Source organism: Chroicocephalus ridibundus, chromosome 1 (assembly GCF_963924245.1).
Source record: "Chroicocephalus ridibundus chromosome 1, bChrRid1.1, whole genome shotgun sequence".
In the NCBI taxonomy this organism is placed as follows: Eukaryota; Metazoa; Chordata; class Aves; order Charadriiformes; family Laridae; genus Chroicocephalus; species Chroicocephalus ridibundus.
In genome coordinates, this window is record NC_086284.1 from 88032356 (window position 1) to 88176534 (window position 144179).

A 144179-nucleotide genomic window follows, 5' to 3' on the forward strand; every position below is an offset into this window, starting at 1 on the left:
CTTACAGGCATACAGACAGTAAATTCATATACTTTAAGGTCAGTGGAGTAGGAATGCTGTATTGGTAGTACCTTTTCCCAATACTTTGCAAGTTTCTGCAACAAATATTTAAAACCCATGAAGCGTTTGGCGAACTTACTTAATATTTAGAAAACGTTACGCCTAGAATGAGATCCCAGATCCATGTAAGGAAAACAGACACTATAATTAAAGAAAAAAAGTAAAAAGAGAAGACCTTTTCGCAAATGCACTGGCAGTTCAAATGTAGCACGGAACTCCTCCTTAAAAATCATGTAAAGCAATGAGGCCACTCCATGTTTAAAGCCATTTTGTTTTTATCTATTGGGGTAGTCACTTTACATCATACCAAAAAGACTGTATAACGAATACAAGTGTCAAGAATCAGATTTTTATGGCACAAAAGGAAGTTCTCCATTAACCTGCTTTCAGAGCTGTTAAATACATAATTGAAGACAAAGAAACTAAGGCTATCACAAAATAATATTTGCATGATGATGTTAGTCTTTATTCAGCTTCTTAACTGACTCCTCCAGTCTGAAGGTGGAGGAAGAATCTTTCCATTAGTTTGTTTCAGTCATTTATTCTGGATGAAAAGATTCTTTTCCTACGTTTGACCCAAGTTTATTTTCTCACTTATATTGTTATTCAACGTTCACATAAGCTTTAACGGTGTACCTTACAATGCACGGAATTTAAGATTAAAATAAAACTCTACTCTTAACATAACCTTTTCTATAGTGTAAAAAATATTCTACATGTTTAACTTATCAAGAATGTTAAGCATTCGCTTTGGGGGGAAAAAACTATTTTACGGATTTCTCAGTACAAACCCAACTGTTAATGTTCCGTATTAATGTATCCCTGTTAAGTTGGGTGCCACCCAGTGTTCATCTTCTGCAACTACAGCTTGGACTACTGTACTTACAAGACAGACTACCTATGCATACAAGACAGTTTTTAACAACTGCAAATTTGAGATGCTGCTTACTTTTTATCCTTACTTCTCCCCTACCCCTCCGCTCTGGCAAATTTACATCTCTGCAATAATGAGTGTTTTTAATTATCAAAATCAGTATAAAAATAGCAGCATGCTACTAGACATGAAAAGCAGATTCATCGTGCATTATGAATTTAAATGCAGATTTCTGCCTTCCTTTTATATTATCAAAATCTTTTTAAAGTTAACATCAAGGCAAGGGGTCTAAGGACAGACACTGCATAGTATGATTTGATACTAATCCGAACTGGGTATTTGTATTTAATCAAAATCCATGATAATTACAGGGTAAACAATTTTTATTCCAAAATACAAGTTTAACTGGAATTGTAGTGATGAAAGCAGAAGAGGGAAAAATGCAGTCTTTTACAGCCCGTGTCACTGTATCTCACTTACATCCAGAGGTAAAAGCTCTAATTGGTGAGGAGACAAAATATTTGTGGCATTTCATTGAACCTTTGTGATAATCCAGCATTATCCGTTTCTAAAGAAATATAAATACTTTAAAACAAACATTGAAAATAAATCCTTTTGATGTAACAAACTACACTCTTTACTGAGAATTTTCAGTCTTCTTAAAAGAAAGGGACTTCACCCAAAAAATAATCGAAATATCAATGTAGAACAATCCTCGGAGGAAAAAAGTCGGAATGTAAACCTCTGTTCCAAATTAGATCTGAAAAGCAAAAACACCACATCGTGTATTTAATTCACATCCATTTTTCAACAAGCAACTCCGTCTTTACGCTAGAGACTTCCTGAACTCGGTACAGTACTTTTTTTGCCTCAGCTCATATCCCGTTTTCTTAACACGCGACCAATGACTCTCCTCTTCCATGCCCACCACCGTTGTTGTGATACTGTAGTTACGCAGGTGAGCAGTTCTGCCAATATAATTACGCATAAATAGTTCAGGGATAAACCCGCCCACGATTCTCACGAATGAAAACAAAACCTAGTTTAGGGGTAAATTCCTGAAGTAGCAACTATCGAGATTAACTTGGTGGCCAAATGAACCATTTTTGAGCCATTCTTCTGACGTAAACAATAAAGGAAAGGCTCCGCCAAGTCTTTCACGTTAACTATGACCTTGGAAGCCACACTTCATTCTAGGCAGACTAGGATGATCCTCAGAGAGGTTATTCATATTTTATCTCTTTATGCCTTTTCCTTTCTTAAAGCATGATATCAATATTGTATTGCATAGCTGCTCACTTAAATCCATTATCCCACACAAAGATCCATTAGTTGGCAAATTTTATTATTCCGATATTCCTACAGCTACTTATCACTTTGACATTTTACAATAGCTTCATTATTAAAAGCATGCAGTACTAGAAAGTGTTTCTAGTTTCAGTAAGCTAAATCTTCAGTAAACTCAACCACTGACAGGTCCAAAGTGCAATTTTCGAAAGTCTGAAGAAAAATGCATCAGAACTTTGATATTTTTTAAATATTTGATCTAAGGCATCATATGTTGAGAACCTCAAAAAGGTCAAAATAATGTAAGCATTTAAAGGGAGTTAGTCATATTGCCAACTCAGAGAGAGAAGACTAAAAAGATGAAGAATTAAAACATAATAATATACTTAGAACAGTCTATCCAATTAAGTTAACTCAACTCACTGGCTCAGTAAGTTACTACTTATCCTCTCAGCGAGTTGACCCTGCACACATTCATGTCTCAACTGCAAAATAAAGTGCACCAACTTCCAAAACATTTCACGGCAGATTCTAAATAATTTGAATTGTAACAATTTTACTACTACAATTTATGAGTGTGCATGGTCAGTTATTACGGCTTAGTGATAAGCAGTAACACAACTTACTGCGGCAATCTGTAAATTCAGGATTACGGTTAACTTCAGTAACTACTAAGATGCAGCTTTTTATGTAAACAAAAACGGAGACTTCAAGTCTTTGTTTTTTTAAAACCACAAATCCCTTCATTATTTCTGTAGTTATTATTAGATACTGAGGTTGTTAAAACTACGGCAACATGAATACGTGAAACCCACACATATTCATGCAGTTCCCCAAAACACCTACATGCCCTGTGACCCGTTCCAGCAGCTGGCGTCCAGTCCATCCGCAGTTCATGGCTCACCCTGCCTCGACTGAGCTGGCCACAGCTGCCCTACACGGCACAGGAGCTGACCCACCAGCCTTCGTGCCTGCTCCCCGAGAGGTCTTTCTTGCCTACTGTGCAGGGGACACAGGGAAATCCTACTAGTCTGCTAAACCTTCCTATATCGTCTGCTTTCCATCGTGAGACGCTTGTAAGGAGCTTACACTTCAGAGAGCAGTCCTGAGAGCTACACTCAGTTCCTTCAATATGAACATACCCAGCTACATCCATGGATGTAGTCGCTGACTTGCATAACTGCAACCCCTCACGCGTATGTGCACACACACACACATATATGTACACACACAAAATCATTTGAATGAACGCTGCTATGCAACTCTAGCTCTTTGGGGTCAAACAACTTTGATTTTCTTTTAAGCATCTTCTTTAAGCAGAAGACTGCTCTCCATGTATGTTTTAATAGTATGTCACTAAGCATGCTATTTGCTTAGAGGTCAACAATTGTAGGACAGTGAGAGCAGAAAGCTGGCATGCATACATCCACACCACTTTCTGAAGCAGTCCCTGAGAAGGTGAGCTATTCTGAACACCAATGTATTATTTTCCTTGCTCTAAAACCATGAAAAAAAGCTTATTGCCAAAGACGACAGTTTCAAGCATACGATACAAAATATAATTTACTACTTACGTCATCAATATCTTCATCATCATCTCCAATATCATCAAACTGGATTTCATCATCATCTCCAGGACCAAATGTGTCTGTTTCGTTGATTTTAGCTAAGAAGGAATTTAGAGAAGTTAAGGAGCGCACTCAAACCAAGTCAAGACAGACTGAATATTCTTGTCCAATATGAACATGCAATTTTAAGTGAAAAGATTCTTACCATGTTCAGGAAGCTCCCCATACGCTTTCAGACTTCTAGCTTCATCTGCATTGTACTTTAGAATAACATCAGCCTTGTTATCCTAAATAAGGATTTATTAGAATTGATTAGTCACCTATGAAGAAAAAAACCTCCCTATTAACCTCAGCAGACTAGTAACACCTGAATTATTTATAGAAGAATAACATCTATATTATTTATAGAAGAGTATCTTTTTCCTCCTTCCCCTCCAGTTCCTTTAAGTCTGAAGTATAAAATGCTCATTTGCAGAATATCTTAATTTCTTATGGGCAATAACTTAATTTTCTCCTATTATAAGTCATTCGAGAAGTTTAATTTCATGCCTTTGAAATTAATCTTTCTTCAGAGAACACAGATAGTGAGGTGTTTTATGGTAAGTCAGAAAGTGTCAAAACTTTCTAGTTTTAAGTAGTTTAATACATACAGTAAATGATAGTATCTTAAATGTTTTACAACTCTAACGTATGTTTCAGAAGCAGAACCTATCTTCAAACAACAGATGACAATGCAAACGTTCAAGAAAAAGCATTTACCTAATGAAAATTCGACACCTGTTTTCCATTAACCTTTACATTAGGTAAAATTATGCTACTCCATTTTTTGAAATTTAAGTAGAAACTAATCACTGATCAATTGGCCTCTTAGGGTAAGAGCCTAAACATCAAGGCTCCAAAATTCTGATTACCAAAAATTCAGATTATCACAATAAGGTATTTGTTGCTTGGCTCAATCTCCCTTATATCACAGGATCCAAGCATCAGACAGCTACGCCTGGAAAAAAAAGGTCAGGTGTGATGCCAGTAAGCACCTTCCCTCACAAAGTCTCAGGGTGCAATTTAGAAGAACAAGTTGAACCAGAGTTTGTCGTCTACTCATGACAATCTTTCTGTAATAGATGGCAACTAAAAGTCATGATTTAGCACAACCAACTACAAATTCAAAGAAAGTTAGACAGGAATTTCCTCATGATACCTGCTGCAATTTAACATTAAATAAAGCTTTTTGTAAGATATTCTTCATTGGCAAATTACACTGAATTTTTACCTGGTAGTCTCTTAAGCCAACCAATATAATATCAGATGTGTTTATCCAAACCTGAAAGAGGAAAACATAGGTTATATTTCAGGAATTCAACTTTTGTTGTATAACAAGAGCCAAACAGCACATTTAGGTTTTCTGAGAGATGTGAAACACTTCACTAGAGTCACCACTTTCACTTTCTAACTAGTAAACCAGAAATACCCAATTTCATATTTTAACAGCAAAACCAAGGTCATAAATACTCATAGATACATTGTTTCACATGTCACAGAGTTATTACTAAGGCAAATCAAACTTCTTTGAAGAGCGTCTATACAACAAGGTCATTATTAAGTTATAACTTCTGAGAAAACAGAAATAATGCATCAAGCCACCACCCTGTGAGCTGAGCTCCACAAGGGCAAAAATGAAAAAAAACCAAAACAACCTGGCGAAGAGGGTGATGGACAAGCACAGTGAAAAGCATAGGAAAATGAATGGAGTTGTTTCTAGTAAGTGACTATGCTAATCACTCAAACCAAAGCCAGAAGCCTGCAAAACAGGACATGCTAATGTAAATGCACAAGATAGTTCTATCCCACGTCAGCTTGATTTTTTTGGAGATGGAATATATATCAGTTGAGAAGATTTCCTTTCTTTTAGACACAAGGAATAGCTAAGTGATGCAAGAAATGAATTCTGCAGCACCTAGCGTTTATCTATGCACATTCTCCACCACCTTCAGCCGTTTATTGCAGCGTATTGCAGGCAGCTAAGTGGGGCTCATACTGATACCAAGACACATGCATTCACTGGTCTTCAAAAAAAGACAGGTGGAGCAATCCAGAATGAACACAGTGAACGTCTGTTTTTATTGAGAACAGACTGACTATCTGAGAGGACCTCCTCTGTAGCACACACCAGCAAAGGAAAGCTGACAAGGGCAAGAGGGGACACCATCCGAAGACGGCAAAGTTAAGACTGCAAACATGTACAGCTGGCTTCCCTGAAGGTACAAACTTTTGCAGATCATCTTTGCATGAAAACGTTTTGGGAACTCATGAAGTGGACAATGAAATGATGGCACCTGAGGTGCCTGTGGGAAGCTATGAAGAAACTTTCCCAAACAAGTCACCCCCTGAGAAGTTGACTATGATCATCAAGTTCCTTCACAGACCAAATGAAGTGGGGTATCAAACTTTGATTCTTACCGGTTTTGTGAAATACCACACAAAAGAGGTGGCTTTGGACAACCCTTTTACACCTTTATTTTCCTATGCTGGTTGTCAGCCTTCACGTTAACAGAAGTTCTGCTAAGCTAAGCACTGAGCTGGTCTCAGATATAACATGCTGATTTTCCAAATAGTCATCAGGTTCCCCAACTACAATTAGAGACCTTCGTAGTATTTCATATACATACAAACTTCTAGAATACAAAAAAATTCTTATTTCATGAGCAGCTAAAAATCTCCCCCGAAACATACATATCCAAAGGCAGACCTTCAACTACGTGCTTCACTCAAAAGTCAAAGACTACCTATTTTTATGCCGGCAATACAAAGAGAAGTACAAACTAGTTTACTATCAAAAAAGAAGCTTAAGATATTAAGAACAATAGAAAAATTAACTTTTGCAATGAGCTACATATGTAAATTTTTACAAGTACATATCATGCATAACGCCACTGTTTTCTATTGCAATGCTTCAGAATTACCTTTTTTCTTAGTTTCCCTCTAATATGACATAACCTCTTCACACCATCAAAACATAATGCCTCCAGTCTTCCATTGCCTAACATCTTGATCACCTGGGCATATTCTGAAAGAGACAGTAACACATCGCAAAACTTCTAAACAAATACAGCTTCATGAAACAACCAAGAACTTTTGCCACTGTAACCAAAATCTGCTGAAACATTTTATCAAACATGACCAGCAGAGAGTAGCTCGGATCAGCCACACAGGCTGCTGAACGTATCACAGTTTTTGTTATCATTGTTGGTGTTAACATTTTCAAACACTGCTCATTCTTGGTTGTACCCATGTTTTTGTTCCCTTTGAAACGCTTATTACAGATAATTTTTAGGGCTGTCAAGTCACACTCAGAGTTTGAAAGTTTATCACAGCCTCACAGCTCCTGTCCTAATGGAAAAAAATCTTGTGCTACCACTGAGGGAAGAGGAGAAAGCGGCGCATCCTGTACACCCCATTGATACTCTGAATCCCTTCTGCAGAGGCTCTGTGGGAAAAAAAGCTGTTCTGGAAAGGATGTGTTCTGGTGGTCTCAGAAACTGCCTGCAAGGCAAGCATCAGGCTTCAGCTGAAAACTGCAAAGCTTCTCTCCAACACCTACCCTCAATCTCTCACCTTGTATTTAATCTCCATCCCTTACTGAGTTACAGAAATCACTACTGAAGTACCTCACGCATGCTATTAAAGTTTGCAACATAACGCATTACCATTTAACTAAAAAGAATAAAGCCTGTAAGAATTATATTATTATTATTATTATAAAGCTTGAAAGAATTCTAGCATTATCTGACCACCCATAGTACCCAGGAAAAAAAATTTATCGATTAGCCAGAACTGTATTTCAATATTCTAAAAATCTTTCCTTAGCACAAGCTAGATAGTCCAACATGAGACTATTAATAACTGAGATTGTTTCATTAAGTAGATTTTGCTTGGGAGTTGGAAAGGATTTTAGGTTTTATAGGTGCATCGAAATCAATTCTTTTTTTTGCTTACAACTGTCACAGAATATCAGAAAGAGCTTAAAAAATGAGTTCAGCGGTCACTTCTTTTACAGTGATTTACTTTTCCTGTATTTCTAACAAACCAGCTGATCAACTGGTCACTAGGCAAGTACTCACATATACGCGAGCAACCACAAGAGTGTGACACACAACACAGGGAAAGCCAAAAGGAAGGCGAGCTCACTGTCACCAAAAGGCAGGGGAGAGGAGTCACCACCCTCCAGCTGAACACTCCTGTGGCTTACTTTACTTGACAACATCCAAGTAAGGACCTCACCTATTGCTCCTGTTTTAATAATTGTTAGACATCTCAACCCAGGAACCAATTCAACCAAACTATCAGGGGACAGCGGAAGAACAGTGAGAGATACTGTTCTGCCAGGTCAGTGATGCTGGAGCGCTCCTTAAAGGGTCCAAGAAATGTTACAGTTGGTATAAAACAGAGAGCGTGACCGTGCATCCAAGAGACAATCAGCAACTACTGGCAACACTGAACTACATCAGCTAAGCCAGGTCCTTACAGACCCTCACACAGAACTGCTAAAGGGACTTCTAGGGAATGTTTACATACATACTGTATTATACGCAGCAGCATAATAAGGTCAAGGAGAGGCAAGCTTCATTCTTAAGTGGTGAAGCTACTAGAATTTCCCTTTCCCTAATGTCTTCCTCCTACACTCAATGTGTCATTTAGAATTCAAATACAACCCTTGTAAGAATACCTTTCTTTATTCCACAATACCTTTATATTTCTCAGACATACAGATGTTTTCTTTGTGTATCAACTTCCAATGTACATTACTTACAATGTCTGACTGAAAACAGCACTGCCATACTATAGTAAAAAACTCACCTTGCCCATCTTCCTTGAACACCAGTTCTCTTTTTTCTGATTCATTCTCATTCTTACCTCGTCGCCTATTTTTACCTCCTTTGCCTAAATTAAAAGGGGGAGGGGGGAAAAAAGCATGTATTACCATCTGTGAATACAGTGAATGAAATAATCAGACTTATGGGGATTTCTGTGCTTGTTCTCTATATGGCTGTTTTGAGTATCCTAACCAGATCTAGATTTTTTTGCTTGTTTTTAATATTGCTAGCTCTAAATTCTCAATTGAGTAGTAACATAGCAATTAGAAGATCAGAGCCTCCACTATTTGAGATCTGGTTGCTCTAGAGTGACAGCAGCCTTCAACAGGGGTTTGTGCAAGATCGCCATTTTCAGTTTTTGTGACCGCTGTTACCAAACACCTCATAACTAATGGTGGGATAACCCGATGCAGGTACCCACCGAGGAGCAGAAGAGTAACTCGAGGGGTTACTCTAATGCTGAAACCCCTGAAATACTCAGGGGAAAGCTTACGCTCTAAGTGAAGATGCCCTTTTTAAAAGGCACACACGTGGCAGCAGGATTAAGCGCTCTTCCATGAAAACGCAGAAGATCAGATCATACCGTTAAGAATAAAAAAGAGCTTGTTAAAAAGCTACTCTTCCCTTCCTCTCTCTCCTTCTTCTTCTCCTTTCAGCGGCGGGTTGGGGGAAAAGGGGAAAAGCCGCGGTCCCCAGCGGGCGCCGCACACCGGGGGACGCACACCGGGCCGCCCCTGACAGCCAAACCCCGCCGGGGCGTCCCCCTTCCCGGCCGGCCAAGCCCCAGAGGCCTCCAACACGCCGCTGGGCCGCGTACGAGCCGGGCCAAGCCGGGACCCGCGCCCGAGGAGGGGAGAAGGGGCCCCGGGGGCCCCCGGCCAGGCCCGGCTCGGCGGGGTGGGCGGGAGAGCTCCTCCGCCCCCTCCCCGCCCCGCCCGCGGGCACCAGGCCGCGGCGGCTCCCACGTGAGAGGAGGCGGCAGGCGCGGGGGGCGGGGGGGGGGCATCCCCGGGCCTCCCCAGCGCGGCCGCGCCCGGGCCGGGCCGGGCCGCGCCGCTACGGCTAAGGGTCGGGCGGCCGCAGAAGGCCCAGGGGAGGGGAAGGGGCCTCACCTTTATTCTTGGGCATGGCGCCGGGCGCTCGGCCGCGGAAAAACTGCGGGCAGGGGCGGCGGTTGGGGCTTCAGGCGGCTGCCGTGAGGCGGGAGCGAGCGGCGGCTCCGGGCGGGATGTGCGGCGGCGGCTCCTGGCGCGGCGGGGCCGGGGCTGCGGCTGACTCGTGCGTTCCGGCCGCTGGCGCCGCTCCGAGCCGCAGCGCCCCCTAGCGCGCGGGCGGCCTCTCCCGCCGCCCGGCAGGGCCGCCTCTGCGCACGCGCCTGGCAAACCTTCCCCAGCCGCCCGCCGGCTGCCGGCGCGGCGCAGCCTGTCTCCTTCAATGGGCGTCCCCAGCGGCGGGCGCCGCCCCATTGGCCAGGGCTCCGCGCCGGGCGGGCAGCGGCGACCAATCAGAGGCTGCGGCGGGCGGGCTGGCCCGGGGAAGCGGAGCCGCCGGTCGCTCCGGTCGCACCGGAACGTCGCCGCGGAGTTTTGGGGTGACCCCCCCAAAGGACGGTGGCGGCGGCGGGAGGTGGCCTGCCGCACCGCCCCCACCCCCCCCGGCAACCCCCCCGCCGTCGCCGCCCCCAGGCCCGCTCCCCGCTTGCAGCCGTCGCTCTGCCCCCCCGGTCCCCGCCGGGAACGGCAGCTCTGGGGAGTGGCGGGGACTTTTCGGGGTGGATTTTAAGGAGAAAGAGGAGGTTCTGGCGGCTCTGGCCGGAGGAGCGGGCAGCGCACGGCCAGCGAGCCGGGGGGAAAGGTCACACCTCTCGGGGAGGAAACACGTTGTCAGAAACGCAGCTGTTAAAGGGTTACCCCCGGGAGGGTGGAAAGTAAGGCAAGGTGGTATCACCGGGATCCCGTGTGATGTCGACCTCCATTTTCTCGCTTTCCAGAGCTTTTCCAGGCCTACAGATGATCCAGTTTATCCGAAAATGGATTTAAATCTGTGTTGAGGCAGGCGAGACGCAGCCGGCCGCGGGGACGGAGCGGCGCCGGCCGCAGGCGGGATCCCGGGAAAGGCGAGAATTTCTCTTGGGAGATAAACGCTGCCCTGGATTTCTGCCGTGATTTCTTCTGCCCCGCGCCAGGCCCCTCCTCATGGCCTCGTACAGCCGCCTTCTGCTACACTTAGCAACACTGGTTACAGTCCTCATCTATTCCCTATCACAACTACTGTAATTTTATGTAAACTATGCAAACTTTTAAAACTCTTCCATCTTTTCCAGGTTGCAAGGCTAAAAAGAATTACCCTTGCAAGCTTCCAAGTTGCATGAGCTGCTGAAAGACATGGGCATGTTTTTTATAGAGTACTTATGCATATAGTCTAATGTTTCAAATGCTTAAAGGTTCATTACTTATCAAATATGCCTCTATTTTCAACGTCCAGAGCGACGCAGGCATCACAAGTAGTATTTAGCAGCCTCCCTTTAAGTTGTGCTTTACGGTCAAGTGGAGTCTTTACAGGGTATTAAAATACAATATTCTTGCACTTTGGTCTTGCTGCCATATAGTGAGGTCTATAGCATCTACTGAATGCAAGTGTTTTTCCTTCAGCTCCCTATTTACCTACTAATGGCGATCTGACTAAGTATGCTGGAATATAGCAACATTTTAACTGACAAACACTTGCTTATTAAAAACTCTTTCCAGTTGGAAATGCACACTTGGTATGCTGCAAATGCAGTTCAGTGTTAGTGACGAACAAACAACAACTTTTATAACCGAGCAGAACAAATGATTAACCAAAAAAGCACTTTAAGATGTTTGAAAGTTTATTCATAGTAGAAATTTCAATTTCTTTTGAAGACTACAAAACCTGCCATTAGACAGGAGTACAAGCAATGATATCTTCCCAGAACTGTTCGTAGTTACATCTGGAACAGTTCTAATTACACATTAATAGCATGATTGAAACATTTCCTAGATCAGACTCTGAATAAAACAATCATTTAAAGTATTCGGTACAATTTTATTTATTTTTTCTTTACTAGCATTTCAGTTCTATGACAGCAGTGCCAAGCATCTAACAGATGCTATCGTAATGGTCTAGAACAAGGTACAATACCACTGATTTCCTGGAACAGTACCTTAGACTCACTTACATGCCATGCTGAGAAAACTAGTATAAAGTATGATTGTATAGAATTGTAGAAAAATATTTTATCTGTGATTTTGTCATTTTTTAAAAACATTTTAAGTAGACTCCCCCTCCCCCCCCAACTAGGTTGCAAAATAATTACATCCCTCATAAGTACACCTTCCCTTTGATTAGGTCAAGAGTATCAAGATAAAGCTAATCATTTACATCATTTTCATAAGTGAAAATGCATCTATTAACCATTGCTGCTTACTAAGGACCAGCATATTTTGCATCCTTTCCTTCCAATAATAAAAAAGCACAGCTTTAGTTGGTACACCACATTTACAAAAAGCAAAACACACACACAAAAAAATCCCAGACACGTAAATCTATTTTCATATGCCCTTGTCTCTTTAGAAAAAAGTTTTAAATATTCTCTTGAAAAACTCCTTATAAGTCCCATTCAATGTTATGGTGATTATGAATAAAGAACTTTGCCCTTACTGCATATAGATGGCATTTAATGAATATTGCAACTACTCTCTTCCCTCTGTTCTCTCAAGCACAGTAAGTGGTAATTTCACGCTAAAAAAAACCCAAACCCACGGCCTACATATAGAAAATTCACCTGTATCTGCAGTTCTCCTTTTTTGTCCTCTATGACTGCGTGTCCTAGAGTGACTTGCTATGCTTTGTAGACCAAGAAGCAGTCCAGCAATGAATTTACAGTGTGTTGTATATACTCACATTCTAATAGAAAGGGGCTGGGGTTCAAAGAAGCATTACGTGGATTTCTTTGTGGCTTCTAACAACTGCAGCTACAAAAACATAAAAATAAATGTGGAAGTTGTGAACACGGCTCCAAAATAGGAGGTGAGGTACATAAAACCATGTAAGCCTCACCTGTAAAAGATACCTCCTGTATAGACGGGCCCCTCATACCTTGGTTTATGAAGTAACTTAAAAATAGACTGGATCTGGACTTCAACACATTCAAGTTACCACTGCCCTTTCTGATTAGCATTTAAAACATTCATCCTATGCTGCTATATACATGACATGGTAGCAACATCTGTGAAGTCTAGACTAAATTAACAGCTTACTTGAGAATGTAGATACATCAAATGCAGGAGTTAACTTTGCTTCGCTATCTGGTTAATGACCAGTGAGCTTGAGGGCCACAAAATATGGCTAAAATAAAATTAGTGAAAGTACTTTTACATTATTTTAATATAGATATTGCCAACAGTGAAGCAGCTTAACACTTCCTCCTTTTGGTCTGTTCTTTGCCAGGTACTTCTATATACACACGGACAACACACGAGAAATTCCTCCCTGAACTGAAATGCCATTATTGACACGCTAGCAAGTACTGGCATCCCTTTATTTCAATAGTATCAGTTTTAAATCTTGTCTGTTGACTAGATGGGACAATCTTCAGATTAAGACATTTAAAAGCCACTCCAGAAGGTTTCTAGATTTTGATGGGCCTGACTTGCGATCGCTCACAGAACTGAAAATACATTTTCTGAAAGATAAGGTTTTGCTAAATTTCTCTGGAACTGCAGACACTGTCAAAGAAAAATTAAAATGGCCTTTTTCTGCCTCTAGTTGAAGATGTTTCTTGAAGGAAGGGTAGACGCATCTGCACAGCTAAAGGGAACTTCAATGCTAGAGCACCAAGTAAGGGTAAAATGCTAATTGTTTGCAAGAGCTGTGCATTCAAATTTCTGAGATCTATGGTAATTTCAGAATCCTTGTTCATAAAACCAATTCCTTAACAACTATATGATGGATTAAATATTCGACAGATTTTTAAGGGCAATAAAAGTGGGGTCCTTTTCAAGTCTAACAAAGGAAGCTTCCCCGAGGAACTTGGAAACACTTGTGGCAGAAGGAACACTCTCAAATTCATTTAGAGCAAATCTGTGGTGTCATAAAGATGATTCCCCCTTTCAACAAACCTCTGATGTTTCAGGGAAAGTAGCAAATTAATCACCATAAAAGAAATTTAATATCATTAAAATCAAGAAAATACCTTCTTACGCGAAACACAAAATTGCACCTTTTAGTTTTTAAATTGTATTGTTCATACAGAGCTGTTCACCCAGATCCGTATTTATTGAAGCTTGGATTCCCAATAGCCATTTTCATACCCGGAATGAGTTGATGTAGCATACCATTTTGGTGGAGTGGGACACTCACTGAATTCAGACACATTCCAGGGCACCTTCTCATGTGGGCAATTTGATCTTCCAAGACTAGCCATCAAGATGTGCCTTTAATTACTTAAGACACTGACAGGCCAGAAGTCGTAAAAGTATATATTAGTATTTAAAAATGAGTCTTTCACCCTCATTACAAACTTGCTTTCATCTGGGGGAAAATGAGAACACTCTGGACAGCTTTCTTTTACCTGACTGGGATAATACTATTTTCATGGTAAATTATAATGACCCTTTTCTAACCCCAGACAGATCTGGATGACTCTCCTCTTGTTTTGCTTTGGCTGCCAATTAAAATTACCGGAAAAGAACTGACAGAACATTAGATCCATCAGTTTTGCAACCGCATTAAATGCAGTTTAAACCTACTTTTTGCAGGCTTCTGCTTATTAGCGGACAATATGTTTTGCTTTATCTTCAACGGTGCCTTTTTTCTTGTAATGCCAACATTCACCGAACAAATCCTTTGCAGCTTAAACAAAAGTCACAGAACAGAGATAAAATATTAACAATGGATTATAAGAATAAACAATATAGAAATGTCCTCTATCAGAAAGTATTTAGCAATGATTCCTGAGTCCAAAGATTAGATGGGAGAGGATAAAAGGGAGCGGGGGGAAGGCGAACAAAAGACAGAGTGAGACACTGAAAAAGTTCTCTCTTCTCTGGGTTATATTACCTATTGTATATATAGTATGGTGAGAGATCCACTGCTTAAATTTTGAATGCTATAAACAGTATCCTGATTTTCATAACATGACATGCAGCGTCAAAACCACGGAAATGTAGAAAAGACATAGGCAAGGAGAAATACATATTCATAGTATTACATTCAATAGCTGTTTAACAGTCAGGCTTCTTTTAGAGCTGTCCAACAATACTGATTAATCCAGGTGAACTGTTTAATCAGCCTTAATTGTCAAAATGATTAATAATATCTAAGTAAAACAAGGCATGTATACATTAAAGAAAACAGCACGGAAATGTACTGCTTGTGAACTGTTTACAAAAACATACAAAATGTTGGATGGCACAAAGTATATAGTGCTAATATAAACAGATTGTTTAAGCTAAGTGCTTAACATAAACTGTCCATCTCTACCTGTAACAAAGAATATCTTAGGGGACGAAAAATATTCCTTATAAAAATAATGCTATGTGGTGCAGAGTGCTTTATTCAGTGTATTTTTGACAGAGGTGGCATTCATAATTCTTCTGGTTTATTCAATCGTGATCATGATCGTTTTCATTGTGTTTCCACTTGTCACTCCATTTGAAGCTCCAGTAAGATCAGTAACTTGCCATCAACAGTTTAAAGCGAGAATAGATGAAAGCAGTAGCAGCAGCAGGAGCAGCAGCATTATAGGTACCAGCTGGGACAGAGTGTGCTTGCAGGTATCTGTCAGATATGTGCTACCTGTCGCCATGATTTGTGCTATCATCTTATGCCGTGGTACCAAGTATCTGGTTGAGGTCACTTCACAGGGCTGTTGAGGTAATTTTTTTTATACCTCTCCTCTGAGCAAGAGTAGAACGGCCGACTGGCTCCAGAACCGGTGACTGATTACGATTCAAAGCAGAGTAAGTTGCTGCCATTGCACCCTGTGGGGCAGAGGAGAAAAAAGCAAAAAAACAAAACCAAGAAGAGCACACTGTGACTGACGCACACACTAGAGATCGCACAGAGCTAAGTGACAGCGATTCTGAATGGGTTTTAACTTTCAGTCTACTTTCATCTACAAAACAGAAACATACCACTGCATTACTCAAAATACAAGCAGTGTTTGGATTAAGTGGTTTTTTAAGGTAATAAATAGTTTTCAGATCAATCTGAAGCAATTTTACCTTGCTTAAAAAACCAAACGCAAATTGCTAAATTAAGTTCTCTCTCCATGCTTTGTGAGATAGTTGGGGACTGAAACAGCTATCAGTGGGCTGTCTCTGCTTATCACTTATATAACCATTTCAGTTTTCAACAAAATAGTTAAAAGTCGCCCACATTATTCATCACATGAAGATTTATGTAAGAAAAAAAAATATGTTAGAAAGTTGTGAGCTGTGGCATCAGAACTGCCCCCTCTTTCCACTTGTGTTTTTGGATGCTAGACATTTCTAATAGCTGACTCAGAGAGATTGTTAATTATATTCCTCAGATCCCTTTTATGTTGCACGGCAGAGATTCTTGGATGTAGGATTGAAGCCAGGGTGGAATACAGAGAAACAGAATTCAATTATTTTTATTTCTCTCTGCTTGTTCAAAGTGAAGAAGTTTATCAGGGTCAAAACCAGATTGTGTTTCAGACAGAATGTGCGATACTATATTAATTACCATTGCCTTTTGGGCTTCTTTTTAGCTTATACTGTCATCATGAAGTATACTGTTTTCTTTCAGTCACTGACGATTAACATCCTGTAAAACTGTAGAATTAGCTAAACTATTTTTCAGCTCCCCTATAGTCACCTGACAACATTTTCACTATCAGAAGAACAATTTCTTCTGTGCCAGTTTCTTAAGGAAGTTAAGCCTCCCAGTGTTAAGTCAGTCCAATAAATTTCAAACCTAAGAAAGTAAAAGTCCTTTTCAAATGTATTAGATTTATTCTCCATGACTTCATAGCTTACTGCGACTCCCAGCTGTAACAACTTTTAAATAGTATTTTGAGGAAACATATGCCACAGTAACTTTTTTTTTTTTAAATTCTTTAGTTTACACTAATTTTGTCTAAAGAGCAAGCTTAACAATCATCTATTTACCTTCACTAAATGGGGAGCATCCTGCCTGTTCAGCTGGTATTGAGGCAACTGGTCACAGTGAACTATCCAGGGGTGACTAAGAACTTGGGCTGCAGTCAATCTTTGATGTGGGTCAACGTGAAGCATTTTTGAAACAAGGTCCTGTCAATAATATACAAAGAATCAATTTACAAAGCGTAAAACTTCAGTTTTAAAACAGATTACAGTTTAAACCTGAAGATTTTAGAGGTATAAAAATACGGTCGTAACATCAGTTTGACACAGCTGAAAAACTGCCCAGGAATGATAATACTATGTCTTTTAATTATACGACTTAACGGATGTTTGGTAACACAAGAGGAAAGTATCCAACTTAGTTAGGCAAAAGACACAAACATAAGAGTATGCACATTGGGCCAGAGTAGAGGCCCCACTATACCAGTATTGGGGTTTTTTTCTAACAGTGACAAATAGCAGATATGTAAGGAAATGAGTATTGAAAAAAGAACAACTGAGAAAATATAGATGATATTTCCCTGCGTGTTTCCCCAGTGTCTAACAATCTTTCGACAACTGTACAACTTGAAGGTTGAATTTTAGTACCTCTGCTGTCCATAAAAGTACCCTAAGTGATTTTTACCTCATTCTCTCTGAACTCATTTTATTGCTTATATTTTTGTTTTTCCCCCCTTCTCAAACACCTTTCACAGTTGTTTCACAATTAAGTTGTGAACCACATGAACAGGCGTTTAATTTCTGTTTAGTTTTTAACTTCTGCAGAATATATTAACTGAAAAAAGGAACGAGTCTCTCTCCTTCTTTGTATCATCAGTCAAATGATCTCTTTTGTCTGTCATGTCAGTCAACTCTGCTGAGATGAAACACCACATTCTATGTACTCTCTTTAGATGGAAGTGGCTCTCAACATCTGGAAAGATTTTCAGCTTTGCTTTAGTACGTCCTTTTCTACAACCTTTTCAACTTCTATTTTATCTTTTTCAAATCATGGTAGTGAGAAATGCATACAACACTCAAGATGCTGGAACCAAATTTATACAGCAGCATAGTATTTTACAGATGACTTTAGATGTCAGTCACTAAGGGTAAAGCATAAATAATATTTCTACATTAAGCAATTACCTGTGGAGAAACACATTTAGTTGACTACAACTGGATTTAAGATAATTTAAGTTACATTAGCAACACCGGACATTTTCATATGAAACATTCTTTGTTTTGTAATTCAAATTACGATTTTTTTCATAGCTGACAGGTTTTGGTTCATTCTAGACTCCCAAGCACAACTGAACAGAATGGCACTGAAGGAAGAAATAGCTGATGCTACCAGATTAGTGTAAACATGTTATTCTAACAGGTTGATTTGTCTATCAAATGAATTACATGATTTGTGGGAAAATGGTTGAGTTATGAGAACAGTACATTAGAAAACACATCAACAATAGCAAGAAAGAGCACAATCCATGTAAAAGATTTTTTTTTTTGAAAAATTTAGCACCTTGCTGTAGTTACACAGAAGGGGCATAAAGGATATTGCACACTTCAGTTTAGAGTCTATTTGCTGTAAAAAATGTACTTCTAAAAAACTTAAGTTGTCTAAAGTTTTTACTTTGTCCAAACACAGTAAAAAGAAAGTATAATACTTCAGTGGGTTTTGTTTTGGTTTTTTTTTTGAGTAGATATGACATCCTTAAGGACTAAAAGTTCTTAAGGTACTTAAAAGAATAAACTGCTCAAATCCTAATGAAAAACTATGAGGTAAACTGTCTTGGGTAACTCTGAAGAACTCATCCAAGCAGAAAAATGCAAAAAACTACTTATTTTTCTAGCCCGAATCAGTGGCGCATATGGTAACTATCACAATATTTTCATTAGCCTGATTTAGACTATCTTTATGATTTTTGAATGTCATGCTTCCACATGAAGTTTTATTACAGCATTTCTCGTCATGGATGACTGCATGTGTGTGAATACTGATAAAATACACTGTATTTCTTCGGACACTTGTTAATGGCTACAGTATAAGGCATGCCCATTTTTCTTCCTACATGCAAGCAGCTGTTGAAACATGAAAGGATCATAAACAGGAAAGAAACTTCTAGGTATATAAAGGATCAGATCAGTATTTTAAAATAGTAATAATAATGGGTGGAACTTACCCAACCATATATGATATAACATAGAGATTATAAGCAATGTGTTACGTTGCAATCCATTTCTCATCCCCCAAAGGACAAAGTAAATGTACTTGCCTTAGCTGTATCTGAAACGGTATTCCAATAACCACCGCTGAGAGAGAACTTTCCACTACCTATTCGGGCCAAAATCTCCTCTGGGGTATCATCAGGACCATTTGCAAAAGGAGTGTAGCTATTTAACCAAACAAATTCAATGTTAATAACTTCCATAACCTGGACCTCAACAGTTATTATGAATCTGATCACAATGTTCAGCGAGTTCAACATAATATGTAGCTGTAAAAAGAAATTATTCTTAACACGTGAAAATGCATGGCACTGACTACAGATCTGTTCTTACTGGATGTACTCCCTCTGTAACGGGTCTGAAAACCAGATTTTTCCTACAGCAGTCTAAGTCCTGGTGGTTCCTGAGTTACAGAAAGTATTCCTTAAGCCTTCATATTTTAGTGAAATTACAAAATTAAATATGAAGACTTTATAATGAGTCTGAAAAAGAATAAATGTTGTTTTGATACTAGAGGAAGGAAGGTGTAGCAATTTTCCTTGCTTCACTATAAACATTCTTGCTACTAGAATATCCACAACCAAAAAGGAGTTACATTTAAAAACAAATATGTTTGTCACTTATTTATTTTAAAATGCCGTAATGTCTCTGATGGCGTTAACTCTTAACCAAAGTGGCAATTTGAATAATCCAGCATAAAAAGATAATCTATTTGGCAGCTGCAACAGCAACCATCTTTTGAACTTGTGGAACTACAGTAGGATTTATTATTCATCAGATTTTATACAATTCATTTCTGTTGCATATGTAAATGCATTTCTATAGCATTTCTTATATCCTAACTGCATCACTTCAGACTATAAAGCAGTTGAATTTTGCACACAATCATGCTTCAATGCATTGCAATTCTATTTGCAACATGTATTTCTGTCAACACATATGCTGCCTTAATCAGCTAATTTTCACATGAAACAGTCAACTCTTACTCCTAAATCACCACAAAGCAGAAATTAAACATCTAAAATAGATGAGACATAAGAAGTCAAGAATTTTTCACGTCAGTGTCTGCAAACTTGGATTCTACTAAAGACAAAGCATATTCTATCCTCACTGAAGCCAAAGTTGAGATTAATCAATGCCTCAATAGAAACATCTTCAACAGTGGGCCTACATTTATTACTCTCTTTGTTTATATTGGTTTGCTATTCTACAGCAAAGCAAACTAAAATTACTCTTACCCAGTAAGCATGGTATAAAGTAGAACACCAAGGCTCCATATGTCACATGCAGCATCATAACCTTGCCTCTTTAAAACCTGAGGGAGACAAGTATTTTTTCTGAAAAAAATTCTTAGAAATGCTTTGATTATGCCATAAAAATAGCGAGAATTCAAGTTTTTAGTGTTTACGAAGTGATTTAACTTGTTAGACAAGAAGGAAACAAGTATCTCGCCAGCAAAAAAATCCCATCAAAATAAACCAAGGCATATAAACTGTCCTGGTATTTACCTCTGGCGCAACAAAATTTGCTGTGTAACATGGAGTCATCAGAAGACCATTTTCTGCCCGTAGCTGTTTTGCAAAGCCAAAATCACAAATTCGAATTGATTCTGGATTACCAGACTCATCAACATAGAGAATATTGCTAGGCTTCAGGTCTCTATGAACAACCTAAAAACATAAAACAAACCACTAAATACAATAAGCTAAACATAGGAAAGGCTTTATATTATAATTATCAATTCAGCTATTTAATTTAAAATCTCCCATCAGCAATCAGTTTCCACATTTCCAGCTTCTAACTTCAGCTGTAGCATTCTGATGCTCAGTGGTATATAGAGCACTACAATTCTAACTCGGAAACTTTAACTATAAAGCCCCTTCCAGACATCCCAATCCCCCCAAATTTATTTGTACAGACAGTTCCAGATGTCTTGTTCTAATGGGTGAATATATGTATTTTCTATTTTAACATGCATACCTACAAGGCCCTTCAAAAGATATTACTAGCCAAAGGTTCTGATTTAGAGTCACAGATGTCTGTAGCTGTTGATACCCCACCGGGCTATATAACCACACATTAGTTACTGCTGGTAACTGGTGTTCTATATTACATTCTCTTCATTCAGATAATCTGAATTAATCCCAGTGCAAACATTTAAGGTCTGATTAAGAAGGAATTTTAATACAGTTCTGCCAAAAAAAAAATAATCTCAAAATATCGAAGAGGTATTTTCCTAATGGACTGGCATGTCAAAAAAAGCCTGTACTGGTTTCCAAGCGGCTGTTCTGTAGGGGCTTGAGATGTAAAATGCTTGACAAAAACTGTAGAAGGTGCCAAAGCTCTGGCGGAATGAATCTAATCTTATTTGAAGGTATGTTATAAACAAGCCTTAATAAAACCTGGAATGCACAACGACAGTCTTCAAAATCAGATGATCTGTTGTGTTTTCTTCACAAGACAAATTAGCCTAAAGTCTCTAGAGACTTTGTTCTCTGTAAAGAAAAGGGTATACACTGCTGTAAGACAGTATAGTGGATCTAAATGTCCTCTTTTAAATATTTAAATAGCCCTGCTATGGAAGCCTTTATCTCCCCGATTGTCCTATGTATTTGATTAATATTAAACACAGCTTTACAGAATTAAATTTGAATGGAAGACTCATTTCCTCTTGGAAAAGATTGTGAGGAAACACTTCAAGAAGGTAATCACATTAGAACGAGAAGATACCCCAAAACTCCTGCAAGTGAGTGATGTGCAGAATCAGAAGCTCTATGCACTCTTTCAGAAAGCTAGCAGTGTTTCAGGAAAATAATGTAAGACCAAGAAGTGAAAGACTGCAGAAGGCCTGCAGATTGTAAAGCCATTTAACACACTAATCTATTTAGTAGAGGCTTTTTCAGTACGCAAATACTTTGCAATTCTGAGGTTAAATAAAATGAGTACTTAAAATTATAGAAATAAGGACCTTGTAAGCTGAAATATACAAAATGGTATTAGGGAATTTGAGTTGGAACAGTAGACATTAAGGGGAACATCCTGGCTTGAGATGTCAGTGTAGGAGAGAACCAGCTCCTGATAGCCCTCATTTTTTGGCGTTTAGATAGATTAGAATCCTTTTTCTCTAAGTAATGAAACATCCTTTACTGTTCCACAAGGCAGAAGAAAAAAAACCCCACAGTTTTATTCTAGTTGGTGGTTTGTTTGTTTTTGGTTTTTTTTTAATAGATCCTAAAAGGGGTAGAAAGGAAGAGGTGGGCAACAGAAGGCAGCACAGAGCCAGGGATTTGGCAGACTGTTTCTAGAACCAGTCTGCTTGAGTAGTACTTTTTTTTTTGGAACAAGGGGAAACAATTCTCGAGTGGGAGGAAGAGTAGGTATAACAGTCTAGTTCAAATCCAAATGCTAATTCCTAAGCAATCAACATGTTTATGTCAAAGAATAAATACAATACCTTCTTGTTTTAAGCTGTTTTACCAAATGTGAATTTTAAAAAGATGTCAGATTGTTTAGATTATATTGGTATTTTGCACCAAGACTTTGGAGCCCTGGGACAGCTGGTTAAGGGATCAGGAGCACAAGTAGTGTTCTCCTCTATCCCACCAGTTGCAGGGATTGATGTGGGGATAAAGAGCAAGAGTCAGCGGATTAACTCCTGGCTCAGAGACTGGTGCAACCAGCAGAACTTTGGTTACTTTGATCATGGATTGATGTACAGGACACCAGGCATGCTGGCAACAAGTGGGGAAAGCCTAACCCAAAAGGGAAGAAGGATTCTGGGACAGGAGTTAGCAGGACTCATTGATAGGGCTTTAAATTAGGTTTGAAGGGGGACGGGGATGTAACCAGAGTGATTGAAGTGGTGCCTGGGAGCAGCATCCCAGTACTGGTGGGTAAAAGCACTAGCAAGGTCTTGCAGCCTGTTGTCACAGTGGAGGTGGGAGATGATGACCCATGTGCTAGCAAAGACATGAGCAGTAGTGTGATAGATTGGCAACTGCAGAAATGTCTGAGCACGGACAGGTGGGAATAAGGGCTTGGCCCCCAGTAAAGTGGCAAGGCAATTAGCTCAGCTGAAGTGCATCTACACGAATGCACGCAGCATGGGCAACAAACGGGAAGAGTTGGAGGCCATTGTATAGCAGGGAAACTATGATATAGTTGCCATCACTGAAATGTGGTGGGAAGACACGCACAACTGGAATGCAGTGATTGATGGCTACCAACTCTTCAGAAGGGATAGGCAAGGAAGGAGAGGTGGTGGGGTGGCCCTCTATGTCAGGGGCAGTTTTGAATGCCAAGAACTTAACAGTGTGCGTGATGACATTGTTGACTGTTTATGGATAAGAATCAAGGGGAAGGCCAATAAGCCAGACATCGTGGTGGGAGTTTGTTACAGACCCCCCAACCAGGATGTAGAGGCCAATGAAATATTCTATAAGCAGCTGGCAGAGGTCTCGTGATTGCTTGTTCTTGTGGAGGACTTCAACTTCACGGATGTCTGCTGGAAATATAACACAGCAGAGAGGGAACAGTCCCAGAGGTTCCTGGAGTGCGTGGAAGACAACTTCCTAACACAGCTCGTGAGGGAGCCAACTAGGGGAAGTGCCCTACTGGACCTGCTACTTGTTAACAGGGAAGGTCTTGTAGGGGATGTAAAGACTGGAGGTTGTCTTGGGCAGAGTGATCATGAAATTTTCAATTCTTGGTGAAGGCAAGGTGGAGAGCCAGCAGAACTGCCATCTTAGATTTCCAAAGGGCAAACTTTGGCCTGTTTAGGAGCATGCTTGAGAGTGTCCCTTGGGGGACAGTCCTGAAGGTCAAAGGTGCCCAGGAACGCTGGTCTTACTTCAAGGAAGAACTCTTAAAAGCTCAGGAGAAGGCCATCCCCAAGTCCCAAAATACGAGCAGACAGGGAAGTAGACCAGCCAGGCTAATAGAGAGCTTTGTCTGAACCTCAGGAAAAAAAGGAAATTTTATGATCTTTGGAAAAGGGGGTTGGCTACTTATGAAAAATACCAAGGTGTAGTGAAGCTATGCAGGGTGAAAATTAGAAGGGCCAAAGCTCAAGCAGAACTCATCTTGGCCACCACAGTTAAAGATAACAAGAAGAGGTTCTTTCAGTATATCAATAGAAAAAGGAAGACTAGGAAAAACGTAGGCCCACTAAGGAATGAGATGGGTGCCCTAGTGGTGGAAGACACAGAGAAGACAGGGCTACTGACTGCCTTCTTTGGTTCATTTTTTGCTGCTAAAGCTGTCCCTCATGAATCCCAGGCCCTGTAGGCAAGGGGGAAGGTCTGGAGAGAGGAAGATATTTCCCCTGTAGAGGAAGATCAGGTTAGAGACCACTTGGCCAATCTGGACATCCATAAGTCCATGGGCCCTGAAGAGATGCACCTGCAAGTGCTGAGAGAGCTGGCAGATGTTATTGCTTGGCCACTCTCCATCATCTTTGAAAGGTCATGGAGAACAGGAGAGGTGCCTGGGGACTGGAGGAAGGCCAATATCACTCCAGTCTTCAAAAAGGGCAAGGAGGAGGACCCAGGGAACTACAGACCAGTTAGTCTCACCTCTGTCCCTGGGAAGGTAATGGAGCAACTCGTTCTGGATGTCATATCCAAGCGCATTCAGGAGCGGAAAGTTATTGGAAGTGGTCAACATGGATTTACCAAGGGTAAATCATGCTTGACCAATCTCACAGCCTTCTATGATGTTATAACTGGTTGGCTGGATGAGGGCAGAGCAGTAGATGTCATCTACCTTGACTTCAGCAAGGCTTTTGACGCTGTCTCACATAACATCCTCCTTAGGAAACTGAAGAAGTGTGGACTAGACAAGGGGACAGTGAGGTGCATTGAGAGCTGGCTGTGTGATAGGATTCAGAGGGTTGTGATTAACGGAGCAGGGTCGAGTTGGAGACCTGTAACCAGTGGTGTCCCCCAGAGGTCAATACTTGGACCAGTATTGTTTAACGTATTTGTCAATGACCTGGACGAGGGGAGAGAGTGTATCCTCAGCAAGTTCGCTGATGATACCAAACTGGGAGGGGTGGCTGACACCCCAGAGGGCCGTGCTGCCATCCAGCGTGACCTAGACAGGCTGGAGAGCTGGGCAGAGAAGAACCTAATGAGGTTCAACAAGGACAAGTGTAGGGTCCTGCACCTGGGGAAGAAGAATGTCAGGCACCAGTATAGGTTAGGGGTGAACCTGCTGGAAAGCAGCTCCGAAGAAAAGGATCTGGGGGTCTTGGTAGACAGTAAACTATCCATGAGCAAGCAACGTGCCCTTGTCGCCAAGAAGGCCAACAGAACTCTGGGCTGCGTAGGGAAGAGTGTGGCCAGCAGGTCAAGGGAGGTCATTCTCCACCTCTGCTCTGCACTGGTGAGGCCACAACTGGAATACTGTGTCCGGTTACGGGCTCCCCAGTTCAAGAGAGACAGGGAACAAAGATGACTAAGGGATTGGAGCATCTCCCTTATGAGGAAAGGCTGAGAGCTGGGACTCTTTAGCCTGGAGAAGAGAAGGCTGAGGGGAGACCTTATTAATGTTTATAAGTACCTAAAGGGTGGGTTTAAGGAGGATGAAGCCAGACTCTTTTCAGTGGTTGCCAGTAACACGATGAGGGGTAATGGGCACAAGCTGGAACATAGGAAGTTCCAATCAAATATGAGAAAAAACTTCTTTACGGTGAGAGTGACAGAGCACTGGAACAGGCTGCCCAGGGAATTTGTGGAGTCCCCTTCTCTGGAGACTTTCAAGACCCGCCTGGATGCAGTCCTGAGTGATGTGCTCTAGGCAATCCTGCTTCAGCAGGGGAGTTGGACTAGATGATCTCTAGAGGTCCCTTCCAACTCTGAAAACCCAGTGATTCTGTGAAATAACATTTTATTTTAGAGCAATAGAAAAGAGCAAAAGCAGGACATTCCAATTCTTTATTTCTTAGCATCATGTTTTTGATTAGCATTCTCAATTATCTATCAGCATGCAAAAGTATTCTGCTCTGAGATGACATGATACTTCTTGTTTATTCTTTTTATGATGTCTATTGTGCCAACCCTTAATTGGTGTATGCTGGCCCTAATACTTTTAGAATGGTTTGGGTGAGAGTTGGAAGTATTGCTTACTCTGAAGAGGAGGATTTCAATTCCTTGGTTAGCTAATTTTTCAGTTCAAAAGTATCTTATGAATGTCCATGAGGCAAATCCTTCTGGAAGAGTCATGGAGACTGCACACAGATTGGGAATCTGTCAAACAAAATATTACCTAATACCATATTCAAATGAGCTCCTCTGGTGACCAAAGAAGCTACAAAAGGAAAATCCACTGAAGACAGTGAGGACTTTTCCAGATGAAAAATTAGACTACTGAAGTGCTTGCTATTTACACATATGGTCACCTTTCAGGCAGAATTGACTTAATATAAGATGACCCAACAATTTCAAAAAGTAGAAGTTCCAAGGAGCATGTGGTCTATCTAATGCAAGTTAAAATGCCAATATTTACAGAGATCTACAGAAAAGAAATAAAAGCCCCTAAATCCCTTACTTGACGCAAGGACACTGGGCCTTTTTTGGCCACGTGTGGTAAGAAGGAACCAAGTTATGATATGCGTTATTCTATTATTTATATTTCTATACAGAAGGTATTGAGGTTTATTCATAATTCCCATGGATGCTGCTGGCCAAGGATTCTAGTCCTGTGTACAGATGCTCAAGTGACTGAAGAAAGCGATGAACCACAAATAAGATACACCAGACAACTATGATCCTAAGTTTTCTGAAAGAATAGTTCACAGAAATGACCGTGCATGCTGAATTATTACCTGTTTCTTAAAATAGTTTGAGTACTATTCATTCCAAAGCAGCTTTTCTTGGATAATAACTTTAGATGTTAGCAGATTGACTTTTTCCTTACACCCTTACTTTCTGCTTTTTCTCTGTCCCCCTTTCCTTGTCGACTTAAAAATGCAACACAACTTGTCCTTGCCATGCAATTGTCACACTTGCCTTCTCTATCTTTGAACTACTTCCTCTGTCTCCAAATTAATTTCCTGAAGCATTAATTTTCTTTCTCCTAACAGTCCACTACAACTTCCTGACCCTATGGTGCAGGAGCTCATAAAGTCATAAACCAACTTCTTCAAAACCAAGCAGTGGAAGAAATTACAAGTGTGATAGATGGAAGATAAATTTTCAGGGTCTATCACAGGGTGGGGTTGGAATTACATGAGGTCCCATGGCTAAGCAACAGCACTAGTCCTAGCACTTCTTCCTGGCTTGCTTCCTCTCATATCCTATCTATTAGTCATTATCTGCTTATCCCACAGAAGTGCTGACAGACTGCATGCAGGACTAGACAAACAGTTGCATCATCTCCTTTATCTAGACATCTACACAGCTGATGGGGAATGTTTTGATTTCAACACAAATTCCTGCAGCCATGTAATTATTTACCAAAAATTACTTAATTACTGCACAGAAGAACATATCAAGATAGGAGTTTATAAATCTGAAAGAAAAGAATATTAAAATCTATAAGCATTTTGTGTGAGCTGAAAACTTACCCCTTGTGCATGGAGATATTCAACCGTTTTTGTTATTGTGAACAGAACTGCACTAGCTTCTCGTTCTGAGAAAAATTTTTGCCTAAGAATTTTATCCAGCAGTTCTCCTCCTTTCATAAGTTCTGTTACCACGTATACATATTTCCCATCATCATACACCTGCAAAAAGTACATGAAGATGTAAACTTCAAAACATTTATTCTCTGCTATCTTCCTGTGAAATGCACACATACTGCAGGTGCATCCACAAGCTGTTTTCTTCAATTATTTTTCCCCTATTTCTCACCCCACACACTATCCAGACATTGTTCATCTTCAGAAATGAACACAAAACCTTCTACAAAAAGGCAGTACAGCAATATAATGGCATGTAAATATTTAAAGAGAAAAAAAGATTAACAACATGTAGTTTTTCCCACATAGCTTTACTGAAACAAATTAAACTAGACATGGGAGAAATTAAGTAGTAATAATAAGTGGAAACTAGTCTAATTAAGGCAAAGCCAAAGCTAATTGTAGAAGCAATTATTGCACCAAATTACAAATATGAGCAGAGATCATTCTGGCTGAACAGTCAAACAAACAAAAAAATAATCTAAGTTCACTTCAAATAGCTTCTGTGAACACTGAAGTTAATGCATACAAAACTGCTACGATAAAAGCCTACAACTTATACATTACTCTGCGCATAAAGTGTGAACCAAAGTCTAAAATTAATAAAATATGTATATTTTAGCCCTTACTTCTAGTTATGGAAAATGGCTTAATTTTTGCATGCATTTTAACTTCTAGGGAAACAACAGTTGAGAATTACTTATATTATCACCAGGGGGCACTACAGACTGAACTATACCAAAACATGTTTTAAGGTATACTTAAGCATTTCATTTCAGTTGCACTTTCTTGGGGTTTAAACTTAATCCAGAAAGTGGTTCCTGCTTTAGTGAAACCTTTTACAGACTCTGTTCCCTGTTATTATTCCAACCTATTTTTTATGGTGATGTTGGAATCGTTCTCTGCAGTAATATATGCAAGATAAAAACTAGTTTCTATTTAAGTAGAAACAATTATCCAAGCTGTAGTAAAATAACTTTAGGAATAAACTAAATTAAATAAAGAGTTTTAATCCCAATTTCCTTGTCTTAAGCTACCTGGGAAATACAGGCTACTGAAGTTCTAAGCTTAGAAATTTTTGTGCTTTAAACTATACTAAAAGGATTTATTTTTTCACCAAATTAAAAAAGAGGAATAATGTTAAAGAAGTAATTCTGCAGGCTTTACAAGCATATTATCTTAAGGAGAAGACGACATGACGGGTTTCCATGTTCTCATTTAACAGCAATTTTCCCCCAAGAAATATAAATGACTGATCATCTGAATGTGTTTCTATTAAGACTTTAAATATTACACTGTATTAAAATGCAGAATTTTCTAATTCTAGATACTAAACTGGCAGTTTAGATTTTTTTTTTTTTTAATAGGCATGCTCCCTCTAATCCTGGTATAACGTGAAGAAATAAGCTTATTTCATTTGACATGGCAAAGCACACACATGTCAGTACTGCAGGGGGCATTCAAGCAAAATTTGCTTGAATTTGATTACTATTTTATCTGCTACCCTTTGTTGGTCCTGTCTACCTGCCAAAAAAAAGACCCCAAAACAAAACCAAAACCAAACCCACCCCAAACAAACCATTCCGCTCGCCCTGATTTATCTAATGGTACTATCAATTTAGTTGTTTGCACTGAATTAATACTGTTGGAAGTTTTCTTCCCCATTAGGTGCACAGTATTACGCTGAGATCACCCCAAACAAACCATTCCGCTCGCCCTGATTTATCTAATGGTACTATCAATTTAGTTGTTTGCACTGAATTAATACTGTTGGAAGTTTTCTTCCCCATTAGGTGCACAGTATTACGCTGAGATCATAAATATGATAGTAGTTTCTAACATGAACTCCTGCAGATGCCAAACATCAGTCAGGATGTCTTCTCTACCAAGCAAACTGGAAGAAACTATATTGATAAACAGATGTAGGCGAATGAACAAAATATACTGTAATGGACAAAGAGAACACCTTTTTTGCAAAGTGAAATAAGATTTCACATACATATTAGGAGTTTCTTTAAACTCATGAATAAGCACTTTGACTGGGACACTGGATATACTGTATTTAGGTTTCTAAAATGCTTCTGAAAAGTTTCTTCAGCCAATGCTTTAAATAACTCAAACCAGGACAAAAGTTCTGTTACAGAACAGCAGCTAACACGTAAAAAAGGGTAAAATACATATAATGGTCTGGCACAGGAAGTTTCTAGGTAATGGTTTGTTGGAAGCTGTGTGCTTCCTCCATTCTTACATGGTTTCCTAGGCATCCACTAACGGCCACTGTCAGAAGCAGGATATTGGATAAGAAGGACATCTGATTTAGCACAATATAGGTCGCTCTTTTGTTTATATACTATGTAACTGAAAAAGACCACTGATAACAATCAGAAGGAAAAACCCCAGAGGACTGTGCACTGCAGAAAGAATTTGGTGTTTTGAATATTCCATTGTTTCAATCCAAACACCTTCAGAATTAAAGTACATAAAAAGGCTGAGCAAGAACGAAAATTTCCATCCTAAGCTAAATTCAAATATTACTGCATTTACTCTTGAAATACAAGAAAAGAAAGAAATTACTTCTTGCAGAAGAATAATTTCCAAAGATATTCACTTAATGCTGAAATATTTTAGTTGGGCATTTCAAAATAGAAACATTTACATTTTGGTGTGGAACTGAATGAAAAATTGTGTCAAATCCAGATTGAGTTTTATGTGTGTAATAATACACAGTGCTCTTGGTGAGTTTGAGGCCTGAAGGCCAAGTACTCCTTATTCTTTCCTCTGAAAGCTGTAATAGAACACCCCTATATTGTGGGATATGCAAGCAATCTGACCCATGCATCTATATTAGGACAGTGAAAACTTAATGTTAATTTTTTACAGTAGTGGATATTATACAGGATTCACATGTATTAGAAACTTGTATCTCTTTCCTTACACTGGACATAGTTCCATAAACTGGGCTTGAGGAATGGATCTGAAGTAGAAATAACAGAATTACAGCCTCTTGTCTGCTCTTCCTCTGTGGACTTAAGGCTTTTTTTGTTGTTGGCTCCTTTTGTTACATGAATATTAATGTTGGTGTGAATGAAAGATGGCTGCTACTGGAAGATGACTGATGAAGAACAATTAATTACAAAGTCGAGCAATTCAGCACACATGACAACTTTTCAAGGCTGCCTGCATTTCTCTGCTCTCAGTGAAAAATATTCATAGTGCTTAAGTTCAGGTAAGTACTCACATTCCTTATGTTTGTCTTCCTGCTTAAATAACACAACCTCTATTATGAATTCAAGCAACTCATAAACCTAGCATGCAGCACTAAAAGCAACCTGAATGCTGATGCAGGTTCTGAGTTAGCCCAGGTACTTTCAGGTGGCTTTATTGTCCAACCACATGAAGAAGAACAAACAGAAAGTGGGATTGTAATTATGGGATCTACCTTGCAATAAGGTAAGATCCATGGTGGGCTCCCTTGTATATCTGACTTTTGTTCTCCCAAGAAATGGCCAAACTACATGATATTGATAAAGTGAAGACAAATTATTGTAGGACAAGACCTTTAGGCAGGGTTCGCTAGTACTCATCTCCACAGCATTTACGAGCTACCATTTTAATGACTTCAAAATGTCTGAGAATCTCCCTTCAGCTGAGCTCAGCTTCCTGAAAATGGTTAGCCGTTTTGCTTGAGGTTTGGTTTTGTGGACCAGAATACTTTCCTGCAGACTAAGAAAGTCATTAAGCATATGCCTTTTTAATTTTTAATCCTCTTTAATGCATAATCAAGGAAAGAAAGCCAATTTTCTTTTTCTGTTAGATCATCAGAATCTACTGTTCACTACGAAAATCCTCTACCTCCCAACTTATGTTACTCTTTGCTTTTTGTGGTCAAAGTGTTTCCACGGTCAGAGCAAACAATACAAGAAAAAAAAAGCTAGATAATCTTCCCTATGAAGACCAGGTAAGGTACAAAGACCTTTACTAGGTAAAGAAAAGCGATGACCAGGCATATGAAAATATTTTGTCCATTACTTACTAACACTCATTACTGTTCATGAAAATTACTTTGAGTATTTGGATATTTGAGTATCACTATCTCAAACAGTGAGTTCTCAGTTATGTAATAATGCAGTTAAAAATTGCTTTTGACTAATGTAAAGTAGATTCAAAGTTAACCAAGCAACCAAAAAACCTTACTTGTTCCTTTATAAATACAGCCAATGTTAAATGAATTGTTCCTGTGCTAGGATTTATAAAGGATGAATTATTTGACTGCTTAGGATTACGTTGTACCAAAATATGAGCATCTTTAAAGGAGGACAATGACACACCTCAGTAAAAAATTGATATTGTTGAATAAATGGCATTAGGATATTGTTTTATTTTTAAATACTATTTTCAGCTTTTTTAAATACTGAAAAACAGTAACATAAATCTAAAACATGCACTTCATCATCTCTCAAATTAGAAAGTGATATGCAATTATAATACACTAAAGGATGTCTCTGACACACTACTTACATCTTTTAGGGTAATAATATTTGGATGCTGTCCATAGCGCAGTAGGATTTCAATCTCCTCTGTTGGATCTCTTTTACTCTTGTCAATGATCTGTAAGAGCAAATAGATACATAGGCATAATTCTTTTTGTGAATATTATATAGTGTAACACTTTGTTGCGCTTACTAGCATAAACAGACAAGCAATATTTATTGTTGTTGGTAAAGGACATGGATTATAACCAAAACAAAATTTGTTAAATCAGAACAGCAAGGCCAAGCAAAAAACAGGAAAAACATGGAAAAGGCTCTCAGTTGAAAACAATTTTGGAGAAGTCAGGCTGCAGGCTACGATAAATAATGCAAGGCTATTTTAGTTGATAAGACTTCAGTCACCCACCATTTAATAAAATAGGAAGTTCCTAATTTGACATGAGATACTGGTTTGACAATGCTAATGCACGGATTTTCACAAAGCTGATCTCAAACAAATATTTAGTGCAGCAAGAGACAAAGCAGGCGAGTAAGGGAATCAAAAATAAGAGAAAGGAAACATTTCTCAGAGTTAATTCAGACAAGCGTTCTATTATGAAAGTTCATTTGAATGTCTGGAGGCTTGCTATCAGGCTCTGAAGTTCTCCCTGTGCAGAAAAACAAAACATTATTTTGCCCTACTTAAAACATATTCTTATTCTTCTCCTTTTTTTCCTCTCCTTATGAACTGTAGAATTTCCTCTAATGTCTTCTCCATCTCTCTCTTACCCCTTCTTCCTCTTGACATTCTAAGCCCCTACTGCTACCAGCACCATCCTAACACATTGGACACCGATCACCTTATTCTTTTTCTCATGATTCCTTGAGGAAAAAAAGCCACAACAGAGGCAGCAGCAAAGTGAGGCAATCCTCAGAGTAAATTTTATGGCTTAGAGAATTAAGAGCTATGCCAGTACTTTCTTCCAGTTTCAAGAAATTATTTAAAACTGCAAGCACAGAAGTCAAATCTGTTCCTGGCCAGAACCAGAATAATGACAAGTATGTAACGACCAAATTGAAATTGGAGGGTTTCTAGCAGACAATCTGCATACAGGGATACAGCAAAATAGAATTTATCTTTGGATTTTACATATTTGAATAGTAGACTGATGAACAACTAAAACAGAGAATCGCCTCACAGTACAATATTTAAATATTTTTAATAGCTTTTCTTTTTTTGCTTTTTAAGTCTGCTAATCTATGCGCCTGCTTTCATAGTAACCATTCAGCTCCATGGTGTTATACAGAAAGACAAAAAGATAAATTTATCATTCCACCTCTGGGAATTCTACTGATGTCAACCAAGAATTTAATGCCTTCAAAGAAGTGCTAGAAAGCCCAACAGAATAACATAAAAACAACATTAGAAACCTCGTTAAAAACTAGCAAGCAAAGACAAAGAGTTGAAGTTTATTCTGGAAGGTACACCAGACTTTAGCACTGTTATGAACTCCTAGCTATCTGACAATTTATGAATCCACTTTTGAAGCAAAACCTCCATATATAACTATATTTAAATAAGAGTAATCAATCACACTTTTAAAAAAATGATGGAAAGTCATGTAAGCTTTTCATTGCACATTTCCTTCTAGAAGCAGTCATGCAACACTCATCAGTTTTACTGTAATTACATAGGTGCTTCAAAGACCCACCACCCAAACCAGCATATCCGACAGTAAATATTCTACTTGTTTGATTAGTATAATTCACATTTGCATCTAAAATCTTTTTATACTAAAAAATTGTCTTGATTTGCTATGGTGTTTATGGCAAATATTAATTATGCCCAATGTCTAGGATGCTGAAACCTGAAAACAGTTGGTGTTTTATACAAAGTGATTACCTTTACAGCATATTCCATGTTCGAAGCTTTATGAATACATCTCTTGCAGATAGAGTAAGACCCAACTCCGATATCTTCCTTTACTTCATATCCATCAGTAAACTGAATGCTGTTCCTGTGCAACTGCTACCAAAATAACATTATCAATTAATGAATATTCTAAATATAACTGACTTTTATATTAAGAATGCGTTTTTGAATTCCTAGTGATTTGCTTCAAATTTTAACTGATGGCTGTACTAGGTGAAAGCTGTCTAAATAGCCACTACCTTCTGTTTGATATGAATATGAGATAAATTATATATTAGACACATTGTAAATAATGCACACCGTATTTTAGAAACTGACAACATCATGGTTCTGGTTACTGATTTATTAATTTAAGGATAGAATCTCCAAAACAAAGAAGATCAGAAGACTACAAGATAAAATAATGGTAAAAAAGCATCACTGTTTCTATTATCTGAATAGATGAATGCCAGCTGAAAAATTCAGACATACTGAAGAGAATCAGGTTAACTGGAAATTGCATGGAATGGCAGTCAAAAATCCTTTCACAGAAATAAAAAGCTGAAAGAAGGACAAGTGTTCACTCTTGTAAAGGAAGGAAATGGTGTTCTAGTATAAGGAGTTTGTGCATTGCAGGAAACCATCTGGGTATCCTGCAGCACAGAAAAGAGGAAATAGGAGTAAGGAAGCGGTTGAGGGGCACAGAGCAAAGGCAACAGAGAAACAGACTTTTACAAGAGAAGGAAGCCATATACAAAGAGAAAGAAATTCATCCTCAAAATTACATGGGAAAGAAGGAGCACAGAAAAGCTTGTAGAAACTTTTAGCAAGACTTCAGGACCAGAAGTCATTCTGACCTATACAGCAAATCAGACAGCTTCTTTAGAATAAAAAAAGGATCTAAAACCCCTTGAAATTTAATGGTTTATTACACATGAAACAAATAATATGTACAAACAAGCATGTTATGACTATTCTAGATGTAAGAGGATTAAAGAAATATAAGAGCTATTCATGTTCTGAATAAACTGGTTTTTAAAAGTTTCTTCAGGCATTTGCAAAATCATACATCATACCTTTTTATTCCTACCTATATACCAATAAGAAGTTTTCAACACAGTTTAGATCACCAGCTGGTTTTCATGACTCAGTCTTACGCAGTAATTAGAATTATTAAAAGCAGAAAGGGGAGGCAGAAACACAATTTTTGCGCAGGTTTTCCAGTTTTCTTTCCTGTACATGCATCTGCTTTTTTCCCCCGCTGGATGCAAACTCTCCAGTGCTGGAGTGTGCTTTCAGAAGGATCTCAGCCTCATAAGGAGGCAAGGCATGCCTCCCCCCCAGTTCTAGCATAAGGTTCACCTTTCTTGTCTCACACAAAAATTGCACCTAAACAATGCTTTGTTGTCCAAAAATAAGCAGTCCTAGCAGTAACAGAATATATAAGAATAGCAACTGCATTAGGCTATCAAAAGTGACAACCTCACGATTATTAATACGGGAGACTGTATTGGAAGTCATCTAATACTGCTAAAAAGCCAAAGTTTGTGAGTATACTGTAACATTGACTTGCATGATACACTGAAATTAGTCACAAAATATTACGGATTAGCACAGCAACTTAAAGTGGGTCATGAGAGACAGAATGTGTCCTGGCTCAGGGGTTCCATAACGCACAGCAGTCCAAAACATCCAGATACAATTCACAATTGTACCCCAGTGCCTCATATATATATATATATATGTGTGTGTGTGTGTGTGTGTGTGTGTGTGTGTGTGAGACACACACACACACATATATATATATATAAAAATAAACCAGTATTTTCATGCATAGGAGAAAAAGATCACGATGTCTTATTCCCCTCTACCTTATTACAAGTAATAATAAACAGGTCCTGCACCTTCAGAGGTTTTGTTTGGATAAAATAATCTGTCTTAACTTTTCTTATACAAAGCTGATAATGACTTTGTTACAGTACTTCTTTCTGTGAGGAAGGAAACTACTCCTTCACCAAGAGACAGCAATACTGCTTTATTGAGTTTTTTTTTTTTTTTTTTAAAGCAGATATACTCACCTGGACAATTGAATGCACTCCAACTGTCTGCATCGCTTGGCTTTCATCATCTGATGCAATAGCTACAAAACTAAATCCCCGAAAAAGCTGGTGTGCATTAGCACTAGGTGGGATACCAGGTGAATCTGAAAAACACATCACCTACTTACAAGCAGAGTTTTAAAAATGTAGAAATGAGATTATGTCTACTCTGGAAAGTAAGCTACAGCTTTATTCTATAAAGTACACAAACATTTTCTGCAAATTCCAGTTTCTGTGAGGACCAAAATACAAATAAATACTAAATTGTTTTGCACATATCTAGAAACACAACTGATAATCAATGATTATGAAGATCATATTACTGTCAGACAATATTTTATTATACAAAAACCAGTACTTTGCAGAAAATATCTACATATAGCAACATATCTATGCTATATTTATGGAGGAGAAGCACTCAAATTTTCTATTATATTTTGAATGGATCAGTGTAGAACTATGCAGAGACAGCTTGCACTGAAACAGCAACTTTGCCATGCAAAGACTGAAATGACTAAGCTTCTATGTTTACATAGTACATAGAATCACCATCATGAATTAAATGAAGCCATAAAATATAGCCTTTAAAGAGACACACAGATAATCTTTTTGAATTAGAAAAATGAGATTACTTAGATAAGTAAAATTGAACTTCTGTATATGTTTTGTTGCTGAGGATTACTTTATTTTTTACATAGGACAACTCGGTTGTCCCTTGTGATATATTTACACCGATGACCACAAAACCTTTTATGAACTATGGAATACTTGTCTGTGAGCATTCATTTAGCCTAGCAACACCTGGAAGAACAAGACACTTTACATAAGCTGAACAGGAAATACGAGTCTAATTTTTGAATATGTAAATTGTTTAGTTCTTCTCTGTTTACCTTTTGGAGTTTTTGCTGTAAATTCAGGGTCAAAATAAAATGTATCTTCAGGTCTGCCAGTTGCAGGTTTAAAAGGGGGATGGATTTCTCTCCTGTACAATTTCTGAGAAGAAGGCATAAGCCAGAGTGAATTAAAAAGTTATATCACACTACCAAACATTTAACTAAGAAAATAACTGAATTAATTTTGAATTAGATACTCACATTCCAATCTATTTTGGAAAAGAATGCATGCCTCTTAATTTCTTCAACTCCATCTGGACCTGCTCCTTTTATAATGAAGAAAAATATCTGCGAATTATTTCCTTCTTGATCAAAAAGAATGACTAGCAAAATTATATTTCTTATTTCTTCTGCATTAGTTTTAGATGTATGAATAGCAGAAATGATAATATTTTGTTGATCATTAGAACAGCAAACAGGCAAACTATGTTCCTACTTCAAAGCCTATTTTACACAAGAAACTGTAAACTTTTTTGGTCAGTTTAATGATCACTGATGTTATTAATACTATGATCAAATTCAAAGTACTCTGCTAAACACTTTACCTAATCTGTTTGCTGGGTTTCTTTTGAAGAGCATTCGCAGAAGACTCTGTGCTTCAGGACTCAAGAACTGGGGCATTCCAAGTTTAGCCCTATAGAGCAAAAACAATTAATAGCATACAAATACATTTAGGTTAAGCATTAACTCTGCATTCCCCCTGTCCTTTGTCATTCAACAAATCCATATCAAACAAAATAGCATCACTGAGAACTTGCCTTCAGACATCAGAAGCAGAGTAAAAGTGCTGTCAGTCATGTAAACCTGTAATTTCTGTTTGGGTTTTTTTTTCTGTTTTGAGTAGTATAATATTTTTCAGTAATGACTCAGGAACTTAAATAGAGGAAGAGGTGGTAAAAAACGTAGAAAAGAATAGTTTTAGGATAACAATTTATAAACTTGCAATATTTTTGTAATATGTTTTGATCTACTTTTCAGTTATTACCAAATGACATCAAACAAGCAAATCCACTTTGATGGTCAAAGACATTTTAGAAGGGGTAAGAAAACTACCCACAGTATGACATACACCAAAAACACCCAATCAAAACAACAGGAAACCTAAGCTAGAAGATAGAAATTGTATTAAGGTAGGACAGATCTTGCAAGATTAGCGGGTAAAAAAAAAAAAAGCAGAAAAGATCACTCCCTTCCTTCTTTCTTTTTGCTCCTCCTCAATCCATTTCAATTACTACTTTACAACTCGTTGGTCTTGAATTTTTAGATTTAAGTTTTTATAGTTCTGTCATTATTTTTGTTTTGTAATTCTCACCATATTTTTCTCCTCCCCATTTAATGTTGAACCTCCATCCTGTCACTGTTACTATGTCTCACTTTTTTCTTACGACCATGGAGAGGATGGACATAATTCCCTCCTTTCCACTCTTCATTCAACCTGTAGCTTGCATTTTTCCATAACAATCCAACACAAGCTTTCTCTGTCTCAAGCAGATGTGTTTTGCCTTGTGTTCCAGCTATTTGTAGATGCCCAACCCCTTGTCACTTCAGCAAGTGCATACACATTGCCATTGATTCACTATTCATTACTTTAAAACTCGAATTTACTCGATTTTCCATTCCTTTCTGCATTAAAGAAACCGGAGGGGGAGAGGGGTAGGGTGGCAATGGAATCTGAAATAACTTTGCCTTCTTTGGGCTCTTCAATAACATGCTACAGGCAGATCAAGACCATGAACTGAGTAGAAGAACGGGCAGTGGGGAACCCAATGTTTCCCCGATTGCCATGCACCACTAGCAGCTGAATTCTTACTCATGCACTTTATATGCAGTGATTTCATTGCATGTTCACTTGATGTCACTTCTGCTCACAGCAAAGCATAAGAGCCACACTGTAAGAAGGAAGCAAGGAACACATTGTCTGCAGAAGCACAATGGTATCATTTACAATGTTATTGAAGGACAGAGAACAGACAAGTAAACATGCTAGGACTGTGCTGGAGTGGGTGGAAATCTTTGTCCTATTATAATCCAAAACAGCTCCAACAGTAGGATGCAGCCCTGGAGGTTCAGCATGAGAACTCAACTGCTTAGAAAAATCTAAAACCAAGCCAAAAACATAACTGCCGTTAATCTTATGGAGGAGTAACTCAATGAACAGAAACAGAACACGTAGAAGAAATTCTGGAGGACTGGTATGTACTGCAGTCCACAGTGGAGTGAACTAGAGGCCCTCACGCAAACCACAAGAATTAAGACTGTCGTTGCTCCCTCTCCATCATGAAGGAGCACCTTTCACAAAACCCTTTACTGGCCATGTGACACAGCAGAAGAAAAGGCAATCACCAGGTCCTCAGAGGTCCTAGGTTAAACAACCACATGAGTGACAGCATTTTTTTTCTGACATGCCTGATGGACAAAGACAAAGGCATACCTCTTCAGTAAAGGAGAAAAGATGCTTTAAAAAGTTAACTATATTGCTGCAAACTACGATTTCTTCAAATTGCAGAGTTTCTCAGTTTTATGTAAAACACATAAGAATAAACAAAAACTTGTCTTGGTAACGTGAGACAAAGAGCCCAGGAAAACATATGCTGCAAGGAGGACACATTTGCTGTGGATTTTCAGGAACAGAAGGTAAGAAAAGCAATATATCTTGAATGAACACTATGAAAATATAAATTTGTATGCACACCTGTCCATCTTAAACAGTTTTATGAAAAAATCAAGGAGAAATATAGTACATTTACTAGTACACAGAAAATAAAAAGAAAACATACTGCCATTCTTATGGGCCAGACAAAAAATGTGAACTTATCAGAAAAGACTTCAAAATATCTTCTGTTTTTCAGCTGTTTGTTACCAACAGCAAAATAAATTTACATGTATGTAATAATCATAAGTGTACAGAACATTGAAACAGAGGTAAAATTTCTTTACTTCATACCACATTTTTTGTGCAGCTCTGCAACTAATAACAATTACAAAGACTAGAAGGTGAGAAAAGAAAGAAATTGGAAAGGAAACTAGAGATACATGCTCAGATGAAATCTGAAAGTAGTTATGAACGTCAATTAACTGTGGAGATGCAAGGAGGATACTCTACATGGCAGCTGAATACAGAATATTTTTGTAGCAACAGCGGGAAGACTGTTGAGGAACAGAGTGGAGTCACATGCAGGCAGAGAAAAGAAGAGAAAGATGTGACTCAAGAGACATGGATGGAAAAAAATGCATGGCTTCTGAAGTAAGTGAGAGTGCAGCAGAACTATTCTCAGACTAGCTTCTTGTAAACAGGAGGTGGTCAGAAGGAGTTTACGCTTGCTGTGAATAGATAGAACCTTTTAGTTAAAGACATTTAATAATCATAACATGAAGATTTGAATTGGCATGGTGTCGAGGCAGCAGAAGAAATTAGCACCACTAAATACATTTGCAAATATAAAATGAGGAAGAAAAACAAGGGCAAAGAATAACGTAGCATGTATGCGTTGTGAAAGCAAAAGCAAGGAAAAAAAAGAGTTTGTTTTCTAGCGGTTTTCACAGTCTAATTACTTTGAAAAAATATGAAAGAATTTCATATAATTACTTTTCAAAATAGGCTGTTGGTGCAAAAGAAATGCTGGCTTTGGTATATAGGTAGACAAGTGGTAACAGGACTAAGAATAACGATAAACAATGAAGCAGAAAACGATCGAGAAAACTAAAATAGTCTCATGAGCTTCCATGGAAAAAAAATGGTATTAGTAAAAAATGGCTGGAAACAGAGAAGTGAAACTGTGACATGAGGAAACAGAATTGTTTGCACAGCATTAGGCTACGGTCCTACAAGCAGGACGATTATGTCACAGGTTGTATTAGTTCAGAGAATATGTAGGGCATCAACAAGGAAAAAAAACAAACAAAAAACAGGCCTTCACTAGCAAAACCAAGTATATTAACTGCATGAAGGAAAGCAATTTCCACAATATAGCTAATGCAAAACCTATACTGGAAATAGCAAAGGGGAAAATTGGAGCTTGGGCAAATTATAGGAGAGTACATAGGGAGGGTGCACTTTAGCGAGTAGAAATATCAGGAAAGCAAGTTGTTGGCAGCACCAGTAATATTAAAGAAGTGAGGAAAGGAGCTGATAAGATAGAGAAGGACAAGGAGAGAAAATACTTTCTAAAAAAAAAAATGAAACAAAAAACATCAAGGAAAAATGCACACGTTACCAAAAAAGGATAAGAAAGTTTAAAAAATATTATGGAAATAAGATGGGAAAGATCATATGGCTGGAGAAGTTATTATTACAGATTAAAGAGCTGCTATGAAATTCTTTGTACCTGGTATGGGGGAGGAATAGAAAGGCAAATTAGATAGGCAGCAAAGGGAATTAGTAGTATGGAATAGGGAGTGAGGATTTACAAGTACCTTTGGAAATGAGGGAAGAGTAGAAATTAGATATTGCAGCCCGGAGGGCATCCCTGTAGAATACCTGATGAGATATATAAATAAGAGTGTACTCACTTGAGAATCATAGTCATGGTTTCTTTTCTGTCTTTCCCTTGGAAAGGTAGAGTACCAGTGAGCATTTCAAACTGTATAGAGTAAAACTTTCATCAATTACATTACCTGGACAAAATCTAATTTTTGACAAAACTACTTAGCATCTTAACCTTCCAAAATTCATGCATGTTAACAACCAAGTCTGTGCAAAACAACTTCTCATTGTACAATTTAAATTACTATGAACGTCGAGCAGCCTTTGCCATTTTTAAAGCTGCAAAATATTTTCCTATATCGATACCTCGCTTTACATGCTTTTATCTGAGCATTTTAGACTATAATGTTCTGTGTTCCGTTTGCGCCTAAAGAGTTTATTCTTGGAAGACTTGATCTATACAACTGTATTTTAGTTTTCAAGAGGGTGGAGGGGTAGGGAAAAAGATTCTGCTTGCAAAAGTTAGTGACGATTTCTCCTCATGCAGAGATATTTAAAAAGGTCAAGTTTTTTAAAATTGGCATGTACATAGCCTTCATTGGAAAGGGGAAAAAGGTTAGTTGATTGACAAAGACATGCATGATGAAAAGTGGTTACCGTATGCATACAGTGGAAATAAAGCCTGAAGGAACACATAAGAGCTACACAGTACGTGCATGCACATTCTACAGTGCCTGGTAGTAGGCAACAGACACTGTTAAAATACTGATTTGTTCTGAAAGTGACTGAGTAAAAATAGATAAATATAAAGGCACTTCCATCGGGCTGCAGTATACTGCAGGGATATCAGATCTAAGTGAGGTACTGAAAGCAGCCTGGCAGCAGTCACAGCAGCCAACACTGTGAGGCAGAAATTCTGATTTTTGGTTTAAGAACTGCAAAATAGTTTAGTTTAATGAAATTTCATGGCATACACTTAAAGCCATCAAAATTAAAATCACTATAAAGGAACCCTCTGAACAGCTTATGCAAACTTAAGTCATCAGGATATCCCTCCATTCCTCTTTTCTGGTATGACCCAAATGTTCAGACTTCTAAGCATTAAAAATGTTCACAGATAACTTGAGTGAATAACGTGTGACAGTAGTATTCTTAGATTTACAATCAGAGCATGAAGCTATCTTCATTTTTTTGTTTGTTTAGAATGATCTTCACAAATTGCACTTGCAAAAAAAAAATTTTAAAGGTAAATTTGTAGTGCTGCACATTTCCCTTACACTTGCTTGAAATAAAAAAAGTTTCTTTAGCAAGCTCCTATTTGTCACAAGTATACACACTTGTATTAGTAACTCGGCATATGTGTTCTTTGTCTCCTCCATAACTACTATAATTGCAACATCAATAGGCCAATAGTACTTTAAGAATAAGTTAACGTTGGCCTTCCCAGTTATCATTTTTATTTGAGCAGAAGAGTACCTCAACAAATACATAATGCTTCCGGAAACTTTAAATGACTGTTTTTAGATGCCTGGCATCCCTTCAAACAGTCACCATTTTAAAGGACAAATTATAATATACTTCTCAATGATGTTTTAAACATACCTAGTGTCTAGCAGCAGGAGAAAAGAGGCCAAATGATTTGTTGAGATTTCTTTCTAGTCTCCGTTTCTATGCTATAATTTCTGTTCCATCTAGATACTGTGTGCTCATACCACACCAACAACCAATTGAATTCTCAATCAACACAGATTTCTAATTAAGAATGAGAGTGGATACATACAGATTGTCTAAGAAAATTACCATGCAAACTAGAAATGCAAGGAACAAAAATACGTCTTAGAGAAAACTGCACTGTATTCCATATACTAATTTAGATAATTTGCTTTTTAAGGTCATATTTTTGCATCCAAAGTAGAAGCCAGAGTGTTTAAAATGCACTTAGACTGTGAAAGCTATACCAGTCACATCCAACAATTTAATTTTAACATATGTGCTTTATAAGCACAAAATTATGTTTTCCAGCTTTATAAATAAAGCTGAAGTTTAACTACATTTGCGTTACCGACCACAAACCAACTACACTGTAATTAACTTTTAATTGACTGTGTTCTTACTGATACAATGTGCAGTTGTGAGGGTGTGCATCCTCATCTGTCTGGAGAGAGTTTAGTTATGAGGTGCTACTTTTACATAGTCAGTTTTCAGATCACAACAGCATTCTAGATGATTAAAAGGTGATAGGATGACTTATTTTCAGACACAAGTCTCTCTCGTACTACAAAGCACACACATTAGTTGTACTGTTACAGTCATATGTAGCAGAAACAGTAAGAAACAAAAACATTCCCTTTAAAAAATACAATTATTTAATTTTTATGTCAAAAACGCACACAAAGATTATAAATATTAAAAGCTATTCAGCGTTCCTAAAATACCAAACATGATCTATTTTTCTTTTCCAAAGCCATATTTGATACACACATTATTTCCCCCGACCCTATAATTTCATAGAACTCCTTGCAGAAACACCATAAGCAACTGCGCAACTATATCCCATATCAGCTCAGTGTCATTTAGATTTTGATGTGTGAGAACAATAGCTGTCATTATTCCACTAACCTGTAATTACACTCGAGACTAATTAGAAAGTTATCCCTCATTTTTTTTTTCCACTTGAGAATAAATTCAAATTTGAGATTTGGATCTAAATTTTTCCCCCACCTTAGAATAGACAGTATTTTTCCTGTATGCTTTAGTATTCCTGTTAGTCTCCGTAACATTCAAACTACAATAGATGCATAATTTCTTAATTCAACGATAACAAAAATATCGCATATTGTTAGTCTTGATATAAAACCTAGCCCACGTTCTTGATCCGAACTCTGTGGTATTGTTATTAATTTCATATAATTTAGACTTTTTTTAGTAGTTAGAATTCATTTAAAGCTCACCTTACAGTTTAATGTTTGATTTGTTTCACCAAAACCTGCAAAGCACAGTTTTGCTATTATTTACATTTACGAGAAACCTACCATTAAAACACCAAAAGACCACCAGTCCGCACTCTGTGTATGGCCTCGTCTATTAACAACTTCTGGTGCCATATATTCCACTGTTCCACAGAAAGAGTAGGCTTTTTTTTCATGATCAATTGACTCCTTACTTAAGCCAAAATCTGGAAGAACAAAAGAATAGTTCTAAATTTTATTATTTAAATAAAAAAATAAAAAAATTATTCATGGTTAATACTTTCACCACAATGTGAAATGTGGTGCTTTTATAATTCATGTATATACACCAAAATACACATATGGAAATTACAGAATTCTTCTCCCCTCCCTGCACTACCACAGGTCTGTAACATCAGATATATTGTAAAGCAGATATCTTTTTTATATATTTCATTTATTTCAAAATAATTACACACTGTTTACTCCACAGCAAAATTACCTACCAGTTAAAATTACTTCTTTTACCATACTGTTTACCAAAAAAAAAAAAAAAAAAGAAAATGCAAAGATTTTATTATGAACAGAAAAGATTCAGGTGTTGCAATTTCCCGTTATTCACCTGTCAATTTGATATGTCCTTCCTCATCAAGCAGGATGCTAAAAAACAGTAAAAAGAATAAAATAAACTCAATAAAATATATTTTAACTGTTGTTTCAGACAATGTACTGACAACATTTAGGAATAATCAGAACAGCATACACAAAGACCAGCTGAATTGAACATGCATGCAGATCATTAGAATCATTAGGAGGAGATACTTTGAAACTACACATTTTCTTTTCCTTGAATTCTACCTTTTTAAAGATTATGAAACATAATCAGCATATGAGAGCTTTATTTAACTATCTGGTTAAATTCAGCACCATATGTAGTAATGTTTATCTTGAACTTTCAGTGTTGGCCATCTGCAGCGTGTCATCACAATTGTTAAAAATAAGAGATATAGTTCTATTTCTCTTAAACTTAGCAAGATGTGTTAATACAATGTATGTTTGCCTATGTATACAAAATGGGTATTCATTTGTAATTACTGTTTCAAAGGGTGTTAACCACTTCAAATAACATCAAGTAACATTCTCATGTCCTACCAAAGGACAGGACCCATGGGCCCAGTACTTCGAAGCAGGCCTTGTGCTTCCGCCTGTTTGTTGCAATCAGAAAAAAGGCCACGCTTCTCCGAGAAGCCAACTATCCTTAACCACCACTGAATAAAATTGCAAAGCAGACTTAGTTCCTCCAGCTTCTCCTGTGGGGAGCTGCGTTTCACCCTGGGGATGAGACGTGACCCAGGCACACGCTACTTCTCCAGTTCCCCTGCTCTTTTCCTCCTTGGAGTTTCCATGACATGAAACAGCCCCACAGTACAGACAACTGCCTGTAAGAGTTACTACTATCTCATCCATAACTTGCAAGTAATTTCAAACTTTGGCAGGTTTTTTAATCACATACACTCAAGGTTTTAAACCAAAGCTTTTCAGTAGGTATAGATACACATAATTTTTTTTTTTTTTATTATAAAAATACTATGTCTGAGGCAGTAGCTATTTAGTCTTCTGACAATTACTATTTTGTTCTTTTCCTCTTAGAAGTAAATGTTAGCAAAATAACTAAAGTTCTCTCACTTTGCTTTTTAAAGATCTTTTTCCACTTGGTAAGCTTATTTTTCCTCACTTCTGAATTACTTAACACTCTCAAAGTTTAAACATAATTCATTCCCTCTTCACTTGTAACTGCAACCCCATGCCAAAAGTCTCCACATTTCTGATTCGAGTACGAAGCTTTCCCTTCTTGTTAGTCAGGGCTAAACATTTATAAACTTGTGTCTTTTTTCCAGGAGATACACAAAAGAACAAGCTATCCTAATGGAAGTTTCACATAACAGCCAGGTTCTGTGATACTTATTACTCATTTTTCCTCTTTTCCACTACCACTGTAGATGAGACAGTTATCTCCCACAGACTGTTCAGGTTCTCCATACAGCCATAACAGAGAAGTAGGATCACCAAGACCATCAGGACCTTACAGATTTCCTTGCAATGAGGCAACTATGTCATTAAGCACGCATTATATCATCACTTAGATTCCTCTCCGGGTAGAGAGTAACACTACAGCATACATTTATATCTGAAAGGTTCAAATGTTCCAGATGATTGCACTGACATTTTCTTCTTTACATCATCTAAAACTAAAAAAATTACTGGAGGAAAGACATAAACAGGAGACAGAATTCAATCATTTGAATGAAGCATGGATGACTAACATATTGATACACAACACCATACCAGAATTGCAACTTCAAGCTTATTTTAAGTTTTCAGTGTAATTATGTGATCATCAATATGTTAAATAAAGCCTGTTACTTACTATTTTCATATTTTATTTTAAACTTTAAACTCCATTCTGCTCTTACTGCAGTGGATTTTAAAAATCAGTGTTGGAAAAGATGTTTGGTGTTAGGGTTTCAAAAGCAAAGATATAACATTCAACTGTAACTTTATATCGTGCCTTTGTTCTAAGTTTATCTCTAGCACAGAAATTCTAGAATAACAACAAAAGCAAAAGATCAGTAAGAACTCTTCTCCATTGTACACCCTAAACTACCTGGAAATGAAAGGCAGGAATATTTCAGTATACTCTTTACTTAAAGTAACATGGATTATAGCACTGGCCATATTATTCTGAAACTAGATGCTCATGTTTGAGTGGAAATGAAATCTAACCTATTTAATTCAAATAATCCCCACCTCCCTCCCTGTTCAGTTTATATAGTAAATTACTGAATTATAACAGCTGGAAAGAGGAGCGCGTAGGTAGTAGTGCTATAGAAATCAAATTAATACACTGCATTTGCCACAGAGGAGTCTTACTTTTCTGGTTTTAGGTCCCGGTATATTATTCCAAGACTATGTAGATGATCTAAAGCAAGTGCTAATTCAGCCAGGTAAAATTTAACATCATCTTCTGTGAACATCACCTGGAAAAGCAAAACAATGTATTTTACATGTAAAATCTGTAACGTTTACAGCAGTACCAACCAAACAATGGTAACAGTGGTTTTGCAGAATGGTTCTTCATAATACTTGAATTAATTTCTATACAAAAACCTAGAAATTCCAATTTCTTGGTTAGACGAAAACTAGGATTTTATAATCAATACCATTTCACCATACATACTTGAAAAAGAACTTCTGAAGCCAAGCTCTTATTATTCTTTCTGCGAAATAGAGGTTATTAGCTTCTGATTGTTCAAGAGAACAGACACATTGCAGTGGGACTGAAAAATTTTGGGAAGCGTTTAAAGAACATGACTACCTCTTTATTGGATGTGACCACTTCATTTCCAGACAACAAATGGACTAAAGAAATCTAAATGCCCGAATTTTGTCTACAAAGTCAGAGAGTCAAGAAAAGCATATACATCTCATTTTTGAAGAGATTGTCTCTAAGCACTATGGGAAAGAAGTTACAGTAGTGATGGTAAAACACCCAAGATGCAGCCTGAGATGTAACTGCAGAAAAGGTAGGTCAAAGAGTAAACTAAGAAAATAACCTATGTAAGAGCATAGGTCAGAAAATGTGGGATAGCAATCCCATATTTTCTGTTAGGAAGATAAACTAATCCCTGTTTAGATTCAATTAAATGAATATATTGTCCTAATTACATCAACAACTGTTGTAATCCACTGACAGAACACATTACAATTAAGATTTTCTGAGAATTTAGAAAAAGATAGAAATAATAATAAAAAATTCCTGCGTGATTTGATTCTACCTCAGTTACTACTCTGAGTCTCTCTTTTTTGAGAATTTAATACTAATATCTTTAGATACAGCATATGGGCCTGGGGGGTGGGGAACGGGGATGGGGAGCACAGGTGAACATTATTTTAAGCAAGAGTTAAGAGTGGCGAATGGCAAATACCATGTATTTTCCCCTTAGTAGTTTAAAGGGAGAAAGTGACAGCAAAGCTTGTACAAGAGGTTGTTACTGATGTTACTTCTACAAAAGCGCCAATATTCAGTACAGGCACATTCAAGAAGGGAAGTTTCTATAAGAAACATTTAAAAGCTCAAATAATGAAAGATCCCATGAGGATGGTAATACACCCACACTATGTTCTTTAAAAACATTGCATGGAATTCATCTCTCCTAACCTTAAACATCTGCAGTGTAGGCATCTAGCTCTGAATAAATAACTTTTCCCTTTGTAGCCGATGAGGAAAAAGCAGGAACTTTTAGGCTGCAGTTTATCTGATCTATTTTAAAATCACGACTTGATAGGAGGATGACATTAATTGCATCCAGCACGCCCATTTCACTCCATCAGGTATGAACAATTAGCTGATCCAGGTACCTATAATGCATATTTCTTATCTAGCCATATTAAGTCTTTTAAAATCTGAGTGGCTCAAGACGAAAAAGTCATCAGCAAGAAAGCAATACACATTCTTTCTTGGGAATCGCGATAGTAGTATGGATTTTAAGAAAAAAGTATCTCAATTTTAGAGTGCTAAGAACTTTTTACTTATCTGCAGCAAAATGAACTAAAAGAAGCAAATTGAAACACATGGCTTCAATGAACTAAATATAATCATTTATGTGGTCAGCACACAAAATGCACCGCATTCTGCTCTCCTCTTGATAACCCTACAACTTTGCAGTGGTGACCCACTGCTCCGGATACTCTGTAACAACGGAGAATGGAAAGCAGCTACAATTACAAGTTCTAGCTACCAGAAACACATTAGATGTATTTAGATCTCTATCCTACCATATATTTGTTGGAAATTTTTGCACATGAGTGATGCCAAAAAATAAAAAAAATAATTCTGATATATGAAATATGAAATGCTAGCATTTATTTTAGGAGTTATAATCAAATTAATTTGAGGTAATCAAACTTTTCAAAGTCATTGTTTCACGTATCTACATAGAGATTTCACCAGCTTGACAAAGGCAAAGTGTTCAAGTTTGGAAAATTACAAAAACAAGTGAAATACAATTCTTGCTTTTTTTATATTTATAAATAATTTTGTGTTCATATGTAATTCATAAAAAAAATCTGATGCTTAAAACCAGACACAAATCAGTTAATTTGAATACAACTACTTTATATAAATCCGTGCTCTGAGATTCATCTTTAAACCTCCGCAATAAGAGAAGAAAATTTTGCAAGGTGTAAAAAGCAGCACAGAAAGCCTGCTTGTCTAAGCCTTTTTTAGAACAATGTAAATTACCATTACCAACAGCATTTTCATGTCACAAAGTGACTACTTTGTGCAAAAAAACTTAAGCAAACAAAAAACTTAGCTGGTTAAAAAAAGACATTCAAAATTTTATGCAATGAAAAATTAATTTAAAAAGTAAACTCTCCTAATAAGGCAATTTACAGACAAATTTTATCAATAGACAACTTTCAAATTAAAAGTTTACCTCTTTGGATAAACGTGTAAACAAGTCTCCTCCCCTGAGAAAATCCAAAATAAGATATAGCTTCCCTTCTGTTTGAAAAGCTGAAAAGATCAATTAAAAAAATTAAACATCATCTAATTTTACCCACAATCAGAAGAATAACACTCCTAATAATTCATCCGTATTTTCATTATCAAATGAATTATTCTTCTTTCTCCTCTGTGGAAAAAATTACTTAAATGAATTAAGTAACTGTTCCTCTATCATGGACCAAGTAACTCTCATGCTATGTGAAAGCAAAGCAAGTCACCAATGGAATTTCTAAAAAAAATAAACTATACTTAGGTTAGTCAGCATTTCATTCCAGATTCTGGAAGTTAAAAGCCTAAATTTAAAAGGGCAAATTAGCAACTAATGCACTTATACTAAAACCTCTGGAAACTCAGCTTAACCAGGAGATCTCATCCAGTTTGCAAAAGAGTGACAAGTAAAACTATGGAAGCTACATTATTTAAGCCACATCAGAGAGTGATAGAGATCTGATGTTTGAACTATAGGAAAAACTGGATCCTAAAAGAAAAGCACAAACTGAAAAAAATTAACAACAGAAATTATTCTCTATATTTTTTCAGTTTACTTTCTGCATGACATGTTAAGAGTACTGATTTCCTTCCAAACTCCACATGAATATTTTTATGGCTGTCCATACTATTAAAATTTAAAGGCATATTTCTACCAATTTTGATGCAATCGGAAGCAATGCCATTGCATATGTTTTATATAGAGTAAATAAAGCAAGGATAAGAAATAATTAAAAAAGTGAATGACATGTACAAAAGATAAGAGGTTTTTGAAAAGAATGCTAGACTTAAATAGATAACTGCTTTTTAATAAAGCAAAGGGCTACAAGACCCTCAGTCCTACAAAGATACAACACTGGGCATGAAGTTAGCCATGTGCTTACTTTGCATGAGAATTACTACACAGCATGATCAGGATTTAGACAGCTCACTAATTTTCTATGATTCTCTGAACGACAAACCAAATGTTAGGCACTAACTTGACAAGCACCTGTTTTTATAATATATAAACATAATTTTTTCTGCAACTCACCGTAATGTAACTTGACAATGAAAGGGTGGTTAACTTCTACTAGGATATCACGTTCCATTTTTGTTCGAACCCGATCTCGAACTACAACAGAATATAAGCAAGATTTAAAAAAAAAAATAAAAAAAAGAATTTACATCGTGAATCAGTATTTCTCCAACATTTCCTGATGTACTTCACACTGTATCCCGTAGTATTACAATTGTATGCCGGTCACTATACTTTACACAGAAGAGACTTGAGAGAGAAATTATTTTACAGCACCCAGTTTTCTGACAAATCTCTTTATGCATTTTAATTTGCTTCAGTTTCTGCTACTGGCAAAATCTGACACTGGGTAAACAAATTTAACAAAAGCACAAAAGAAAACAACCAGCCTTCAGTTCGCCCTATACTTAGTTAACCTTTTAAACAGCAGAGCAAAACTGCCGCAGCTATGTATAGAAAACATAGCCATTTTCTCTACTGTTAAAAACTAAGCAGAATTAAAGTTATAGCAAAACAAACTCATAAATACAATTAGACTATCATAAAGATGCTTTATTAGTTTAAGTCATTCAAATAACTTGTGCTATTAAGATATTAAGTACCTTCACAATTTGGAAGGGAATTTTTTTTTTTTTTTTACATTTCCTTTCTTTATTATGAACTTACAATAAAAAGAATATCTATTCAATGTAGTGTGTACTTCAGACAATCTTTCTGATTTTAAAAAAGCCTTACTGAGAGTAGAGGTGTGCATGGAGGAGTACATCAGAAGCAGTTACTGCTCAAGCTGCCTGTGCTGTCCCACCGTGGTGGCTCAGAATGGGACATGTATCTGCTCCTGTGTAGATTAAGCTGAGGACCACGTGCAGATGCCCTGCATATGGGGCTGGCAATCCATGAAGACAGGCAGGATGGGCAGCTGAGCACAGCACCTGCTTCAGCTGTCCAAGGCAACTCCCCTGCCACTCCACTCAGTGCCTGGTTCCCATCCGAAGCTACAAATCCACCAGGACACAGAGAAAATTCAGAGCTCTTACAGTTGAGAGCTAGCAAAGTTTACTAAACCATTTTAGGATGTTGCATTTCTCCTCTTTTCTCTTATTCTACATCTTGTTACTGGACCTTTCCCAAATCTTACAGCTTCTTGAAGGAAGCGCCCCAGAGCAATGAAGTCCAGTCCAAAGTTTAAGTTGCTGGCATTCCTTGTACAGTTAACGAATCAGAGTTCTCAGATAAAAACATAACAAGGCAGGAAAAAACCAAGTCAAGAAGCAAAAGGTTCTTTTAGAAGTTTAGCTATCTTTTCCCAGAAACAGGCATTTACAATAATACAGGTAATTGTGTAATAAAGTTATATAGATACATTTTCACGAATGAATAAAGTTATCAAGTTTCCATCTCCCTGCAGAACAGATTCCTAAAAATGGAAGCACGTGAAATAAATGCTTACCAAACACAGAGCAAACATCACAGTTGAATTTTGACCTTTACATCTACAGGCATAAAAATGTCACAAGATAGTTATGTGATCTCACTGTTCCAAGGCTTCATTTGAGTTACAAAATTGAAATTCAGAATATTCTTTTTTTAGGCAGATTGGTTGAGAAAAAAAATTCAAAAGACTTTTAAGTGCCTATAGCTATGCAACAGTTACATGCCCTATTTTTGAAAAGCTAGAGAAAGTCCGTATTTACAAAATCACAACCAAAAAAAGTATAAAGAACTGAGCTCATTTCACACATTAGCATTAGCCATTAAAAAAAAAAAAGCTAACTTGTGTAGACTATAGTTTCCATATGTGTACTGCTGGAAGTACTGATTTTTCTCGCTGCATTTGATGGCAGACTCTCTAGCAACGATTTGGCCCTGTTTCTCTCCCCATCATAAATGGGCACTGAAAGATGACACCTTCTATCAGAGTGTATTAATAAACTACTCTCTGCACTAAACAAAGTTGTATATGTATACTCTTGGATTTGCTCTAAACATTAAAAGGTTGGACTGTGTAGTTACATCAACGTTTTCTGGCTAATATAGCTGCATTCCTATGAAAATATTCCCTCTAAATTTGATTTGTGAATCATGCACACCACTTTTGATTAAGAAGTGGTCAGAAAGGGCATTTTTATCTTTAAGCTTAGAACACAAAAATAACTTTATGAAACAGATTTGAAAGAGCAAAAGAACCTTAGGCAAATCAAGTAATACAGCGTATTATTTAAAATTACAATACTGGATCTCAAAAACATTGCAATTATGGAAAACAGAATTAATTTCAGTTAATTTCATATTAAGATTTCAACAGTAACCTTCATTTGCTAACCACTCTACTCTACCTAAAACATGAATTGCAACCCAAAGACACCAAAAAGCATCTGAAAATTCAGATACAAAGCATTGAAAAGTGTGGCATCCCCCTGCTAGTGTCACCTTTCCGCTCAAGCCTTTTGCGTCCTTGAATTCTTAGTGTCCATGAGTCTCCCTTTCCAACCAAAAGTTAAGCTTCCAATTTCAGTATTTATCAGTCTCTGACATCTGTAGGCAAAACTAGATCCACAGCTTGGACTGTAATTTTTACAAGTAAGGTTAAACCACAATCGAAAGGTGATTGAGAGAAGCCCCCAAATGCCTTAAAAAAGCAACTGCTGAATGACCTTTGACTCCAGTTCCGAGCTATTAACACACTGGAGAATGAAAGGCTGTTGAGGATATCAAAGTACCTTAAATGAGTGGAAATAAATTTCAGAAAAATAGAAAGTAAATAATGAGAATAACACGTGCCACAAAACACAGCAGAATCACAATATAGGAAACTGTTCAAAAGCACTTACACACTCTGTAATAGTTTTAAGTGAAAGTGATACATAATGAGATTTGAGAGACACATATTCAGCCCTAGATCTTAAGCAGAAAAAATTCAGGTTCAACATTTTAGCAGAAGTTAACGATTCAATGTGAGTTTTTGTTCCCTCCATCATTCTATGAATATTTTCAGATGGAACCGTATGTTAGAATTGCAAATCAATATAATAATCAAGAACATCGGTGAAGTACTACAAGTTGCTGGAACCAAAATTATCATTGCAATTTCAGTGCAGCCATGAGTTAGAAGAACTACAAATAGACAGAAGTATTAAACAATAGCATAAAGCAACAAATATACATTCTGGTTAAGGGATTAGATTATTTTAATCTACAGTAAAAAAGAAATTACTTTTTTCTTATGGAATTCTACAGTCTACAGAATTGACATTGTTCAGGTTTGAACTTATTTTATTACTGATACCATTCAAGACCCAAAGCACCCAAGAAACAAAACATTTTAAAACTCATTTTTTTGCACAAGTAACCTAGATGATTAACTTAAGATTTTATCAAATATATCCTATATCCAGAACAAATGCCAGAAGTTTTGGGAAAAGGTACTGTATAGTTCTGTTTTAAAGAAAGACTTAAACTCCTGTGCTTAGAACTTTTAGAATAAAACAGCTGATATAATGCACTTTAAAATACCATGACCTAAATATAAACTGAGCAAAAGGCATTAACTGTATCCTTGGTGATACATAGCAAATGAAAAAAGGAAGGATATTAAGTTTCAAATAACAGCTCAGAGGCAAGTCAGGTGGCAGATGTAACACAACTACGCTATTAAACCACCATCACCTAATGAACTTGGCATGGAAAGGAACCTACCTTCCCCTATAGCTATCAATATAGTACTGTTGTTTACTTAATTCTTCTGGATTTACAGTACAAGGCAGTGTATTCTGCTATTTGTTATTTGATAGAAGAAACTTCTAAAATACAATCTGTAGAACTGCATGCGAGTAAAGATTAAGTTTTGGTATAATGTCCCTGATTTCTCTTTTTTTTCTCCTTTTCTCTCTAGACAATGCTTACCTTTCAAGGTGGCCTTTTTCAATACCTTCATTGCATAAAGCTGTCTAGCATCTGATCCTGAGATTTTTTTGACAAGAAAGACCTGCATTGAAAATTAAGAAGAATTCTTTAAAGAAAATAAAGGCAAGTCAGATCAATATACTTTGCTATGAAATTTAAGTAGCCAGTATTATTTCTCATTATTATTCCTCCTAGTACTGTTATTAGCTTCTTCAATAGTTTTAGATTCTGCAAAGCCAAAGAAAAAACTCCTTGAAGTTTTTCCTGCTATTCCTTCATTTCATAATCTGAAAGGTTCATTCAAGACAAACAGTCTGCCAAAAATTATTTTGGTATAACTTAATTGATTTCAGTGAATAAAAGAAAGGATGAATTTGGATTCTGTCAGAAGTTGAGACAAATCCGAAACACAAAATTCATCTTTTTAATATTAATCTCTAAATAGTTTTGTCTTATTAAAATTCATAAGGCAGCATAGCAGAAGTGCTAATAAAATAATTGTCAGATATTAAAATAAATGTGTGTAGAAAGTTGATTCAGAAAACTGATCCAGAAAACTGAAATATGAATCAATGTATAACAAAATAATTTTTTAGAAGTAACCTATAAAATTACTGGTGTCACAAAAACATGTTGTTTTATGACATGCTTTGGTTGAGTTTTGCATGTACCAATAAAGTACAACCAGCCACAATTAAAGTGTGTTTCATTTCTGTCTTTTCTGTAATTACTTAAGTGGAATTTTGTTTAATACCCTTAAAACAAAATGAATTCCAGTAGAGCCAAATTTTAGATATTGAAATGAAGATAAAAAAAAATAGACATGCCACAGGTTTTCTGGTTATTTATGAAAAAGCATAGAGACATGTTGTGGTACATGAGAACATCAAGCACGTTATGTGAAATTAATTTTATGTCTGTTTTTGTATCCAGTTCCCACTTGTGTTAACATCCCGTTGCAGTACCCACAGATTATGAGAACATCATTAAGAGACCTTGCAAAGCATGCAAATTACTGTTTTTAAACTGAATGGGAAGGAGTGGCACCTTCCCAAATAATTAGAAAAAAGGGATTATGGGTTTTGTGCTATTAATCCTTTTTGCATAAAGACTAGAACAACTGAGGGCAAGACTGGCATTTTTGCAATACTCTGTGTCAGCTAGACAGTAAATTATTTTTGCATTTTCAAAACTTGTTCCCTCCCAGCGGTTATAGCACTGAATTTAGTAATATCAATAAAATAAAAGAGACTGTTGAAATGATCGTTTATTAGCTTACATTTCCCTGCCCCCGAATGATTTACTTCTCCTGATTTGAAGACTTCCAAGTAAAAACTTGGTTATTATTCTGGATGAGATCAAACAACGTAGGAAACCACCTTTGGAATCAGGTTTCTCTGTGAATTTTGAGTACAAAATCTTAGTTTATAAACATCTACATTTCCAAGCTTAACTGGAACTGCTACTCCAATAGTGTGACTAACAGTAACTTCCTACCACCAAGAGAGAATTGGACTGATTATTCTCATTTTCCACCATATCCAAGATGTATTTGGCATTATATGCTAGAGCTTAACATCACATTCAGAACTCCAATTAAGGCTGAAAATGGATGTAAAGGCTCTCTTGTCTTACACTGCATATTCTGTTCTGTTTCAGTGATCTGTCTTGCCACCTGAAATTAATGGTTTGCTTCCAAGTTGGATTTGGACAACTGAAAATATGAATCACATACAGATAGTGAGAGCTCAGTGTGGACAGTACTCACTAAATACCAGAAACATTGAGTTTTTAACAGAGCTTCAAATAAGTATGACGGTATGCGGTGCCTTAACCAAATTATGACAGATAATGCCTAGCATGAACATGACTAGGTATATCATGCTTACTTCAGTAGCCATTATTACCTAAAATTTGTTCTTTACAACTACCATCTGCTACAAAAATAAGTTCTGGCATAGCTTCTGTACCGGTGATAACCTACCATTAGCAAGGTAGCAACTAGGAATACTTATCAAAAAACCCCTTCAACCCTTGCCCCCTGAAACATAGAAGAAGAATAGTTACAGAAAAATGACACTCCGTTTTAAACAGTGAATACCCAATTATTTCACATCAAGCCAATTTTTGATCTTTGAGATCTACATATAATACAAACTATAAACCAAAATAATACTGCTTTAAAAAGATCTGCCACAATTAGAGTGGCTAGTTAGCACTAATTTACAAAGTGGTTTTCTCTTGCAACGTTGCCTTAATCCAAGATTAGTTCTTGGATTTCTGTTCTAAATATTTCACTCCTAATATCATTCAATGCTATAATCCTGAAAAATTGGCTCCACAAGAGTTCAGTTACCAACCTTTCCAAAGGATCCTTGTCCTAGTACTTTCAGAAGTTCAAACTGTGAAGGGTCTGCTTTCTCATGTCCTTCCTTTACATGGTGAGTTATTGCAATTTCTTTGATGTTTCCTTCTTCCTGACAGAGGAAAACAGTGGAATAAGTTTGTGTTAATGGTGCATCTTCTTAAAATGTTTATAAATTCACAATATGTTGAAAAATACCAATGCCACAGAATCCAATGAAGTACACGCTCCCAAATGTAGATAAAAAAACCCCACCACTGAGCAGTATTAGTTTGGTAAATATGTGGCTTAAACTTTTAGGGATGCATCAGAATCCAGACAACAACAGCTGACAATAACAAGTCAGAGATTCCCAAGCTTTTGTGCTTAGGCCCATATTATTTGGTTCATAATCTCCACTCCAGATTCACAACCCATTAATGGAAACCAATCTTCTTAAAAATGTAGTCCTCTTAAAGCACACCTAGAGTGCATCAAATGGACCATGTATCTCTTAGAAAAGCCTTCCTTTTCAAAACTCGAATGAGGACCACTATGCTGCAGTGATGTTAATGCTCACCTTTATAAGACAGTGTAAGACTCAAGACATTTCCCCACAAAGCAGCACACCCTCCACCCCCACATCAGCAGCAACAGACTCACCACCTGCCACTGAGAAAATTCTGGTGAGGAAGAGACTCTCATTGCCTCTCTTCTCAAGGACAGTTTAATCTATAAAAGCTGCCAGTCTCTAGCATTCCACCCTTCTGGGAGAAACTAGTCACCAGGAAGCTCTAAAGAACACTGAATCTTCTAGTCTTTTTGTCTAGCTCTGCACTCAATTCAGTGTTTTCTGCACAAAATTTGAAAACCCCCTGAAAAACAACAGTCCTTGCCACACAAGGCAAGAATTTCAGAACTTATCAGCAACTGTTCAAAAAATTCCAACCAAAGTTGGAAACAAACTGCGTGTCACAAAAAGTGGACTGCTGAATACATGCAGACAATTTTACAGGGGTTGAAAATATGAATGTAGATGAGTTTGGATGCCCCAGATACACTGGACAACAGGTGAAGGAACCCCATGCTTCCAGACTGGAACCCCATGATTCCCCCAACCAAAGGTTGCTGGAGCACATAACTTGGCTTTAAATGACCAAAGAGTTAAATGACCCAAGTTTAAAAAAACTACACACATGCACACACCCCCCCAAAAAAAAAAACAAACCACAAACCCAAACCAAAGCTCTCCAAACAGTTCACATTTGATCATGATGGTAATATTGCAAAAAAATTAATTTCAAGATTATTATAATGCTATGAAGATAAATATTTTAAACACACAACAATGTCATATATGCAAGTGAAAACAGGCTTCATGCTCAAAAAGAAGGATCCAAAGAGATGAAAGGAGTGAGAACATGTTACATGGTCATGATTTCTAAATTTCTCAATGTTCAGCTCAGTTCCAGGTTTTAGGTAGTGAGCGTAATTCAGATTTGAAGAAAGATGTGGACTAAAATCCTAATGTTTCCCTCACTACTGTGCTGTCTGTGAGCACATATGTGTGAGACAGAGTGTACATATATAAAAAAATTCCAATGTACACTTTGGAGTAATGCACAGAATATTCTGGCAACTTTAAGATCAGAAAGTAAAAAAAGAACATATTTTAATGTAAAGAACTTGGATTTGTCTTGGGTGTTCTAAAATCAAGATGACCAATAAGGACAGGTGCCAGTTTTCATTGTAAGAGCCGAAATTTTGCCTGTGTGTGTGTGTATGCATGCTGTGTACTACTGAAAAACCTAAACTCCTTTTTTCTTTCAAGAGAAAATGCTATCGTTGTTGACTCAAGGCTGAATCTTTACAGAGTTTGAAAGAAATATTGATTCCTTCTACTTGTCAAAGGAATTGTTTGCTGGTGGACGTTTGTATTTTCTTCTTTTAAACTAGTATATGATCAGTTGGATTACATACTACTTAAACCACCCGCTGCAATCTTAAGAGAATCCCAGGGGAGGAACAGCACAGTAGAACAGTTTGCCAAGCACATATTACTTCGGATACTTTGATCCATTTCTGCTTAACTGTTTTATCTATTAGCTCCTTGGCAATCTTGGGAAAGTAAAAAAAATAAAAATAAAAATGTGTGAAACAGAACTTCCTCAAATCTTTCTGTTATCTACCCAGATTCAAGGACACAAAGTGATCAGGGGAACACATTGCTTTAAAAGCATCACAAAATGTAACAAAAACAAGAAATGAAGAAGAGACATTAACTTGTTCTCTATACACAAACAAAAATTATTTTTTAATGCAATGCAATTATTACGCAACCAACTTCCCCGTGGCTACTTTGGGCACTCCGTAAAAAAACCCAAACCAACCAACAAACCACCACTTCACATTCCTGATGCTAAGAGAATATTCCCAGCCTTCACAGTTTCTCAGGGTTCAGATACTCTTCAGTCCTTATAAGGCAGACCTAATACAACTCTGTTTTAAATGAAATGGAACTCAGATCATATCCTACTTTAGTAGCTTGTCCATAACATGTTAGCAAGCAAGATTTATGATGAATAGTCACCCACAAATTTGCAGTTTTCTTTTCTGACATAATTGCTGAACCTGTTATTTTAACCTAAACAGTATTTTGCGCAAATGCAGTTAAAAACGCAAAAGCTAAGCCTTTTATAGAAATGCAAATTATGTGCTGAAGCAATCAACCCTCACTGTACCCACTATCTACCTGAATTAAAATAAAAGCCTTTCACACCGTAAAGAGAGATCTCTTTCTCAGCTAACTGCACTAATTACATTAGTTGATAGATGCCATCTTACAGTAAGCTGGAAGAGAAGTCAGCCATTCAGTCTGTTACTCAATTTGTGTTAAGCTCCACTTCTGATCATTCCCTGATATTTGGAAAAAAAAATTGTCCCATATGATTAATTCAAATTAAATTAGATGATGTACAGAGTGCTGAAAGATTCTGGTCTTCCCCTCCTTTCTTTCATTCCCTTGCAACTTTCACACCACTGCAGACACTTACTCACCAGTGGTCTGGCCATTGCAACGGTGGGATCTTCTTTCTAGCTATAACTACACCCTACTGCCTATATTTTATTCCTGCTATTTATAAGCTTGGAAAGGTCTTTTTTTCTCAAGCCTTATACCGCAACAATGTTTAAACAAAAGTCCCAAGACATAATTTTTTTTTCTAGCCACAGAGATCTCTTAAGGCCTTCTTCACACTAGAAATTAAAACTCTCACAGAAAGGCACATTAAAAAAAATATAATACTGTGTTAGTCAACTTAAAGCAGTTGCTACTGGCTTCTGTTGTTGTGAAACTAAATATAGAACACAAGGAAACAAACAGAAGGTAACATTACTCTGAGTTTCCTTAACATTTCCTTAACAGTATAATAGTGTTAAATCAACACTGCCCTAGAAGGGAAGTAAGTGACAAACAAGTTTGTGTATGAATTTAAAACACCACTATTTGAGAATAACTTCCTGTATTGGTATAAGTCAGAACTACTCTGGTCAGTAAGTATCTCAGTATAAGTAAGCTCTTAGCAATGTACCTCACAATATATGCCTATGCAGAGGAATGTATATATACATAGGAAAAAACACTGAACGGACTATATTCCACAGGCAAATCAAATCTAAAAGAGAAAAGCTTAAGGGAAAAAAAAAAAAAAAAAAAAGGATTCAGCAGCATCAAGGGTGACTCATTTTTCTTCATAGGAATCAGCTGCAAATTAGAATAGGAAACATGCTTGTCAGGCAAGAAGAGGAAAAAAGACACTACACACCTTCTAGGCAAGCAGTGAAAAACTATTTAACCATTATTAGACTACAAAAATAACAGCCTAATCATGTTGCTGGAAAAATTCCATATTTTAGATACTTAATGAACACTAAATACTCACTTTTGTTCTAGTAAATGAATTTAGGTGAATTTCTTTTATGTTCATCTTTTAATTCAAGACTAAATTAACTCTGCCGCAGCATAAAATACTTGTATTTGTTTCTGAGATCTTATTACAGGAACAACTACTGGATAATGTATTAAAAGGAAACTGGACTTCAAACCCTAAAGGAAGTAGAAGCAGAAGAGCCTTACTAGGTAGGTATTTCTCAGTAGTAATGAAAAAGCCCAGAAAAGCAAGAGAAAAATGTGAGTTTACCTATACATAGAATCTTCTGTAATTTATCCTTCAGATTTCTGAATTTTCAGTAGGAGATCTGAAAACAGTTCTGTGTGTAAAGAAGTGGCCCATGCAGAGCTGGACGGCATAACACGCTGCATGCTTTACACAGATGAGTTTATCTGCAGACCTTTTTCTGAGCAGTAAGTTCTAGGGACAACCGAAAAGGTTGTCTAGGGCTAGTAAACTGGGCTCTGAACCGCTAGGAGAACTGCCAGTATCATCCACAATACCATCCCTGTTGTTCTCACAGGCTTGTAACTTCCACTTATTTTATACTCCTAATAATTCCCATCTTTTTTTTACAGATTTATTTTATTTTCTGATCATGAATATGACAGCAAAAAGAGTAAATAACCCTTTTACCACTAACTTCCATTTCCTGAAGATAATGAGACAGTGGTATGAAAGGAAAAACAAGAAAAAGGGGTCTGTGAGAGAACTCTGGAGTCTGAGCTTAAACCACCTGTAGACACTTTAAGAGAGGGTGGCCAGATATGCACTTAGAACAACTAAGTATTGCAAGTGACATGTGAGATACGTAAATTTATCAGATTTAGCTTGGGTCATAAAAATATAATACAATAAGCACTCACTAGAATTTAACTAGTACCTCAAAACCCAGAAATATTCTTATTCCACAAGTTTTATATAAAAAGGACAGAAAAACAACAAACTAAAGATTAGAATAATTCAAACAAAATATTACACGTATGCTCTGACACAGGCAAAACAATCCATAGGGTAAAAGCTCTGGATCATCTAAATAGATGGCACAGGATCAGATGTATGCTCGTTCTCGTATCAGGAAGAGGAAGGCTATCCGGAATAAGGAACATTAGCACATCCAAACACCATAGGGGTTCTGCCGCAGCTAAAATGCTCAGTTTCAGGTTCTTGAATAAACGCATAACCACAGTGTGAACACGCACAATGACAAGTGCTTGACAAAGAAATTCCAAAACACTGGGACAGAAATGGGAAATTCAGCAAGAAAGTCACCTTACTCTCAGAGATGCGTAAGAATTACATGTGAATTAACTTAAACGGAACATCAAAGAACAAACTGGTATGTCACATATGGAATGCTTACTTAGGAAAGGTATCCCTGGAAGACAGATTCCTCCTTTTCTGGGTATTCAAAATTATGTGAATATGAGTAGAAATATATTAAACACTTAACTCTTTGTTATAGCATATTTTAGATAGCAGTTATTAAAAGAGCAATTAGTTCATCAGCTTCACAATGAGTGACAAAGATCTGAGTATACACTCTTCAATATACTGAAAGTATAAGTTATAATTACAGTATGTATACATTACACTAAAGGGAAAAAACAACAGCTATCTAAAAAACGTAAAGTTTTACAGCAATAATAATAATGGAATAGTAAATTAAAATTGTTCCTACACATAGGTGACATTTAAAGGGTGTAAAGTCATGAAGAGACACAAAATTGGAAGGGTAAGAAAAAAATACAGGGAAACATTCACAGCTTTAGACATCCAAAGCATTCAGGTCAAACAGATTGTGACTCAAAGTGAAAGACCCATCCTCAACAGAAAGACTGACTGCATTATCTCTGCTGTCAGCTTCAGTGAAATTAAACTGAAATCAGATGAAATACAGAAAGTTAACCAAACCCAAAATATCCAAAGGTAAGATCTCTAACAAAGATATGCACGCACAACAAGATTGGGGGTTGGGTTGGGGGCGGGGTGAGGTGGGGAGGTTGACGTTTGTTTTGATTGTAACAGTGTGGGTTTTTTAAAAATATATTTGTGGTCAACTGGCAGTTTATTTTTTTATAATAACAAGAGCAAAGATAAACATGTGCAGTATGTGCTCTGAGTACCTATACATTAAGGCTTTTTGAAAGAACATTTCATCTTTTTTAACATACTAAAACACTTCAAAAGGATTGGCATTACATTTCTGATGACTCTGATGCCTGTTATCTTGGAAAATGGGTATTCTTAATTTTTGACAAAGAAAAAAAAAAAGGGATTAACAGCAGTTAAAGGCTAACCAAAATAAATGGCGCCTTCACTATACCAGAATTTCACCAGGAACCTTCTAAAATTCAGGAACAGATTTCTGAAAAATTTTTCTTCATAAAAAAGCTCATATATGGATTTAGAAAAACCCAGAAGTTCTTACTGTGTGAGATATGTGATAAATAACTGCATCCTATCTTGAGTCCTTTGCATCAGGAAGGGGATATTAAAGATAACACACAACATCCGTATTCCGTTAATAAAACGGACAGAAGTGACTGCAAAACAAGGTTTCGTGTTCACTTTCCCACAAAACAAATACTACCTAGATGTAGGTGAAAATCTCCTCAGAAGTGCAGTGAATTCCAGCTGGCAGATGACTAAGCACTGATCAAAGAACTTTCCCTCTGCACACTTGCTGGCTATATGAAATATATCAAGAAATACAACTCCAAACCTGTAATAACCGAATAAAAGCTTTCATGGTAAGAGAAGTACCAAGTACCGCATACCAACCCCTCTGCATCTAACAGAGATGGAAGTTATGAAATAACTGACATAAAAAAGGAACAAGGATAAAACGGTAACCCTCAAATTCATTTTAAATAAAACAAAACCTCTGAATTTTACAACACAATTTCTGGACAAAAAAAAATATCACAGTATGTTTGCTTTTGGAATTGAGAAGAAACATGCCTCTCAATATGGCTTTTAAATAAACTGTGTTTTTCTAATAAAAAGCACAGATGACTACGACAGACATTACTATATACACACTCGAGTTCATCAAAATCCAGTGGGAAGGAAATCTGGCATAAGCAAAAAATTCTGAGATGGGTCCTATATTCAAAAAAAGTTCTTCCTGGACAGGAAACGTTGTTGACATACTAACCAAAAACTGTAAAAATGGAGTTAAGACTTTGACTTAAGGTAAACATTAGATAAACAGATTAACAAATTTTAATCTCAATGAATAGTTAAAATCTGTTCTAATATCTAAACCAGGTTAAGTTAACTACTGGAGAAATTAACTTGGATACTGATATTCCCGATTCCAACATTACCCAGGTTTCACCTTTATGTGTTAATTCTATTCTAGCTGTACAGCTATCAACAACACAGTTAAGAAGGCACAATCAGAAGCATCTTCTACATATAGTTACTTACAGACTTAGTTATGACTTTAATTTGCCCCTTAAGGTAAGTAAGGGTTTGTTCAGATTTTTCGCTGTAAAGCTCATGGTCTTGTAACGTCTTCTCTGAGTAATCTTTTATTTTTAATACTTGGTTTTTAATGTTATTTTGGAAGCCCTTGCATCCCTGCTATACACAGTCACAACAGACTGATTTTATGTGGCAGATAGAGCAATAGCCCCACACTACTCCGAGCCGCAATCTTCCTGCCTCGACCTGCAGAGTCTGCAGTTGCTAAGGCACCGACCATGAGGCTGTGTTCAGCTGAGCGTTCAGTGGTATTGCTGGTAGTCCTTTCAGAGTCACTGCCTGCCACAGGAAAGTCACTCCCTCAAATTGTGCAAGATTCTTTGCTCCTAATACACGACTCAGCGGTACTGGTATTTTTAACACTGCTTCTAAACAGACAGTATTAATACATTAAGAAATGTTGGTGGGATCCCACCAGAAACTCTTCCAGGAACTGTTACATGAATATTTTCCATTTAAAGTAACATTTTAAAGTGGATTAAAATAGGTTTTATTTATTTTCTATAGTGATAATTTACACATGAGAAACAGCCAGAATCACCATTAGGAAAGTTCACAATTCTGGAATTTCAACTTCTGCACAGTCAGGAACCATGATGAGAGGAAAGTGGGAGGCGTCCCTGCCCATGGCAGAGGGGTGGGAACTAGATGACCTTTAACGTCCCTTCTAACCCAAACCATTCTATGAAAAAAAATAAAAATAAACATCTCTGCTAGTTTTAAACACAACTAAGTCAAATCTGCAATGCCAGTATTGGTGATCACTGCCCTCAAACATTAGCCATCTTTCAAGATAAAACAACAGCCCTAAAATAAATTTTAGAATTAAGTTTCTAAAATCAAGATACAAATATCTCAACAGTATTACAGTGCAATCCTTTTTCTACAAGACAGGTAACAGAAATTTCTATCAGTGTAAAGGACTGTTCACAGTGTACTTCCCTGTACTACTGTTCAGCTGCACTTAATAAATTTTAATATATCTGACAAACCCACTGCTGTATCAGTTTATATTATGGACAATGCAATTTTCAAAAAAGCAAATCCAATGAATAAAAAGCTAATTGCAATCTTCTTTTCCACTTGAAAGTTGAACAGCACCAAAAATACTGCATTTATCAGTTTTCATTTCTTAGTATTAGGTATGCAGCTACATAGATTTTTTCCAGTTTCGTTACAGAAGTAGCAGCTTTGTTTTCACCCCTCTCCATCTCTTTTTCAGGAATGTTTTGCTTCCTCTAGACAAATGCACGTTCTTGAGGCACACGTACATTCAGTACAAGTAAAGATAAGGCTGAAAACAGAAATATGGGTTCCCTAGCAAGTTACTTAACACTACTCCAACTGCGACTGCAAGTTTCCTTTTAGCCTTCATTGTTTGTTAGCCTTCATTGTACTTCTCAGAGCTCAGCTGGACATTGCTGTATTTGGCAAAATATTTTTTCTGTCTGTCACAGGCAGAATAGTGTTGATTCTTGTAATCAAATAGAAACCATTTCTGAAATATTGACTATGATATTAAACCTCGGTGCTGAAGTTACATAAAGCAGTTGTGTGCTGTAAGGACAGTAAGCTTATTGGATATCAAGTGATTTTAAAAGGATGACTCAATGTTGGCACAGTTCCCCAGCTCATATACATAATTTCCTTTTCCTCCCCTCCCTTGAGCCAGGAAGTCTCCTAGATGCATTTTTCCTTTCCCAACTTGTTATGAATGTAGGAAGAATTTTCAGTATTACCTGAAGAAATAAAATCCGTATAAGCTGTGCATTTTGAAGTAAGAGAGCACCAACAATCTGAAAACCATTTACTTTTACCTTTTGTATTAGGGCTCATGGAAATCTTTACTAAGTTAAAAGTGTAGAGGAGTGCACCAGTCTAGGTATTTTTAAAAAATTTCAAACACATTCTATACTCATTATATTCCTACCTTTAAATTCAAAACTGCCTTTAAAAAACAAAAACTTTAATGTCCAACATGCATTTCACGATCTCCCATTACTTCAGTAAGCAATGTTAGTGAGCTAAACCATGGAATAAAAACCCCATTCCTTATATTTGTGACTAATATTCCATTTGAGTCACTTAATAGAACTAATGATTACTTAAATGCTTGTACAGAAACAACTGTTCTAAAAAGCTGATTAAAAATGCTGCTTCTGAAGTAGCAATTAATCTAATACAACACAAATCAAAGCATTGCCATGCATAAAATTAAGTCAAGCTGACTTCAGGATATTCTGTGTATGTTGTCTGTTTTTACACTAGTACCAAAGAAAAGCATGAATAGAGCAGAAGTTTGTTCTAATCACATGGACATTTGAAGTCAGAAATACAGGTTTTCACAATTTATGTCTGTGTCTTTGTAAAAGATAGAAAAATGTACACTTTCAACTGACATCAAATTACCTGTTGCAGATGGCATCTATTGTTTCACCTGACAGAATATAAGATTTCCTAAACGCAAACTCTCTTTGCAAATATTTAGTTTCAGGGTTGTTTTTTTACTATTCCTTAATTGTTAAGTCTCTAAGAGAAAAACAGTGCATAGAGATTAATAATAAAGAATCACTGTATTTATACATTTACTCCTTACTCTCTACACCTTCTACTCTCTTCCATTCCTGGCTTTCTACTACAACAGTTTTGAGATGTAGAAGGATATCTGTGTCCACATAGGAAAGCCAATGTCACTCCAGTCTTCAAAAAGGGCAAGAAGGAGGAGCCGGGGAACTACAGGCCGGTCAGCCTCACCTCCATCCCTGGAAAGATGATGGAACAGCTCGTTCTGGGCGTCATCTCAAGGCATGTGGAGGAAAAGAAAGCTATCAGAAGTACTCAACATGGATTCACCAAGGGGAAATCATGTCTGACTAATCTGATAGCCTTCTATGATGGCATGACTGGATGGATAGATGAGGGGGGGGTGGTGGATGTGGTCTACCTTGACTTGAGCAAGGCGTTCGACACAGTCTCCCACAGCATCCTCATAGGGAAGCTTAGGAAGAGTGGGTTAGATGAATAGACAGTGGGGTGGATAAATAACTGGTTGAAAGACAGAGCTCAGAGGGTCGTGATTAGGGGCACAGAGTCTAGTTGGAGGTCAGTGACGAGTGGTGTTCCCCAGGGGTCAGTACTGGGTCCAGTCCTCTTCAATATATTCATCCATGACCTGGATGGGGGGATAGAGTGCACCCTCAGCAAGTTTGCTGATGACACAAAGCTGGGGGGGTGGCTGACACACCAGAAGGCTGTGCCGCCATACAGAGAGACCTGGACAGGTTGGAGAGTTGGACAAAGAGGAACCTTATGAAATTCAACAAGGGCAAGTATAGGGTGCTGCACCTGGGAAGGAATAACCCCATGCACTGGTACAGGTTGGGGGCTGACCTGCTGGAGAGCAGCTCTGTGGAAAGAGACCTGGGAGTCCTGGTGGACAACAGGATGACCATGAGCCACCAATGTGCCCTCGTGGCCAAGGAGGCCAATGGCATCCTGGGGTGCATCAAGAAGACTGTGGCCAGCAGATTCGAGGGAGGTCATCCTCCCCCTCTACTCTGCCTTGGTGAGGCCGCATCTGGAGTACTGTGTCCAGTTCTGGGCTCCCCGGTTCAAGAAGGACAGGGAACTGCTGGAGAGGGTGCAGCAAAGGGCTACCAAGATGATTAGGGGACTGGAACACTTCTCTTATGAAGAAAGGCTGAGGGATTTGGGTCTCTTCAGTCTGGAAAAAAGACGACTGAGGGGGGATCTTATCAACACTTATAAATACTTAAAGGGTGGGTGTCAGGAGGATGGGGCCAATCTCTTTTCAGTGGTGCCCAGCGACAAGACAAGAGGTAATGGGCACAAACTTGAGCATAGGAAGTTCCACCTAAACATGAGGAGGAACTTCTTTCCTTTGAGGGTGGCAGAGCACTGGCACAGGCTGCCCAGAGAGGTGGTGGAGTCTCCGTCTCTGGAGACATTCAAAACCTGCCTGAACGCGTTCCTGTGCAACCTGCTGTAGGTGACCCTGCTCTGGCAGGGGGGTTGGACTAGATGATCTCCAGAGGTCCCTTCCAACCCTATGATTCTATGATTTGTTCCAAGTAGTCAACTCATATAATGAAGACTGCAAACCTGGTTACCGAGTCCAAACTCCTCCCACTCTTTTGGTGTTATAGGTGAAGCAAGATAGGAGTTTGAAGAATGAGTCCTGTCACAGAGCAACAAGGCAATGGACAGATGAACCCCTTTGGATAAACATAACTGGCCAAACTGGCAGGGTAATTCTGAAGATGCTTTCCCCCCTCAGAATGAAAATACAAACGCCAGGATAGAAGTAGGACTCTTACTCCTTCCTTCCCAAAGGAACTGTGAGCACAAGTTTAACAGGTAAAGCCGAGGAATTCTGTAAACATTTTAAAAACTCAATGTTAGTCACCAAAAGCAGTTTTGTAATGCAATTCTTTTGATCAAACACCACGAAATTATCTCATGAACTAGACTGTGCACGGCAGCACTGGAAAAAAATACTCACTGGGTGTAACTTTCATTTCCCAGTAACTTTGATATAAGTTTTGTTCCTACTTTGCAAGCACTAACATTTTAGAGCATTGCAATTAAAAAAAAATAATTCAAAGCTAAAAGAAATAATAAATCAATGACTTAAAAAAAAAATCCATGAGCATATTCAGCACTAACCTATGAAAGCTATGATTCCGGTTTTATTGAAATAATATCCTAAACATACTCTAAAATTTATATGGGCTGAAAACCTTTAGTTTGGTTTCCATTATCTAGCATTTTAAAATCAATAGAATGTTAAAGACAATATAATCAAGCTGCCATAAGTAGATCAAATAATTCCTTTTTATTTGATCAGAGAATTCTAAGAAATGCCTTTCATGTTGCCTGTGGAAAAGAACTACAATTCAGAACCGAGTTAAGGAATGTTTATTTCACAAGGTTTATGTTAAAAAAATATGTATATAACGCAGCCTATGTTTATTGCATGTCTTGTTTTAGTGCTTCAGTTATGGCAAGTAATTTCATTTTCATTTTCTAACACACATTGCAAAGTTTAAACCAGTACATAGGCTAGTAGGTGCTAAATTACTATGCCTTTTATTTACAAATTAGTAGACCTGCTTCACTTAAGATGTTAAGACAGTGTACAAGAACGGTGTTTCAAGAAGGGTGTTTTGGTTTTTTCGTTGTTTTGTTTTGTTCTCCCCCCCCCCCCCAAAAAAAAAAAAAGTATTTCCAGATTTACAGGAGGAGAAACATGAAAATGATTTGAGTTTCAACTATAAAAGGCTCTGTCACATTACATGTTTATATGTATCATGAAATAGTTCCGAAACAGTGCTCAGGATAATACAGTTCTCCCCTAGAGATTTTTCTCAACTTAAAAAAACAACTTTTATGTTTAAATATATGCTCAACAAGATAAATTATACAAAATATATGTCTGAAATGACTAATTTAGCATTTAAAATTTGAAATAACCATAACATTAACTGTACTGCAAGCAAAAGTGTTACTATTCTTAATACCATTTTCAGAAGTAAATTTAAGATATTAATAAGCCTGAGTTATTTTAACTGTTACTCCACACATAACCATATTTTTCAGTTTAAAGTACTACATGAAAATGTAGCTATTAAAATAAAAACTACATATTAATTTTAAAAATACAAACATTTTTAATAAAACTAGACTCTCAGTGAAAAAACTTAACATACAGCTACACTCATACATTTCTGGAGGAAAAAAAAAAGGTAAGTTTTGCAGTATTTACATACAGGTAAAATTTTTCCAATAAGGCTAAATTATCAACAGGTACCTTAGAAATTTCCACAAAGTATGAGCACACCACAAACTTTTTTCTTTTAAAAAGAAAATACAAAAGGCTTTGTATACAAACAGCACTTATCACAAAGCAGTGAAAGACTAAAATTGCTTTGAAATTAGAAGTTTAATTAAAGTAAAATTTCCCCTTTTCTCCCTTATTCTTTTAAATAAGAAACTAAGCTCACCCGAACAGAACGAACACGTAGAGCGAGAAACTTAAACATGACTAAGAAACCATGATGTTTAGATTTTCTGACTGAGCGATCATAAGTCTAGGAGGGAAGACCAACCCTGGCGTTTTTGCTGTGACCAGCTGTTCCGGCAATTAGAAAATTTCCTGTCAGGCAAGTCAGACACAGCTGGGGGGTGGGGAGAGAGACGGAGGGGGAAAAGGAAAAGGAGAAAAAAAAAAGGCATTGATTTTTTTTTTTTTATTTATTCCTCCTCCCCGCCCTGTGGTAAAGAAAAACGGGGCAGCAGTGGTACTCATGTTGCTGATGCTATAGAGATCAGCACAGGGAACTTAAACAGATTGCCTGATAGCAACATGCTGTTGCAGATGTTATTTATTCCTAGTTCCCAGAAAAGAACAAAAAAAAAAAATCAACAGCTATTTCAGAAATCATGCTAGTATGCAACATTTCACTAGCTAAGCAGAATAGCAACTATTTTAAGTTCTACATGTGATAATTGTATTTTTATGAATTTTAATTTATTTTACAAAATATTTTAAGATATCGTATATCGCTACTTTTTAGATTTCAATGCAGAAAATGATGCGTGCTTATGCTTAATGACAATTTTTATTTACTAGAGTTGCTAGAGGACCAAACGGACCTTGTGCATAGCCCTTTGAAATCCTGCACGTAGAAAATGCTACACAGATGTTATAGAGGTTAGGCCAAGACAGACTGCAAAAATTATTTGAATTGGATCACCCAGCTCGAACATCTGACTTATGCACCAATATTATATTGCTCTGTAGAGAGTGAAAAATTTCTTAAAGTAATAAAAATACCTAAACTTTCTTTCACTATTTAAAAAAAAAATCTTCAAATGTTTCTAATAATTAGAATTCAATCTAATTACTTTGAACAGCTAGAGATGAAGTTTTTAATTTGATCTCTCTCTAGAGTCAGTACAGAAGTTATTATTCTGAATATTGACAGTACACCTAGCTTTTCTGATAGTTATTAAAAACACTGTATTACACAGTGCATGCTCCATTAGAATATGGAGCAAGACTGCAAGCAATAAATAAAGGCAAGTACCAACATTTAGTCAAAGGCATATACAAGTACTCAGCTATAAACAGATCCAGGTGATTCCATTTAGTGACTCTGTACCAAAGGAAACATACAGCAAAATACTGTACTTCTTCCTGCACAGGACTTTAAAACAAACAAATCCTCCAAACTATCTCCCTTGACTGGGTTCTAAAAAATAACTAGATTACTGCAATTTTTTTAGGTTTTAATTCCTCTTCAGAAGACAAAGCCAGCTGTTTATTTATTTTAAGTGACAGAACATGTTGCTTCTATCTCTATACCACATCCTGGCTGCCTAGAGTATCAGTTTCTAACTTTGCCTTTAAAACCTGGATTATATGTCTCCCCAGCGTGAGCAAAGACCCTCTTGCCCAAATGCAAAGATGAAATTAAGACCCCTCATTCCTGGCTTTATCAGGACCCCACAAGCCAAAACGTGCCTTTTATGTGTTCTCTTGTACTCCTCTAGGTCTTTATTTATGCCACACCCACAGGGATGAATCTTTCAAATTCTATGTACTGAATATGTACAATTATTATTATTATTATAGATGATACAGGCATTCAGGAACTACTGCTACACCTTGAGTCCTCAGTTACAATGTACTCTTCACGGTCTAGTGTATTACAGCCTTTTTGGAAGAAACAGCCTCTACTACAACAGCAGTAACACGGCATAAAAAATGATTCAATATTTGTTTCGGGATAAGCAAAGGTTCTTGAACAGGAGGAGGTTACTGCAACACAAGGATTTCAAGTATTTCATAAATGGTACAAAAATTACTTGAAGCTTTCCTCTCTTCAATTGTTTTAAACATCCAGCTACTTCCTCCTCAAAACTGAGATATCTTGAGAATTACAATTTAACTGCAATACAGTTGTTTACGCTTTGAAGACTTACAAATTTTTAAATAAACAAATGGGAGACCATCCACGGTCTCTGCCTTACCTTGTCAAGAATGTGTATGAATGCACTAAAAGCAGTGTGATCAGGAATCACTAAACTGAACTCTATGGTAGCTAAAAGCAGAAATGGAGAGTAAGTGGTAAGACCTACACTAACAATAATGTTCTTTAAAGCTGAAAGGTTATTTACTGTGGGTAAATAACCACGTTCTTCTATTTTTCTTGTTAGGGTATGAGTGTTATTCTGCTGCAGATAAGCTGTATCTGCTAAGGGTGACAGGAATAAGGCATTTCAACTGCAGCATTGGTACAATTACTGACTACTGTTCTCTTAAACCTTTTATGTGACCTCCCAGTGGAGTACAAAGCAGAGCACTCAGGGGTCAGCGGGGTTAATTCACAACAATAGTTCTCCTATAACTGGCATGGTTCTGCAGCAGGTGGAAGAAATTTCTTCTGTTCTGGGAGAATAAAGGCTGCATGGTTCCCCAAGAGCACCATCAGCCAACCAGAAATATTAAGATATATGCTACATAATTCATTTTGAGAATCTCTGAGAAGAGAGCTTGCCCTTTAAAATATTCCTTCGTATGAGAAGGAGACAGGTTAGAGGGCAGCAGTCCCCAACAGGGAAGTCTCTGATAACAAGGACAAATTGCTCCAGCAAATTGCTCCCCTTACCTTGAAGTCTTTGAGAAGGATTTGTATTATACATGTTTATCAGGAAACACAACTGTCTCCAAAACAAAAGGAATTTGTTACGCTCGTCAGTGACAGTTCTGTCAATTGCAGAACTCCACTTGCACGATACATTTTGTCCTCCAGTACAGAAATATAAAGTGAGTTCATCTCTCATCTTCCCCTCCTTTTCTTTTAAATTGGATGCTCTGAATTTATAAAAATGAAGAAACTGTGATCAGCCTTGCTTTCCAGACATTCAAGAGAATGGGGCTCACAGCCTCCACAGCGAGGAGAAGAACTGAAATATGTTGAAGGACCTCTCAAAGCAGTACAGAACATGTGGGAATTTGTAGGTTTTACTGAATAAAATGTACATGCCACAGTGGAATGCTCGCTTTTACACATAACCAGAAAAAGTTGAACCATTTCATCTAAATAGAGTCCTTTAGGTAGACTGACAATCTTCCTATACCCTCAGTCTGAGAAGTGTAATAATGCAAATTAAGTCTTTATGCTGCTAGACAAGCAAGGCTCTGTAGTACGGATTGCCTTCAATTATCTGGAAAAAACAAAGACGGAGTACACATGAAAAGCCCTCATTTGATGAAGGTCAACAGTCGAGGAACAGAGAGCTACTTTTTGGAGTTTTCGGAAGCCGAATAATATACTTCTCTTCATAATAAATATGTTTGTATAGCCAAAGCTGCAATATTCTATTAATCAGGGGGTGTGGCAGTTTCCATCTGCTAGTTTACAGGCTTTTCAGGGCTACCATCTGTTTTCTCTTCATGTAAAAAGCAAGCAGCTTGACTTCTAATGTTGCTTACACTCTCAAATTATTCAGTTTTCTGACCAAGATCCAGAAAGTATGCTGCACCTAAGATACTAAGTGCAAAATAAGCCACTCAGAAAATCCATTAGAAGATAGTAATGGAAGAGTTTTGCTGTAACCTTTCTTCAACACCTGATGACATCTCGGGGGAAACAAATATTCCAGGGTTTGCCTTCTTTATATGGGTTTGATATCTAACAGTTAACACCTCAGACCAAAGGCTTTGCACTGTCTACAAGGATGCTGTAACTTCTTACACACGGACCTCTAAGTCCATTCTTACACAGGCAAGATGCATGCACTTCACTGTAAGATTCTACCAAAATTCATCCGAGTTGTAGCACAGCACGGTGTGTTGGAAGATAATGAACTTCCAATTTCATTACATTAAAAGAAAAAAAAAAAAAGGTATTCTCCCTTTTACAAAGGAAAATCTGAGCATGGAGAAGGGAATAACTAGATTCAAATTTTACAGACATAAATGGTTTGCTTGGGAAACTTATTTGATTGTAAAATAGAATTAAATACACATGTACATATATTTAAATATAGTTAGTAAAATACATTAGAAGGAATTATGGACCACCTTAAAGTCCAAGTTTAGTATTTGTAACCCAGATTGTTTCCTTCACGTCATTACACAGTGAATGCAAGTGTAATAATATTACCCAACGACCTCCCCTGGGGAGAGGGTTTACTTTTTCACCCCAGTTGTTTGAGTCTGAATTGCCTGTACTGAAAAAAAAGTAATATTTGGTAACCTGCAAGGACTGAAAAGAAATTTACTTGAGTTTTTCTGCAACTTACAAAGTATTACTGAAAATGCTTGGAACTTAATATTTGTGTATGGTTAGTAATTATGCTTAAGCTAGTAGAATCCAACAGTAATACATCAGTCGTAGTAAGTGTTTTAACAGATAAATTGAATCCAGATAACAGAACGGAACAAAGACAACAGCACATGCGATATGCTCTTCACACACATACAAAATGGGGAGCTACTTGCTGGACCAGCTGTAGTTTCTGGTTAGCTTTAGCTTGTAGAAAAGCATGCATCATGATTGTAAGAGCTCAAAACAATTAATTTGCTCAGTTAATTTACTCAGTCTCTACGGACACAGAGATACAAAAAGAAATGGTAGACAGTACAAGAGTGAGAAAGGTAGCAAATAAAAGGCTTTAAATAGCTTCCCCTCTTTCAGTAACGTTCACTTAAATTTCCACATTAAGTCAAGCTTCAGCCAGTTAACTACTTGCTCTTACATTTATTTCCTGGTGGACTTGGATCTTTTATGAGATACATCAGATAAAAAAAATGTTGACAGCAAGCTATAAAGCCAGATATAACCAGTATATTCATTGTAATAGAGCTGGAATACTGAATCATTCCTCTTTTAAGAGGAGCAAGACTTTGAACCATATCGCATCTTGCACTCCTCAGAAACAGCTAAAAATCTCGTGCTTTTCCTAAAACAAACTACCAAGTTTGAATCAAAGCTATGCAACTCAGACTCTCCTGCAAATTAAGTTTACTTTTGACCAAAAGAACAGGGATGTAACAAAATGAAATTTATCTTTTGATACACAGAATGCTAGAGAGACTTCCTATGTAGATAAAACTGTGTTAGGCTTTAATGTTTATTTTAAATTTCTTATCTGATTTACATTATCAGCATACTATCCAAACACTTAACACAGCAAAAGGATGCAGTATTTCAAGTTTTCACCTTCATATTTCTACACAGAACTATTGCAACTCACTCTCTATCTTCAACTTGCATACCCTACACACCTACCAAAATATTTTGTCTTCTTACCTGACCTACTGGTACATGCTAGGCCTGTTCACTCTACTGTCCTCAGTTACAGCTGAGAATATTCATAAATTGTCAGTGACCATGTAAGTGCTCCAAGTCCATTTCAATGCAAAGTTAAACAGAATTTAAATGAGTTTCAGCAGTAATCTAAAATTAGTGTTTATCTTGCACCAAAAGAGACATGAACCACTGAAAGAAGATCACATCCCAGCTGAAGTCGTATTTTATTAGCTGACAGACAGCAAAGGCTAGCTTCCAGCTATAACTGACTGAGCAGACGTAGCAATTTTTTGTGTAAAAACCCCTAGATTATTTTACATCACTATTGGCAACGTTTTACCCACCAGAACCTAGAAATAAATGCAAAATAAATTCCTAAAATACTGATCTGAGGCATCAAAAAGCTAAACCAATCTTAACCAAGTAGCTCAGGCACGACAGAAAGAATATTAGAGAAATGTTTTTTGATGGTCATTAACAGGCTCAGTCAGCATGGGTTTATTAAAGGCAGGTCATGCTTGACAAACCTGATCTCCTTCTATGACAAGATGATGTGCTTAGTGGATGAGGGAAAGGCTGTGCATGTTGTTTACCTGGACATTAGTAAAGCCTTTGACACCATTTCCCACAGTATTCTTCTGGAGAAACTGGCTGCTCATGGCTTGGATGGGCGTACTCTTCGTTGAGAAAAATACAAGCTGAATGGCTGGGCCCAAAGAGTTGTGGTGAAGGGAGTTAAATCCAGTTGGTGTCCGGTCACAAGTGGTGTTCCCCAGAACTCAACATTGGGGCTGGTTCTCTTTAACAGCTTTATCAATGATCTGGATGAGGGGATTGTGTTCACCCTCAGTAAGTTTGCAGATGACACCAAGCTGGCTGGGAGTGTTGATCTGCTTGAGGGTAGGCAGGCTCTACAGAGGGATCTGGACAAGCTGGCTTGATAGGCCAAGGCCAATGACATGAGGTTCAACAAGGCCAAGAGTCGGGTCCTGCACTTGGGTCACAACAACCCCATGCATCGCTACAGGATTGGGGAAGAGCGTCTGAAAAGCTGCCTGGCAGAAAAGGACCCGGGGGTGTTGGTCAATAACCATCTGAACATGAGCCAGCAGTGTGCCCAGGCGGCCAAGAAGGTCAATAGCATCCTGGCTTGTAACAGGAGTAGTGTGGTAAGCAGGACTAGGGAAGCGATTGTCCCCCTGTTCTTGGCACTGGTGAGGCCCCACCTTGAGTACTGTGTTCAGTTTTGGGCCCCTCGCTACAAGAAAGACGTTGAGGTGATGGAGCATCTCCAAAGGGCAACAAAGCTGGTGAAGAGGCTAGAGCACAAGGAGGAGCAGCTGAGGGAACTGGGGTTGTTTAGCCTGGAAAAAAGGAGGCTGATGGGACACTTTATTTGTTCTCTACAACTATCTGAAAGGAGGTTGTAGCAAGGTGGGGATTGGTCTCTTCCCAAGTAACAAGTGATAGGACGGTGATAGGAAATGGCTTCAAGTTGTGCCAGGGGAGGTTTAGATTAGATATTAACAAAAATTTCCTCACCGAAAGGGTTGTCAAGCACTGGAACCAGCTGCCTAGAGAAGTGGTTGAGTCACTATCCCCGAAGGTATTTAAAAGACAGATAGATGTGGTGCTGAGGGACATGGTTTAGTGGCGGAATTGGCAGTGCTATGTTTACAGTTGTATTTGACCTTAAAGGTCTTTTCCAACCTAATGATTCTATCATATTGTGTTAAAATAGATTGCTCCCCAAAAAAGCAGCAGTTTGGAAATGTCTGAAGAAAGTACAGGAAACCACTTCTAAGTAATCCTGCAGTTACCAAATCTTGAGAGAGAAATTCAATAGTTTTGGGGAGTTAACCTTGGCTGGCTGCCAGACGCCCACCCAGCCACTCTCTCCCTACCCCAGCTCATTGATGGGTTCTGATTTGGCCAGCAGTTGGTCAATTTTGGAGCCAGCGAGAACTGTCTCTGTCCTACATGGTGGGGCAGCCTCTGATCTCTTCTCACAGAGGCTATCTCCCCTCCTACCAAAACGTTGTAATGTAAACCAAATACAGTAAATAAAGAATATAATTTTAGCAGATAAACACAAAACAAAAGAGCTCATAGGAAAAAGGTGAAATTACAGACTCAAAACAAGCAAAATATCATCAAGCGATGGCACTGGTCAGAATAAATTAACAAACCAAAACCAAACACTCCCAAACCCAAATATTTTAGTTCAAACAAAGAGTTCAACTAAGAGCTGTAGTTATGTTATGCAGATTATTAGAACAAATTATGTCCTTCTGGTGTTGCCTTCTAACCACACAAATATTGTTTTCTTACTCTAACACTGCACCGCTTTAGAGTAATCTGTAAGCGCTTTCCTTGTTTCTTCACTGTGTGTTAAAGACAGCAGAGCCTTGCATGGTATGAGGAGGAATCAAAAGCAGATATGTAGTGCAGGCTGTTAATCTCCTAATTTTCATATCAGTTTAAGAGCTACATCTATTATTGGTACGTTTGAAGATGAGCATGGAAAAGGCAATTCCACTCATTACCTAAACTGACTCTGTCCACAACTGCAGAAGGGAGAGAAGCTCCTTTGGCATTGCAATTATATCCATGCTGCATAGATGGAAACAGCTTTGAGCATCTCATCACAAACTGAAGTCTGCACAATATGCAATACCAGCATATGCAACCAAATGTGGAGTTCCAAAAATTGTGTTTCATTGGTAAGGTGATATATTACCAGGCTTAACAGTCAGCTAGTACTCTCTAACGCAAAACTACAGGTAAACACTTAAGTTGCCTTCATGTCTGAGGAAAAAGTCACAGGAGTTGCATAAGAAACCAGAACTCACTGGTATCTTCACATTATGAAATTTTGTAAACTGCAAGTCTGACGTGAAGATAAGGAACTTAAATTATCAATGAATCTTCCCGACTGCGATCTTCCCTTTAGCAGTAACCTCTACTTTCAAGAAGCCTGGGTTAAGAATTCATTTGATTAATGCCTCTCAGTTACAAGAGCAATGGAAACTACAGTTTCACCCTTGATCTTTCCCTGAAAGACTACTGAAAGCAGAAAGGAATATGAGGGATGGGCTTTTGGAATTTACAGAAGGAAAAAAAAAAAAGGGCTAGATACCTGTTTTTTTGTGTTCACTTGCTAGTTCAAGCTCAGAGTGACCACTCTACACCTATGTGTGCTTCACAATGCATTAGTTCAGACCTCTCTAATGCTTGCTGTCCAGATCTGATTTACAGCAAACACTCAAGATCTACATTAATAGTTCAGCCTTTGCCTATTCTATCACTATGAAAATTTCACTAAGCATCTTTCAGTATTTAGCATCTTATCTGAGGCAGAGAAGGGGTCTTAAGTCACCATCGAAACTGATACCTACAGCTATCATCTTTGAGTATCTCCATGCAAGCATTTCTGGAGCCCTTAGCTTTGTCAGCTCTGAACCAATGAACAGAAGTTCTTTTCCACTCCAATTTAGCCAAATTAGCAACACAAGAGGAAAGCTGGAATCCACATCAACAGAGAAAAGACTTAGGAAACCCCTGGGCCTCAAGGGACTAGCTTTGCTATTTTTGAATGCACTCCAATGGGACACTTGTAACTTTTCAACCAGAAGGCCAGGAACTCTGTATCTTGGTTTCTTATTCTATGGAGAAAGGAAATAGAAAGAATCTTCCAGGCTAATGAAGACTTATTATGCAAATAATGTAGTTTTACACAGGTCAATAAGGAAAATATGCAATGACTAATGCTAACAACAAAAGGGCACAGATAGATACTGCCAAGAAATCTTACAAATAGTATGGAAAAACGGAGGTTATAGCTGCTGTTACACCTTGCATATCAAACTAGAAGGGAAAAAGCTACGGTGTACACTGCCACTCTGAAAGAATCGTATTTCACACAGTAAGGGCACATGTGTCTGCAACGGCATCTGTGTGGAATTTAACCATGAGAGGATCCTTTGCTGTGATATGACCACAACTGAAACCTTAACTATTAATAAAGCATACTCTGGAACACATAGATGTAAAATATTTTCACCTACGCAACAATGAGACTAAAAGAAGCCAATGGAAGTGCCTTGCTTGCTGGCATTAGGAAAAGTAGACAGTAAAAAAGAACCACATGTTTTTAAGGTTTGCTAAGATAAGAAAAAAAGGAGCTCAACCTTCCTTCCTATTCAGGAATGCTCTAACTTGACACGTCTTACTATTGAACCTTCTCCCCGACCCATTTATAATTTCTACCATGTGCAGCTTTGTGCTTTCCACAGGAAAGCATATCTCTTATTAAAAATACTAGGGAGAGCCTATAGTATACAAAAATACTAGGGAAAGCATAGAAGTTCATCAGAAGAAACAGTAGGACACCAAACCAGATAAGAGAGTCAGTGAGCAAGAACCTCTCAAAAACATCAGGATCTTAGATTGCACTTCATGTAAAGTAAACCTAAACAACAAAACACTAGTGGCAAACTGCCTGTAAATTAAGCGATATCAGCGTACTACAATATTGTACTATCTTTATTACAACCATCTTTTACTCACAGTTTGTGGGTTGATATCATCTTCTCCCATAGGTTCATCCACAATTTGCTGTCCATTCTGTAAAAAATATACACAGCAAGTTACTAGAAATGATTAATCCAAGTACAGAAATAAATATACTGCAGACATGCTTTTATGGAATGCTATTTTACAGCTCTATTCTCCATATTCTATTAAAAAATAATCACTGAAAGTAAACACAGAATATTGCATATCGCTGGCATGCAATGCCACTCTTGCTTTGGTCCTTATGTATTATCAGACTGGATAAAGTCACAGTAAGGAATACATGAAACCATCTGGCATCAGAAGCCTTACTGCTACACAGCTAGGCATTATCTGCACTGCTACAACTTCTGCAGAAGAGTTAAACCTGATGAAGACTGAACAGCAAAAAGCCACGATAACGAACAGATAAACAAGTTCTTTCTAAGGCCAATATCTTATGTAGCAACAATCAGTTCTTACTCTACCACGACTACCTCAAGAACATTTATAACTACAGTATAGCCTTATAAAAATCTACAAACGCGATGCTCATTTTATTATCCAACATTTGCAGCTTTCTGTACTTGTCTAAGGACCATTCTAAAAAGCCACACAGGAATAGGCTTTTGAATTTGAAATTTAGCTATACAAGTTAAAAGCTTAAATACCTCGTTGGTCAACAAATGCTTTCTTTTTCTTGTCAGCGATACTATAATTGGAGAATCTCTAAGAGACGTTTTTCCCAGAAAGACTTAGAATGACCTTGCTTACACAACAAGCACGAATATTAGCAAGTTGTAAGAAAAAAAAAATATGTATTTCCTAAGTTATTGTGCAGGTTATCACCCAGGGCATTAAGTCTTAGTTTGGTCCTAAAGTTTAACAGCAATTCAATATGATTTTAGAAATAAATTAAAAATGGTTACATTTTCCATTACCACTGGAGGCAAAATTTAAGTTAATTTGTGCATTGTTTCCCTAGAGAATGTAAGGCCTAATTAATCTATTTTTTATGAACTTAATTTACTTCAAATAAAGTTAAATGCATGTATGGATATATATTTTCTAGATGTTGGAAAGGTAATAAAAGCTGCTTAGAGAGTCCAAAATTTTAGCTTCATTCTATGCTTTCCTTCCCACAGTTCAGTTTTTCAGCAGACTTCTTGTGTGGAACCTTCCTAACATTTTTTTTATATGAAGTGACAGATTAAATCCTAACAACTTATGAACTCTAACTTTCAAGTAGTGCAAACACATTGAATGTTAAATCTCAGATGATTACTGGGTCTCTAACAAGTTTTCTCCTGAGCATTTTTTTGCCACTGGATAAAGGCTCCAGTATGAAAATTATGGATTGCCCAAATATGACACAGGCCTTTTTTTTAAGGGGACAGGGAGGGAAAGAAAATTCAGCTTCTGATTATGTCTTCGGTGCAGAGTTCTGGCACATGGTAACAGTGCCATTTTCTCATCTTAAGTGGCTTCAGAAATATATACTAGAGACTTCTAGTACGACTCCAGTCTACTCTAGAAGTCATCTTTCCACAAGGGAGGACTAGTAAGAGATCAGCTTCACATGTTATAGGTTCCTACACAGGTGCATATAATCCTTATAAGCAGTCTCAGTGAAGGGGAGTCAGTATTATGCCTTCTAGTTGTACAACTAAGTGTAATTTGATAAGATGATGCTCCAAAAAGCCTGAATTCCCCTCACTGTACCATGTTTTACTTACAGTGTACAAGCAGTGAATATTGTACTATCCTTATGATACATAAAAAGCTGAAATTATCAATAGAAGACCATAAAAATACCAGCTTAGCTAAGTAACAGAAATGAGTGGTTTTAATAAAGCCTGTTTACAAGGAAGCATATTGTGTATACATATATCATTACCATCAAGGCTACAAGTCACATAACTTCCGTTTTCTCAAATCTATGCCATATATTTAAATTAAATTAACATTTGTGTTTTAGCTACACATGTCTATATTCTGTTCATGCTACAAGATAGCTTCCAAAGGATCTCATCGATAGGAAAAAATAAGACCAAAAGCAGTAGAACAAACAAGACAACCGACTTTAGCTGGAAAGGAGGAGTCTATAATGTCCTAACAACTAATGATGGCTAAACTCTGGGGCCTAAAATAGGGCAATTTGCGTATCAAAGCCATGTGCTCTAAACTGACTCCACATGCAGATTTTCAGAAATGATTCCTGCTACAACAATCATTCCACTGAATAATAATGTACCTTAACTGCAGATTAAGTACGATTTTCCTACACAGTAAACTTTAAGATTTCACGCTTACTATCTGAAGGCAACTGAAACATAGTTGAAGGTGGAACACACCACCAGAAGCCTCTCTTTGAAGACAAAAGGCGAGATCATCCTCTGTTTTAAAAAGGATCTAATCTTTAACCTCAATGACTTCTTAACATTTTATCAGTCTATGAGAAAAAAAACACAGCAAACTTTTGCAACACAAATGAACTGTTTTGTACAATCTGGTTTTCCTGTTTAATCCCGAATTGCTTTCAGTTACTTTTCAGCTGAATTCAAGCACTGCATTCCAAACACACTTATTGGAACTAGGAACAAACTCACCAAATCAGCATGTGCACTATGCGGTCGTGTCTGAGCCAGATCACTGGATTAACAGGATCTTTTTAAATAGGTCTACCCAAGCAATGATTATGCTAAAGGAATCACTGGATGGTAGAACCAGTTTTTCTCAGAACAGCCTGAGCCATGTAAGGTAAAGAAGAATATGTACATATGATTTATGGTTTGCTGGTATGTGATACTATTAAATAGAAAGCAGCTGTGTGTTCAGAAGCTCTACAAAGCGTACTGCCTTCCTTATGAGTTAAAATGTAAAGCCAAAAGGTTCCTATCGGAAGTGGCAATATATAAACCACTGTGGAGCGCAGAGGTCAGCAGCATGCTTAAGAGGTGAACGAATGAAATAGGTTCCATTTTGCCGGGTGTAGACCCACTCTAGTATTTAACTAGAACTAAGGACATGTCTCAATGACATAACAGATTGGGACTAGATATAATAGTCTGATTAATACAGAATAAGAGAAGGCTGAATATATCTTTCGCTTGTACAGATTGATCTAATTCAAAAGACAGAGGCTTTTATTGTTCTTCAGCTGCGTTCCTCCTATAGTGGGACACTAAGCAAGCAGAATAGATCAAAGATCTGGTTATTTCCAGTACTCTGGCTCCAAAAGTAGAACATATTTCAGATGACAGCACAAGAGAACTGTAAGAAAAATAACAGAAAAGGTCCACAGAAAGGTTCTGCTTACACCTAAACACACACACTAGCAATCAATTTACGCCAAGAAAGGAGGATGCGTGTTCCTTATAAAGGTAACCTACAAAACGCTTTTCCAATTCACTCAAATTCCATTTCCTATTGTTTTCTAGTGGAAGCAGTGATGTTAAGTTAGCTGTAACTTTCACTCCCAAAAGCTTTTAAACCTATTGCCACATTTCACTAAATTGGCAGAAACGAGTACTTAAACACAGTTGGGTTTCAGCAGTTTTCCTGAAGACAAACGGACAGGAAGACAAAAGAGATCCTATAGCTTCCCTAACTAAGCACAAAGAAGAGAAACATCAGGGAATCTGCATCAGGCAGCTGATACATGAATATAAACTCACAGAACCTCTTGCACAAAAGTCAATCAACTGCAAAACAGGAAATCAACCATCAATATTTCTAGCAATCAAAAATTACAGGTTTAAACCCTCTGAACTCTAAGGATATAATCAAGTACTTGATTTTCCTGGCAAAAAGACAGTTGAAAGGCCGCTTTTTTTTTTTTTTAAATTCAGATTATTTCACTTCTTGACCAGTAACGCACACTCATAAATAACTGCACTGAAAGGGACCGTGAGGTAGTAGGTAATAGTGTATGTCAGGGTATTGGTATTGAGAAAATATAATCATACTAAATCCTTTGTAAGAAAGAAGTACATCAAGAAATGTAGCCCACATCCCACCCACAATCATTTAACTACTTTTTGTGAAGCAGGGAATATCCTGCACTCTACACACTACAACTACATATCGATCTACAGTCTCAATGTCACTTTATTTATTTATTTTATTTTTGTTCCAACATTTACTGAAAGAGATCCAATCATCTGAGAAGTCTGGCAAAATTGTACTACCTTGGGCATCCGCACAATAAACCTAATGCTATTCCCATCTATCCTTCTGATTAGCACTGGACCCACATGGGTAATCTTATATGTAAAATACACCATCTAGCATCCATAATAGCAATTTGAACTTACCAATTTGGTGCAGAATATCTTATTCTATAATAATGTCAGGTACTCATCGTACCCATCACACAGCTTTTTTTACAGGTATCCAAACCATATTAATTGAAATATTAAGTGGACAAATCATAATGTTTCCTGTAGTACTCATTTTTTTCTTATTTTTCGCCATTAGTATCATAGAATGGTTAGAGTTGGAAGGGACCTTAAAGATCATCTAGTTCCAACCCTGCTGCCATGGGCAGGGACACCTCCCACTAGACCAGGTTGCTCAAACCTGGTCTTGTTTCATCAATACTATTACAGATTGTATACGCTTAAGTTTTTAGATTTAGTCTCTCCATTCTCACATTCTGTTTGCAAACAAAGTTCTGCTAATTTAGACTTACCTTGCTGAACTTTAGTCCCTTCCTACAGTTTAATAGAATTTTTTTCTGAAGGACATAATTTTGTCCCCAAAGCTTCTTCGATATTAGACACCACTAAATATCTTCTGCCAGCCCCAAAACATCTCTGTTTTGTATTTAGACTATTGCTAGACTATTTTGGGATGTTTAAGTAGCCTCTCTGCCAAATATTTTAACTTTTTTTTTCCCCCGACTATGTTTGTCAGTTATTTTAAAACCCCTTATGAAATTGATACCAGTTATAGCTTTTGGCATAATTCTTCCTCCATTAACCTCAAGATTTCCTAATTATTAATACTAGGCTTGAGCATAAAAGTTAGTAAACAGTCTTTACACTATTAACAGAGTTCAGTATATTATATAACTATTGACTTTTTCATGTGATTGGTGCCTTTTAGCAGAACTATAGCCCCCCCAATTAAGATATAATTAAAAAAAAGTGTTATATTCTTAGACTTAACAATTGGACAAATCACGAATTACAAACTGTGTATCAGTGGAAGACAATGTTTTGGGTACACAAATAAGCAGACAAGATAAAACGTCTGAATCACACCATTTAAAAATCATTATCCAGAAGTTTTAACATGCCAATGAGTAACATAGGCAATGATTTAACTATGCTTTGGAATTATAATTTAAATAAATTACCTGGATAAGTCTGAAGTTTCTCCCAGGTAATTCCTAGGTTTTGGCTACCAAAACTTCCAGACTTACCCAACAACTTTTAGACACAGTTACGGCATTATTAAAAAACTTGGTTTCCCCCTTTAAGCCTTCTGAAAGAAAGTTTAGAATACCAAAAATAAGTATTTCAAAATGCACAAGACCTTTCAGTATTTTCTATTATTTAGTCATTAAAACACTGGCCATATATAGATCTGAGCACTTACACTCAAGGGACTCTCAACTGACAGATAAAGTTTAAGAACCGTGTGATGCTTCAATTGAGTAAAGCTGTAACAACGCTTCTGGCTTGTTTCAAAGCAGCACAGAACACAGTTTACCACTGAAACATTCATAACAAATTTGCTGTTAGCAACACAAGGCACTGTGTGGAACTACGTTCAGCAAGAGCCTTTCAAACTGTACACACTCAAACTTGCTATTCTAAGCAGCAATGAGCTACCCTGAGAAAAAATTTGTGGGTCCGCAGAAAAATAGTTGAAAATAGACTGATAGGACCTTGAGAGGTCATTCAATCTATCTCAGTGCACCAAGGCATGATCAGCTATTCCTACAACATTGCTCACAAGACGTTGATGTCTAACCCCTTCTTAAACCTTCAGTAATGGAGTTTTCACAATCTATTCCAGTGCTTAACTAAAATATAAGGCTTTAATAGGATATGAATTAATGACTTGTGCCCAAACTCCTGAGCTGTGAAGTCACACAGATCCAAAGCACTTACCTAAATCCTGACCTGATTAAAACTTATTATATGTAAGTAGCAGAAGTGAGCTATCATCTTAGACCTCTTTAGCTGTTCTCTCATAGCATATATTCAATACATTTTGCATATACTATGTTAAAAACAGTACACACAAGTTTTAAAAACTCCTTAGTTTTTTTTTTAATCAAACAAAACCCTAAAGATATGAGTCTTTATTTTTATGAAACAAAATTACTGCAATTATTTCTTTTATATAAACATTCTTACTTCATGTTCTATTAATTCCACATAATTTATTCTAAACTTTATTGACTAAGGTGACTGACTTCTTCCTTTGCTGAGTATTAAAAGAAACAGCAGGACATTGAGACTTGCCTCTCTGTAGACAATCAGCCTCAGATACAAGCCATTAACATGCAGATCATTTAGATATAAAGCCAAACTTCCTTAAGTCAGGATACTTGGGCAACTTTAACTATGTGATTTCGTAAACCCTATCTACTTTACACTACCGCCTTCTTATCTAATATGACTCAAGAGTATAGTTTAACAATACAGAAAAGCAGACCCCTTTCCTCCACTGCAATGCCTTCCTTGGCATTGGCATGCGTCCAGCCCTGTGCCAAGTCATGTCAGAAAAGGAAACTAAAAAAAAAAAAAAGTTTGCAGCTCCCAGTGAGTTTAATTCTCTGAATTAACTCAGCTTGAAGTCAGACAAGTGCCACGGCATTATCCAAGATGCCAGACATACAGTATTATAAAATCTTTGTCCAAGCCAACCACTTTATGTAGCTAAAACAAGCTCCAAATCATGTATGTTCATTTGTTCAGGAAAAAAAAAAAAAGGACAGGGAAGTGAAATCTTCATCTAGTTCCCTACCTGTATGGGTGGTAAATTATTACACTTAACACATCAAAACAGAACAAAACCCACACCCTATTCTCTGTTCATCTGCCCCAAAGAGGAAGAAATCCACGTGTAAAAATCACTTACTTCAATATATCCAACCATTGCTGCACATATGAAAATAAAAGAAATTCCTCCTCTGCTCACACACGTTATCCTAAGGGTGACTCTAGCACCTGATAGTATACAAATCTTATCACCAGGACTGTATTTGCACAAGAAGGCAAGTATGCTTCAGCTTCACCACCTCCTGCAATCCCAGGCCCACTGAAGTGCCCCACGCCTGCCTGGGCTCCTTCCAAAGGGACCTGGGATACAGACATGGCAGCACATGCCAGGTCCTTACCCCATGAGTCAGGGGGCAGCCAACCAGCACAGCAAGGCTGCGTGCTGCAACTCCTTACAACGCAGACACCAGTTTCTTAGAATCTCTTCCCATGATAAATTACAAAGGTTTAAATTTAATATTGAAGTCAACTAAAACATTACTTGTTTATGCTCATTTTGTCATTTAGCTGTTTTAATAAATTCTACTAAAAGAGAAACTAAGCTATGGAACAACTTCACTATTTCCTAAAATTCAGGATTGACAAGGTGACTATACAACAAATGCCAACTGCTGGAAGACAGGAGGAGAAAGACTCCCCATTAAATGAAAAAAAAAATATTCTAACATGCAAGTCCAAGTTTAACAGTAAGTAATTCTGGTGATCATGTAATGTAAGGAATAATAGAAATAATATTCATCACGATCTGTTTACATCCTGAAACCACCACCTTTTAAGCCTACAGGACAAAGAAGATTTTACTTTTCAAAGCTATGTTTTGCTAGACATTTAAAATCTCAACAAACCATTACTTCACATCTTCTCTTAAACTTGAGCATGAAGTGTTCCAATAAATTAATGATTTAAATTAAATGTTAAATGAAAAGTTAATTAGTTTAATTTAACCTTAGAAGTTGTGTCAGAAAACAGACCTAGACAATAATAATGTATTTAGAAGACACATACTACTTTTTACACAACTGAACTGCTTCACTCAATAAATAATAATAATAATAAAAAAAGCAGCACATTTCCTCCAAAAAGAGTTAAGTGGAGCTTTAAGCGTACCACAGGGGGTTCCTTGCATCAAAGGCAACATATGGTAACTGTTACTGATAAGAATGAGCTAGCAGTAACTTTGTGGTTGAGCCACTGTAGTAGGTCCCTGGAAACCAGAGTTCATCTCCTAGCTCTAGAACAGACCCCATGAATTATGCTAGATGGAGCCTCATTCTCCCATCTGTTACACAGCATTTCCCCCCCACCCCCCGCCCCGATATCCAATGGGTGAGGCATCTAATCTTATTTCAGAGAATAAGGAGAGAATAGGTAGCACAGTACCATGCATGCAAGCACATTGCACAATACTCACAGTAAAACTCCACAAAGAGATTCTAACTTCTACAGTTTTACTGATTAAATTATTCCCCTCTTGGAAGTCACCAAGGTTGAAAAAGCAATTGCAATGTTTTAATCTTGTCTGAAAAACTGCTTAACATTTCCATTACTGGAATACCCTATGATTTAAAAAAAAAAAAAAAAAAAAAAAAGGAAAAAGGCAAAAAAAAACACCCAAGCCCAAAGGCCACAAAAAACACAACCCCAAAACTGATATCTTGAATGAGTCCTTAAAGCTTATAAATCTGACAACTCCCAAGATCAATCAACTTATAAAGCTAACATTTTTGATGTGCAGAAATAATTGAACGCCCACCTTAGTTTATGTAATCAGTGTGAATTTAAGTCGAGCATTTCAAATGACGAACCAGTACTGTTAGTGTGACAGATCACAATGAATTCAAAGACAACAGACATGTTGTCAGTCTGCTTACATCTACTTTGTGTTAGATGTCCCAGCCCTGGTGAGAAACATTACGTACACTGTAACAAACAAAACAATTACAAGCTAAGAACTGCCAAGATCATAAAAAAACCGTAATGGAACAATTCAAATGGTCAAACTCAACACCTTCTATGAGGAAACCAAGAGCTGTGAAGTGCAAACAATACTGCAGGAAGGTACTGAATTCAGCAGAGTAAAGTGCCTGCCCCCTCCTGCCCCACACCCAGACGACAGCAGGACATCAGTACTATATCACATAGTAGGAATGCATTAATTAAACAACAGTACAGGTAAAATTGTACCATGAAGGATCTGAAAAGGTGAAGAAAAAAACCCCACATACTTAAACATCTTTCACACAGATGATGTGTTTCTCAAGACAGTATTTACATATATATAACACCTGCTATCTGTCTCTATCACAGTAGTTTGTGGAATACAGGGTATACTACTTATTTAGATGAGGATTAAATTGCCAATTGCCACTTTGAAGCGTAACAAAATGTCACGCCACAAATCTGCAAAAAAACCCAGACTTCAGAATGCACTGTATTGACCACAGGTATGTACTACAAGCGATAGCAGAGTGCTGCAGAGAATTCTGCCTATATCAGAGAGATGATGGGTAGTCTTCAAAATCTACACAGACCAGTCCTTTTAGGTGATTCCACTTCAGCTTTGAATTGTTTACCTGTGTTGGCTATACAAGAAATGACTGTAACTATAGCCTTTGTTCCTGTGGAGCATAAGTACAACACTGATTACACAGACTAGTACAGAATGTAAAGAGACAATTGCAACCACAGCTAACGGCTTCAGATGGCAAGACATCTGACGAATTTCAGATTCCACACCAGAAGTATACATTGACACAGAGAATGTCACACTGACATCAGAATGGAATTACAAAGCAAAAATTACATTACACCAGATTCTTTAAAGCATCGGCATGACCGTTAAATGCTAGCACCCCTTGTCTCATGTAAGGTTCAAATAATTCTGGATACAGAAGATAAAACAAGGAATTCTGCGAAAGAAGATTCATACTATCTATTCAGATACCTAAATAAGTGATCATAAATCCCCGGTGAAGAGCAGTGGAAAAAACTGAACTTTCTCCACAGCCAATTTAGAGCACCTAAATTAAAACTCCTAAAGATAGAATGCACAAATGCTTCCCAGAAAGTCTAGCAAATGGCATCTCCTTATGATGGCCAGCTCCTTCAGTGTACTGGTGTCCAAAATTTGGCTGCCATAACTGTATTCATTCTCCTCCAGTCAACACTAATATGCAAAGCTGGATATACAGATCAAAGCATCAGGCTAGTTATTCAGGCATTCAAAAAAAACATCAAATCATCAATACTTAATTTGCTTGAAAGCAGATGACTTGAAATAACAAGCACATTCTCACCATGAAAAACAAACCTATACTTGTTATAAATCTTGAGCAGATCCTGAGTCAATAACAGACAGCATCATTCCACAGGATTTAAAGGTGTTGTGATTTAAAAGATAAAACTTTAAAAATAAAACAAAACCACACATTACACTATATATGCTATTTTTAATATAATTTGTCTAACAACTTCACACATTGAAAAAGCTGTCAGAGATGCAATGTAGATCACTGACCTATTTGTACCTGCAGAAACAGAAGTCCTGCAACTGATCTCTGAAAACTATAAATCCATATTTTATCTGAAGAAATTTGCTTGCATTATTTCTTAAAAAGGACCATGTTCTTTCTACAGATCTGCTGTCCTGTTACAGCAGCTGTTGATGGTTAACTATACTGTCTTCCAAAGTAATGCTAGTTAAAGACATTCTATTCCTCCTACTAGGATTTGCTCACACACCACAGCAAATCACCTCCTCGGTGGTACCAGTAGAAAACCAATACAGGACTGCACTGGGAAACAAATAAAAAAAAAATTAATACAACTCAGAGAGTTGTTAAGACAAGGAAAGTGTCTGAGCCAAGTTTTAAAGCTCAATAATTTGTAATTCCATGCAGATAACACAGTGTTACACAAACTGTGTCAGCAAATCTGAGAGGTTAGCGGGAACTCTTTACCTCACTCAGTATTACAGCTAAAGACATCATTACTATCAAACTATGACTGAAATCACAATGAGTTTCCAGGTGGATGTAAAAAAATATTTTTGCCCAAGGACACTTTTGCAGGATAGGGTCTGTAATTAAGATATTGCTATGCTACAGATAAACACAACTTATGCAAACTGAAAACATAAGTTATGTATTTAGGTAATTTGTTTATGTATTTGACTGAAACTTATCAATTTTTACTAAAACCTTTCTTAAAGACTCATTTCAGGTAAGCAACCTTTCTAAGTCTACCTTTTTCCTTTTGAGGGTCATCTGAGAAGCTTTTACAGGTGCAGTCTGGTCTTTTCAAGAACAGAGTGTTTATTCTAGACTAGGGCCTTAGAGAGCAAACCTGTCAATTCATTGCCGTTGCATGTTTTGTTAGTGGTCCTAGAAAAATTTTTGGTGATAAACTGCTGTTGACTCATGTCAATGTGTTTAATAATTTTTCTTAGGAAGAGCTGAAATACACTTGTTTCAAGGAGTTCATGGCAGCAGTTTAAAAATAAGTCATGTCCGAAATACACTAAAACAAGTAACAAAATCATACACCTACATACATTTCAAATAACGTAATCTATTTTGCTACCTTTCCATCATATATACCATTATTGAAGTTATGTAGACTACATGCAGTGAGCATGGAAGACTAAAGTAACAGTTAAGATCTTTTCTCTAAACCTTAGTCTAAGTGGTCTTGCAGAAACATCTCCCCTACCACCTTCTCCCCTGCCCCCAAGCATCACACTACTATTGTAGTTACTCATCATTAAAAAAACCCCAAAACATAAATCATCTAAGATCACTTCAGAAGTCAGTGAATAACTGGCAAGAATTTAAAAGTAACTACAGTAACTGGCAAGAATTTAAAAGACAGGTCTGCCTGTCAGATCAGAACTGCAGATTCTTCTTACTCCCAGAGATGCAGTCACTTCAAGCAGAAGGAAGACAAAACAAACATAAGAGGACAAATACTTCTGATACTGCGGAAACTTTGCATTGGTCTCTCTCTCTCTTTGGTCCGCTCACTCAGGACTAAGTCCTAACCTTGCCACTAATTGTTGTGAGCTGGCCCAAGTCCATACCGTTCAAGATCAGCATCACTTGAAGCAGCCTGGCTGCATATCAGCTGGAGCAGATTCAGGTAGAAGCTGCACTGTCAGAGGCAGCTCTTCCTTTTCAGATGGGAGCCTGGTCGCAAAGTAGCACATGCATGGTGGGCTACTAGGCAATCGCGGAGCAAGCACGACTGGCTGTGTCGGTGTAGTGTTTACACAGATCCAAACCAACAGAGTAGTACCACCCTAGGAAAAAAAATGAAAATAACCGAAGCCACCTATGGCCTCGGTGAATCTAATTTCCAGCCGCTCTCATTATCTCAGCGTAGGAAAGCCGATACCCGTCCCGCCTCCCAGGACGGCAAGCACAAGGCGAACTCCCCGCTACCGACAGCGGGAAAACCAGACTGCGCGGCATCTCGGGGATGTTCCCATCAGCGCCGCCAAGCACAAAGCTTCACCCATGCGAAACGTCCCTGCGGTTTCCCAAACGCTTGCGAAACTGCGGAGACAACCCCATCCTGCCTAGATAAGGGGGCAGCGGCACCCGGGCGGGGACGGTCCCTCTGCCGCCGCAGGGGGAGCAGCGGCAAGGCGAGGGCACCGGGCAAGGTGAGGGCAGGCCCCTGTTCGCCCCCTCCCCTCCCCAGGCCGCGCTTGCGGAGGCGGCGGGGCCGCCCCGGGAAGGGAAACTCGCCGTGACAGTAACCAGACACCGCGCTGGAACAAAAGCGCCCGAGTCGGCCGCCGCCGCAGAAGCAGGTTACTCCCACCCGGGGAAAAGGGGGGCGGAAGGGGAGGGAGCCAGCCCAGTCCCGTGAAACACGCCCCGAGCCCCGGCGCGGGGAAGACCCGGCCGGTCCCGGCCGTGAGTCAGTGCCCCGCAGAGGAAGCGGCGCGCAGGGGCCGGCCGGGCGGCAGCGCCAGCACTCACCCCCCCACCCCCCCGCGCCGGCTGCCCGCCCCACCGGCCGGCCCGCGGACTCCGCGCCCCGTCCCCCCCCAACCCGGGCCGCTGCCCCTCCAGCCCCGCAGCCTCGGCGCTGCCCTCCCCGAGCGCCCGCGAGGGGAAACTCTGTCCGTCCCCTGACCGGCGGCGGCGGCGGCAGCGCGAGTGCCGTTCCCTCCTCACAACTTTCCCCACAACACCACCACGGCCCCCCGCCCCGTACCTCGGTGCTGCTCTCGGCCGTGCTCTCCACAGCCATCTTCTGCCAAGGGTCCGCCAGCTGCGCCAGGGGCATCTTCCCCGCCCGGCTCCCACAGCCTCCGCGCTCCGCTTTCCCGCACCCCGGCGGCGAGGCGGGGGCGGCGAGGCAGGCAACGAGCCCTCCCGGAGGGCGCGGGACACCCCGGCTGGCTCTAGCAGCAACAGCGGTGGCTCCTGCGGCGACTACTGCCCGCTGCTGCTGCCGCCGTCCGTCCGCCCGCTCGTCCCGCCCCCTCCCCGCTGCCAGGCGGAGCCGCGCTTCCACCCTCCCCCCGGCCCGCCGCTCGGGCCCGGCTTCCGCTCACAACATGGCGCCCGGCCCCTACCTGCCCGGCCAACGGCGCCTGCGCGCCCCACCGCCGGGCGGGCCCTCCGCCGCCCCAGCCCTCGCCGCCCGCAGGTGGCGGGGGGGGGCGGCCCGCCGGGCCCAAGCGAGCCGCGCCGCGGAGGAGAGGCGGGAGCGCGGCGCTGCGGGAGGTCCGGGCAGGAGCGGGTCAGTGGCGGGTGCGGCCACGCTGTCGCCCCTGGCCGGCGGGCGGCTGGGCCGGTGTGGGGGCTCCCGGGGCGTGAGGCCCGTCCGTACCGTGCGGCCTCGGTCGGTTTTTGCCCAGCGGGCAGGCCGGCTGGGCTGAAGCGGCTGTGTGAGGGGGGTTTCCCCCTCGGCGCTGCCGTTGCGGGGTTCGGTCAGGCCAGACCCAGGGGAGAGGGGGGCTGTTAGAAACACGTTGTGAAGGTCGAACGGGGCCCGGGGCTGCCGCTGCTCAGGCAAATGAGGTGGTGGCAGACGGGGGGGGGGGAATGGGAGAGATGAAGAAGTTTGTTCACATCAACAGAAGAGCGGGTGGAGAAGTTGGGCAGCAAGTGAGGATGGGGTGGAAGACGGAGTGTCGTGCGGGATATCATTAGGCAAAGAGGGAAAGGAATTAAGATGCAGGAATTTGTTTTTATAGCAATGCCATTTAAGTAGTGGTTGGGCTTGCATGAGTAAGAGTTGCCTTGAAGCGGGAAAGTCATACTTCTGCAGGCCAAGAGACGCGAACATAAAGCTGTCAAAAAAACCCCACAGGTTCTGAAAACAGCCCTTATTTTACTTTTTATCCTCAGCTGTTAGCTAGTACACAAACAGCTGACTTAAACTGAGATCCACAAACGTATGTGGTCTTACATAGTTCTCTTAAAACGTTAAGCACTGTAATAAACACCCATCCGTTAGCAACGTCGGATGGCTTGGCTGATGTAGAAGAATCCTTGAAACATTAGATCAGCAACTGAAGATGGGTACTGGTGTCAGACATCTCGCTGCCAAAGCCAAATGTTTCAGAACTGTGTTTGAGAAGGCCACGTTGTTTTCAACAGCCCCCACTGTCCAGAAGCATTTCTAGGTTTTTACAGGTCACATACTTGGTTCCATCCTTGGTAAAAGTTAACATTCTTTAAACATTTGGAGGTTTTTTTGGGGGTGGGAGGAATGGCAAGAGTGCTAGTAATTAAAAATGTGTGTGTGCATGCACACACTACTGTGATGAGCACAGGCTACTTCTGTTTCTGCTTGGTAGCGTTTTTGATCCCACTTTATACTCATGTAAGCATAAATATCTATCTACAAAGAGGTACAAAGGAGTGGATAGGCAGTTGCTCATAATGAATCAGACTTCAGCTGGTACTTCAGCGACTTCCATATCTGGAGTAAAAGGTCATAGTTGAATGATCCCTTGAAGCCATCACCACTGCCAGGAGAAGCAGCTGTGCCCTCCCCTTGCTCTCTGCTGTTCAATTTAGCCCTTGCATCAGCCTCTCTTTTGAAGTGGTGCAATTGCTGGTGCTGCCACGTGGTGAGTTAGACTGGGGAATAGGTCTACCTCAAAACTAACCCTATCCTTTTTACCTTCTGTCGGCCTCAAAAAAAACCCCCACCGACCAACCCTATCAAAGTTTGAGTTAAAGGTTGAAGAGAGGTCAGGACTGCTTCCTTCAAAACGGGGGCAATTTGCAAAATCGTCCAGTTATTGTTATGAAATTTAGAACAAGGTAATAGAAAACAGATAATTCAGTAGTGCTTGGCAGCTTTTGTGCTTAATAGTATAATGTTGATAGCAGGGAATAATTTTTTTTGTAGTCTGATCAGCACCAGGTCACTTCGGTCTCAAACTGGCTGCTGGAATGTTGAATAGAAAACTCATATTCACAGGGGTCCTACGTTATGTGTTTGACACACAAATCAGGACTTTGTAAAAAATCATTGAGTTCATGTAAAAATCCATGATGAAAACAACAGTTTCCTTACATCCCTCTGGAAACATCAGTTTCTATTCTCTCACAGGGATAATTCGCTTTACGTTATCAGAGCTCATGCATTTGTACCTGCATCAACTACACAGTCAGGTACATACATCCAAGATGTGCCATTAGGGAGAAGAACCTGAGCAGCTGAAAGGTGGCGGCCACAAAAGGAAAAAACCCTAAGCCCAAGCTTGCATTTAACATAGTTCAAGCAATCCCTCTTTATATAAGACTGACTTCCTCTAAATAAAAAATTCCATGATCTCCTCTTTTCCTCTCATAGTTGTCTAGTCCTTTCCTGCCATAAATACCTATTCTGAATGACTTGTTTGAATTGAAAACTTTTTATAAGAAGAGTGTCACATTTTAGTTAGCATCTCTAAATTTTGTATGTTGGTCATCTTTTGTCCTTCCCTGTATGCGTCCTACAAATCCAGAAAAAACAAGGACAAAGATCTTATGCACTAGCATACAAGAGGGCTGCAAACAATAGAAATCTGACCTTTTCTCAGGCACTGAAGTAGGGAGGGTAGCCAGAAGTATGCCATTTCATTGTTCAGGGGGTTGAGTATTATCACACCACACATTTAAATTTTATAAAGGAGAAAGCTGCATCAGGATTTTAATAGGAGCTACTATGCAAGAACAGACTTCAGGGCAAGAAAATCATCTGGAAATTGTCTCCATGGGGAAGAGAAACATACCAGTTAATCTCTGGGAGATGCGGGGGATTCTGATTTTCAGATCCTGCGAAGCTCAGAGTTGGATTGTCCTCCCCGTGAGAGGTAAGAGGCTGAACATATTTTGCCTCAAGACGGCAGCTCCTGTTTTTCATTTCTTTCGTCTCTGGCCAAAGCAAGATCATGCTTTCACCTGTAGCAGCAGACCTTTCCTCTTACCCTCTTTCCCTCTAGGCACAGCCATCATTACTTGACTGTAGTCACCACTAATAACTGTCCGTCACCAGACTCGGTTGTGGGGGTTGATTTCACCTTTGCAGAAGTGGTTGCAATCGTATTGCATCCACGCAGATGTTTTACATGCGTCGCACCAGAAAATTTTATCACATTCATTAGGAAAAGGGTAGCATATGGCACTGAAATGACAGTGCTGTATAAAATCCTGTTAACCTGTCATTATATGAATTAGGTGGGCTTCACAAGCTGTGCTGTTTTTTAATCTTGCTTCTAAGAAATCTCACTAAAATGTCGCCCTATTGAAAGGGAGGCATTGGGTTAATAGGGCTTACCTGTCTTTCCCCGCAGAAGGCGTCTTGATGTGCGAGTAGCAGAAACTGGGGAAGCTTGCTTATGGTTGGTGGTATCTGATGCTTTGCCTAGCTTTGACGTAGTACCTACTTACTCTTTGCAATTAAGGCAGAATTTGTGGCAGAGTTAGTAAATCACCGTAGTCGTACCCCAAAAATAAGTAAATATGAAACAGGATTGTTTTGCGAATGTTACTGTCAGAATAATATTTGGGAGCTTGAACTTGCATTTTTTAAATACAAATAAAAGTGGGGAAAAAACAAAGCAAACTATTTATGGCAACAAAACCCACAATCCGACACTCATCTAGAAGGTATATTGGGTGTGAATTACAATGCAGTATCTTCTGGGTTAAAATGAATAGAATATGAAAAAATAAATGCATTCCAAAAGCGTGAAATTCAGTTTCAGGTATTACAACCATAGTACTGAGGTGTGTAATTTGAATTTAATGCACAAGAAAATATACACAAGTTACTGTCTAAATTTACATGGGAAAAACCTCCAAGGAGTTAGAAAAAAGTCAATACAACTTATTTGTATAGCTAGTAGATGAAGAGAGTCTCTTACTCTCCAGACACCTGGATTCAATTCCTAGCAGATTACAAAGGACAATTGTGTAATTTAGTAAGTCACTTAATATAGATGAGATTCAACTAAGGAGACTTAGTCTTTCTTAATGATGTTTTCAAAAGCGTGAAGAGGCCTTGATTGGAGAAGTGTAAATACATCCTGCCAAAATAGACTAAGGAAGCCTTAGTGCTAATTAGAACTCATTGCTCCATGCTTTAGTTGCAAATATAAAGAACATCTCCTTAACCTCATTGGGGTATTGAAAGGATGGTTTCATTGATGTTTGGAAAGCTGACAAAGATCAGGGGGAAAAAGACAAAGTGCTGCAAGAAGTTTCCAGGTGGTGTGAGTTGTCATAGCTGAGACACCAGAAGGATTGGCTGTACAAGCCAGGGTTAGAGAGAGTTATAATCAATAATTAAAAAGGGAAGAACCGAAATGAATATCTATTGTGTATTAAGACTTAGCCTGACCTTTCAAACATCTGCTGAAGGGTGCTTTCACCATTACAGGCCCCTGGATGATGGTATCGTACAGGAATGCAAACATTTCCTACAATTTCCTCTGGCAGGCTCTTCTTTGAAGTTCTGATCCTGCAAGTGTAGTAGAAGACACGATAATGACAATAAGAATACTTCTAAATCCTACGTATATTAGAGATATGGTGTCTGACTCACCGCTTAAAACTAGCTTTTCTGGGTGTATGTATGTTTACATAAAATTGCTGTGAAAGAGCAAAGCATAATGGATCAGGCTCGATGGTATTTATGAGTTTTATCTGTGGTCACTTACACGAGCAGGAAATATTGTGCCTGTGGTTTCTACATCCTGAGTGGAAATCTGGAATTCAATAAAATATGGTCTCATTACAGCATACCTGTCTCCAACATATGTTCTCATTTTAGTGTTTCGGTACATACAGATAGCTCAGATTTATCTTCTGAATGACAAAGCTTATCCTGTTCACCGCGGAGTATGAGAAACCTTTTGCTGAGCTTTGAAATCTTACATGAAAACCTGCTATCAAATACTGAATACAAGTTGTCACCCTGTTACGGTGGCACATTGAGAAGCAGATCAGAATTTCAGATTGGGGTATTTTAAGACAAAAAGGAAACTAGAGTATGAACAAGGATCGGTCTCCAAGGGTTGGGGTTCTCCTGGGTTAAATATGATACAAGCTAGCAGTTCACAAGAATAAAAAAAAAAAAAGATATAATGGTGATAGAGGTAGAGTACTTGTCAGCTTCAGAAGTCACTGCTATAGAACACCTAGAGGAGGCCGCAGCATTACATATACTTTACCTGCCTCCTCCCCCACACCTGGGAGTTTAAGGATCACATGCCTCTCTATTATTGATATCAAATTAGGTCAGATTTAAAGAGTCTATTGATAAGCAAAGCCCAGTTTATGTATTTTTTTTTAGGCTCTAGCCTTACTATCTCAATTTTCTGATTTTTATGCTCTCCCAATTAAATAGTTTTAATCTCCTCCTCCATCCCTTGGTGTCCTTGAAAGCTATCCACTGAATCACCTACTTTAACAATCTTATTCTTCCCTTCCTTTTATAGATATCAAGTGTCTCTTAGCAAGGAATCCCTTTTAAATCTAGAAGGCTTTACTTTCCTTACCCTTAATTACACTCAACAGGGTTCTCCTGACTGAGCTAACAGCTGTCCTTTTTCCTGCTTCACAACACCTGATCCTCGTTCCCAGCAGTCCGCTGATCTTTTCTGAAATACCTGCTGGCGAAGTGATCAGACCTAAAAATACAGTTTGCTGCCTTTACTGGTTTGAAAGATCCATGTGTTCTCTCGAGACAGTTCACATGCTCTGCCACCAGCATCTCACGTTTGTTCCTTGCCGTTTCCCCTGCAGAGAATCAAGCAGTGCCATCGAGGCAGGGGGAGGGGGCAGATTTGTGACCATGCCCATAAATGTTCTCCAGTGATCAATAAAGCTTGTTGCATCATAAAATGTAAATCACAAGGGATCATAATTGTGCACGTTGTATGACAGGCTGTATGTATGTAGTATTTTCCCCGCCTCCCTGTATGATGTCTGCTGTTCAGTGCGGCTGGGGAATTCCCCCCGTGAGGCCTGCCCCCCTTGTAATTCAGGTATGCGGTGGATTCACACTCCCATGTATTGTTGATATATGACTTGTGTGAAAAAGGAACTGATGGTTGACTTGCCCTGAAGTGTTTCTTCACCACTCAGTATGAGCTGAGGGTTGGTAAACTCCAAATAATGCTGGTACCCTTCCTGGTGTCCATGGGTGATTTACTGGTTAAAAGTTGCCTACTCTGAATATGGATATTGTAGATCCCATCCCCAGCAATCATCCCAGGACCATGCGATGACACAGTTCCACAGTGTCATTTCCATCACCCAAAGTCAGTGCTTACTGAAGGGTGGCATGAACATGATGGAAGACAGCTCATTATCTGGAAGGAGTAAAGTAAACGTGTTAGCTGAAATAACCCTGTCCCCCTCATGGGTACCATGCTCTGTTCCTGCTGTATCGACCCACTTTTTCCTATTTGGTGGAGAAAAAACACCCTCAAGGCCTTGCTCCAGAGTCACAACCTTGCCAAAGGGAGTAGCAAGATGAGGAGGCAGCAACATTTATCCAGTATTGCAGAGCAGCTGAAGGCTGTGTTAAAGACATGGTGTTGCAAAAAGGTACGTATGCCACAGGCAAGTCAGAAGTTGTAGTCTGTGCTGTCTGAGCTGTAAAAGGTGCTGGGCTATGGTGTGCTTAAGCTAAGAAGTGATATGGACTTGACCTACAGCTAGGTCAGGCAAGATCCTGTAGGTGGAGGAGGGGAGGTTGTGGAAGATCTTTGGCTTGTCAGTCATTCTCCAGTAAGTGTAAAGGAGGCTGAGAATAGGAGATGGCTTCTTAAACAGGGAAGAGGAAAAAGCAAAACAGTTCTAAAGAGCATACAAGGAGAAGTTGTGTCTTGGAAATGAATAGCCAGTTAATCCTATATAAGAATTTCTGTGTCAATGTTCAGTGAATCACAGGAAAACAGGAAGGCTGATGCGTTAACAGTGGTAAGCCATAGAGAGCAATTGTAGAAATCTGCCAATATTTTCTTTTTTTAGAGTCACTTGATACAAGATTAATGAAACAAACAGCCATTCAGTGTCTCATTAAATCCATTACAACCAGATAAAATTTCCAATGGCTTCAGCTAAATGTTTGCAGTCAGAAGCAAATTTTCAGCTCATGAGTGGGCCTACAAGTTAATAGAGTCTTTGGTATTACATCACCACAGACAGTAGAAAGGATTAAACGAGTTGTCAGGATTATATTCCGCCTCTACCAATGCAAAACTGAAACTTTGTCTGACTTCAAAGAAGCTATTTTAAAAATCACAATTTTCAGGAAGGAATGACGTTATTTTGCCTGCTTCACCAGAATGAATGCTCCTCTGCTGCACACAAACGAGCTGCTTGCCCTACTTGAACAAAAGCTACGATGAGGGCTTTGATCAGTGTTGACAGTGTTCCTGCAGTATTTCAGTGTCTCATTCCTTTGTGCTTTCTAGAACCACTACTAATGACGTTGGTTAAGAGAGAGTGTAAATTGCAATAAGATGGCCATCTCCGGAGAGTGCTGAATTGGTCCGTTGCAAGGATTCTTTAATTATTAATTTCATTGCTACAATTTTTTTTTGGTTTAATAGTTTCTCAGGACAAAGAGATCCTGTATGAGCTCCTTAAAGCACCACTCATTTATATGACAAAATTTGCCCACTTTAGTCCACAGAAACCCCTTTTACATTAGTGACACATCAATGCTTTTGTTTAAAGGGTTACATTCCACACTGCGTTTATTTTTCCTTGGAGACAAGCAGGAAATCTGTCACTAATTTCCTTCCAGCCAGCTCTGACTGCCTTTTCTCAATCTTCTTAATCCTCTGTACATTTCTTCTTCTCCATTTTATCTTCTGAAGGCAGACGTGGTTCTCTTAACTTCGTTCTTGTGTTTCTTTCAGGGCATTCTTCATCCTTCTCACACAGCTCCAAGCTGGCACTTGGCCGAAGAAGCACGTTGCCTGCTCTCCCTGCAATACATAGAGCAGATCTGAAGTGCTCACCCACCTCGCGTACGTCTATTTCCTCACTTACCGCCTCTCCTCTTTCCTGTCCAGTCATCTTTATTTTTACCTACCTCCGCATTGCATGCGGTGCGTCCAAAAACCTTGCTTCCCCTTTTCACACCTAAGCCCTTTCTCTTAATAGCTTCCCATTTGCCGTACAAGAAACTTCTCTAATCCTCCTCGTCAAGTCATCAGCTTCTCATTAAATCGTGTACCTTCAGGAGCTGCATATTTGCAATTCAGCATTTCCTCTCTGTTGCCGCTGCCAGGAGTTGCAGTCCCGTTGCTGCAACGTTCTCATCACCTCGCGTCTCATCACTCACCGACAAAACCAGACTGCTCCCATCTCCCTTGACATTTCTGCGCCTTCACTTCTTTCCACTTCATACTCAGGTTCGGCTTCGTGGCTCAGCAGAACTCTGTCCTGGCTTATTTCACTTCTCTCATTTTATCCTTTACCTCGTTCATGGTTCCGTATCATTCTGCATCTCCTTTCCTGCTGCTTTGCAGCCTCATGCATTTTTTATGTTACTTTGTGCTTCAGGCTTCTCACATAGAAAGCCCTGCTCTTCCCCAAATCCCCTCGAGTCTTCTTGTATCCACCTTAATAGTGTCTCTCAGCCACTGTCCCAGAAAGTGTATTTTTTCCAAGTTAGAAAACTCTTCAAAGCACAGTTTTTGTACTGTCAAAAAGCAGAAGCTTTTCCACCTCCACTTTAAAAGTAGAGTGCACTTGGGAGAGAGATATTTTTGCAGATGTAGAGCCATATTCCTGTCCTCTGGGGCTCACAGGTCGGGCATCTAAAGACTGACAGACTCCATATAAGGTCACGTTTGAACATTTTGGCAATTGGTTTAAACTCTTCCCTGTTTTATTTAGATGCAATTCTAAAGTATTTGGAGGACTTGTTCCCACTTAACACAAGGCTAAAATTACTGTAAACCTTAGGTATTGGTGCTCGCCTAAGAAAGGAAGAAAAGTTTTATTCAGTTACAAGCCTTTGAAAAATGCATATGTACTTTTCAGCACGGAATGACAGTTGCAAAAAATACCTAATTTGAGTGAGTGGGTACAAAAGCAAACATATCAGGAGCAGGCACGAGAACAAGTTAAGCTTCCCTTTCTCTCTTTCATGCTTCTCCTTTCCCAGTGCTATGGAGACTGAAAATAACTCCACTCGCAGTGATGTCATCACCATTAGAGGCACGCTGTCAGCTTAATTTGTTTTCTGACTTCAGCAGGGGAAATAGAATCTGACTGCTGACTCACTTGTTAGGTCTGAAGTAAAGTAGTTATGTTTATTTCATCTATTTCGCCGTGAGTTTGGGGCTTTAAATAGCCACCTGCTTTAGAGCTGGTACAGGTACTCCTGTTCATGAAGGAAAAAGGAAATGAAGAGTCTGAAATAAATCTGCACTTTATTATCATAGAGAAGATGTTGTCTAAAGCAGAAATATATTGCCCCACTGAATATCTTTCTTCTTTCATATTAGGCCCCAGTGGTGGTCTAGTTGTTGGTTGTCTGGGATGGTTGCGTTGTCACCGTAACCTCATTCAGCCTCAGCAGCTGACGCAGTACCGGTGGTGTCAGCAGAAGATGGTTTGGCTGCAGATCCATTGCACAGATGCTTTTATTTTTCTTTCTTGGTCCGCCCCCTAATGTCTCTGCAAGCCAAAGTGAAGAAATCTTGTGGAAAATCAGTGTGCAAATAGATCCATTTTGTTCCATTTCATTAACCTTTGTTTTCTGTGTACCTGTGAGGTTGGGCAGAATTTCTCTTGCCCACAAAGAATATTTTTGATGCCTACATGACATATTTTACGTACATTTTGAAAAAAACTAAAAAAAAAAAAGTTTGCAGTTTAGTTTGGACTGGCAAAGTAGCAGCAAATGGAGACTTTTCCTGACAGCCTACTTGTTTTGGCTCTCCTTCTGTATTTAAGTACCCAGGGGCCAGATCCTTTGCTGGCAGAAGATGAGACGGGCTCTAGCTTTTTTAACCACTTTGCTTCTTCTGGGGATTTAAACCTTTGACTGCCGCTGACTCTCCTAAGCAAAGTGAAGTTGTGTCCATAATCAAAAGATAAGGCATATTTGAATGCAACGAATGGCTCTAAATATTTAGAGCAAGGAAGAACAGACACAAGAAATAATAATAAGAAAAAAGATACAGATTGTTTCAGTCGTGTGGTTTTCCTCAGGATGTTTAAGTAGCGTTGCCTTAGTTTCAATTTATTTTTCTGTAATCCTTAGAAGTTATTTAATATCAGATCTAATCTCATCTTCTGCCTTTAGCTTGTTTGTTTTTAGTTCCTCCTTCTAGAGTTTACGTTGGGAGTTACTCCTTGCTGTTTTTTTACCCTTTTGTTAGGACACAGGAGAAAAACATGCTGACATATTTCTAAATTCTCATGGACTCAATGAATCATTGTTTTATTTGTCACACTTTTAATCATGTACGTGCATTTTAATGATAGAAATGTGTATTTCTGTAGGAAAACCGAAGGAATTCTAGAAATTGATGTCACAGCAACATTAATAATACTCTTTTCTAACTTCTCCCCCAGGAATTAATTTCAGTTGTAGAATATATCTTATAAACAAACTGAAAACTAATGGCAACATTTAATTTAAATACAAGGTACATGGGAAGGTAATGTACTAGTACATTAAAACAATGAATACAATTTTTTCCCATCAAAACCATAGGCATATATCAAATAAATACTTACAGGAACAAAACTCGATCTAACTTTTTAAGTTTTATTTTAAAATGGCAAAGTTCATGCAGACATAGAGGATTGTTGCACAGCATCCTTCAACTTAGGAGCTGTCAAAACAGCTTTCTGGTATAACACCTTGCATTTAAAAGACATTGTCTCTGTACTCAGAATCAGATCCTGGCTCTGTAGCATTTTTGGGTTGCTGCGGAGAAGTCTGTCATCCTAATGCTGCAGAGTATGGTAGTCTAATTTAATCCTGGTTCAGGAATCCTCCTAGATTCAGGAGAGGATGAATGCAGCATGAGGAAAGTTTGCAGGACTAGGTCAGATAAGAGAACCAAAATTTCCATGCTTTAAGGGCTCTATGTCATAAACAAGACTGGGAGGGACTTCATCTTCCATCCCACAGTGGCATCTAAAATGTTCATGCTTAGCCTTGCTTTTTAACTCTGCATGCAGTTTGGTGAACTCTTCCCACAAACCGCTCTGCATCCTATAAAATGACTGATACTTGTGGCTTTTGAGAGGTAAAGACCATAGAAAGCTCATGGAAGTTTTGTCTGACGAAGAACCAAATAAACTTTATTAAATAGAAACCTCAGGATCCAGTCCAGAGAAAGCTCAAGTAAATGATTCTTCACTGTTCCTACTGGCAGTTACTGAGCTTGGTAAACAAGCTGAAGGAGATTTCAGCTAAAGAAACACTACATGGAAAAGGAAAAATGATAGAAGTAATAAGTAAACAGCATTACAAGAATTAGGAACTCAGCCTTCTTGATGGATAGATGGTTTTTAAGTTCTTCAAAACCATAAGCATTAGTACTTTGTCTACCATAATATTGTTCTATTTTGTATTTGGTGATGTTTAAGAAATTGTAATAACTGGATTGAGTGTCATACCTCCATAGGGGTGTGTTCAAACTCACTGAATTTCTACACCTAAAGGCTGGAGGAGCCGAAGGGACACCTAAGCCATTTCTATGTTTGATACAGTGTGCATTAGCTAAATGTGCATACAAAATATACCAAAAATGAAGAAATTATGGAAGGAAAATTCTTCTAGCTTTATGCACTGTGGAATTTTGCCTTACAAAACAGAGTAAAGCCCAAGTTTTCTAATGGTAATGTCTCCTATCACACTCTGAAATAAGCTAAGTATTTGTTTTATCCATTGGTTCCTGGCATATCTACTGATTTGTCCTCCTGCGTCTCTCTCGCATTAACCATTTGTATGAGCAATATTCAAAATAGTACCTGGGCAGCAGCTGATCTGCATGCTTTATACTTGTCAGCAAAGCAAAAGAAATACAAAACCCGACCCAAGTTCAGTAAAAGGTAGTTCAGCTTGACTTCTTAGCTGGAGGAAGAAGCTAACACTGGTGTTAATTACATGCCTTTAAAAATGCAAATCTTCATTACAGCTATTGTTCCCAATTCAAAATCAGTTAGAGTTACTGTCTATCACAATTCCTAGCTGCAATTCTTAAGCACCAGGAACTGCCTCCGTACAAAAGGCTGCAATCAAGGACTTGCCAAAATTAAATAATGCGTGCATCGACATGCTTATTATAGCACTTATGATGTAATAAGTGCCAGGTGGATGCATGGACTATGACAGAATAAAAAATGCAGAGCTATCCCAGCTTTATGGGTTTGTATTGTTTGGTAAAACATATCTACTGCCCTTTTTTCAGAGGCCTTGATACAATGTGCTTTCAAAAAACTTTCTCTGGCATGGAGAGCAGGGTTTATTAAGCCTGAAAAGTGTTGGTTCTTCTAGCATGTCTGTAGCACATTTTGATGCTAATGCAGCTAAACTTCACTGTCTGAAAATTGTAAAGTAAGATGTGGCAATTATCATTGATAATTTTGTTATACTGAGATATGCGCTGTTAACTTTTAATGGTCTTTAACACCTGCAAACAATAGAAAGATGGATGTAGCTTATGTGTGATGGTATATTGGGTCACTGCCTGAAGATGAACTTGAAAATGTGAGGAAAAATGTTACGCATTTGAAATCAAGCTTAGCATTGTATCTGGAGGAAGCTTTCTGCACCCAGACGGTACTTTTTCAAGTTGGACAACAAATGGTTGAGTTTCTCGTGGGTAAGCCCCTACCAAGCTTCCCAAATCCCTGGGGAGCCACTGGCAGGGCCCGTGTGTCGGGCTGCTGCTCATGCACACGCAGACTTTTCTCCCCATCCTAAATTACCTGTTACTAGGGGAATGCAAATACGAGGAAGAGAGAACATAGCTGGCAGAAGTCTCTTCTCTTGCATGAGATCACTGTTTTACAAAACAATTATCCAATCATTTTAAGGACCTGGTGGGAACCCTTCGATTCAGTGCCACACAGCTCTGCCTCTGATTTTGAACACTTCTTGCCCAGAAAGCAAGAGTGCCCCTCCTTTCTGCTCTCAACCAGGCGTCGGATGGCATGGCAGGAGATACCCATCTGCCCTCCAGCCCACCCCGTCTTAGAGACAGCCTTGGGTGTCTGGACAGACTTCACTGCAGCCTCAAAGCTAAGGGGCGCAAAAGGGGTCCAACCAAATCAGGTGAGAGCTGGCCCTCACAGGAAGAAGCAGAGAGGTGGCTGCACCTAAATATGATGCCTCTTTCAGAGTATTGCATGGGACGCCTCTCTACGCTGGCTGATGGTGGGCAGTCAGCAGTGTGATGGTGAACCTTCACTCCTTGGGCTGAAATATAAAAAAAACCCCACCAACCCCCAAACTAAACAAACTAATAAAGTGACTCCCAGTGCTTCAAAGTGACAAAATACCCGCAGGAGGGTTGTGGTCAGGGCAAAGGCTAGGAGTGGGCCTGTGAGCAAAACTTGGAGGAGGGCCAGCTGGGCAAACTACAACAACCAGGAAGTCGCTCAGATAAGCAGGTTCAGAGAAAGTCATAGTATCTGCCTTCCTGGTCCCGGAATGGATGGACAGACTTAGACCTATCTTGTTCACCTGCCTTGTCAAATCAGGCATGACTGCTGGGATCCTAAGCCTGGGATTTTCGTACAGGAAAACAGTCAATTAACTTCTAACCATGATTTTCTTTTAGGTAGTGACACCAGCTTTTCCATAGACAGTGTGGGCTTGTCCCATGTCTGTCCTGGCTTTGCCCATTTCAAACAAAGAGAAAAAGCAGAGAGGTGTAGTCAAAGGCTGTTTCCCCACCATTTCTCTAGGTCTGCTTGTCCTTCCCGTGCCTACACTCAGGAACTGTCTGAGAAATGACCCTGGAAGAAAAGGCCTGTGCTCAAATCATAAAGAAATGCTTATAAACCTTTTCCTCTTTAAACCTTCTGAGTGAGAAAAGCCACAGTGGTGAGTATTTATTGTTTCTTTGATGCCTTTCATAAGTGTTTTCCTCAGCAGCTCCCCTTACCCCACCTGCAGCCATGGCCCGAGCTGTCCCATAGTCTGTGCTCTCAGGGTTTCCCTAGAGCAGTTCACCAAACTTTAAAGCTGTCTCAGGTCTAGGTCTGTCTGACCATTTGTTCTAGGACCAGGAAGGTGAACAGTAGTCCAATTCTTATCTTTGTCCTAATATCCCTTCCCATCCCTGTTGCTGTCTTCCAGTTCATCCTTTTCTATCACAACGTAACATCTGGAGTAACTTAGTCTAAATGTTTTCTGTGAAAACGTTTCATGTATCTCTTCAGTGTTGGGTAATTCAAGGCCAAGGGGGTCAGTCTTTACATGGAGTGAGTGAGCCTGGTTGACAGTGCGGGAGCTTTGGTTTTCACTTGTTTGGGTTGGCCAGGGATGGTTGTAAGCTCAGAGAGAACTGGGGATACAGTGGACAGAAATGGGACTGATAGGGCTAGCACGGGACAGAAAAATGGCCCCAAAGTCCTAGACAAGGGCTGAATAACTACATGGCAATATGGCCCGCATTTGCCCCAGAGTCTGCATGACCTTTGGTTTTAGACATCAGGTTAGTACTAGAGATTTATTTGGGATAGATGGGATGAATCACAGAGTGGAATTTATCTGCCTAAATTGCCTTAGAGAGCTACTTTAAACTTGATGAGCCTGGCCATCCTTTAGGTGGCTACAATTGTATGAATGAAACCATTCCCTGAAGAAATATCCTGGGTAAAGTGTTGTGGGAGTGCCAGGTGGGAGTGATGGAGGGGATAAAGTGCTTTGGGGTATATTAACTGATCAGAATCTGTCTATGAGCCCCTAATGAGAAGCTTCCTTGAAGCGCAGTGCTTAGATGTGTCAATTGAGGCAATTTTAGGAAAAATGGGACATATTCATGCAGGTGTGTGTGACTCTGCCAAAACCTTATCTGGAGTATTGTACGCACGTCTGAGCATCTGAGGGAGAGGGAATTCAGACAGGAACAGGTGCAGAGAAGTGATGACGGTAATGAAAAGTGTTTTAGAGAAGACAGCTTGCTCAGCTTAGAAAAGCAAAGGCTGAAAGAGGTCATGGTTACTCTCTGTGAATGCAAAACAGGTAAAACACCCGGAAGGGAGGGAGCCACTTATGCTAACTAAAGAACAATACTGGCACAGGAATGAATGAGAGTAAATTGGCCATGAATAAATGTGTATTGAAGGCTAGGATGGTTTATAAGCATCAGAGCAACAAAGTTTTGGTTGTTTTAAAACAATGGAAATAAGAGAGGACAGAATTTACGTAGTTTCGAAACAGAATTTGGCTGGTTTATAAAACGGAAGATGCAGGTTGTTTGCCTGTACTAGCAGATACAGGCAGATAACAGGTAGAATTTGATACACTGGGGAATTCCATCCAGCCCATGGCTCCCGAGTCAGTCTGTAACCTTTCTACGTGGGCAGACATCGCCAGTGCTGATAACAGATGAAACTAAAGTTAAACTAAAATTGAAATACTAGTGACTTGGGTAATTATTTAGAAGATAATATGACCCAGTAGAAACCAGAATCAAGTTCCTTCTGGCAGTATGCAGGTATTTAGGCAACATTCACACCTGATTAGATAAAGACAGCTAGGGTAAGGTAGGGTATAAAAAATAATGCCTTGTAAACAGAGATTACGTTGCAGAGGTGGCATGGCAAACACCATTCACCTAGAGCCTTGAAAGCGAAGGAGTAAGACATTAGGGGAAAAGTCTTTTCATTTCTACATGGTCCTTAAAACTCCAAATACTCAAGGACTACAGACTTTCGCTCTACTGCAACCAAGACAGCAAAGCACCACACAACTTCTGAGCCCTGAAAGAAAACCTTGCTGGTGGCTGATCCCCATGACTGGAATAGGATATACTGCATTAGATGGGCCAAAGTTTCTCATTTCTAAATTTCTATGATAGTTAATTCTGAGAACTAGTGGCACTTCTATACCATCTTCACTTCAGCGTATTATTCATGCCCAGGAAGAGGGATCTCATTTTAGGATCTCTGATGCTAAAATTAGCGTTTCTGGTAGCGAAAATCCGTAGAGTGTGATCCTCAAGGATCAAAAAGAATTGTATAGAAAGGCAAGAATATAGATGTTAACATTAAAACCAACACTCTCCACCTTAATTTTTTGCCCCCAGACTAAAACTACTTAGAACATGTTGTGTACCACACTCTGCAGGCTTAGTACAGGGATGGCTTTTTTTTTTCCCTGGGGAAAAAGGAGTCTTGAAGTCTTTCAGAAGAGAAGAGTCTCAAACGTAACTACTTTTTCATGAAGTTCCACATTTTTGGGTCTGAATTTCGGCACTGAAGATTCCAGATGCTGCAAAAACATTAATGTAGCCCAACATAGTGTTAAGCCACGTCTCACTGATGCAGACTGTACTGGTTTAGCCACCCAGCCTGATAAACCGCTGCCAGTGCCAAGCCAATATATCTTTTTTCTCCATAATTATACCATTTTTATCCCAGAGTGAGATTTCTCAGGCATGCTATTGTTGTCAGGGACATAAGACTCCGTTACCACTATGCTGAAAACTCTTCCCTGCCCCCACAATGCATTCAAATGGATCTTAGCATTTACTAAACAGCGGTTTCGTAATCACAGATTGAACAAAGTGTAGCCAAGCTTAATGGAAGTGTCATAGTACAGACATGGTCATTTTCTTAAAGTCTAAAAAAAAATATCTCTGAACAATACTATTTTTTTTTTAACCACCAGCGTTCCCTCCCAAGACCCAGATGCTCTATCAAAATTAAAAAACGAAATCTTTGACTGGAGTAGGGTAAAACATATGGGTGTCATGCCAGAAAAGAATTAAAACCAAAAACAGACTGGAAAGCTGTATTGCACGTAAACCACCTTCCAATTACATTAACAATTGATAAGGAGTAATTTATGGTGGTGTTCCTGTTATTTTCAGAAAGGAGTTCAAAGGTCCAGAATTTTTAAGAAGTATCATTTTCATTGTACGAGGTCTCACTGTAATTGATAGAAAGGCTCTCACTGATCTAAAAATAGATCATCTAGCCTCCTCAATGGCAAACTATCATGGAAAGTCTTATGAAGTTTAGTAGCAGCTATAACTGGCAATGCCTGGTGGTAAGGAGAGGTAATGCTTATGCACGGCAGAAAGGCTCTTGCTCCTCGGGAGTTAGCACAAGCTCCCAACTAGCAGCAGGCTCCTGCTTGCAGGCTGTCATCCTCAGGGGGGGCATTCACCCACCCAGATGCCTGCTGGGAGGGCAACACAGGATCTGGCAAGAAACCCAGGATGCTCCTGGTCTGCACAGGTGATGAGTCCTTGTGGAAATAAATGCCAGACGAACTGAACAGGCTCAAGGACTGACTGAACAAGTCACAAGCAGGGAAGAGCTGGTGGCAGCTCTGATCACACAGGGCAGCCCTGGCTGCAGCAGCCGCAAGATGATGGAGGTTGACGTCCAGAGGAAGGGTGGAAGGTGAGCAGAGGACCCTAGGCTTCTGGGGAGCAAGCAGAGGCTTGTTGAGGGATTGCCTGGCATGATTCCCTGGGGAGCTGACATAAAAGGGAAGGGTGCCCAGGAGAGCTGGCAGGTTTCCAAAGGCAACTTACTGAGAGCTCAGCAATGAACCATCTTGTCATGTGGGAAAACTGAGAATTTCAGAAGAAGGTCTGCATGGCTGGATGGGGAGCTTCTCATTGAGCTAGCACACAAGAGGGGAGTGGAGAAGAGGTAGAAATAAGGACAGGCAGTATAAAGCAGTGTTAGGTACTTAATGTCAAAATCAGGAAAGCCAAAGGCCAGCTGGAGCTGAGGCTGCCAAGGTGCACTGACAGGAACCAGACAGACTCTGTGGGAATGCTCATTTCAAAATAAATTCAGGGAAAGCACGGGCCCATCGATGGGTGGAGAAGAAACCCAAGTTACAGTGGAGCAAAAAAGGCTTAAGTATTCGATGATTTTTTTGCCTCAGTCTTCACAATCAAAGGCTGCTCTGGTACTGGCATGATTTGGGTTGGAGAGAGGTAGCCCTCCCTCAGTGGCAAGGGGACAAACAAGTTAAAGACTTGAAAGGAACTGGATGTACTCAAAGCCATGGGGACGGGTAGGATTTACCTGAAGTTGCTGGAGGAGTTGGCCAACATGATTGCGGGATCGGTATATGGGGGAAACATTTTTAAATTAAGCTTTTTCAAATAGCAAGGGAACTGTGAAGAAGAAAATGGAGCATGCATGTGAACAATTTTAGCTGTAGCTGAGCTACATTAGCTGCACTGGCTATTATAATGAAAGTCCCACAACAGAGTGCGGGCCATGGGATTTGCTTTTCATATTTCTTGTCCTACTTTTATGTTTATAAGACATTACATAGAGCAGCCTTCATTTTTAAGACCTGGGATTTGGTGCATCCTATTTCTGAAACAGAAATGAAAGTTTTGCTGAATTTGTCACTGAGGGAAGAAGGAAAAATCCAACAGCAGGTGAAATGGTACTTTTAGAAGCTGGACTTGATACAAGCTTTCACAGCTGTCCTGGGTGAGATAAGCTGGTACTCTGGGGAAATGCTCATTTGACATCTGGGAAGGAAATGCTGTGAGGAAGTGAGCTCTTACCACCAGTGGGCCAAGTCCCAAAGTTTCTACTCTATTTTAGCTTAGCTAAATGCTCATTTGACTCCGTTGGATTTCTCTTCAGAATTTAGCTATGCACAAGGACTGCGAGTCATGACCAAAATGACTCCCCTGCAAAAAAAAAAACAAAAAAACAGCCCCCACAAAAAACTACAGACCATTCAGTTTGTGAGTTGTCATTTGTGAATCTCAGTTTCCACAGTCTGGCATCTGATCTGCCTAAGACTCCTATCGCACTCATCCTGGCTCATCTTTGTCTATGTTCTTTAATACCTAGCTACCAACCGTGCTACTCGTGCTTCCCAAGAAGCTTCCCCACCTTAGCAAGAAGGAGCGCAGACAGGCAAAACAGGGGGAGTGACTACCCATCTCACACTGTCTCCTTTCTCCTAGAGGGGCAGCTGATTTGTCTGTCTCTTCTCCACTATCTTCCCAGGATTCGTAGAAATATAATCTCTTGGAGATCAGTAGCTCTCTCAAGTTAAGGTAGATTTAGCCAGCAGGTTCAAAAGTGAAGGTGGGCAGACGGACAGTGTGGTCAGATAAGCCCCATCTCATTCAGAAACCAAGCTAAACATACAGTGAATCTAAGAAGGAAGAGAAAAAAGGAAGTTTAGGCTGGGACTGAGTGATACAACTGAGTCTCTTTTCCCTTTCATTTGTGTTGTTGGGAATTCTGCGAATTGGTTTGAGCAGGAACTGAACTGGACCGTAATTCAGCTATATATATTTCAAAGAAACAATTGTAATTTAGGAGGTGAATAGTGAACTTATAATTTAAAAAGAGGAAAAAGGAGACATTATAAAAGAAGTAATGATGCTTGTTCCCTTTTTTAAATTTCTGTTTGATATTAATATTTGGACATCTATTGACACAGTAATAACTACTTTGAGGAAAAATTAAAGGAAAAATGACTGGCTTTGGGACTAGGTGAGGATATAAAATAAATGTCTTGATACACCGGAAGAAATAGAGAAATAGAAATGTTATATTACCAGTTAAGAAACAGTGAAAGGGACTCATTTAAGATTGAATGCATAACCTCAGGATTACTGTTTTCTATCTTGCTGTGCTTAGGCAATTTGTATGTTCTTTAAATGTATGTGCTTTTAATGAACATACAGGTGATACAGTGTCAATGTATATACGGGGATCAGTTCCCTTTCACCTGGGTTACCAGCTGGACATTCTGAATGCCTATAACGAAATGGAGTTATTACAGAGCTTTAGTCTCCTAATTTTTTAAACCTAAAATTATATTAGGATCTTTTCTAGCAACATCATCCATGTTAACAAACTTTCAACCTGCTTCCTTCAGATTCAGCACAGATGGGCACTTGCTTTGTTAGTCTGACCACACAGTTTCATAATCATTACGCACTGGTGTTATCAGTCCTTAGGACTTCATTTGGCAGGGTATGAGCTAAGCAGTGGTTAAAGCTTTTATTCAGGCAGGAGCTTAAGTGTATACTTAAAATTATGTGAATTCTGCTGGACAAACATGTCCCTTCCCCGAGTCGCGCCTAGGGATGCCGTGATTCACCATGCATATTCAGGCACAAGGGAGAAAAGGCAAAGAGAGAAAGGGAGAAGCTTTTCTGAGACAAACTCATCTTCCTAGGAGGCCGCAAATGGCTCCATGCCATTGCGATATGCAACCTCCAGATGTTTGGAGGTGAAAACCAGGCAGGAACCAACTCTGCAACTTACATCCTTGAGGAGCTAGAGAACATGCAGGCTTGTTAAATAAGGATCCATGGAAGTTTCCTACTTCAGGGTTATTGTGCTTAAATTCACAGGCTATAATTTAGAAAAAATAATCAGACTAGGCATGCTCTGACTGAAGGGTGTCTACTGCCTGACAACTTTCTTTGCTCCTGCTTCTTTTTTCCTCCTGTCTTTTTCCCAAAATGGGTCTTCTGTGTTATTCTTTCCAGATGTCTTTGTCAGGGGCTCAGCATCCTCTCACAACCTAATTTATCACTTAGTTATCACTGACCTCAGGTATTCAGAGCTGAAATCTCGTGTGCCGTGGACAATAGCCAAGGGTGTCCAAGACTGACATGAATGAGAGTGGCCGGTCAGGCTTCATTGTTACTGTGCACCCTGTCCTCAATGCAAGAACTGTCCTTGTCTCCTTCCATGGGTTCTGTGTCAACTGGGAGGCCAAACACAGTAGAGAAGGCAAGAGATACCCAGACTCAAAATGATGTTTTCAGTCTGACTTCTCTATGCAGATGCCTGATGAGATTTAAAAGCCAAACAGAGAGACATTTCACAGAGGTCTGCAGTAGTCAGGGCTGTTTGTTGCGCTGACATACCCTGCACAACTTTCAATCCTAGGCAATAAGCTGTGAAACTGGCTGAAGCATAATACGATGTATAGGGAAAACTCACTAAATAGCATGAATAACTGTATACAGTGGAACTTCATAAGCTTATAAAAGCTGCTCTTGGTTATGTAGAAAGAGAATGACTAGGATCTGAAACTGAACTGCTAAAATCCCACTTTCTCATCTGATTTCTAAATCCCAGTTTTGGGATGTACTTAGAGCTGTAATCAGTGTTTTGAAAGGAGTTAATCTCAGAGCATGAGGAGGGACTAATACCATTATTCTCCTTTTAGATTGCTTGCACAGAGTTTCTCTTTCTCATTAGGAAGAAGAATTCTCTACCCAAAAGGCCCATCTACCTGCAGCCTCTGTATTCATAGTCAAGGATTACTTTCATTTAAGAGATTACTTGGATAATTTTCAAAATCTGCTCAACGTTTTCCTTTCCCATCTCCCATTTCCTCTTTTGCCCATATTCTCCTCTGGCTTGCACTTCACAGAGCGCTATCCAAAAAGGAGAGCGATTGCTACAACCTTGCCTCTCTTCCTCCAATAGTTTTGAAGAATTAGTGTGGAGATTGTGAGTTTCAAAACTACCCCTCTTGTGAGCTTCCAGCTCCATTTCCTGTCTCTAAAGAAAGGGACGCCCTTTATTAAAGAGACTATCAAGTCCATAGTCTAGAACTCAGCAATTCAAAAGCGAGTAAAAAAACCAAAACTCTGCTGCTGCTCAAGAGTTGTACATTGGCTTGAACATCACAGTTAACAGTCAAAATTATGCACAGGCAGAGAGCACATCCACACATCCGAATCCAGCTTGAGGCACCTAGGTTCAGAAAAGGGAAAGCCTTCCTTGTCTTGCTTCTTTCCAAGACATTAACTTGTCTGCTTTTAATAAGCTTTTTTTTCTAAATAATTTTTTTATAAAATAAAAAAAATAAATTAAATATTCTTTGATAATTGCAAGGCAGTGCAGTTACCAGTGGTTCACGCTTTAGCAGTTTGTTGCTGTTCTTTTTCTACTTCCCAGTTTCGGAAAAGATCACCACATTGGGTTTGAACTTCCCTTCCAGCAGATGGTTGTCTCAGTTTCCCAATAAGATACTTCAGCCTTGTCAGGCCTGATAACACTTTCTCTTCCTAAAGACACTTGCACAGAAAAGCCTCTGGCCTTTGCGGTTCCCTTCTTGGGGCCGTTGTAGCCTCTCAGGGGAAAGCAGCGTGTTTGGGAGGGCAAGGGAATGAAGCTCATCCTTAGGAATGTATCTCGACCCAAATACGGAGTTCCTCAATCTTGATAAACCACTCCTGGAATGAAATATTCCCATCTCTGACCTGTACTTAGAAAGTGCTGTGAGCTTAATCTTCATTTGTTCTTTATCGATTTTACATTTCAAATTTGTTGGGAGTTACAGAGGTTTGATGTAGAACATACTTAGCTACAGGAATCTTTTTATAGATTTCAAAGAGCTCTTTATTATTTGACAGTTCTCATTCAGTAGGAGGTAGACATTTCTGGCTCACAAATTGGTAACATTATTTTGTTTTTCTTTCATAAGTAACACTTAACTAGTGTTTCTAATAATATTGCAGCTAAACAGATTCTAAATATGACAAAGTGTTGACAACACTGATGTGCAGGGGAAGTTGTATAATTGAATAAAATCTTCATTTCTTATGCCCAATGCTTTAATCTAATCCATCCATTCAAAGCCTAGAGGTTTCTTGGTCTTTCAGCTGCACTTATCTGATAAATGAGCTTTTAAAAATAGAGATGGGACTATATTCAAAAGGAGTATTCAAACGTCTAAGTACTGGGAGGGTGTAGATAAACTGGAGCTTATACTAAAAGCAGCTGCTGTGCTAACAGTCTACAAAACCAAAAATAGGCCTGAAGTTGAATCATTTACTGAAATATCGTAGTATTTGGTTATGGTGTAATCCGGTTCTCCATGTGTTATTCTACCAAACAAAACCTGATTCCAGTTTAAGATCAGTATCATTATCTTCTGGAAGGCATTTGCTGTTGCTTGTACACGCTGACAAGCTACACACACGTGTGCTAGGAACCGGCTGTGGCTTTGACAGCTGGTCTTAACTAATTGCCTCCAGCAAGATAAACACGGTCCTGGAGTTTGATCAACTGCTTTTTAGGATAAGGGACAAATGGAAGAGAGCTACGCACTGGGGGATTCCAGGAGATTAACAGGAAAAAGATTAACACTGCAAGAATATTGCTGTATCAAGGCAAAAATACAAGACAAAATGTTTTATGCTTATAAGGTGCATTCTATAGAAGCAATTTAGAACAATCTGTGATTTTACCTTTGCTACATCCCACAAAGAATAACTCCTTTCCTGCGGTGCCATTTTATTCAGTAATTGTCCCAAGCCATTATACTTCCTACACAGCAATTCACAGTCAGAATTGTAAGTGTGAAGGGAAACACATTGCTTCAGTTTGTGGAAGAATACGTACCCTACTCCTGCTCGGCATGAAATTTTGATCTGATATATTAGCAACTGCCCATGCAATCTACTCTTACTATTTAGCTTTGCACATGAACTTGAACCTTGAAGTAAAATTTGCCTATTTCTTTATACTGCTGTTGCACAGGCACAGACTTGACAGATGCACCTCTCTCTTCTCAAGCCAAACCCAAGTGTCAAGAGGAATAACATGAAGAACGCTGAAATTTGTTGTGAGTGAGATCTGGGTTTGTGTTTTGTGGCATGCACTGAACTCTAATTTTCCACTCAGGCAAAGGAGAAAATTCAGTTTTCACTGTGGATTTATTTCAGTTGCGTGCAAATTTCTGGATGATGAGGCTGCTCTGACTTTTCAGCATCTATAAGGAATAGAATTATCTCATCACAAGAGAACTTTGAGAATAGGAAGCTCAGAGAAGCCACCAAATTTAACTTCAATGTCATCTGAATTTGAGAGAATTAATGTTCCTGCTTGCCAGATATCTCATGATAATTCTACCATTAGCTGCCTTTTGTGAAAACCCAGAACACTGTCTCCCCAAAATATGCACTTAAACTTCCTGAAGGACAAAGGTGATAATAAACAGGGTGAACCATCCCCACTCTGGCATAGCACTGAAAGGGTAACGCCAGGCTTACAAAAGCACAAATGCAAAGTACATGAACACGTCCGCTGTACAATCACTCTGTTTGTGCAGTCAGTTGCAGTAATTGGATAATTGGGTCCACAACTGCCTAACTACATTGGTAACTACTCATTACTAAATTATATGTGAGCAACGTATAAAAAGCCCCAGTGTCTAAAAGCCTTTGTTACAGAAACTTTTATTTCATGAAGGCTCATCCTACTTTAAAAAAGCATGCTTATGCACCATGATCTTTTGTTTGTTCATTCCTTTTGAACCAGGAGAGTGTAGACAGAAAAAGGAACACAGACGAACGGGAAAAGAGGCTGTTGTAAACACAGGCTGTTGCTTTTCTCTTCTGCTGATACACAGAGCTTTTCAAGGAACGCCACGGGAAGTTAAATAAGGAGGTTTTAAATGTCCAGCCTTTGAAAGGAGCATTCTGACATGGTCTTCCAGAGACAGGTTGTTATGTTTTTTTTCTCTCATGGCCTTTTCGCAACTCTCATTTCAGTTACTTTCATAGGAATAAAGAATGACTCCAGAATGTCCCGAACCTCAAGCAGTTTTGAAGGATTGAGCCTTGGCATAGGCAAACCCATGAAAAGACAGGTTGCCCTAAGTGGTCGCTGCATGGAGAGTTAGCAGAGAGTTACCAGCAGGACCAGATTTTTCACCTGAGAGCTCTGAAGAGATGCAAATGTGAAATAGCTGAACTACTAGTTGTAGTGTACAGCCACTTATCTCTCAGCTACAACCAATAACCTAGATGCCAGAGGAATGCAATGTAGCAAATGATGATGCCTGTTATTGAAAGGAGTTGCAGGCATTTTAGAAGATTACAGGCTGGTGTTGGACATTAATAAAATAGCAGAATTATTGGATATGTAGGCAAATACTATATGTTGGGCAACATTCTTCATGGTTTTGTAAAAGGAATTCATTCCTCATAAATCTATCAGAGTTCTCTGACAGAATGAACAAGCATATTGGTACAGGAGAGATACCCGATATGCTCTCCTTGGATTCCTGAAAGGCATTTGACAAGATCATTCACCAAAGGGTCTTAAAGAAATTAAGACTGGGATTGGATGGACAGTGCTGATGTGGATGTGCAACCAATTAAAAGAATAAGTAGTTAATTTTCTCACCAGAGGGAGCTTACTACTGTGGTCCCACAGCGACTTATCTGAGGAGCCCTGCTCTTCATCGCATTCACAAATGAATGGAAAAGGGATGGAAAATGAAATGGCAAAGTTCAGCGACTGTTCTGAACTCTTCCTGGGGGAAAAGGCAAAAGTTAGCAAAGTGTGAAGAGTTGCTATAACGTCTTGTGATACTGAGTAATGGGGTGGGGCGGGGGAAGAGAATGTATGAAAATATAAAAAGAGTTCATAAGAGAAATCCTAACTTAATATATGCAGTTGCAGACTCTGAAAAAGCTATTATCAACTAGTACAAAGATTCTGAAGTTATAATAGCAAGTTCTGTAGGAACATCAGCACAATGCTGAATGGCAGTCAATATGAAGCAAATTACTAGGGAAGGAAGGGAGAACAACCCATAAAATGATATTAGGCTACAATATCTTGAATGCTGTGGACATTTTTAGCCCCCATATCACTATAGAGTGACTAGGAGTAGAGTGACTAGGACAATCATACGTACGAAATAGGCTCAATACAAAAAAATCAAACACACAAGGACACTAGCTATGAAAAAAATTGACTCAGAGGAGGTATGAAAGAGAGCTATAAAATCATATATGGGATGGAGATCAATAAGGAAGGATCATTTTGCTTTTCTAAAATAAGTGGGAGCATCCAAGGAAACCACCAGAAAGCAGCTCAGCTGTAGAACTCAGGCCTGGGGATATTCTACGTAATAAAATTTACATTGAATCAAAAAGTGGTTAGATAAATTAGCGAGAATTTTAAAAAGGAAAAACCAAAAAACCCCCAAAAAACACAACAAAACACCAAAGCCTATTTAATGCTGAGATGAAACGTGGACCTCTGGCTTGGGAAATAATTGTCTAGCACATTGCCAGAGGCTGGGGAGTATTCTGGGAGAGTATCTTCATATGCTTGTCCTCCTTTTGTAACCTTGCCTATGTGTTTGCTGTTGTTCACCATCAGATACTTCACTAGATGGCTTTAGTACAGTTCTGAATGACTGTTCTTCTGATCAGTACAGGGATACTATGAAGTAAGAGGCTTTTCATTAGGAGACTTTGTCTGCGTTAACAATATTGCTGCTTCCACTGTCCTTTTATGATGACTCTTTTTAAGAAGAGAAGTGTTTCACATTGACAATACTTACCTTTTTTTTTTTTTTGGGCATATAGTTGCTATGGAAATAAACAGTAACTTGGCAGAGATCTACATTCTTTTTGTTTGCATGGGTTTCTTTGAGAAACTCCAAATCAGTGAGTGACAGGGCATTTCATGAATGAATTTCACTTTGTAACCTGCACACACAATTCTTGAGCTGACAGGAGAATAGTTTTATAGTAACTAATACATATCAAAACCAGTCACTGTGTAAGGGATGCTTTCAGCTTACGTGTTGCAGTATCGTGTTGAAAAACAACGAAATGTCCCAGCAGGAAAGTAGAGGAAAAAAAATAGGTTTGCAGCTCATTTTTAGAATAATTCTCAACTTTTGCAATTGATGATTCATAAAAGGGCCAGTGTCAGTAGGCAGCAAAACTCACGATCTTCAAACAGTTTTGATTATAGCGTTGATCTCAAGTGCTGCCTTTTTTTTTTTTTTTAATGCATGCAAGCAGTTTTTTATCTTTCTTGTTGTGGCTTCCAGATTTTATCTCTCTTTATTTTGCTTTTTTACCATAACAGCAGCATTTTCTCGATCTGGGTTTTAAAAGTCCTTTCCTTTTTTCTTGTGCGTGAAGACCTTTGGAGAGGCTCCCTGATTTTTTTTATATCTGGAACACTATCCTTGTCCTTTTTCCTTCTCAGAGCCCTCAAAAAGTCACATTGACACACTCGCATTAGATGCAGTGGCTCAGAAAAACGTAGTTTCCCTTCAGATTGCCATCTCAGTGACTCAGCCAGCTTCTGAAGATGATCAAAATGAAGACGGCACAACCCAGGGTCTTCCTGGAGTGCTGAAAATTTTACACTGTGAAAAGTTATTTATTTGTTAAGTTTTAAAACTGGAATCAGTTTTATGTGATAGCACTCCATACTTGCTAGTGGATGGAGTTGCAGACAAATAAATTATGTTTGGTCCTTTTTCCTGGGGAGGTGGGGAGGTATCTTTTTTTGTGGCTATGCTGTTGAAAGTATTGCAGTTCTGCCTAACAGCTCTGGCGCATGACTATGTCACGCAAGTGCCCCGACTGCTCTGCCTGCCAGCTGGGCCTGGCAGGGGGGAAGACCACATCTTGCAATACTCAAAAAGCTGGGGTTTTCAGGAGCCAAATACTTTCTCTTACATGTTCACCTCCTGAATATGCATCAAATCAATGCAGCTCCCCTTGTCGGAGCTCCTAGGATATATACCACAGCTTTTTGAAAGTATTAACCCCCAGGGACATGCTATAGTCACATACATAGAGAAAGTGTATGAGAATGATAAAAATAAATGACAAGTAAAGCAAGAGCTTAGCTTTGGATTGAGTTCATAAAATATATGGTCACCAATAGATTTTATGAACCACCTGTATATAGATGCATCAAAAGAAATATAATCAGCAGGTTGAGGGAGGTGATTCTGCCCCTCTACTCCACTCTGGTGAGACCCCACCTGGAGTACTGTGTCCAGCTCTGGAGCCCTCAGCACAAGGACATGGACAAGTTGGAGCGGGTTCAGAGGAGGGCCCCAAAGATGATCAGAGGGCTGGAGCACCTCTCCTATGAAGACAGGCTGAGAGAGTTGGGGTTGTTCAGCCTGGAGAAGAGAAGGCTCTGGGGAGACCTTATAGCGGCCTTCCAGTACCTAAAAGGGGCCTACAGGAGAGATGGGGAGGGACTCTTTATCAGGGAGTGTAATGATAGGACGAGGGGTAACAGCTTCAAACTGAAAGAGGGTAGATTTAGATTAGATATTAGAAAGAAATTGTTTACTGTGAGGGTGGTGAGGCACTGGAACAGGTTGCCCAGGGAAGTTGTGGATGCCCCATCCCTGGAAGTGTTCAAGGCCAGGCTGGATGGGGCTTTGAGCAGCCTGGTCTAGTGGGAGGTGTCCCTGCCCGTGGCAGGGCGGTTGGAACTAGATGGTCTTTAAGGTCCCTTCCAACCCGAACCATTCTGTGATTCTATGATTCTATGTTAAACAGAATTAATATTAATAGATATATTAGAGGACCAGTGAAGAAGTGACAACCATAAAGCAAGGTGCCTTGGAGCTGATGTGTTAGCGTATGACCTACCGTGACTGATGCTCCCTGCACCTCTCACATCCAAGGCTTATGCATATTGCCATCACTGTTAGTATTAAAGGCATAACAGGTATAAATCTGCATAAATTCTGCTTACAGTCTGTGGACAGGCAAAGCCTGAAGTGGGGCTGGCAGTGGGGTGCTGGTCGGTGTGACGCCCTGGCACGTGCCCTCTGGCTGCACCTGCTCTGAATTGGTCTTGTTCTCCAGCCATCATGGAGGTGGTCTAAAATGCCAAAAGAAGTGACTTGACGCAAGCTGTACCTTCTGGTCAAGCGTGACCGAAGGGACCCAACACTGGCATTCGGGTTAATATGGGGTGCAGAGTGCTCGAGCCGCGTGGGATGCAGCAGTACAGTCGAGCAGCACAGCCCTCTTCCTTCCTCTGGCTGCAGGATGCTCTTCCCATCCCTTGTGCCTTCCCAGCAGCCCCCAACAGTTTCACTTCTGGAAGCCAAGGTTGCACAGAAAAAGTTTTGAAAGTAATCTGACGCTAAAATGTCTCACAAACTTAAACTCTTCTTTATCCTCTCAGTATCCTTGCATTTTAAATGTAAAATATAAAAGTCTTTTTAGTTCCAGCTGTGTGTGTGTCAGTTTTCTCAACTTGCTTAAAAAGGACATAGGAAATCACACAGTAAACAGTATAAATATGTCAGCAGATTCAGGATCATGAAGCAGAATTTGCTGGAGTAGTTTAGCTTAGAATTGGAGCCAAACAGCATGATTGCTTTTTGCACTTCATAATCTTGGAGAAACGGCACTGTATAATAATTAGGCTTGTGTACTCAGACCTCTTTTTATGATTAGCATTTGATTCTGCTGAAAATCTGTTATGAGCCGAGTTTTCTTGTAACTTTTAAATGTGGGAGAAGAAGTAATTCCTTTCTGTTTTGAATTCATTCGGGCAACATCGGTCTCAGCAACTACAGAGCAGTTATCAAAGCAGAAGATCAGTGTTTGTAGATGTCAGGCTTGTGGATCTCACAGGTATCATCTCCTCATCTCTGAAGCAGTCAGCGTGGCACCGTAGTGTCCTGTGCCTTGTTGGGCTGAAGTGGAAGCTCCTTGGACTAAAAGCCCTTTTAAAATGTCCGTCATCTATAATATTTATGTATTATTTGTAATCTCTATGAAAAGACAAAGTAATGGTAAAGATTTTTTAGTGACATATAGTTAGTAAGCGTATGTGCAACTAAAATGTATTTAGTAGCATACAGAATCAGACTTAGGAATGTTGTAGCATGAAGGAAGTGCTTTGTATAGTTGAGATGAGATAACCCCTCAACCCAAGATAAGCCATGAATACTTCACCTGTACCTGGACAGGTCTCTAGGAGGTGATCATGATACACATGAGTAATTTCCCTTCTGAATTAGGAAAGTGGTAGAAGGAGCCAGCAGGTCAAAGACGACCAATACCAAAAGCAACCTTGAGTGTTAAAGGCAACCGTTTCCAGGTAAAGCCTGAATACCTCATTGACACTGAGGAAGAAAAACTGAAAGAGCTGTACTGATAAAGCTAGGAGAGGTCGGCATTTAGCTCTTGGGGTGCTGCTGGAGTAGTTGATGCTGCACTTTTCCAGTACCTAAAGGGGGTCTACAGGAAAGATGGGGAGGGACTCTTTATCAGGGAGTGTAATGATAGGACGAGGGGTAACAGCTTCAAACTGAAAGAGGGGAGATTTAGATTGGATATCAGGAAGAAATTCTTTCCTGTGAGGGTGGTGAGGCACTGGAAAAGGTTGCCCAGGGAAGTTGTGGATGCCCCATCCCTGGAAGTGTTCAAGGCCAGGCTGGATGGGGCTTTGAGCAGCCTGGTCTAGTGGGAGGTGTCCCTGCCCATGGCAGGGGGGTTGGGATTATATGATCTTTAAGGTCCCTTCACAACACGAACCTTCTATGATTCTATGATTCATTCTATGACTTAGGGATTGGAGATGAAGGACACAAAAATAGCCTTGAAGCAATCTGTTGGCAGGCAGAACGAGCCAGGCTACAGCCAGGCTTCATTGCTCCGCTCTGCCTCAGGGAACCTTGTCTTCAGTTTTGCAATGAAGACATCAACCTTCCAGAATAGCCCCTTCTATTGTCACCTGCAAAGATATGGGTCCAGAGTAAAGCTGGTAGGTTTGGTTTGTACGGTCTTTCTGGAGGCAATAAAGCCAAATCAACCAGCACTCACTGGCACCCAGAGATGTGTTTAGTGGAGACAGATGTCAAAACGCTAGCACTGATCATCTGGGAAAGAATTTTGAAGCAGCAAGGAGTGGATATTAGAAAGACACTTTGCAGCGTCAGGCAGACCCTACCCCACCATGGTGACATCTCTGTTGGTTAGTAAAAATAATTACTTTCCTCTAAGCATTCCATATTTCTTTTTAGTAGCCAATCATAGCCTGAATGCTGTGGGGATCTTACTACAAACCCCACTGCTAAGAGTTTGTGTGACTCTTGTCCGGCTGAAAGACCTCACTGATTGGTTTGCAGGTTGTAACTGTTGGACAAAGCTGCTGGATCCCTCAGGAAGCTCCAGCTCTGTATCTGTAACAGTGCCATTAAGCTACTTGTCAGGAGACAGGCTCCTCTGCGTGCAGGAGCTCACTGTCTCAGTGGGCTGGCCACAGGATCCGGGTTCTAATTCTTCACTCTCCCTCTGCAGGTTAAACATCTCCTTTCCCAGAAGAGCCCTGGCAGCGTGAGCTTCTGACTTGCAGCTGAAAACCTCAGGAGCCACAGGACAGATGTAGACACTCTTCACAGAAAACTTACACTCATGCTAGTACTGTACTTAAGATGGACCTCAAAGGTTTACAGAAAGCACAAGCTTATTCATCCCTCATGGGGCAGTTGAAGAGAGAGTCTTTCCCCATCCCATGTAGTGATGTATGACTGTAGTTTCTTTTCCAGCTAGTATAAATTTCCACAGGAACAGATTGTGTATAATTGCATGACCTTTCCTTCACTCTTCAAATGTGGTTCCCTGAAACGGGTAGGTTGAGATTTGTATGCGGTGTTGTTGCAAAATAATTAGCTTATTGTTACTTTTAACTATTGGTGTTTTATTGGTAAATAAGAAGATAATTGTTTTTAGGATCATTTTGGTGATTTAGTTGTAAAACTGTAATGCAGTTTGGCTTTTTACTGGAATCTGACTTTTTCTAAGAACAGTAACATCCACAATCAATACCTTAAAGATGAAAACGCATCCTGCCCTTTGGGTTATATTCCGTCAGCAATGTTATATTTTCATACCTTTAAACCCATCCGAATGCTTAACGGCTTTGCTTAGTGAAGATAGCTCACTGCTATAGTTTTTGCCATAGGTGAACTTTATGAGCCCTTCCTATGAATAAAGAAATACATTAAATAAAGCTGATTGATTAACACTCAGCACAGCTCAGGCAGTCCAGCTGCAGTGGTTTATCAAAGCAAAGCTCTTTGCATTCCCTCCAGACTTACTGTTCATGAATGCTTCAGCCTAGCTGAGGGCCTGTCCCCACTAAGGAAAGATGATGTTTCATCAGTATGAATGAATGCGTGCTGAAATCCTCAGGGATTCCTGGCCTCTTGGTGCCAGTGCCAAAATTTTAAGGAGAGAGAATTTGGTCCCTTCTATGGAGGAAGAAATTGTAGTTGGAGTGGATATTAGCTGCTCGTGGGTTAACAGGAGGGAGTTCTTTCCCACTGTTTAGATTACTGCACAAATTAGCCGAATGTGTCAAAACGCTTCAGTTCTACCCTAGTGTAGAAATGGGCTTAGCTCGAAACCCTCAGTGTTAATTTCCTTTCGTGCAAGTTGAGGCCCGCTTGGCCCGGACGGCAGACTAGCTGCTGCAATTCAGTTACGCTAAAGCTAAGGAGCAATAAAACGCGGAGTGTTCCCTAAGCCAGGAGACCACACACACTCTCTTCCTCCTCAGCAGAACAAACGCAGCAGAAAAGTGGCATTTTCGCTAGCCCCCAGCGAAGCCTCCTGGGCGCAGGGGAGCCAGGGGGAAGCGCATCTCGGTCCCATGCCCCCGGCAGAGCTGTCCCCCTGCCAACACCCTGGGGGGACGGGACACTTCGCTTCTTATTGTCCTAACTCCTGCCGCCCTCCTGCTCTGCCTCTCTCCTTCCATAAACCTTTCTAGCCCCAACCGGGTGCCCCTGCGCAGGCACGCCTGCATTCAGAGTTGGGAAATTTGGCCAGTGACAGGAGCTGAGCTTCCCGTTGTTCACTGCTGGAAGTCCTTCCTCACCTCTCCCCATCACGCCTGATGGTAAAGCCAAAAAATGGCAGCTGGGGATGGTGCCGGGGACCACCGCGCTCACTGCAAAGTCATGGCAGCATCATGGGAAGCCTTCCCTCTCTCCCCCAAATCAACACTTGGTTTAATTTGGTTAATTATGGCCTTCAAGAGGGCATGTAAGTTGTATAGCAGCATTTGGGCTCTAATTACTATCTCCAGGTGCCTTATGCAATAACACTAAATCACCCTACATAAGAAGCTGTTCAATAGGACAGGTATTTTTTGTAGCTTCATTATGATGGCAAAGGCTGAAAGAGGAAGAAAGCCACTGTTGCTTATGTTTACCCTTCCCATACCAGTGTAGAAATGCCTGTGCGATCTTCCGATGGTCTGTGATGAAAATTTTAAAGCTGTTTTCCCTTAATTCCCCTGGTAAGGAAGTTTCAGAAGAGTAACAAATGGACATCTGCTTCTCTCAGGTCTCATCAGACCCACCACAGGTCTCTTCCAAGGCTCCTCTTCACCAGGGAAGGTCTCCCAGGCCATTTCTGTAGGTGTCACCAGGTTGGCAATGGTGGTCATGGCATTTGCCAGCAATGTACTTTAAAGTCACTGGGATCCTCACAGTGACATATGGATCTGCCCCGAGGACTCCCTGGTAATCAAAACGGAAATGGCACTGTGCACATCCCATCTGGGGAGCAGAGGCACTGCGTGGCCAGTGACAGCACGTGTGAGCCCACCCTGCTGCAGCCGTTTCCTTGCCTTGGCAGAAACAGGGCAGCTGTCACAGCCGCTGTGTTGCTCCCCACTTCTTCTCTTGCAAAGCCTGAGAGTGACCCAACCTGGGGAGATGTTTCTGTTAGGTAGTCCTTTTCATGAGTCCTCCCTCAGGGCAGACTGCTTTGGGAACAGACTTCTTCATGAGAACATTGATGTCCCAAACACACAGCTTTTTAAATCAGAAAGACTTTTGGTTAGGCCTTTTGATTGGTACAGATGTGACCTAGAAGTAAATTACATTGCAAACTTCATTCAAAACAAACTACCCCACGCAAGACACTAAGTGTGGGTAAGGCATTTGCTTTTGAGAGGCATTTGCAAGGATTTTTTTCATATCCTTCTCTCCTTTCCACATTTTTTAGCTTTGATATTTTAATTTCTGGTGAATTTTATTTTCTTTCAGCAGTTTGCTGGTCAAGTGAAGAAAAAGGCAGGCACTGCTTCTGGGTGGCAGTTATGGCCTTTTGGTACTTAAAGGAAAGGTGATGAAGATTTACATCAGCTCTGTGTATGAAGAACCATAATGCAGTGTGAGTTACATTCCTCATCCTGAAACCCATTTAATTTTCAAACGACATGGGTAACCATGGGAGGCAGAATTCACTTCGCAATGCTGAATTACTATCATCTCATATGTATGTGTAAATGCCTGGATCAGCTCAAGCACCTTTGCGAGAAATGATCTGTCAGACAAAGTGTGGGAAATACGGTGCAAAACAACTGTCACTGATCCTTTTGTGGATGTAACAATGTATTTTAGCTGTTCAAGCAGAGGAAAACCTGTTATCATGAAAGCACTGATGAATGCAATGCTTTTTGGTCATGTGGATTAAAGTGCTTCCTGATGTGTAGCATTTGGCAAAGCTTCCTGTATTTTTTTCTCAAATAATTATTCATGCGCATATTCTTGGCATGTCATTCCTACTTTGAAAAATGCGAAGTAAGGTGTCCTCTGCTTATTCCGTTGTTGAGATTAATGCTCTCATGCGAAAAAGCTGCAGATGATGGTCACTTTTAGAAGTCTATGAGAAGATGTGAGAATCCTGCAGAAAAGCCCATTTGCACCCGTGGGACCGTGCATCCTCCCTTCCTCCCCCACAGAGGGGTTTTAACGTTTCCTTTCCCTCCCAATCTCTATCTGCTTGTGAGGATGGGAGCAGAGCTCGGCCGGGAGTACACCCAATACACTGCTGATGGTGAGCTCCAACTCCCACGTGGAGTTGGTGGGTCCACACACCCAGATAGATGGTCCATGGAGTGACCCAGGACACAGGCTCCTCCAAGTTACCCCGCAGGGTGCCCTCAGGACACCCCTGTCAGGGCTGCTCTCTGCTCCTCCGGCCGTTGTTGTGCTTCACTCATTCTTGCAGCTGCACATTTCTTCAGATGTGTTTAGCTTATACAGGCGTGTAAAAGCATGGTCAAGGACATAGTAGAAGCATGGCCAAGGACACTGTTTGAAGATCCCAGCTATGCCTGCCCCCTCCTCTTCCTGCAGCCTTTGTCTCGGCACACAATGTACTTATTAGTTTGCAAGAGGGTATGTTCGTTTTCTTGTTCTTACGTAAGTCACATTCCTCCTCCCGTCAAAAAAAGCAATTGTGTTCATGTCCAAAGCACTTGGACATACCATGCGCAATTAATGCCTGCTGTACGTCCTCTTTTATCAGGGAAGCCAGAGCAAGGATAAGCTTGGCCAAGGGTGAAACCTCCATTCAGTGTTGTGTTCCTCATGCACGAATGTTACTGCAGCATTTAAAGAAAGAACAATAACTTGCTGACATGGTTGCTAGCAATACCAGGGCATATTTTATTCATGCATTCACACAGGGTATTGGCCAGCTCTGTCTAACAGCTGCCAAGGGTTACCACTTGCGAATGCCGAAGAAAGTCTCATTTGCTTGCCTGCCTGGGTGCAGATGTTGGACCAGAATTGCCTCTCAGCACAAGGTCCCTCATCGTCTCCCAAAACATCTAGACATTTAATTCCTTCAGGCCACCCCCTGTACCTGGCTTTTAGCTAGCACACCCTAGCCTGCATTTCCCGGCAGGAGCAATGCTGCCTTTGAATGAGGATTGCACCCAAGCCGGCACAGGGATGGCCAGGCATGCACACCAGTGCAAGGGGCCTGTTATATACGCAAAATGACAATGTGAGGGTTGGCAGAGCCACGGGAAGGAGTATTTGAGCTTATTTTTAATGTCTATTTGTCACGAGCTGGCTGAACCATCCTCTGACGGCTCTCTAGCCTGACTCCAAAGCTCGCGTCCAAAATCACAGAATCATAGAATCATAGAATGGTTTGGGTTGGAAGGGACGTTAAAGATCATCTAGTTCCAACCCCCCTGCCATGGGCAGGGACACCTCCCACTAGGCCAAGTTGCTCAAAGACCCATCCACCCTGGCCTTGAATGCTTCCAGGGATGGGGCATCCACAACAAATGAGACTGTTTGGGTCTGAGCGGCTCAGCCTGGCCCAAGTGCTGGAGGACCTGCCCTTGGAGAGGCCCTGCTCTGGGTTTCCTCTCCTCTGGGTACTTTGCTTCAGCCCTTAGGGGCACACAATGGTTGAAACAAAACTACCAAGCTTTGATGGAGCAGTTTTTAAGCCTCTGTGCTTTGCTCCAGAGGTCTGGGAGGGGTGCTAAGAGCACAGCAGCACCAACACACCGATTCCTTCCTCAGTGTCCTTTTTAAAGCCAGGGATCTTCCGAGGTTTCTCAGTGTCTGTGCTCAGGCACAAACACAAGCCCATTTGATGAGTCATTTTAACTTCCAGTGACTAAGCCATCCAACTTGCAGGAGGGAGAGAAATTATAATAGTAATAACAGTTTGTGCTACCACTGGAAGATTTCAAAGTGCTTTCTAAGCAGTCTTCCTTATCAGGGTTCCTCTGAGGGACGGCAATCGTGCAACTGATATTTCATGGCCATTTCTGTCTATTATCTTTTTAAACTGCTTGTTGCTTTTTGTCACTTCCAAGACCTTCCCAATTCCTCCCTGGCCATAATCAATGATAATTTCCAGTTTGGAAAATTATCCAGTGAATTACACTGCAATGAAGGCAAACTGGAGGCATAAAATATCCATCTGTTTTTTAACGCAACCTGCCAGTTTCAAAAACATCAGCTGTTGCAATGACTGCAAAATAATGAGCCGCCGGGGAAGGCAACTCCACCTATTTAAGCCCTTGGGACTGCTGAGGTACTCCTCTAACAGAAAATGAGAGGCAGCTTAAGGAGGCAGATGCTGCTATAGTTTTACATTTTATTAATATTAATTTGGGGACTTCTTCAGTCAGTTTTCCTCTTGGCTCTTCAACTGTTCTCCCCAATGCCTCGTGCGTGGTAAGAATGTATGTAGAAGAGTCTAATTGAGAAGTTATACTGATCATAAGTAGATTCTTGATTGAACTGGGAGATTCACAGAATTCACAGAATTCTCAGAATTCACAGAATCTTCATGGTCGGAAAGGACCCTTAAGATCATCGAGTCCAACCAAACAACCTACAATCTCTGCCACTAGAGCATGCCCTGAAGTGCCAAATCTAGACGTTTCTTAAATACCTCTAGGGATGGTGACTCAACCACCTCCCTGGGCAGGCTGTTCCAGTGCCTGACCACTCTTTCAGGAAAGTAATTCTTCCTAATGTCTAATCTAAACCTCCCCTGCCACAGCTTCAGACCATTTCCTCTGGTCCTGTCATTATTCACCTGGGAGAAGAGGCCAACACCCACCTCTCTCCAACCTCCTTTCAGGTAGTTGTAGAGGGCAACGAGGTCTCCCCTCAGCCTCCTCTTCTCCAAGCTAAACATGCCCAGCTCCCTCAGCCTCTCCGCATATGACCTGGTCTCCAGACCCCTCACCAGCCTGGTAGCTCTCCTCTGGACACGCTCCAGCACTTCAATGTCCCTCGTGTCCAGAGGGACCCAGAACTGAACACAGGACTCGAGGTGAGGCCTCACCAGTGCCAAGTACGGAGGCACGATCACTTCCCTGCTCCTGCTGGCCACGCTGTTCCTGATACAAGCCAGAATGCTGTTGGCCTTCTTGGCCACCTGGGCACACTGCTGGCTCATGTTCAGCTGGCCGTCCACCAGCACCCCCAGGTCCTTTTCTGCCGGGCAGCTTTTCAGCCACTCTTCCCCAAGCCTGTAGTGCTGCTTGGGGTTGTTGTGACCGAAATGCAGGACCCGGCACTTGGCCTTATTAAACCTCATACAGTTGGCCTTGGCCCATCGATCCAGCCTGTCCAAGTCCCTCTGTAGAGCCTTCCTACCCTCAAGCTGATCAACTCTCCCACCTAGTTTGGTGTCATCTGCAAACTTACTGAGGGTGCACTCAATCCCCTCATCCAGATCATCGATAAAGATATTAAACAAAACTGGCCTCAAAACTGAGCCCTGAGGGACACCACTGGTGACCGGCCGCCAAGAGGATTTCACCCCATTAATCACAACTCTCTGGGCACGGCCATCCAGCCAGTTTTTAACCCAGCGAAGAGTACACTTGTCTATGCCATGATTCACCAGCTTCTCCAGGAGAATGCTGTGGGGGACGGTGTCAAAGGCCTTACCAAAGTCCAGATAGACAACGTCCACAGCCTTCCCTGCATCCAGAAGGTGGGTCTCATGGTCATAGAAAGAGATCAGGTTGGTTAAGCAGGACTTCCCCTTCCTAAACCCATGCTGGCTGGCCCTGATCCCTTGGCTGCCCTGCGCTTGCCGTGAGAGCTCACTCAAGATGATCCTCTCCATGATCTTTCCTGGTACCGAGGTCAGGCTGACAGGCCTGTAGCTCCCCGGATCCTCCTTCCGACCCTTCTTGTAGATGGGTGTCACATTAGCCACCCTCCAGTCATCTGGCACCTGCCCTGTTGACCAGGATTGTTGATAAATGATGGAGAGAGGCTTGGTGAGCTCTCCCGCCAGCTCCCTGAGTACTCTTGGGTGAATCCCATCCGGCCCCATAGACTTACATACGTCTGGGTGCAGAAGCAGATCATTGACTACTTCCTCCTGGATTATGGGTGGGTTGTTCTGCTCTCCATCCTTATCTTCCAGCTCAGGAGGCTGAGCACCCTGGGGATAGCTGGTCTGACTATTGAAGATGGAGGCAAAGAAGGCATTAAGTATCTCAGCCTTCTCCTCGTCCTTGGTTGCAACTTTCCCCCCCGCACCCAGTAAGGGATGGAGATTCTCCCTGGCTTTCTTTTTGATGATGTATTTATATAAAAGCTGCTTGGATGAATGCTTGGGCTGTTTTTTGATTCTGTAAATGCAAGAAAAATGGTAAAAGGACTATTCTTCCCAGCCAAGAAACTACTTTTCTTGCTGTAGACTGAGGCAGTAACTACTGAGGGTTGTACTGAGGTCTGTCTGAAGGATACTTGCATACTCAACCCCTTTCCCTCTGCATTTTAGCAGCTTATTTTCCTTGCTTGTATATTCTATTATTTTTTACGAAAGTCACTCAAATTGTAGTACTCAGATGAAACAACTTACCTTTTGCTTGCTGATTTTCAGGCATCAACAACGTAGTGTGAGTGAGGAACCCAAAATTAGGGCAGCTCGGTTGGGATCAACACACAATCACCGTTCCCTAACCCTCCCTCTGCCGCATTCCCCCCACCCTCCAATCCCTAATAAATCAAATTCACAACAATAAAGAAAAGAGAACAAGTCAACTGTACACAGTGAAATGTTGTTTAAATAATGACTTGGTCAGATTAGAGGAAAATTTATTTATTTAACCATTAAGAAATAAATTTCGCAGGAAGCACAGAAATAGTCCGACATGGCTGAGTTCTGTCTTGGACACTGTAAATGGTTCCTGTCTTGGGAAGAAATAAAATAAAATTTGTACAAGTGTACATATACATAAATATCCACACTCTTATATAGATAAGATATATAAAACATATATACTTTATTTATAAAGCTCTTGCAGTTATAAAAATAGTCCCTACTGTTGGTGATGCATGCTACATGCACAGTATTTGTATGAATATTGGAAAGCATAAACTGGAGGTTTTGCTAATTGTAAGTCATATTATCCCAGATGATTGGGAGCAGTTCTTTCTCTTGATGGAACATCTACCCATAAATATCAATAAAATGGGCCTTGTCATTTTTATGGTTTTCTTGTTGTTATAAAAAGCTGGAAATGCACACAGATAATAAGGAGATATGGATGGCTAATTGATCCATTAATTTTGTTTCCAGTAGTATTTATCACATGATGTCAGACTTGTATAAAATGTAAGGGATGTTATATATGACTTCAGGGTTGTATAGCAGAACTGTATGAATTAGCAATGACTGATCCTGTTGTGTCATCATTTTTACCTGCATGTTAATTAAACTCTGCTCCAAACATTTTTTCAGGGTCACCAAACTATGTCTTGTTTAATAAGTTTTGAAAAATGTTTTTAGCACTCTTTTTGGACAATGATTTATAAGAATAACAGAATTGACTGTTAGAAGCTAGACTTATTTTAAATCTGAATATTCTTTTCCATGTTGTAGAACTAGCATTTGAAGCATATTTCTATGTACTCTTTAGCATTTGTACTATCCCCTCTCTGGGGTATAGATCCTTTCCTCTCCATGCTCTCCACAAGTTTATTTTTATTGCTTACTTTTCCTCTGTTTGACTGTCAGTCTGTCTATATATCTGTCTTTCATCACATTAATTCTGCTAATCTGTGCAACAAGGTACCTAAAATTCAATGCCATTTTACGGGATAGTTTGACAAAACCTGTAGAGCTGCTGTTGCCTACCTGGAGAGTAACATGGAGAGTATTTCTTGCCTGTTTTACCACTTTCAGGTTTTGCACTCTCAGACATTTTATCCCATTTGCTAACACACATCAGGCACTTCTATTATTGATGCCTTTTAGTGCTGGGAGTCAGAGTCTTAAATTTTATTTTGGTTTTTGAGGACAGGGCTCAGCGGGACATCCTAAGCTGCACTGCTGCTACAGCCATTTCAGCTGTATGGCTGTAGATAAGATCAAGTTGCGTGTAATCTAGTTGTGTCTTCTAGTTTAGCTTGACGCTTGGCAGGGGAGGAGTTAGGAGCTACAGAAAAGGTGACACAGAGCATAATCGAAGTCCACACCAGATTGCCTTCAACTAGACTATCCAGTTCATTACTGACCCCCCTGGGCATTACACTAGAGCTCAGGTAGTTGAGCTCACTCCTTTCTGTCAATCTTATGCCCCCCCCCCCCCCCCCCCCATTACTGAGATCAGGGAGTTTTTCTTACATATTTCATGTTGGAGCAGAGGTCTGCACTTGTCCTTGCGGGAATATGGAGGAAAAAAACAGTGGAAGATGAGCTTCATTTGTGACTCGTCCTCAGCAGCACAAATATACACTTGACAAATACTGAGATATATAGGAACACCAGAAGAATCATTTAAAGCTAATCCCATGATTTGCCTTCTATCCCCTCATTTGATGAAACCCGAATTTGTCAGCTGTTAGCTGTCAGCTGAACAATCAGCTGGATGTGTTGGCAATAAAAACATCACTCTGACAGGAGATTTGTAGCACATTGATAGTGTTGAAATCTTTTTATAGTAATGACAGTAGATATATATATCACTGGATTATCAAAGACGAAATGCAATAAAACGAGATTGTCTAATATATCTTAGTTGGCTTCTTCACGGATTTCTTTCCTTTCTAAAATACCCAGCTACTGGGAAAATACCTAAAACTTTCATAATGGCATCATATAGAGTTGAAATTTAAAAATGACTGTAAGAAGGTTTCTCTTCCCCTTAAAACTATGGGCAAAGATGCTGATACTATTGTGTGCCTCTGCCAAGTAATCAAACTGAGTTTATGTAAGTGTTTGCTTGTATGGGGAAATCTTGCCTGTGCTGGAAACAATAGCAAAGTATTCATTAACTTTAATGGAAACAGGATTTCCCTCTTACTTTTATTATTTGTTTTTTATGGACAAGCTATTGGAAATGATATGAATTGAGTTGGTCATATAATAGTACTGAATGGTCTATAAAAATAGACAGATACATACCTGCGCATAGACAGTAAGAACTAATCAGTGTTACAAAGAAAATATTGTCTGATTACATTAGAAGCTGTAAATTTGACAAGAGGGTCCTCAATGCACCAGTAAGTTCTTCAGAGTAGACAGTCCTCAATGCTGCAGAATACATACCGTCTACAAGAGTTTAATGTGGCTTTGTGAACCTCCCTTTCCAATGCTTGGCTTTTTCCTCTGTTCTGCACCGCATTCCCTTTCTGTCTGGAAGGAGAAAATTGGGTTTGCTGGCTTCACTTAAACCCTCGTCATAGGATGTTTCCACCCCTAAAAAAAAAGCACTAACATTTACGGACCGCAAAAATAAATATATATTCACCCAGCAATTTTTGCACAATACTTCAGTTTTAAAGCTAACAATGGTATAATTTCATCTGAACATAGGTAGATTTCCCAAATCACTACACATATAGATGACGGTTTCCAGCGTTGCACTGCAAGTAGGGAGCAATACAAATATTCAAGTGATTGACTGAGATACAGGTTGTTGTGTAGTGGAGAGCCGATCTTGATGACATATGAAAGGAACTTCAGGAGAAAATTTTTCAAAGGAAGGAAAATGGCACAAGACCATGAAGCTGACATGATATACCAGGGGAAATATACACGATATATGTGGTGAAAAGGTTCAGTTGTCATATCCTAGGTCCAAGACTCTTAAATGTCTGGAAAGATTCTCCTTGGAAAGTGCAATGTGTGTGGCTGAGTGCCGAGCGCCACATTTTTATCAGATGGGTTTACGTGACGCCATCGTCTTTGACCACAGCTCAGGGCATGGTGCTTTGGCTCCTGACTGCATCATGCATAATAGGGTGAAAATAGTTCACACATTTGTCATGACGCAGTCTAGCATCTGTAGCTACACAATATTCCCCACTTTCAGGGTTGGAGTTTAGTGGCTTCATAAACAGATCCATATGACTTATAGTTATACCAAACTATAGTCATTCTTTCTCGTAGCGTACTTCTTCATCAAGGCTTAAGTACAAATCACTCCTCTTGCTGTTTTTCTTTGTGCGATGGATGGCGTGTACTCTTTATGAGCTGCCTAGTTGTTACTTAGGTCTTTTCTCTGCAGATTTTACTTAACAGTGATATGTTCCATCATGACTAGCAAAATGGGGTTTTTAGCTCAAGAAAAGTATATCAGTGGCAAATAATCAACAAAACCCCTATTTTGCTACAAGCGTAACAGATTTGAAATCACTTCACCTTTAGTTTTTAAGATGGATTGATTATTTACTGTTGCACCGTCGGTCATCTGTATGACAGAAGAGGCATTTCATTTATTTTGTTTTCTCTTTTTACAAGGTCTGCCTAAGTGAGGTTGTTCATTATAAAGTTTACTGTGGTTCTACTGCAGCTCCTTAATATGATCGTATTTCATGGAAATTGCATCTTCTTGAGCCTTAGAAAACCCTTCTTCTCCATCGGGTGTTTAGACTATGTGAATACGCTTTGAGTTACTCTAGCGTTCACATGCCCAATCTTTCTTCTGCCTTTGGACTGTATAGAAAAGTCATCAAAATACCAAGGAATTAAAGTGATTTTTTTTAAAAAGCTATTTAAGTTTGACTCTCTCTTAAAATAAAAGAATGACTGCAATGCCTACTGTGGTCACAGTTTGACATGTTGATGTCTCACATTTCTCTGTTGAAGCTGTGTTACTGTGTAGACAAAAACATCCCGTTCTTTTTGGTCTTTTGAGAAATACAACTGTTGCTGTACCCTGTTGTGAAATTAATTTTATAAATTTGCTTCCTATTAAAAGGCTGGATACCTAAGACAGCAGGGGATATAATTAAAAACGCTTTTAAGAAAATCATGGCTATAATGAAGTTAACCAAGCAATTTCGTAAATATGGTTTGTGTAATTGAGAAATAATGAAGTGATGCTTGTAGAGGTCCATGCTGGCATCTGCTCTGAAATGCAATAGAGCATTTGCAAAGTTTAGAAAGACACATAAATAGGAAGATCCTTGGAGGACAAAAAGCATTCATTCCATCTGATGATATAGCCAGAGCACATTATGACTTGAAGGGGAGAGCGAAGGGAATGTTTCACTCGGCATGAAGGAGTATAAAACTCATCCACACCCTTTCTTCTGAAAACAATAGCTCAACAGCTCTGAGCACTTGGCAAGTTAAGCCACGCAGGCAGTAGGAGGTATAGAGATTATGTAATTCACCAACTATCTCCTATTTTCACTAAAACGGGTCATCACAGCTTGTATATAAAGTCCACTACAGGCCATATTTTCAGCTTTATCTATAATTGCCTTGCCCTGCTATGCTCAATACCATTCTCCCACAGCTTTTTCTGGAGGTGAAAGGCTTATATTTTATGGACTTGGCTTCCCTTAGGAGAACAGATTGGAGGTGGTTTAAAGCCTCCAGAGCATGCCTGTCAAAGGCAGCTGAAAATGGTGCTAAAGACAGTCAGATATGAAATGGCAACTTATTGTGAAGAACTGGCTGCTCCTGGGCACATCCAAGGGAACCACAGCCTGACCAGGGAGGGTTTTGGGGAAAAAGGGAATAGTCAGTGCATGGGGCCGATGGATTGGCACAGCCACCTGATTGGCTTACACGGACCAGGGGAGCGCAGAGTATGGGGCTTGCATTTTGCTGAGTTTCTGTTTTCCCTGCGTCTGTCATTTTCTATTATTTTCAATGTCGCCTTTAAATAGAAGTGGAAGCTACCTTAAAGCCATATTGCCCCCTGCGTTTATATTCTAGTATTGCTCTGAGCACCAAGATGAAATAAAACAGGCTCAGGCTCATATTTTTGCTCTCCTTGTCTCCCTTCCTCCTTTATATATCCCAAATAAGTGTGGTCTGTTCAACCGTGACCCACTTTTATAGAGCAATTTGCCTAGGCTTAAGATCTGATAGCTTCTTAGTAATGACAGCTGACTGTTTTCCAAACCTCTTGTGTAGCATTTCTTTACTACGTATAAAGATTTACTTCCTGAGATTTTTTTTTGCTGTATTTTTTAAAGAAGTCCTTCAAAAATGTATCCATATGGCAGTTGTTCCATTATCTACCTCCTCCTCCAAGAGGACTGGCTGTGTACAACAGTTATCTTCCTGAGATTATAACTAATTTCTCAACTGTTTACTGGCCTTCATCTTTGGTATAGCCATAAAAGAATTTTTAAAGGAAGTATATTCTTCAAGAGTTTAATTCATTGTCATTATTCCTGCTCTTTCAGAAGTGAACAGCTGATAAATTGGCTGAAGCAGACCTGTGCAATGCCATGTTTATGGAATGCTTTTTCGGAGTAGAACAATATGTTATAGCTTCAGCCACAAAGCGCAATCTAAAAATAATTCTGCTTTGCTCCGAAGACGTACGTGGATTGATTATTTTTCTCCTTCAGAGGTGATTTAAGCTATTAAAAAGCAGGATGAGTTCAAGAAAGGGAAATGTGATTAGATCAGGTGGATTTTATCTTTATTCTATGAGCTTCCGTCTTGTAAGAATTGTTAGTTTTAGCTTTGAAATAAATCACTTACCACTTGCGTATTTAAATAAGACTTTACTTTTGGCACACAACTAATGTTGAAGTTTTAATGAGGAGTGGAAATGAAAAACATGACTGTCAGGTAACTTTAGCTAATCTTATTCAAGGTGGAGCTGTGAGTGTTTAATGCAGCTGTTCATTTTCTTTGGCATTGAAAAGAAAGCATGTTTCACTCAGTTGCCACAGTTTGCAGCCAAGAAATGCCAATCTAATAAAATACCGTCAGAAGCTGAAGTTTAGATCTACATTTTGTGCAAGGTGTGAACCCACAAGGAAACAGAAAGAAACGGGCCAGCTGTTTCCTGAGCGGCCGGACTTCACGGAAGACCGGCATGTTCCCGATCACGCGTCAGGCCTGAGGGAAGGCGAGGGGCGATTGGAGGGATCTGCTCTCGGGGGCCCCGTCTCATTACTAGCCAGTTTCCGAGATGCCTGAGCCATGATCCCCTCTGCCTGACCTCGGCCTTCCTGCAGCACGCCTCTCCTGCAGTGTGTTCTTTCCATGAAGGACAGACATTTAACCCTGCTTAACTCCCCTCCTGCCCACCTTTGGCCAAGCTTCTTAAATGACTGCGATTTCTTTGCCCTTGCCTCTTCCCAGTACACAAGTAGCCAAGAATGCCAGTGTCTCAGCTGGCCTTCATTCAAGCCCTGGAAGCAAATGAGATTGTAATTACCTGCAAGATCTCTGGATTAAGTGCAATAGAAAGCTGGCAGCAATGTTACCTGCATTTTTTTAAAGCTTTTTTTTTAAATTAAAATACAAACCAGAGGAATACTAAAACTTGCACAGTGGATACTCTATCATGGTTTGAATACTGAATGAATACAGCAATTTAAAACTACAATACAGTCCATGATTTAAGTTTTTTTAATGCTGTCCCACAATTTCATAGAATCATAGAATCACGGAATTGTTAGGGTTGGAAGGGACCTTAAAGATCATCTAGTTCCAACCCCCCTGTCTGTAGTGTCTCTTAAATACTCTTGAAGACAGTCCTAATTCAGTTGACGAAGCTGCCAAAGGTGGGCTGTAGTTATTGGCAGCTATCTATAAAACTTCTAAAATGTTTGACATGGGAAGTTTTTTGAAAATGAGCAAAACCTCAAATCAGCTCAAAGGTTAACATCAATAACTAATAAAGTAAAGGTAAAAAAAGGTAAAAAAAAGGTTTTAATATAAATTGCCATCATTTGATGTTTCTGAGATGAACTGGGCACCACAAAGCTGGCAACAGTGCTGCTGCAGGCTGTCTGCAGACACAGGCAGCTGGTACAGTATCACTTTAAAAGGCCCCGTGCTTTTGAAGATTTCTTCATAATCACCAATGAAATTGTAAGCGTGATTAGACTATATTTAGGGATTGTGAAATAATTCTGAAATAATCCTTCACGAGGAGTAAGAGAGTGGTAGCAAGCCAGGGAATGCACACAGGCTCGTGCTTTTGTCACCAACAGTGATTCATGTTTGGGATAGACCCAGAGGCTATTTCTAAACAGGGGGACCTGGAATCACTGCCATATTTGTGGGTCAAGAAGTGCACTGCGGCTGTCTCCAGAGGAGATACAAATTGCTTACAGCGCTCCCACCCTTTTCCTGCTTCCCCAGAAAACGGGGCAGATGGAGCACATTTAGTTCCCTGGTTTGTACAGTGCAGCGGTTAGATGCTTAGCGTGAATAAAACATTCTCATTCTCCTGGGTGTCTATCATTCTCATCATTTCATCTAACTGCTGAGTTATACTTCGGGATTTAATAATAATACGTCTGATATATTGTCCTGGCTGGAAGTCAATGGAAGGCGATCAGGAGCAAAAATGCCTGTTAGTGTTGGCACGGCGTACAAAGAAGCTTTCACCAGTTGTGCTGCAAACCTAGTTTTCCCTTCTGAGAACACCAGAGGTATTTGAGCAGGACGTTTCCAAATTAGTTGTAGTATTATTCAGAGAACAGCATAATTTCAGTGGATAAAAAATCAGCAGTTGTCTCTTGGTTGGGAGGTTATCTTGAAGGAGACTGGCAATGACAGTTATTAACTCAGCTGCTGCCGTTAGGGCTTGTTTTGTGAGAAAGGTTATATACTAAGATTTTGACTAAACTTTTTCTTTACAGATAAATGAGATTATTTTATCATAAAGTACTGATAAAGCTGGAAACTACAATGAATGCTCCCACCAAAACCATGTTAGACACGACTATTTTCTTGTATAGTGAAGAGGAAGGAGCCGATTTTTTTAACACTTCCCCGTTGTCTGGGATGGGGATTCTGAGCTTCCGTATGTTTAGGGAAAGGCTTTAACAGATCAAGAATTGCACTACACAACTGTCAAACTAAATCACTTGCTCACACTCCACACATGGACATGCTTTGGGAAACTTTCTTTGTTCTATTAAATGCTAATTTCTGCACATAGGACAATTTTTTGAGGGGCCAATTAGCAAATTGAGGGTGTTCTGTGGGTCTTATAGTCCTGATCTCAGTTCTGATTGCAGATGGAATTTCCTGTGCATTTTTCCAGAAGCTCGCTTTCACTCTCTTCTCGCTCATGATGTCACATTTTCAATGAAATAATGACTAAATGAAAACACTCGCATTTCCAAGGACACCAGCCAACAACATTTCGTACCAAGTAAAACTTGCAGATATTTATCATCTCTGTTTCATCCCGATAGGATTATTTGTGTTTCACGATGTTGTGGTTTGCGTTGGACTGGCCCAGTGTTTTTCAGTGGAGTGAGGACACGGGGGCCCACTGTCCCACCAGCACAGTGCCCCAGAGAGATAGGGACGTGTGAGGAGAATTGGGCTCAGCCCCATCTCCCGCCTCCCTTTCCTTTGCTTCTCGCCGTCAAGCTCAGAGAAGTTCAAAGCCCAGCACTGATGCTGGTGCACTTGTTCTTCCTGCTGAGTGAACATAAGATGACCTAAAAAAGGGAATATTTCAGCATAATGACGTTATCAGGCGGGGTGGTTGACTGCTGGGGAAAGAGCCCGTTGCAGCTTTTGCCATTGTGTTTCAAGGTTTTGCCTCTTTTCTCTCCCACCCTCACAATAACAATGATGTAACATATTAAATTAAGTGGCAACGATGTATGAAGCTGTGGTTATCATAAAATATTTACACCCCTGGAGTGTTGTAAACACACAGTGGAGCCCTAATTAACCATAGGTAGTCTACAATTATCCCATGGTAATTACCCTAATTGGAATTGGCTCATTATGGGGAATAGAATAGAGTTTGTTTTCTGTTTAGTACTGAAAAATGGAGTTGGCAATTAACAAAAAGCAGCAGCCGCTTCATCTGACTTAAAAAAATTACATTGCCCTCTTAGAGCCTGTCACTGTTCCCACAATCTGAGCAGTTTTACAAACAAAACAAATAATCAGATCCCATTTCCAAAGCGTGCGTACTTTCATAACCTTGTCTCTGTGTCAGCATTATCAATGAATCGGGTGATTAATAACTGTGATGCACAAAGGCCCATAAAAAACCCAGAAGGGGCTATCCAAAGCACTCGGAGATACACAAATCATTTGCTCTGTGAAGCTATTAGAGGAGTTGTGGGAGCAGAGGGAGAGTGCACATGCTTTCTTTTGCTACGGGAATTATTCAACAGCGAATACAGAGAGGCTCTCTGCCTTGTTAAAGCATGACAAGCAATATTTCTGATCAGGCCTCTCCTCCCCCGGCTATTGGGAAATCTTGCAAGTGTAAGACAGGCAGATCCCAGGCTATTTGGAAGGGAGCGATCCTACGCCTGCAGAGCTGGCACAGGCTAGTGGGACCCTTCCCACAGCATGGGGCGCTTGGCCATCACCCCAGGGGCTGGGTCCCAGGCCCCTGCTAGCCAGAGGGCACGACACTCGTGTGCAGGACACTGTGGCTGTATCCTCGCGAAGCACTAAACACGGCCAGCGCACAGGAGGGTGAAAATCCTGGCTCCCTTCCCAAGCATTCCCAAATGCTGGAAGCGGCCTTCCAGTACCCAAAGGGGGCCTACAGGAAAGATGGGGAGGGGCTCTTTATCAGGGAGTGTAGCGATAGCAGCAGGGGTAATGGTTTTAAACTAAAAGAGGGTAGATTTACATCAGATATTGGGAAGAAATTCTTCACTATGTGGGTGAGAGACTGGAACAGGTTGCTCAGAGAAGCTGTGGCTGCCCCATCCCTGGAAGCGTTCAAGGCCAGGCTGGATGGGGCTTTGAGCAGCCTGGTCTGGTGGGAGGTGTCCCTGCCCAGGGCAGGGGGGTTGGAACTAGGTGATCTTTAAGGTCTCTTGTAACCTGAACCATTCTATGATTCTATGAAACATTTTCATCAGGCTAATAAAACGAATGCCTCTCCCCCATCGAGGCTGGCAGGAGAGCATGGGGAAGGAAAGCTCACCTGCTGTTGGATACCAACCAAAGAAGACGTGAGATTTCTGGTCTAGACTGATTCCTCCCGGCCAAGGCTGTGGCCAGCCACGCAGCTCTGCTGCTGCTCAGCTGAGTAAAGGGGTTGCTGTTCCCAAATGCCCATCCCTGCCCCTCTTTCTCCACCAGACAACCCTGATTGCTTATACCCACGAGCATCAGGGTGATGAGAGTATGGGGGAGCTGGAACAGCTTTACCTGGGGCCACTACTGGCAGAAGAGGATCCGTAATTGCAGCCTGAGGATTGAGGACAGCATGCTGCTGCTGTGAGGAATCTCCTGTTTCTAATTTTATTTTCCTATTGCTTATCAATGTCATAAAAAGTTAAATTAAAGAAGAAGTGTAGGGTGTTACAAAGTCCCGTCATAAAAATGTATCTTCCAAGTCATAAATTAATGATTTGTTTTCTCCATCTGGTTT

The 144179-nt window shown here is 39.6% G+C and overlaps 2 protein-coding genes and 1 long non-coding RNA gene across 4 annotated transcripts in view; 1 reads left to right on the forward strand and 2 right to left on the reverse strand.

Moving 5' to 3' along the window:
* Positions 1-313: 313 nt before the first annotated feature.
* Positions 314-10029, reverse strand: EIF1AX (eukaryotic translation initiation factor 1A X-linked). Its single transcript, XM_063342876.1, has 7 exons — positions 9773-10029; positions 8644-8727; positions 6750-6853; positions 5060-5110; positions 3995-4076; positions 3796-3887; positions 314-1694 (listed from the first exon to the last, which is right to left on the reverse strand). Exons 1-7 carry the CDS (start codon positions 9786-9788, stop codon positions 1689-1691), a joined length of 435 nt encoding a protein of 144 aa, XP_063198946.1. The 5' UTR covers positions 9789-10029; the 3' UTR covers positions 314-1688.
* A 1498-nt stretch (positions 10030-11527) lies between these two features.
* RPS6KA3 (ribosomal protein S6 kinase A3) lies at positions 11528-94167 on the reverse strand. 2 transcript variants are annotated; one of them, XM_063342899.1, is made up of 22 exons: positions 93844-94167; positions 80618-80674; positions 57281-57397; positions 54921-55002; positions 51033-51113; positions 49941-50020; positions 47374-47480; positions 45065-45102; positions 44527-44669; positions 41581-41651; positions 37617-37705; positions 37273-37337; positions 37069-37171; positions 36158-36282; positions 34071-34193; positions 32217-32306; positions 27585-27743; positions 20527-20688; positions 20257-20333; positions 19066-19183; positions 16817-16957; positions 11528-15664 (listed from the first exon to the last, which is right to left on the reverse strand). In XM_063342899.1, exons 1-22 carry the CDS (start codon positions 93913-93915, stop codon positions 15542-15544), a joined length of 2223 nt encoding a protein of 740 aa, XP_063198969.1. In that variant the 5' UTR covers positions 93916-94167; the 3' UTR covers positions 11528-15541. The 2 variants fall into 2 exon arrangements, with proteins under 2 accessions (XP_063198969.1, XP_063198961.1); XM_063342891.1 differs by having other exon boundaries at positions 34071-34196; positions 93844-94166.
* Positions 94168-143812: 49645 nt separating this feature from the next.
* The window catches only part of LOC134519162 (uncharacterized), a 2466-nt gene continuing 2099 nt past the window's right edge, over positions 143813-144179 (forward strand). Inside the window, exon 1 of the long non-coding RNA XR_010072155.1 lies at positions 143813-144179. This exon is cut by the window's right edge and continues 234 nt beyond it. This is a non-coding gene — a long non-coding RNA (uncharacterized LOC134519162).

Excerpts from the sequence above, each read along its gene's own strand:
- RPS6KA3 (XM_063342891.1), bottom strand. The coding sequence starts at position 93,915 with ATGCCCCTGGCGCAGCTGGCGGACCCTTGGCAGAAGATGGCTGTGGAG. Across the intron at positions 57,398-80,617 it reads ATGATATCAACCCACAAACT|GAAGAAGGAAACATCAAAGA; the intron begins GTGAGTAAAAGA and ends TTCCTCTGTCAG. Across the intron at positions 15,665-16,816 it reads ATGCTCCCCATTTAGTGAAG|GGTGCAATGGCAGCAACTTA; the intron begins GTAAATAGATGA and ends TCTGCCCCACAG.
- EIF1AX (XM_063342876.1), bottom strand. Across the intron at positions 6,854-8,643 it reads GTTCAAGGAAGATGGGCAAG|AATATGCCCAGGTGATCAAG; the intron begins GTGAGTTTTTTA and ends TGTCTCTTTCAG. Across the intron at positions 4,077-5,059 it reads TTGGCTTAAGAGACTACCAG|GATAACAAGGCTGATGTTAT; the intron begins GTAAAAATTCAG and ends ATCCTTATTTAG.